General features: G+C 35.3%; 1 protein-coding gene and 2 long non-coding RNA genes across 8 annotated transcripts; 1 reads left to right on the plus strand and 2 right to left on the minus strand.

The window, feature by feature from the left end:
- Nucleotides 1–747: 747 nt before the first annotated feature.
- On the minus strand, nt 748–17938 carry LOC123535368 (uncharacterized). The gene is made up of 4 exons (XR_006683201.2): nt 17287–17938; nt 14780–15083; nt 13581–13794; nt 748–5863 (listed from the first exon to the last, which is right to left on the minus strand). It is a non-coding gene; the product is annotated as an uncharacterized LOC123535368 (long non-coding RNA).
- Nucleotides 17939–20979: 3041 nt separating this feature from the next.
- LOC123534899 (uncharacterized) lies at nt 20980–25467 on the minus strand. The gene is made up of 5 exons (XR_006683095.2): nt 25260–25467; nt 24703–24798; nt 24093–24191; nt 23601–23685; nt 20980–22996 (listed from the first exon to the last, which is right to left on the minus strand). It is a non-coding gene; the product is annotated as an uncharacterized LOC123534899 (long non-coding RNA).
- A 10992-nt stretch (nt 25468–36459) lies between these two features.
- LOC123533469 (eukaryotic translation initiation factor 3 subunit C-like) lies at nt 36460–114916 on the plus strand. 6 transcript variants are annotated; one of them, XR_008366551.1, is made up of 22 exons: nt 36460–36604; nt 54797–54901; nt 56588–56653; nt 56971–57047; nt 59724–59836; nt 60051–60216; nt 62042–62124; nt 64466–64581; nt 66204–66342; nt 67947–68209; nt 71270–71366; nt 74342–74454; nt 80584–80707; nt 83435–83635; nt 87916–88041; nt 88641–88794; nt 90546–90739; nt 91023–91226; nt 105821–105986; nt 108439–108473; nt 109982–110035; nt 113799–114916. XR_008366551.1 is itself a non-coding variant. In XM_053520304.1 (22 exons), the coding sequence occupies exons 2-22, from the start codon at nt 54810–54812 to the stop codon at nt 113840–113842; spliced, it is 2658 nt and encodes an 885-aa protein (XP_053376279.1). In that variant the 5' UTR covers nt 36460–36604; nt 54797–54809; the 3' UTR covers nt 113843–114916. The 6 variants fall into 6 exon arrangements, 5 of the variants coding, with proteins under 5 accessions (XP_053376279.1, XP_053376281.1, XP_053376282.1 ...); XM_053520304.1 differs by lacking the exon at nt 108439–108473 and adding an exon at nt 110972–111007 and having other exon boundaries at nt 109982–110065; XM_053520305.1 differs by lacking the exons at nt 36460–36604; nt 108439–108473 and adding exons at nt 36651–36769; nt 110972–111007 and having other exon boundaries at nt 109982–110065.
- The last annotated feature ends 29263 nt before the right edge of the window (nt 114917–144179 follow it).

Raw genomic sequence — 144179 nt, forward strand, 5'->3', positions numbered from 1 at the left:
TTTTAAGTATTAATATTTTTTGACTTGAGATCGGCTTAAGATAATGTATGAAAGAGAACTGGCCAATGTTGACACTAATACTTTGAAAACTGTAAAAGGGGATTAAATTTCGGTCAATTTTATGACTTTTAGGAGAAACTTATAAAAACGAGTATTTTGTGTTATAAAACTTTTATAGTCCTTTAGGATACTGTCTTAAGTACAGATAGGTTCTAGAAAGCCTATTTCGACCATTCTAGGAAATCGTCAAGATTTTCAATGAACAGAAATACAGTTTGAATTTCATGCATAGACTTGTACGATTATATTGAAGTGTATACTCTGTTAATTCAAAATTCTGGAAAAATGTTCCAAATTATATATATATGAAATATTGTGTGATGTGTTGGAGTATCTACACCGTAGTGGAACTGGCATGTTCAATTTGGGAGACTATGATGTTGTTGTAATAACTATAGATGACAAAGGTAAAGTTACAAAGGAAGATATTATTGTGATACCTGTTAATGAAGTTACAGACACAATCTGTGTACTAGGGTAATAGGCCCGAATGATTTTGATAATTTTGAATATTTTGATGATGTTACATATATTGTTTAATGGCGCGTACGTGTGTGCGTGTATGTGTGTGTGTGTGCGTGTGTGTGCGTGAACGTGTGTATGTGTGTGTTTGTGTGTACGTGTGCGTGTGTGTGTGTGTGTGCGTGCGCGTGTGCGCGTGCGTGTGTGTGTGTGTACTTGTGTGTCGAATCGTCTTGTAAAGACCTTTCCAATGGTACCTTACTTGACCAGGTTCGAGTCTAGGGACGCGCAGAAAATGTGAATTTTACGTGTGATTGATTTCACTTCCTGTTTGAGTGTACCAACTTATAGTACTAGTCGAGACCTTCGGTTAGATACCCAACATGCCTAGGTTATCTTTAATAATAAAGGCATGAAGCCGGGTGTTTCCGGATGAATGATTCTGGTTTAAACCTCAATATCTGGAAAACGGATAGAGATAGACCCGTAATTGTACATATTTTCTGAACCTACTCAAAAAAATTTTTCTAACGGTACCGGTCCCGAGTCTGTACGATGACTTTGAAATTTTAATGACTTCATTTCCGGTTGGCACCTAGTTTATGGTAAAGTACACACTTTGGGCTTTTCAAAAATATCAGAAACCCAAAATGTAAAAATGGACCGTAAAACGTCTTATTTTGATGATTTTACAACCTTCTTAAAAAAGCCCTTTACTGGTTCTAAAACTCTGGATGGTCATTAAAAATGTTGGCAATTGTTTAAGAAAAATGTTCTTTAACATCATATCATTGATGGTATGAAAGAGGCACTTCGGTCCATATGCGACCCAGACCTGATGTCACCTCCCTTCCCATACTCAATACACGGATTAACTTGGACAGATCAATAGGCCTTTGTTAATGCATCCGTCCATAAATCAACATAAGCCAGACATTGTGACGACTTTAAAGGGATTAAATTTGACAGTTGAATAGGCTATTGTTAACGTATCCGCTCTTAAATAAATACACGCCAGACGTTGTGGCGACTTTAAAGGGATTAACTTTGACATGTTTACTTTTTATTGTCCGTCTATCCGGCCTTAAATCAACACACGCTAGACATTCTGACCATGTTCACGTTTGATACACTCATGACCTTATCTAAATATAGCTTATGAAGTCATTGTAAAAATAGATCCGAGCATGCGCATTTAGGAATAATACGCTTATGATTGGAGTCATTTGGTCAGTAGATGCCAAGGAGGAAACATCGTAAGCAAGAAAGTAATACTTTATTTTCAGTTAACGTTACTTCTAACGTAGCTATCTTAAATAAAGCTTAATGGTTTTAATTAAAAATATAATAAACATTTTGCTTATCATTAATAAGTTCTCTGATTACCATACTATGTATATTACGTTACAGATAAATCTATATGATTATTAATTAAACATTATTAATATATAGTTTTTTGTTTTCATGTTATCTCCCCGTCTAGGGCTGAGCACCTGACCCTCAATGTGCGCGACAAGCCCTAGATAGGTATATAAGTCAGCTCTATATACTTCTGGGAGATATAAATAGCAGAGTGAGGTCATTCTTAAAATAGAAAGATGATGTCATTCTTAAAATAAAATTCAAAATGGCCGCTGCGCAAGACGTCATTCTCACGCATGCGCAGTCGTGGCCCCAAACCGACGCCTATACTACTAATAAGAATGCCATTTGTAAAGAAAAAATGTAAACAATTGTCAAAAACAATGTTTTACCTAGTTATGTAAAGTTAAAACACTCGTACGATGTTGCAAATGCATCAAAACGAAGACGTGAAACAGCTTTTTAAAAAAGGGTGCGTTTCTAAAGGCGCTGAACTGTCCAGAAGTGTGGCCCCTTCATGCAGTCCCTTTTCGGAATTCAATACATATATCAGTAAGTTGTCAATGGTTTTGCAGAATAATATAAATGTTTTATACGCTGTTAAATTTTCAAGTAAAACAATGCTTTCTTTCTATGATTTGATGACGTTCGAACTTTTTTCTCTTAAACATGGACCTATACCTTAAATATTAAATTATAACTAGTGCTTCTGCTTTCAGCACCAGCAATGAAAAACTTCTCCACATGACTCTCTCTCTCTCTCTCTCTATGTATATATATAAGGAGAGATACAGGGATGAATAAATTCAGATATGCAGTGTTATTACATTTTTATGGAGAACCACGTCCAGGGACTGATCTCTACACCATTCAATGCACAGTCTTCAGTTCTATGTACTTAGCTGATATTACTGGGTGTGGTAAAACTTTTCTGTTTTTGTGTTGTACTATATTTTCAAGTACTGAAAATGACATTAAACAGACTTCTCAGTGAATGTAAACCTAAATAAATGAAATAAATGTGTACTGTTTTGACAAAAACCCTGCATTTACTTTGTGTAAAACCTACAGCTGATTTTCCCCTATTTTTACTTTAACAATCTTCTGCCTGTGATATCCAAACATCTGGCAAGACAACTTATCTAAGTAAAAATTCTCAACAAGAGGACCATGATGGTCCTGAATCGCTCACCTGTCCCAACATGACCCAGTTTTGAACTGAGTATGACATCGTTGTTTCTATTATTTGACATAGTGACCTAGTTTTCAGCTCATGTGACCCAGTTTTGAACTTGACCTAGATATCACCAAGATATAAATTCTGACCAATTTTCATGAAGATCCATTGAAAAATATGGCCTCTAGAGAGGTCACAAGGTTTTTTTATTATTTGACCTACTGACCTAGTTTTTGAAGGCACGTGACCCAGTTTCGAACTTTACCTAGATATCATCAAGGTGAACATTCAGATCAATTTTCATGAAGATCCATTCAAAAGTATGGCCTCTAGAGAGGTCACAAGGTTTTTCTATTTTTAGACCTACTGACCTAGTTTTGATAGCAGTTGACCCAGTTTCGAACATCAAGATGAACATTCAGACCAACCTTCATACAGATCCCATGAAAAATATGGCCTCTAGAGAGGTCACAAGGTATTTTTATTATTTGACCTACTGACCTAGTTTTTGATGGCACGTGACCAAGTTTCAAATTTGACCTAGATATCATCAAGATAAACATTCTGATTGACTTTCAAGAAGATCCATTGAAAAGTATGGCCTCTAGAGAGGTCACAAAGTTTTTCTATTTTTAGACCTACTGACCTAGTTCTGGACCGCACGTGACCCAGTTTCAAACTTGACCTAGATATCATCAAGATGAACATTCTGACCAACTTTCATAAAGATCCCATGAAAAATGTTACCTCTAGAGTGGTCACAAGCAAAAGCTTACGGATGTACGCACGCACGGACGATGGACGCTGTGCCATCGCAAAAGCTCACCTTGTCACTTTGTGACATATGAGCTAAAAATACTAATACCAGTTTCCTGTCGAAAGAAAGTACCTGTTGTTGCATTAGTGATAGTAGTAAGTTTTATATTTTCAATAAAATATAGATTTTACTTTAGTTATAGTCAGCCTACTTTATTGAAAAAGATATTTGACAGAAGCCACTACTATATACCTAAAGTTTAAGTTAAAACAAATTTGATAAAAATTCAAAACAAGAGGGCCATGACGGCCCTATATCGCTCACCTGAGTTAAGTTGCTTGCTTGAGCAAATTTCTTTGCTAAAGCTTCAAAAACAAGAAAGTAAGTCAGTAGGTCATATTCATGGTCACTGAAAATTAGTTTTAAGATTAGTGTGCAAAACTGTACACGTCATCCAAATTTCAAGGCTATATCTTAAAAGACAAGAAAGTAGGTCAGTAGGTCATATTCATGGTCACTGAAAGTCAAAAACAAAGATCGGTGTGCAAAACTGTACAATCATGTCATCCAAATTTCAAGGCTGTATCTTAAAAAACAAGAAAGTAGGTCAGTAGGTCAAGGTCACAGTCAAGTGACATCATGACATCAGGTAATTATAATTAAACAGTCTTGGAAATAGGATCAGATGATTTTTTAAGTATTTTTCCTATATAACTCACATAATAACTAAGTGACCCCAGGGCGAGGCCTCTTAACCCCAGGGGCATAATTTGAACAATTTTGGAAGAGGACTACTAGACAATGCATCATACTGTGCTATTTAATTGACCTGTCAAAACATGTTCCCGGCTTTCATGTTAATCTTATATAGGCTCGAACAGAATATAATAAAAGCCGGGTCTATTTTTTGACAGGTCAAATGAATTGGACAATACCAAATATCAAAAGCCTAGGTTGTATGGTTTCAGACAGGAAGATTTTTAAAGCTTTTTCCTATATAAGTCTATATAAAACTTGGGACCCCCAGGGCAGGGCCTCTTTTCACCCAAGGGGTACAATTTGAACAATTTTTGTTGAGGACCATAAGACAATGCTACAAACCAAATATCAAAGGTCTATGTGTTGTAGTTTCAAACAAGAAGATTTTTAAACTTTTTTTCCTATATAAGTCTATGTAAAACTTGGGACCCCCGGGGCAGGGCCATATTTGATCCTAGGGGGATAATTTGAACAATCTTGGTAGAGGACCACTTGATGATGCTACATACCAAATATCAAAGCCCTAGGCCATGGTTTTGTACAAGAAGATTTTTAAAGTTTTTTATTTCGGTTGCCATGGCAACCAGAGTTCTGCATGAAATTCAATTCTTTGAACAATTTATTTTGAAAGGGGGCCACCCAAGGATCATTCCTGTGAAGTTTGGTGTAATTCTGCCCAGTGGTTTTCAAGAAGAAATTGTTGTCGGACGACGGACATCAAGCGGTCACAATAGCTCACCTTGTCACTTCCAGACAGGTGAGCTAAAAATAGAAATATCTATTACAACTAAGTATCTATATTTACAAAACATTTAGAAAATATCCTTATGAAACTTACTTCTGGCTCTGCACCCACTTACACAAAGTAAAACATGTTCAATGGACATTCTATACAAATACCTATTACGAGAAAAATTCAGCTTAATTCTTTAAAAATTGAAAAAAATCAAATAATTGCTTTAAAACTGTCAATTGTTCATTCATTTCTTTCAATCTTTGTGTCAGTAATCTGTCAGAAGTAATTCTTTATGACTGTCAGTTTCTCTTAGCTACACTAGGTACCTTATTTGCCAGGATATCCAATACAATGCCTCTGTGTTGCTTGATACCCAGTATTGGTGTGTTCCCATCAAGTTCCAATGTAACTCGCAAACTTTTTTTAAGCAGGCTGCTTGCACATTAATGCTGTGTTGATTCTGCATCTAGAAAATTCAAATTCAACTGGACAACTTGTTTGGTGTTGCATGTATACGAAACTTTGGCTATGTTGTACCATCAGTACTGTCCTGAAACAAAATGATAGTTTGGCTAAAATAAGAATGTTATCAATAAATTTAACTTTTCATTTTCCATCATAAAACATACAAGAAAATACTGTTATATTTGTTACTGTTGAAATGTAAATCACACCAATGTAATAATGCAGGTCAAATCTCAGATGTACATATTCCTGAGTACAGAACAACTGGAAAAATGCAAAATTTCCACAGAAAACGGGTATTTTTCATGGAACAGTATGGATCTAATCAAGTTCAGTCAATCATAAACTGTTCTTGCATGTCAGACAGGACTTTCCCTTTTTGCCAGTGCTGGAAAATCTCCTCTTACCTCAAGATGACTCACATGGTGTAATTTATAGATGAATTTATAAATGAATGCATGAATTAATCAAGTACTACAATGAAATACAGCTTTAAAGAATAAACTTTTTATTTTATTTCTTTATTTTTTAATTAAGAAATATTATATTCATGATTCTTATAATCTTACCAGAAATAATTAAACAAGTTATGTAGAATTACTAGCTGTTATTTAAAGTTGATGTGGTGGATGAATAATTGATTAAGTGGAATAACATATAAATTTGTAAATATACTAATTTAACATATTCAAATATCTTTGTCATATCTTACTGATTTAAGGATCATACAAATACTACAGTATATAACAAACAATTGAATTTTTAGTTGGATAATTTGATCAGTATTTTAGTGTGAGTCTTTGTTCACATGGTGTATGTATTCACATTTAAAATAAATTGTCTCATTAAACACGTTTAAGTACAGATGTGAAAATAATTCTAGCATTATGTTTTAACTGCGAAATCATCAGATCACATTAATTCAAATCATATTTGGATGGCTTCCTAGCTGGGCTCTAGCCCCTGGGGGTGAGCGGGAAGGGATTTCCATTCAGCAATATTTACCCTCAATTATAGATTAATATGAAACAAGTGAATGAAGTATTGCCATGCAATACAAAGTCCCCTACTGGAAGGCACCTAATTTTCTCTACTGCAGTATAACATAATGAACTGGTATCTGTCAATGATGTATAAACAATATTGTACTATATATACAATATGTTATAACAAAACACTTGGATTAAAATTTATATATATAAAAACCTACAGTTGTTTTCATACTGAATTTTTTTGGCTGATTATAAAAATGTTATGTAAATTATTTATAGTAACAACAAAGGGAAATTAATCTTTTAAAAAAAAAAAAAAAAAAAAGAAAAAAAAAAAAAAAAATCTATATAATCACTCCGGGAGAACTACGTTCCAACGTAAGTCATGTCTCAACGATATCATGTGACATATCTCAACGACTTCTGGTTACCGTATCGCTCAATATGACACGGCTTATATTATTTTCATATATAGCAATTACTTTTATGATATTTACTTATGTCTTGACTTGAGCATGTATTCAGATTCTAAAAGTAATCGCATAAATTTATCAAAACATTTAAATTTTAAAAACAGTTGTCTGTTATTTAGAAAATAGAAGCATTTTGCTATTTTCCAGAATAAAACAAATATACTACATTTTTCAACAGCAGTACTTACTGACAGTCAATGATCGATTAAAGGCAATGCCAGTTATAATCTTAGAAATATATTACTGCAACTGCTTATCATAAACAGGCAATATTTATTTAATATGATGTTCCTCATTCTAACCGATGATGTTACTAACTCTAAACGCGACATAGGTAAGCGTTACTGACACTCATCGAAGTCTTGCGGCTAAACATTACTTATATTCGAGTGAAATGTACCAGCAAGTCTGTGACTGAAAATCAGATTTTGTTCAAAGTATGTACATATGTACTAGTATTTTTTTATCCGTTTCTTTTATTATCATTTGACGGTTTCCCCAAGATATCTACTAGAAATATGTACGGGGTAGCGTGGAGTTGACTTATACTATTGCATGCACACACCTTAATTATTATTAAGTCTGTAAAAAGATTCTTTTGAAGCACAGGACGCAACTAAGAAACCTGAAGTAAGCATGTAATCGTAGGTTATTAGATTTGTATCTAGGTATAGCACGCGTTCTTCAGCGGAAATAGAGAAATATTGCCCGACTTTATGAAGAATGAATGCTTATTTATCGATGCAAATCTAAAAATCTTTTTATAATTACTACGTGTGTATTATTCATTATATCAATGATAAAATAATTGTTCTTTAACCCAAGTGGAACTGAAAATGTCCTAGTTAAAGAATTTAAAAACATGACGATGTCCATGAAACTGACGTCACAACTGACGAAACGCACCCGAAATAAAACTAAAACGTCAATATTTATAGGTTATTGACTTTGTATGTGGATATAATGCACTTGTTCTGCAGCAGTAATATTGCGCGACTTTAGGAAAGAACGAGTGCATATATCCACATACAAAGTTGATAACGTTTTTATTACTACCTACTATCAAGTAATTACTTTATGTCTAAATTTTCTTTCTGGTACGAAAAAACAGGAGAAATACGAGAAGAATTTCTCCGAAAATCTAATAAACAAATCAAGCTGACGCGCATTCATATTTTCCGCAAGTTGAAACGTCAAATAGATGTCGAAACGTGCGCGTGGACGTCATGGACATCACGCGATTCTTTCCATTTAAACGTTTAGAAAACATTACTCTCCGAAATGAAAGCGTTGTCCGCAATATGTACAGTTTAATATATGGGAGAGTGGTGCCTTTGAGTAATAATGGCCCTGCCAAGGTGATAATAGCCCGAGGGCTATTATTTTCTTTTATGGCCATTATCACTAAAAGACACCGTTCTACCATCTATTTACCTGTTTATCACACGTGTACCTATAATCGTGTAAGAAAAGTTTAAAGTGCATTTTTCATTTGTTCAAGCATTTACTGTTTTTTTTTCAATTTCTATACCATTTGGATAAGAGGCTACATGTTGTATAAAATCAAATGCCTTGATAGTTGTACTTTCTTACATAAAGCATAATTTAGGGTTGAAAAGAAAATCACTTCATGAAGAATTGCTACGAAGTTTATATACGACTGGGTTGTGCTTTCTTGCCATAATGGCACGTCTAGTGTTATAATCGCCCAAGGGCTTTATTCCGAGGACCATTATGAAACTATGTGTGCCATTGCGGCTAGAAGGCACAACCAGCCGTTTATTGACTTTTTATCATATACGTTTACTTCATATTTATTTTGGTATTTTCATTTTATATATTTTCCAAACACCTCAAAGAATTATTTGTTTTGCTTTTTTAATCAACAATGCCATCAATATTTGACAATCGATCTGATTCAGCGACCTTTCAATCGCCATAAATAATGTTGCTTCATGACGTCAACATCAAAACGCGCTGACGTTCTGGTTACCCGGGGCCGTTATGGTTATGGCGCCAGAGGCGCACTGCGCCATTATGGATACATAAACAGAAGCCGTAATGACCGTTTTAAACGGCTTTTTGTTACTATTTATAGTAACGTATATAATAAGGAAAAATATTGCACGATCGCAGTCAATTGAAACTCAATTGAAATAATTTTAGATACGTAATAAGGAAAAATACACCGGACTGGCCTTTCCGTCGACTTTACCAATGCCTGCAAAACCCATCTGGCACCCCATGCGATGGCTCTCGTGCTGGTTATGACAACTTGTGCTGCTTTGATATTATAAGGTATTGTATATGTGAACTTAACAATATCATGTACCTTTAGACCTTCTCTATTTACATGTAGTATTTTTGTCGGTCTGAAATACGTTATTTTACGGATAGAACATACCGTTACGCTTTAAACGATAAAACTAAAGTGGAACTTTTTTTTATTGTGCTTCACTTGAATGTAATGACGTCACTTCGGCTTACGGACGTTCATTTCCCGCGCTGTGGGTGCATGCTCTGCCATAAAAATGAGTACTGCAAATGAAGTGTTTCTAATTGCTTTTAAATTTCTGTTGTTATTTGTAAAATACGGCATGCAACAAAAATGATCTGTCAGAATGAAACGCTAATTTTTATACGATATGCAAAAAAAAAAAAAAATCAGTTATGTGTTTACGAACTCGACAGAAATATCAGTCCTGAGGGCACTTGCGCCTTGTATGGTTACGAGTTATGACGTCTCAGGTTCCTAATACATTTGCACGGCGTAATAATAATTATTATATGCGGACAAAATGAGCAATACGTCTGCACATGGTGTCGAAAACATTTGTTACGAAATAGCTAATTTATGTGGAAAGTTCTTGAAGTAATGCTTTACGATCCTGATTATCTATACAGTATTGATTACCGGCGTACGCATGTACTTACTATCTAATAAGTGTAATTTTCTACAAGTTCAAATGGTAATTATGATGCTGAGACTTTGCAACACTGTATGTGAGACGTTGTCACATAATGTATGTTATCGTTGCGGCCTTGCAACATTTATGTAGCTTACATAAGTGTATTTGTAACTAGTTCGTTGTATCTTGCAAAATGCTGCAAATAGCTAATATATCTTCTACAAATCAAACTTATCTTTTCAGTTATGAAAACGTAAAATATATGCTTAATTACACATAATAAGTGAATCAACAAGGTCATTCGAAGCGATACCGTAGCTTCATCGTTGAGGTATGTCACATGATATCGATGAGACTTGACTTACGTTGGAACGTAGTTCTCCTGGAGTGATAATACAAGTCCACAAGAAACTCTTTACCAGGTAGAGATAGGTCAAAATACACCTAAAAATTGGATGTAACATGCATGCTGTACCACAGAAAAGTGGTCTCGATTTTTCTCTACCGCCAGTAATAAAAAAGTTACAATAAAATCTATTTATAGTAACAACAAAGGGACGTAATTCTAAAAACAAGGGTGCCTCATGGTGGTGAACATTTGGTCCAAGTTACATCAAAATCCCTCCATGCATGAAGAAGAAATGTCCCGTACAAAGTCATTCTTGAATTTGACCTTTGACCTCTAAATATGACCTTGACCTTAGACCTAAGGACCTGGTTCTTGCGCATGACATGTTGTCTCATCCAGGGGAATATTTGTGCCAACTGATATCTAAATCCTGCTTTGCATGACAAAGTTATAGACCGGACAGGAAAAAATCCTTTTGACCTTTGATCTCAAAGTGTGACCTTGACATTTAAGCTAGGGTATTGGGTGTTGCGCATGACACGTCGTCTCATCATGGGAAACATTTATGCCAAGTAATATTGTAATCCCTTGATGGATGACAGTTCTGGATCGGACAGGGCAAAAACCTTATTGACCTTTGACCTCCAATTGCAGCGTTTTTTTCCACCAAAATATTTGGCGAAATTCGGCCCCATTCCCCCCTCAAAATAGTATATTTTTTTCCCCTTTCCGATGCCTAAAATTCCCCTCTGAAAATAAAAAAAAATTCCAATCAATTAAATCATAATTCACTAGTTTATTTTATTTATTTTCATATAGCCTCCGTGTACCATCTCTCGACCCAGTTTTACTCTATTCTGTGGTAATTATATAGGTTGAAAAATAATCAAATATAAGATACCGATATTGACTGGTAGACTGACCTTTTTCAAAGCTGTGTATTTTATTTGTGGATGTTCGCTTCAACTACATGACGAAATACAGGTATGTAGATGTAGGTAGGTTTGATCGATAATCACATTCTACAGAGAACCAATTCTCCACCTTTCACCAGTACTGTCTTTACGGTGTCATGACACCAAATCAGACAAATTTTTCAGCAATAAAATTTAATGCATTTATTTGAATAGTCTTTAAGTTTATATATAGTCTCATCAAAGTGAGAACATTTGAACACATGTTTGTGTTAGATCTGACAGATGGGAAACATATCAAAACATAAACAATTAGATTTTCTTGTAAATTTTATGAGGTCGATGTACTTTGTCAGTTAGAAAAGGATATGAATAAAATATTCTATAAAACACTTACCAATTCTTTGCTCAAAACTGACAAAAGACCAATGAAAATGCCAGTAGATTGTAAAAGTACCTTTGCAGAAAGCGGTAATCCAGTGATATATTGAAATCGATCGGGAGATGGTAGCGTTCGATAGTTGGTACAAGGAGGCTAGAAAACAGTTCACCGCGGTATCTCGCGTTTTGTTTACATCGACACCGGTTGGAGTAACTTCCCTTGATAAATCAGAATCATCGAAGCGCTTTATTATTCTGCACAACAACGCTGTTGAATGTTAGTCTGTAAATGATTTGCATTCTATTTGTTTGGCCGGGTAATGTTGAGTTTTCCATCTTCTAGTCAGTCAGGGTTTGATTTTATGCTTTGGGAAGGGACTAGTCCAATGCATACATTGTTTTTTACAGTTTGTTTTTATTGTGACAGGTCAAATGTAACAGTGACTGCAAATGTCAGACTTTGACAGAAATAAAAAACGATTTGTTTAAGAAGGGACCTAATGTCTGTTGTAAATTTTGGTAGTCTAATGGATGTTTTATCCTCCACATTTGAAAAATTTATTTGGTTATCTGGTATTGATATGCTACATTGTGTTATATGTCATGTCAGATGCTCTTACGGGCCCTGAATTTATCAGTCAACTTGAAACTGTAGTTTATTTCAACACAAATGAAAATTCCCCTTTTCTTAGTTTTACGTCGAATTTTTCCCCCTCCAAAGGGCACCGACCCCCTTCCCCCAAAACTGAAAAAAATCACTGAATTGTGACCTTGACCTTTGAGCTAAGGGTCTGGGCTTTGCGCATGACATGTTGTCTCATCATGGGGAACATTTGTGCCAAGTAATATTAAAATCCCTTCATGGATGGCAGAGTTATGGACGGGACAGGAAAAAAAACTCTGTTGACCTTTGACCCCCAATTGTGACCTTGACCTTTGAGCTAGGGGTCTGGGATTTGCGCATGACACGTCGTCTCATCATGGGGAACACTTGTGCTAAGTGATATTAAAATTCCTTAATGAATGTCAGAGTTATGGACCGGACACGAAACAGACCCTGTTCATGCTATGTTAACATTTGACTGCTAAGTGTGACCTTGACCTTTGAGCTAGGGGTCTGAAAGTTGTGCATGACACATCGTCTTATTATGAGGTACATTTGTGCCAAGTAATATTAAAATCTCTTCATGGATGGGAGAGTTATGGACCGACAGGAAAAAAGCCCTGTTGACCTTTGACCTCCAATTGTGACCTTGACCTTTGAGCTAGGGGTCCGGGATTTGCGCATGACACATCATCTCATCATGGGGAACATTTGTGCCAAGTATTACTAAAATCCCTTCAAGGATGGGAGAGTTGTGGACCGGACAGGAAAAAGCCCTGTTGACCTTTGACCTCCAATTGTGACCTTGACCTTTGAGCTAGAGGTCCGGGTTTTGCGCACGACACGTCGTCTCATCATGGGGAACATTTGTGCCAAGTAATATTAAAATCCCTTCATGGATGGCAGAGTTATGGACCGGACACGAAATTGCAGACGGACGGACGGACGGACGGAATGACGGAAAAGTGCATTCCTATAGTCCCCGAAACTGGTTTTCAACCAGTAGGGGACTAACAAGCACTTGAGCTGTGAGAAAATCAATGGCAGCAAAGAAACACTTTTTAATTTCTATTTTATAAAACTACATTTGTAAATTAAAAGGTTGTAACATTTCTATTAAAGAATTTTTAATTAAGAGTACTTTTTGTTGGTTTCTTCTATCTATACAAAGTTAACTTACATGATAATGGCCAAGTGTGCATTATATTTTGGAAGACTGACTCTTATTATGTTGTACAGCATCTTTAAAACCAGTCATCTTTCTATGATCTTAACTGTATGTCTGACAAGACCTGGTGTTTCCATTTTCCTCCTGTCTGGACCATGTATAGGTACCATACTGCTCTCCACTAAACTTTAATTTTGCGGCTGTTATTCCTAAGCAGGTATCTTTTCTGAAATTGAACTATAGAAATTGATCATCACCTAAATGTTTGTTTACTACTATCGGTATGAGGCCCCTACCAGGTAAAACCATCTTATTTTTAATATTACATATGAAACTTGTTTTCTGAACAAAATTTTAAATATTCTTTTCTTATTATCTTTGGACAAAACAGAACTGTCATCTTTGTCGCAATTGTCTGAAATTTCTTTGTTTACCAAGAAAAAAGGTCAATCAGACTTTTAGATAAGTTAGATGAAAGCATATATGTTTAAGTTTTAAAATATTATTTCATTAAGTACAAATTATTATAACAACTTTTCTTTATTAATTTGACTGAAAATGCACCAACCAGTAACTAGTACACCAGTTCTACCTCATACTGTCATACGAGAACAAGAACTGTCCATAAGACAGTCAATGCTCAATTATTTGAACCGTAGTCCCAGAAGCAGGAATATTACCCTATATGTTAAAATATCTATACAGTTTCTATCCAGCATCTACATTAGTTTTGGAGATAGTAACTTGTACCCAAAACTTAATCAGGATTTTCTAAGACCAAAATAATTCAAAAGTGCCTGGGCAGATTTGGTTAGTTATCGAACTTGGCCGAGGTCTTATGGTCAAACACATTTTGTTCAAGTTTGGTGAAAATCGGCTGAGAAATGTTTGACATAAGAGTGCGGACAAGCTTTGTGACAGACAGACAGACAGATACACTGACACAGTGGTGGGAGACACAATTACAAAGATAAAGAGAAAGTAGATCAAAACTTTAACCAAAGTGCCAATACGGAAGGAGACCGGGTTGAGTAGGATAGCTCTCGATACACCGTATGGTCAAGCTAAAAATAAGTTTCAAAGCTATATGTCTTTAAATGATAGCAATATGTACTTGCATGCAAAACTTTAATCAAGGTGTTACACTGACACCGACACCAGGGCGAGTAGAATAACTTGATAGCCATTAACAGAACGGAAAATGCGCATACCTGAAGAAACCATGGCCCGAACTTAGAAGTAGATCAGGATGAAATCCAACCCATGCTAATGGTTCCACGGCAGCGTGAACAAATTGATGACTCATGATGCGTAATCCATCCAATCTGATAGTAGCCCAAGCCTGGTAGTTGGTACCATGGATCATCACGAAAGGACATACCACCTCCATTGAAAGATGCATGGAATGGTCCTGCACCGCCCGTACTCAAACCTCGGGTTATTCCCTTTTGATCTCGGTTGACAATTCCTCTTCCAATTTTATCATGGAATGGCCTTGCGCTGCCTGTAGTCGAGCTAAAAATACAGAACAGTTTAAGTGTCCCCATTTAACAGATGTCTTTACTTGAATGCAACAGACCAAGTTTAAGATCCATCAAGTACTTCATGAGAAGAAACTGTTTTAAGGTGCTCTAGTGACAAAATGAAAAGAGAACCTTATACTGAGGCTACAGACCAAGTTTGATGAATATCTATCTAGCACTGAAGAAGCTGTTTAAAGGTATAAATTTCTATTTCTAGCTAAAGGATGAAAAGATTTTAAGAGGACCTTACAATAATGCTACAAATACAAGGCAGTCTGAAAGACAGCTAAATCCCCCGCCACTGCTATGGATAGTGAAAGGGTAAACCTTTGACCTTTAGCTGTGACCTTGACCTTGAGTTGACATGGCTGACTCATGAGTTCTTGATGAGGTGATCATTTGACCCAAGTTTGATGAAAATCCTTCAAGGGCTTTAGGAGATACAGAGTGGACACAAAATGGAAGGCTCAAACCTTTGCCCCTTAGTTGTGACCTTGACCTTGAGCCGGCATGGCTTACTCATAATTTCTGCACACTGTTTTGATGTGATCATTTGACCCAAGTTTTATAAAATTCCTTCAAGGGGTTTAGGAGATATAGAGCGGACACGAAATGGAAGGCTCAAACCTTTGACCTTGACTTGTGACCTTGACCTTCAGCCGACATGGCTGACTCATAAGTTCTGCAAATCGCCTTGATGAGGTGATCATTTGACCTAAGTTTTATAAAATTCCTTTAAGGGGTTTAGGAGATATAGAGCAGACACAAAATGGAAGGCTCAAACCTTTGACCTTGAGTTGTGACCTTGACCTTGAGCCAACAAGGCTGACTCATAGGTTCTGCACATTGTCTTGATGAGGTGATCATTTGACCCAAGTTTTATAAAATTCCTTTAAGGGGTTTAGGAGATATAGAGCGGACACAAAATGGAAGGCTCAAACCTTTGACCTTGAGTTGTGACCTTGACCTTGAGCCGACAAGGCTGACTCATAGGTTCTGCACATTGTCTTGATGAGGTGATCATTTGACCCAAGTTTCATGAAAATCCTTCGAGGGGTTTAGGAGATATGGAGCGGACATGAAAGTGTTACTGACAGACGGACGGAAGGACGGATGGAGACCATTCCTGTAACCCCCCACCACTTGTGGCGGACACAAGATGGAAGGCTCAAACCTTTGACCTTCAGTTGTGACCTTGACCTTGAGCCGACATGGCTGACCCATAAGTTCTGCAAATTGCCTTGATGAGGTGATCATCTGACCAAAGTTTAATGAAAATCCTTCAAGGGGTTTAGGAGACATAGAGCGGACACAAAATGGAAGGCTCAAACCTTTGACCCTTAGTTGTGACCTTGACCTTGAGCTGGCATGGCTGACTCATGATTTCTGCACATCCTCTTGATGAGGTGATCATGTGACCAAAGTTTTATAAAACTCCTTCAAGGGGTTTAGGAGATATAGAGTGGACACAAAATGGAAGGCTCAAACCTTTGACCTTGTTTGTTTGTTTGTTTTTTTGGGTTTAACGCCGTTTTTCAACAGTATTTCAGTCATGTAACGGCGGGCAGTTAACTTAACCAGTGTTCCTGGATTCTGTACCAGTACAAACCTGTTCTCCACAAGTAACTGCCAACTTCACCACATGAATCAGAGGTGGAGGACTAATGATTGCAGACACAATGTCGTTTATCAAATAGTCACGGAGAACATACGCCCCGCCAGAGGATCGAACTCACGACCCCGTGATCCGTAGACCAACGCTCTTACCTACTGAGCTAAGCGGGCGGGCTTTCCTTTGACCTTGAGTTGTGACCTTGACCTTGAGCCGACAAGGCTGACTCATGGGTTCTGCACATCGTCTTGATGAGGTGATCATTTGACCAAAGTTTCATGAAAATCCTTTAAGGGGTTTAGGAGATATGGAGCAGACACGAAAGTGTTATGGACAGACGGACAGAAGGATGGACGAACGGATGGAGACCATTCCTATAGCCCCCCACCAATTGTGTCGGGGGATTTAAAAAATTTAAATAAGATCCATGAAGTGGTTTTATTAGAAGAATTTGTTTGAAGATTTTTCTGTTTTCAGCTTTTAACGACCCGTAAAAAGTGGTGTATTGCCCTTACTAAAAAGTAAAGTCAGTGTGAACTTCTTAAGGTACAAGGTAGATATAATTTCCAGCATTCTACCTTACCTTAAAGCCTTATTGTTTTCTCTGCCTCTGTTATAACATTCTGCTATTCCTTTAACATGACATTCTGCTGTTTCTTTAACATGACATTCTGCCCAGTCTGACATTCTATCGTTCCTCCAACAGGACATTCTATTATGTGTTTCTAAGATGACACTCTGCCATTCCTTTAATTTTGACAGGTCTAAAGTCTCGTGTCATCTCTAGATATGGTATGTGTACTGAAAAAGAAGATTTTATTTCTTTTTTAAAGATGAAGTAATTTTGTTCAATTATAACACCAGGAAGAGTCACTGAGAATTTTCAGTATTGAGTAACTTCATTGTACTTTAACACCATAATACAAACTATTAAATGTTGTCTACAGTACCTGTATATTTGTGATATTACAAAAAGTATCCAGCCCTTTTCAGAATAAGTATTTTCAATCATTATGTCAAGAAATATTTTTATAAACTATGTAAAACTGTTTCATCTGTTGTTGAAAAATTATAATGTTCAAAGTTCACAATATTTCTTCCAAACATCTTCATCATAAAGCTAGATCTATTTTTTGCTTCGGTGTATAAAAGTCCCATAACCCAGTTTCAAACTCTCCGGTTTGAAACTTATAGTATGACCACCAGGGTAGGTCATCATGCAACAAATGACCCAATGGCGGTTGATGATCAAAATGTCCCCAAGCCCAAATGTGCCAAAAAAGTAGAAATCTACTCCATTTCAACACATAAATGACATCTTGTTGAATCAAAACGAATGCATCTGATTAATGATAGTTAAATTCAGTACAGTGGTATGATATTCCACAATACTATAGTGCATTTTATTTGACCTGTCGGGGCGTGGTTTCGCGACGGTCCATTACATTATTGTGTAGGGTATGTAGTACACGTAACCAATGTAGCGTTGAATGTTAGTCATTGGCTACCAATGATAATGGAATTAAACAGTTACATTGCTCAACCTATTTTGCTCGTTTTTTGAGATTTCCATTATTTGCACAAGTCCGAGATTAACTCAAATAAAACAGACTATACAATAACTTATTAGATTTTATATTTGACAGCCTTCAAAGAAATTCCATTGTTCTATCATTACTGGGAGATAATAACAAAAGATTTACACATTTAATCACAAGGAGACTGAAATTCTATCATTAGCTACCAGAAATAGTCTAATAATTCTATAAAAATGGTCCTATAAATAAACTCTCAGGTCATATGGCAACTTTCTAGTTTTGATGGTGGAGAAAGACCACAGGTGCTCTCGTGCATTATTTCACACGAGTGGGCACCTGGGTAGAACCACCAACCTTCCATAAGCCAGCTGGATGGCTTCCTCACATGAAGAATTCAATGCCCCAGGTGAAGCTTGGACCCATATCGATGAGGAGCAAGTGATTTGAAGTCAGCAACCTTAACCTGACTCTGACATGGAGGCCCCTTTCTCAGTGTGACATGAACTCTTTGTACCTTTTTCGCATAATGAATAAGAAAATGTTAAATATGACACTTTTGCTTCATTCACTTCTTGTGGTATAACTAGTAAATGTAGACATGCAAGCGAATTTATCAGAAAAATTCAAGCGTTTGGCTTTCATTTGCGAGTGAAAATCCATTCCACAGTGCCAAGAAACTGAGAGATGTTATGTACTAATTAAAACAAGTTTCAATTCAATATCTTGAGCACTGGCACCAGACCAGAAATAAAATGCCTCTGTACATGTTATAACCTACCCCTAGGTATTCTATAAGAACCATTGTCATGAACAGGAAAATATATTAACCCATTTCATTTGCCCATTTTATACCTAAAACACGCAGTTCGGTAAATGTGTACTATGGATATTGAACATGTGGTAATTTATCTTCCATTGTGTACCAGTCACATTTCTTCACTATTTCTTATCTGAGAGAAACAACGCATAGTTTATAGTTGTTTCAACGTTACACAAAAAACTTCCCTACTTGTTGAACTTCCCTAGTGAAAAAACCATTCTGATTGGCTGATGTGAAAATGCATGTCAGTCGTTGTTCAACTACAGGTGTACGATATCAATTAAATAAACAGTTCAGTTGTATACCAATGTTTGACTTCAAATCCCAGTGGTTTTTTTAACCATTTTGGGAAAAGGTCCAGTACCGGTTGAATTGGGAAAAATGATGGCGTTTTTAACCCAAATTGGGAATTTTAGTGGGGTTTTTACTCAAATTGGAAATTTTTTGTAATAAGTTAATAACATCATTTAGAACACTTCTTCCTTTTTCAGAAAAAGGGTCATAATTTTGAAAAAAAATGCAAAGTAGAGTTATGGGACCTGCACAGTGCATGTCAGATGACCCACTTTCAAACTTGACCTAGATATCATCAAGGTGAACATTCAGACCAACTTTCATGAAGATCCATTGAAAAATATGGCCTCTAGAGAGGTCACAAGGTTTTTCTATTTTTAGAACTACTGACCTAGTTTTTGACCACACGTGACCCAGTTTCGAATTTGACCTAGATATCAAGATGAACATTCTGACCAACTTTCATAAAGATCCCACGAAAAATGTGACCTCTAGAGTGGTCACAAGCAAAAGTTTACGGACGCACACACGGACGACGGACGCCACACGATCACAAAAGCTCACCTTGTCACTTTGTGACTGGTGAGCTAAAAATGTGGAGTATCTCTGCAATATGAAATATTGAGACAACATGATTGGTGCATGATTAAAGGTCCATTACTAAAACCCAAACGAGTATTACATGAAAACCAGAGTTTGTAGCTGAGACTTCCTATTTACTGAAAATATGGCCCACTGCATCGGTTCTGACCAAATAGTCATGAATATGTTCAAGAATAACTAAAAAAAAATGTTGCCTTTGTCAAACCGAAAGTATGCTTTCCGACTGCTTACGAACCCGTCGAGCATCTTCGGACTTTTTCAGAAGAATCCTCCGAAACGAGGCTATAATTTATATATAGATGCAAAATATATCATATGCCCAAACGATAACGTGATTTTTACAAACTTAGCACATGGAATTCAACAATTTTGTAACTCACAAAAACTTCATGAAAATCATTCTTATAATACAGGTAATATACAGCTATAATACAAGTTTTCATAAGGACAATTCAGGCCCTTCCCGAATAAAAGTGTTTTTACAACTTCGTCTGTAAACTTTTTCAGTTAATCTCTTTTCAGTATAATTTTAGGAATATAAATGAGTAACTGTCTTACACTGCAGAAACAAAGTATGATTGAAATTTACCTAAATACACTTATTTATGTACACATGGCTACATTAATTTAATAAGATTTTAAACATTAAACACATTGTCTTGGCCTAATATATGTCACTGTCAATTTTAAATTTAAATTTTGTACATCTCATAGGCATTGTACCTAATTTAAAGAATATTTAAAAAATGAAATAAAAAAGTAAATATTGTTATATATGATGCCATTGCATGATACAACAACTTTTGTTTTCAATGTTCTGTCATCAGTCATGGAATAATGTTCAAAAGATGATCAACAACAAATAGTCCTACCTGTGTAAAGGGAAGGTAACTGTGTAACTAAATATTGGTTACTTAAGGCAGTACTAGTTATCTCCCTTATCAATTTGCATATAAAGTGTCAGAATTGACCCTAAATTGACCTATGGTCTGTTTCATGTAGCAATCAAAGAAAACACTGATGTTCTTAAATATTTATTTAATTCTGTTTATATGAAATATAATGATTTATATAATGTTTTATGAAAATAGTACAAGTATGTTAATGAAAGTGATAAGTATGTGGTATTGCACTTTGTTGACAGTAAAAAATATGAATTATATAAAAATGGACATTTTCATAAGAAAAAGAACATATAGCTACAATTCATTAAAAACATAAGATCATAAAAAATAAGCCAACCAATTTCTAGGAAAAGGCAACTTCATAGTAACAGAGAAAATCCAAAAAGTACTGGAAAAGAGGTCAAATGTTGCCTTATAGTACTACTTCTTAATGTTTGAATAATGCCAGTTCAAATCAAAATACAACATTTTCGGAAACTTTTATGAGTTTTTTTTATAAGTTTTATGAAGGCTGCTAAAGACCAGTAGCCTGTAATGTGATATAAAATCTGAAATACAAAACGTTTGACTAGTACAGTGGTGACATCACTTTTAAAGTAACCATGCCACTATCAAAGTTGACAGGGAACTTAAGGAAATTAACCTGCAAAGTTTCGTGAAGACTAATCAATAATATATTGTCCAGACAAACAAATCAGGACAGGCACAGGCACACCATTTGGACAACTAAGTCTTCATTTCCGTAAACTCGCACAACAAAAAGTAATGACAATATAAAATACTGAAAACATACTCATGACAAGTACAAAAGGGCCAACATTTCTGAATCATAGAACTTTCTGATCTTATGATGCTTAATGAGGTAACATGTCACACAAAATATTGCTATGGTAATAAAAGGCCAATAATTATGAAAAAAGCCAAATGCAGTTCTGTAACTAGTGCATTTAATGTCAAATTATTACAGTTTGCAATTGTAAGAAGTATAATACATTTTTCATTAACAAAGTGGAACGTGTTTTAGGTATTTTCATGACAAAACATGTCTCCCACCTATGTATACCTTTATGCTATGGCGGCTATTTTATGCAGCAAAATGGAAAGTGTTGGTGATATGCAAAAATATACTTGGTACTGATCACTCCTGTGAAGTTTCATCAAAATCTGTTAAGTAGTTTTGACCTGTGAAAGCCGACAAGATTTTTCTACTTTTAGCTCTGGCTGCAATTTAGTGCATCGAAACGAAACGTGCAATCGATATGCACAACACTATGCTTGGTACTGATCATTCCTGTGAAGTTTTATCAAAGTCTGGCCAGCAACTTGTCCTCTTAAAGCCAGACAGGCTTAATGCGGATAGACGAGAAGGCATAAACAATACCTCTCCCCACCTTTAGATGAGACATAATTCCGAGATAAAACCTTACATACAACACTTTACAAAATCAGGATGCTAAAAATGTATGTGCAATACCTCTACCTATCCTTCAGTGAAACGAAAAAGGACAAAACACAAGTAATATGGAGGAGTTATGGGCCATGACATGTACGATAAACAAATATTTTAAGACTGAAGAAAATGCATTGAATAGTTCAAAAATTTACATTAGCGTTTCAGTTCAATATAAACTTTGTCACACTAAAATGATATTGCAATTATAATGACCAATCACTTTTTAGATTTATGAAGGAGAAAAACAATTTATGCCAACTTTAAACTTACAACTTTAAAAACGAAAATTATTAAACGTTTTACTTTGGTATTGCATGAAATTAAATTTTGTGACCATGCAAATAATTAATGATTTTAATAATACTGATAACTATGATCTTAAGTTTGATTTGTGAACATACTGTGCTATAAACTGAGACAAAACAGTACTGATACACTACAAGACACAGTATTTTGAAAATTATAACAGTGTAATGTTTACATATTCTCAAAGTTTCTGAATCACATTTACATGCACAGTTGGACAGGACTTGTTGCTCTCTACATGTGCGTCCTACAATTACAGCAAATATGTAACAAAATTGATTCAGGAGGCTCCTCTATACTAAACTGTGCATGCTGCAGACACTGATCTTGAACAATAGCTGAACGGTGACACTGAAGATTTCACAGGTATATATCTGAAGAAAGAAATGCATAATGTAGTAACTCTGTAATCGAGGTGTCTGCAGCTCTTTAATATTCAAAATATGTATATTTCTGAATAACAGGTAGAATAAAAGTGTTACTGGATTAATAAAACTTCAACATATCTTATGCATAAGACCCATTTTAGTAGAATATATCAAGAGGCCAATAGTGACCCTAAGTCACTCACTTGACCTTACTATTTGACCTAAAATATATGTATGACACACTATGTATTTTGGAATATTATGATGGCAGGCTATATTTTATTCTATATCTTAAATACTTTGAAAGTAACACACCTTATACTTGACATTTCATAAGTTATATCTTACATCCACCTTTTTAAGCTTATAACAACAGAATTGTGTTTACCTTTTTAATTAATTTCAGGAGGAAAATATAAGATATTTGGAAAGTTACATTCATAAGTCTGTAATTATTTGGTACTGTATAATTTCTTTTTGTAAGTGTAAAGTTTATATATCATACTTGACCCTTGGTCTCATGTGAAACAAACTTTACACAAGCCTCTTGAAGTGATATATGCCAATAATTGAATTACATTGTAACTCTTTGAATATTGTAAACAATTACCTGAAGGTATCAATATCTGTGTTTATTTAAGTCATACAGATCAACATTGGCATTCTCATCATATGAATCCACAGAACATTTTACACTGAAATAAAGAAACAACTTTCTACAAATTTTGTACTTCCATTACTGAAATTTACAGACTTTACATTGAATTAGGACTCTAATCCATTGAAAAAATCAAGTGACAGATATCAAGAAAACGTTGCATTAAAGATATTTAAACAAAATGGTTATTGCTATAGTGTGTTTAAAAGCTTTGAAACATGGTAAGTGGCCGACAATAGTAGTTCTTTTATCTCTGTATCCTATGAAAGGCTAAGAGTTAAGAAGTCTGAATAGATATCTTTACCTAAGTCAAAATTTCTTGATTCAAAATGGTTGGCTGTACCATCCTTCATGAAACTTCATAAAATCATTTTAATTACATTTACAATGTGTATCTGTTAAATGTTTATGGGAATGTAATTTCAATAACTGGCATTATATTACCTTTGACATATTAAACTTGTTAAAGAGTATCATTTGTACATCATTGTACCATCAGACCATCTTTCACTTCTGTCAACCTGACTAGACATGTTGGACACCCTGAAATATATAAATGATAAAATCTGTGAAAAGACTCATCATGCAAAAACCATAACACCATCTTTATAAAATCACCTTAACACCTTAAACTAAAAAAATATCATTATTTCAAATTATTATTGTCCATAAAAGTATAATGTATCCCATCCATAATCATTACATGACTCCTTATGTAATTTACCAGTTGATAGTTTGGAATGGCTTCCAGTCTAAATCCAGAAGTTGGAAGAAAAACAAATTATGAAAGTTTATTTATGGTGTCATTTAAAAGAATGACCTGCATGTTAATTGTCAACTGTTTGCTCTTTTTAATATTGATAGGCAATTGCATTTTATCAAATGCTGTCTAATATATATATCAACTGTCAATAGTTTACAAGTGTTAATTAGATGTCACTGACTTGTTTACTTGTTTCAACATCATAAAGAGAGATAAAACTACATGTAAATTGTAAAACATTGTATGAGATACCCTTCCATCCTGTATAAATTGCCTTTAAAAAGAAATTACATAGAAGTATTATCCCACAGTTTTGACTGTCCCTGCTCTAAATTTTCAAGCTTCTGCAGCCACTTTAATGTGTTATCTGTTCGCTTGTACTTCTGTCTGAAATGAGGTAATTATAATATTTCAATAACTTATAATTATAAATATACTATGTTATTCTTTTCCTACAATTTGCAACAATTTGTTTTGATAATTCATTTTATCTCAATTACATTCTGTTCTGACTACAGCTAAAATACATAGAACAGACTATAAGCTATTATAAGGTCAAAGGTCACCCTAAAAGGAAAAATCGGTAAACTTAGGCCCAGTTAATCACAGATGCTTTATATAAGCTGTCATTTCACACAATACTTTGCTATAGCGTTATGTTTCTACAAACAAAAAACAAGAAAAAACAAATTAATAGAAAGAACATTTTTGGGCAATTCAAAAAGCGACAATGAAAGTGAAAGTAGAAAGTCAATATTTTCTTATCGACTTTTCTTTCATAATTTCCATTTAAAGCGTAACAGTTTACTTTCATACTGTATTGAATAATCCATAAACATTATACTTACCGTTTAAATGCATGAAAAATCCTCATGGTACCCGTAAACTTATAATTTGTTGATAACCTCTCAGTTTTCAGCCGATTTCACGTGAAAATACGAAACCGGTGTTGACATAAATGTTCTACTTCCTGCGGTATTCGATTGCGTAAATCGGCTCTAGTACTATGTCTACATCTCATATTTTTCGTGCAAGTCGTGCATAATTACCATCATGCAAATACAGTTATTTTGTTGCGTGTCTTAAATGGATATTCGTTTGAAACAATTCTAAAATCACGTGATCCCGAAGAATTTCCGACCGATTACGGAAAAGCGATAAACACGAAAGTAGGACAAAATAACCCCCCATGTCAGTCTAAGAAAATACAGAAACAATCTTTTGTTTCTCTGTACATGTGTTGATTTCAAGGGAATATTGCACGGCTATCCTAATGTTTAGTACTATATTTCAAAATGTGTAGTCTTTTTTTAAGATTTATGTCTATTCATTTGTCTTTATTTTGCACCTTTAAAGATAAATTACCGCTTGTTCATGCAATATGCTGGGTACCCATTCACCGAACTGCGCATTTTAGGTGAGAAATGTACGACTGAAATGACCGGTTAGTGCACTGACTGAAATACTGTTGAAAAATGTTGTTAAACCCAACACAAAGTGAAACAAACAAATTATATGTCATTATGAAAATAAGTTTGTTTAATATATGTCAAAGTTGTGGCATGGACATGCTCTAAAATGACCTTTGACCCCTAATGGTGACCTTCACCTCCAAGGTACAATGTAGGGGTCTTGGAGTTCCCAATGTCACTGTCTCATTGAGGCAAACATTTATGCAGCATTACAACAAGAGCACCGCCTTGCGGGTGCTGACGCTCAGCTGTATGACAGAAATTTACTCCTACCCATGATTTTCTAAGTCCAAAAGGGGCCATAATTCTTGCAAAAAGCAATGTAGAGTATTTTACTTGATGTGCAGAGTCGGCTTTTAATGGCGAATAACTGTTAGAAGTTTTTAAAGCAATAGCTTCGACTGTTAACAAGAAAACTTGACCTAACCAAGAAGCTTCCAAAAGTGACCATAATTCTTGCAAAAAGCAAGATGGAGATATGTTTCTTGCTGTACAGAGTCAGCTTTTGATGGTGAACAAGTGTTGAAGTTTTAAAGCCATAGCTTTGGTAGGTTAGGAGAAAAGTTGACCTAAACATAAATCTGATATATCAGCTATTGATGGTGAACAATTGTTGCAAGTTAAAGGAGAGACTTTCAAATAAGCTTAGCTTTCTACTAAATCCTTCATGCCATAAACAAGTGCCTGTGTTAACTAGAGCTATCACTAAAGGTGATGAATGTACCCCCCCCCCCCCCCCATGCACTGACACAGTACATTGCAATTTGACGCACACAAGTTGCATAATTATGTAGACTGTATGTATATTGACTGTATGTATACAGTATAGTAACAAAAAACAAAGTCCCGTAACTATGCAGAATATTTATCTAAAAGAATGTAACATGCACCATGCACAACTAGGGTTGGTACTGATCACTTGTGTAAAGTTTCATTAAATTGTATGCAAGGGTTTGGTAGATTAGGCATGCACAAGATTGCATATGCAGACTATGTACATAGTATGTTAACAAGAAACAAAGTCCTATAACTCTGCAATTTTTGTCGCTGAAAGAACCTAACATGCCCCATGCACAACTACTGTTGTTACTGATCACTTGTGTGAAGTTTCATTAAATTGTGTCAAGGGGATGAGGAGAGATTGTGCGCACAAGATTGTGTCTATGTATATAGTATAGTAACAAAAAAAACAAAGTCCCATAACTCTGCAAAAAATTTTTCTGAAAGAACCTAACATGCCCCATGCACAACTACTGTCGTTACTGATCACTTGTGTGAAGTTTCATTAAATTGTGTCAAGGGGATGAGGAGAGATGGTGCGCACAAGATTGTGTCTATGTATATAGTATAGTAACAAAAAAACAAAGTCCCATAACTCTGCAATTTTTTTTTCTAAAAGAACCTAACATGCCCCATGCACAACTATTGTTGGTACTGATCACTTGTGTGAAGTTTCATTAAATTGTGTCAAGGGGATGAGGAGAGATGGTGCGCACAAGATTGTGTCTATGTATATAGTATAGTAACAAAAAAAAACAAAGTCCCATAACTCTGCAAATTTTTTTTTCTAAAAGAACCTAACATGCCCCATGCACAACTACTGTTAGTACTGATCACTTGTGTGAAGTTTCATTAAATTCTGTCAAGGGGATAAGGAGAGATGGTGCGCACAAGATTGTGTCTACGGACAGACAGACAGACAGACAACCTGAAACCAGTATACCCCTCTTTGTTGTCGGGGGGTACAATTATGGCATGAAGGATTGAGTACTAACACTTCACATACAATGCAGGGGTGTACAGGGGTGTAATATTGCATTGTATGCATTTTATTGACCGAAACAAGTGCCTGTGATAATTATGTAGCGTTTCATGTTGTAAATGTATATATAGAATCTATATGAAAAAAAAATTTTTAAACCAAGTGTTGCAAGTTTTAAAGCAATAGCTTTGACAATTTAGGAGAAAAGCTGACCTAAACATAAAACTCAGCCAGGCAACTCCAATGCCAATGCCAACATCATACTGGATCTGGGCACCAGTCAAGCTATATACTACAGTATACTTATTGCACAGAAAAAAAAAACAATGTATGCTTGACAGTTTCCAAGGGGATTCATGCACAGGGTGTGCACCTCCCACCAGGCTCAGATCCAGGCCCTGGAGGTCAGTGACCCCAAACTGGTTGAAGAGTGACCTTCACTCAGTTTCAACATTTTTACCACAATATTGCACCCAACTTTTTTGTCAAGGGAATAGAATCTAATATTTGATCAAAAATGCACCAAAGGCTACCATTTCACTTTTATTTCAAAAATTTATGGGTGGGGGCGGGGCAGGGGAGTGACTAGGAAACCCCTTGACCCTCCAACACAGAGGGCCCACTCTCGTACCTGCCCCAACTTGACACTATTCTAAACATGTGCCCCCCCCCCCTCAGAGCCCCCGGCCACAGGTACACGAAATCAGGTCTAGGAAAGTGGAATATTTACAGATTATCTGTAAATTTACAGATTTTTCAATCTGTAACACGTACAGATAATCTATAAATTTACAGATTTTTCAATCTGTAAATTTACAGATCAAGTGACACAAAATCGCAGCTTCAAATTAATTGATTTACTTATGGTATGTATAAATAAAGGTCAATTGTAACTTTCAGTCATTTTTGTTGACTTTGATTTTTCTTAAAATGCCAAAATCTCAAAGTCAACAAAAATGGCTGAAACCCACAAATGACCTTAATTTATGCATGCTGTAAATAAACCAATTAATTCCAAGCTGCGGTTTTGAGGATAAATGTAATTTCATCAGTTTTCATACACACAATCTGTAAATTTACAGATTGAAAAATCTGTAAATTCCACTTTCCTAGACCTGGAAATTGCTAAATGTGAAAAATTACCTATTGCGCCAGTCTTCATGCACCAATATTAATGATTGCACAAGAAAATGCTTGAAACATTGCATATAATGATTTTAGCCGAGGCGAGTCAAAAGAGGTTGCAAACTGATCCATTTGAACACTCCAGATCTAGTAATGTGCTTTTTTTAAATTATCTCCCTTGCAACACACGGCGCGTAAAATTGCCATTGCTTGTTTCTTTCGTAGAGCGCTCTAGATCTACCATTATTTGTTGAATAACTGAAAAACAAACAGTTCTAAAGTGTCTGGAGAGCAATATCCAAAATGGCAATCTACTTACCTATCGTTTCGAATCAATTCTTTCATCTTATTATGCTTCCGTCGTAATGGCGCCAATACCTCGAACACGTCGTTGTGGTGCACGTAATACACGAAGAGCGGGGGTGGCAGTATAAATAGCAGATATTATGTCACGTGATCACGCACGGACTTTTATGCATGAACAATTTCATGTGTATTCACAAATTACTAAAATAGCCGGAATGTGCTGGAAAAGTAGGACCTACCGTATCATTAGCATTCATCGGTCTGAATTAAATGAATAATACATGTCCACATATTGGGATAATTATGATATCGGACCTGAGACGTTGAAAAATGATTAAATTTATAAAGCATATTCGGTTCATATATTTTTGATTTGGATGGAAGCGGGTGTTCATAAATCCAGGCCTCCTGTTGGCTGAGAAGTGTTCTCTACGCAAAGGAATTATATTTTCTCAAGATTAAGACCCGCATACGCACCAGGGGCCACGAATTCATACTTATATTGCAAAATTTTCCAGGGGTGAGTCCCCTTCATTATACAAGATACAAGAAACTTTATTTTGAGTCGGTCTTATAAACATATAACATTAGCATTATGCTTTTTTCCGACTATAAAACAGAAGACAATAAAGCAATTAAAAAACAAACAACCTGTAACTAAAAGATATTAAGTAAAAATGAGGGGAATACTACCTGCTATTTTGGCAAACGAGCAGAAGATACCAACCTGAAGCTACCCTCTCACAACGCTATGCGCCTCGCCGGTGGCGCCTTCATTCTAAACTTGTGTCACCAATCAAATATTTCTGGATCCGGCCTGAAATCTAATAAATTTTAATAATTCCAGGCCCGATACCCATGCCTGTCTTTTCCACTAGCACAACAGGTTATATATACACACATGTCTTCGTCCACATTGGCATAAGTGTTCGTACCATAGCATAAGCATCTATATTTTTAATTAATTAGCCTTAATTTAGGAGGAAAACTGGTGTTTTATCAATTGATCACATAACGACAGTATTTTCAAATAACATATATAGGGCCATATTCATAGTCGTCACTCAAACTCACACTTGACTCAAACTTCAGTAAGCACCACTCAAGTGGGCCTAGAGTAGACCTTACGGGAGTGTGAGTGGAGTTCTAATGTCATATTCATAAATCCCACTCAATCTTAACTTTCGGAGGGGCAACTTAAGTAATGGTTTCCTTGTACACAATGGATCTAGCGGATTATAACGTTATATGTGACAAAAATATTAAAGGCAAAATGTGTACATGTATTTGGAAATTCGGAAGTCGTCATCTTATTGCCTGTCTGTATGTTTTTCCGACCGTCCGTCCATTTGTTTTATAATACGTCCGTCCGTTCGTCTACTCATCTGTATTAGTACAATGAAATTTCTGCTTGAAAATACATAAGTTTATTTCTTGATGAAATTGATTATTTATTAAAGCTGAATAACACTCGTGCACTTGTTCGTGTAAATTTCAATTATTACAAAATTTAATATATTATTTATAAATTAACTTATTTTCGATGTCATTTAAAAAAGAGATTTGATAAATATAGGTTTTCATAATGAAAAATTAAATTGGAGGTAATGTTTATATTTTTTCAGTATTAAATTTCCGATATCTTGGCTTGTCAAAAGAAAATATTTGTTACTCAACTCAACTCAAATACTAAAACATGTGTTTCTGGGCATGACTGATGTAACGCGTTAAGCTATGTTTCGTAGATCTATATTTAATTTGCCTATATCTATTTATTAATAGTTTGCATCAATTTACTGTCTTTTATTTCATTTTTTTCCTTTTGTCCTCACCTGGCACATACACGACACTGCTAAATTATACCTTCAAACTTTCGATCCGTAATGTCGTAATTTCGCATTATGCTAGAGGGCGTGGACGGTAGCATGCATTTCCACTACCGTCCATGAACAGGCTCAATCAAACCGAGCCTGCAACATTTTCGTTTTTGTCGTGTTGAGCGACCTGTGAGTTTCCACTTTTTCTATTTTATACGTCGAAAGCAATTTTTGCGTCTCCGCATCGTGTTTTCTTATCGAATTAAGACACTATCGCCCTCAACATATATCTACAGGGAGAAGGGGCGAAACAAAAATGGTCCTACTAGATCATTGTATAACGGAACACCGTAATTATATGACCTTTTTTACTCAGCACAAAAAAAAAAATACAAAGAATATTAAACTTTCTGTTAAAGGACAACTTTTCATGCCTGAGACACACATCAACTTAAGAACTGGGCGCAGTAATTAGTCTGTGGATAAAACAGAAAGATACGAGGTGATAAATTGTAACTATGTCTCTGTAATGACATTTATTGTTCCTTCTCATACCATATAATGTTCATATCAAAATTAGCTAGCAAAAAGAAAGCCATTTTTTCCACATAAATTAAGTTTGGGCTTAGCCCCGTTTTAAATGGTATTTCAGATATTAAACTGGGGCTGTTAATTGAACCAGTGTTCCTGGATTCTGCACCAGCTCGAAACTCTTCTCCACAAGTTATTACAAATTACTTTAAATCTTAAGGCGGAAGACGAATAATTTCAGACACAATGCCTTCTAACAAATCGTCAAGGAGAAAGGAATCCGAGAGCGAACTATTGTAACTGTATATGAATAAAAAAGAAGGTAAACTAGTTCCGCACTCAGCCAGAACTATAGACTAGCCGTAATAGACAGATAAAAAAAGAATTTGTCACAAAATTTCAGATTTTTCTTTTATTTTATGTAATAGTGACAAATGCCAGTCTATTCTAGAAATTTTTCAGAAAAGTGATTGTTATATTATGATATTGGATGTAGGATATGGACTAGCTATATATTATGATATTGGATGTAGGATATGGACTAGCCATATATTATGATATTGGATGTAGGATATGGACTATCTATATATTATGATATTGGATGTAGGATATGGACTAGCTATAATCACAATTTAAAGAATAAAAAGAATGGTATATCTTAGTCTAGGAGCTAGTATACCGAAACTATTATAATTGAATGTAAACAAAGAAAGATCAAAATATGACAGTTTCGCACTCAGTCCTCTGTTTATCTTGTTTACATCCTAAAACCAGTTCCACATACAGTGCAATATATTTTTCTAACCAAAGAAAGATCAAAATATGACAGTTTCGCACTCAGTCCTCTGTTTATCTTGTTTACATCCTAAAACCAGTTCCACATACTGTGCAATATATTTTATCGAAATTGGCAGTTATTATGTCTGGCATTTCAAAATTTAATGTTGTGTGATGGAACATGTGTTTTCTAAACAAAAAGTAGGATACAGACCTATTTCATTGAGAAACTGTTAGCGTCACAGTTTATAGCATTATCTGAAAATTTCATCAATTTCACAAAGCACAATTTATGATTATTTTGTTACTGTATATGATGTTGTTGTCAGAATCCCTTAAAGGGCACTGACTTCAATTTCAATAAAATTTGAAAAAAAAAGTTGATATTGAACAATTTCCTTTTCGGTTTAAGTTTGATGGTATCTAGTCATATTTCAATTTCAGTGTTGTAGCATCAGTTATTTTTCACAAGTACGAAAACTGTATAGATATTTTGGCTTGTACGCGCGTTACAGATCAATGTTTTTGGAAAAGTTACTTCTTTTCATGTTGGGACAACTAGTACAAACGGGTGAGTCCTCCAGGTGAGTATAAATTGTTTAAGGGTTTGGAGTATATTGCAGTGCACAATACAGAAAATACACTAATTCTAGAATTTCAACTTCAACTTTTATGTGTTTCTTGCCAACATCCACAACGTAGACATCTATAGCAAGGTGACTGTACATCCGGAAACTATTTACAGTTCGCAGCATTGGTGTTACAACTAGTTGTCCATATATCATGATGTTCATCCATACACCTTTAAAATAGTCCAACTGACTAACATTTATATACACTGTACATCCAATGTCCACTTTTCAGAAATGTACAGATGGTACAAGCTTCACTGCTGATTTGAAGGCGCCCAAGCTTGCAGAAGTTACACGGGCTTCTGATTGAGAGTTCCAGGCAATCACAGTTCTTGGGAAGAAAGAATATCTGTACACATTTATTCTAGTTGGATATACAGTTGTTCGTTATCTTCCTTTTTCTTTAGCATAAAAGGTGTCATTCACGCCGCACGGGACATCGATTTAAAGTCACGTCCGAAAAATTATTACTTTACTTAGTACCTAGATCTAATCATAAAACTCCGAATTCGACTACCCTATTGGGCCTCAGTCAGACGGCAGCATGTCAATACATGCGATCAGCTGTTTAGACGGAATAGGCGGAATTCCATCTGGGCGTACCATGTAAGGCTGTAAGCAATGGTATTCGCAATAGGGGTAAATCGTGGGGAAGAGTGCTGTCATGACTTTTTGTTTAAAGGCCCCAGATAGCAGACATGCGTTGGCCCAACGTTGGGCCAACGGCAGACTCTTCGTTGGCCCAACGAAGATTTCCGATATCGGCCCAACGCCATTTTGCTAATTGGCGCAACGTTGGCCCAACGGTTGGTACACCGTTGGCCCAACGACTGGTATCCTACACTCATCGTTGGCCCTCCATTGGGCCAACAACTGATATCCTACACTCATCGTTGGCCCTCCATTGGGCCAACAACTGATATCCTACACTCATCGTTGGCCCTCCATTGGGCCAACAGCATTTTTTCGTCTATCACGGTTGGTCCAACGTTGGGCCAACTCTGTTTCTTTGTTGGCCAAAGATGGATGCCAACGCTATCCCAACGATTACGAAATTGAAAAAAAGACTAAAACTAGCATTGTTTAATACATGTTTTATTTTCAAATAGTTGTGATTTTGTTAAAATTTAACAAAAAGAAATCTAACATTTATTTAAAGTTTGTTTGCAATTTTCCTGAAGAAATATAACAGAATATTTCAACACTACAACATGTAAAATATTGTTTCCAGTATTTTATAAATCTAAATATTTTTCTTATTGCAGTCACTAATTAAATCCTACTAAAGTGAATTACTGTCTGTATATTAACTCATTATATATCCAAGTTCTGTTTGTTTTTTTCTTTTCTCACTGAAGTTGCAGCTTTTTATATTTTTATTTTTTCCTGTGCACCACAGTGCTAGGCACTCCATTATTACTCCCTTGAACAGCACCCTGTAAAAAACAAAAATCATAATGTTGATTAAACCATCTACGTCAAATTGATAACAATAACTAATGTATGAAATTAATTTTTGTCTGTATTTAACCGAGAAAAATATGTTAGAATTAACAAGAAAATGAGTTATTATATTTACAGAATTTAATACTTAACACAAGTACCATCCGCCAGCTTTAGATATTAGTATTTAGCGTATGTTCAAGTCATATGGATATAACATGCAAACAGGACATAAAAAGAAACTCTGTATAAGATTCCATAACTTTAACAAAAAATATTTTTTAAAAAACTTCTACTTACAGTTTATAGCTGGAAGACCGGGTTTTTGTTAAACCTAGACCTATCACATGTATAATAGTTTCCTTTACTTCACATGTCTAAAAAGCTAGAAATCTGACCTAGAGAGTAAAATTAACCACATTTTCTGGGATTTCTTACATAACTTGGGTTAACGAGAGTTCATGCTTTGGAATATTCAACAGATTTATTGTAAACATTTTATCATTGTATAAAATTAGATGTTTGTTATATAATTATTTAGTAAGGGTTTTTTCAATACTTTTTTTCACAATTTTCTCAAGGTAGTAGATTTGAAATAGTTCAAAATATCATTACGGCTGCAGATAAGTTTTTAGTTTAATTAGCCCAAATTTAACTGATTACGAATTGGTGCAGAAAAGTGTTTAATAATTAATTAAATATTGCATGTTACAGCTACACAACCTGTGTATACCTGTGGGGGCTTGTGATAAAACAGTGACCTGTGAAATATACAATTATTATATTATTACTTCTAATGGACCAACGTTGGCCCAACGTTGGGCCAACGATGTTTTCTCTGTATAAGTCTTTCCCTGAAAATCAATATCGGGCCAATGCAGAGATATCTGTGACTGAAATTTAAAGTTGGTTCAACGTCGGCCCAACAGCTGTATTTACAATACTTATTAATCATTGTTGGGCCAACAGTGGCCCAACAACGATTATCCTTTGACGGTTTTCCGTCGTTGGCCCAATGACTTCATGTTTACAGGGGCGTACGCTAGAATTCCCTGTATATGAGATTGACGAAAGCTTTCCCAATAATAGAATTTCTTCAAACTTTTGATATTGAAGGACAATCATCTAAGAAACAAAAATATGCAATAAAAATGATAGGTTACCGGTTTTGAAAAAAGAGTTATCTGCCCTTGAAAACGTCATTTATTTGGTGGCCTATGATTTTTATTGTATATTTTTGTTTCTTAGATGATTGTCCTTTAATATCCAAAGTTTGAAGATATTCAAAATTGAAGTTGAAGTATTCTGTTATTGGTTCTAGCATACGTCCTTAAATAAGGCTGTTATTATTGTTGTAATTATTATTATTGTCGTTATCATTACTGTCATTATTATTATTATTATTATTATTATTATTATGTATAGCTAGAACGCCATTGAATATGACATTGTATAGAAATAGGCGTTTAATCAAATTATTCAAAGCTATAACCACTTAGCCTACTTGGGGTCTATAGTTTTCAGATAGTCAAAATAATTCGACGTTCAGATTGTTTTATATTTGTGACTGCAATCTAAACGTCAAAACTTTGAAGTACCAAAATAATGGAGGATGAATCACAGTACACAATCATGTAAAGTTATTGATTTTATCGCTTGTGCATATTGACGTGTATACACGGTAAACGTTAATCGTGTACAGTACATATATAGGTTTAAATCACCAGAAAATTCGTAATCTTGGATATTATTTGATAATTTTTACATAAATCAATGAGGAATTGAATCCCCTTTTGATACATGTAAGTTTTATTTGAATTTATGACCAATTCGTAAAATAATCGGCATTTAAACCTATAGCATGTAAAGCGTCGGCAGCAACGAAAATTTCATCGGAAATTGCTTCAACTATTTTGGTCTTTCGAGTGTTTAACGCGAGTGGGGATATTGCCCATATGAAAAAATCATCTCAATATTTCCTAGGATTGCGTCAAATTTAGTTGGACTAGTTTAAATTACTGTACTGTACAGACGGATAATCAAGTCTCTATCTTCCGTTTGTAAAGTCATTGCTATAGAGGCTTCTTTTTTCGTGTCAATTACTTTTACTTTAGTCTATAAATCAGAGTTAAATATGCTATATGATTATTATATTAGTATATATTCATGGTAAGGCGGGCCGTACGTCACACAGTCCATTTCGTGAAATGTATTCCATTTCGTACTTCATCACTGCAAGATTTGATGACGTAGTAAGCAACACATGTGCCGGTCTCCGCCATTGCGTGGTTCTTTCACCATATTTTCCAGATTTTTTTTCTAAAAAAGGTGCTTATTTATGAAGTAATATCTTAAAATATTGAAGAAACTTAGTAGTAGTATAAATTTAGAGCATGTTTTGTCAGGTTAAGTTAGAAATAGCTGCACACTTCAGGAAGATGGAACAAAGATTTTGTTGGAAATAAATCTGCGCTTTTTTATCTGTTGTTGAAGGTATTTTCAGATGTTTTCACAAGACACAAGAGTAGATCTGACATTCCATATTCAGGAAGATGTCAGCCGTTTAGTTATTAAGCTTTAGACTGTACGCTGATTTGCAAACATTTTAGGCCGAGGCTAGTCAAAATAATTTGACGCTTATTTATTTAATATCCCCACGACTTACGTTTTCGACGGACATACGTTTTCGACGATGTCGGTATTTCCGGTTTATTTGCATATCCCGCGCATGTCAAGTGGTGATCACGTGGTATTTTGGTAGAATAAACAAAGTTCTACACGTGTCCACATTTTATAACTTAAATCAAATAAAAATGGAAAGTAAAATGATAAATTAATATCAACATATCGTTTTATACATCTTTTATTTAATCCCAAAACTGGTACTTCAGTGACACTCTCATTTAATCACTTACAAGCATGACAATAGTTTAGATGTTCGTCTGCAGACACGGCCATCTTTGTTGTTATTGGTCGTGTCATGCTTTTAAAAAAACCTGTACCATACAGTAAAAATATCACGATCTGATTTAGATGACTCCCTTGCAGAATAAACTAAGAACGTTACAGCCATTCTTTAAGTTGTACTTACATTGCAAATGCTAATTGTTAACAACTCGGGAGAAATTGATAAAAAAAATCCATCTACATTGTTAAATGGGTGTTACTTAATAAATGTTACGGTTGGGTGCAAAGATCTACATGAGTAACACGGAGCACAGCCTATTTATGCAAGGTGCCCAAAGTTTAACAATCAATACTATTTAATAAATGCAAATTTGAATAGGACTTGCCAATAACTCACTGAAAATATATTAAATATGGTTAAAACGTTGATAAAATGCATAAAAATAATCGTGATAGGTGATGATTTGTACTAAATTCAATGTACGGTATAGATTTTTAGCGTGATTGGGGGGAACCGTCAAATACATAAATTGTAAAGTACGCGCAGGTGCTTTCAACCAACTTCCTTTTTATCCGAACTGAACTTGCAAAAATCAGTAGTGTTTCCTGCAGACTCTTAAAGCGGCATGGTGCTTCCCTTGAAAAGGGGCACTTTTAATGCGCAGTTTGGCATTGAAAGGGCATTTGTCCAAGAATGCTTGTCGGTGTCATTTTACATACTATTTTCTCATTGAATTTGAGAATCTTTCATATCTCAGATATGGGATAGATATTTTGTATTATTCTTTATAATGCCTACCATGGCATGTTGTGAAAGTGCTTTCCTTTCTTTTGTTTAAAGATGACACTGATGATTCATACTTTCAAACATTCTTATTCTGTTACTCTCATGAAGTGTTAGCTTGCATTTTCAGAGACAGATTTCAGGTGATAATTAATAAGCAACAAGTTTTATTGAACAACTATCAGTGCGCAACTTTATTTTGTCAATCATATCATTTCACCACTGATTTACCTTAAGAGAATAGGCAGTTCGTCAAATCTACATGTAATCAATGACTGTGTACCTATATTGCTGATTAAACCCATTGTTCTTCCTTGCCAGTAAGATTTAGACGACAGGTCAAGTCGGAAAGTTATATTTTGCTAGTGTTTTGGGCATGCGAAAACGAAAGTAGAATGCGACGTAAAAAGTATATGCTGTGAAATTTGCTAGATTAGATCGTCTGCCACTATTTTTATCACTCCCCTGTTGCTCGGATGTTTTTGCGATACATACAGTGACTGACTATCATCACAGGGCTAGACACTAACTTTTTTCCAGTGGTGGTCCGAAGGACCAGCAGCTTTTGCAAACTGATGGTCCGACAGAAATTCAGATGGTCCTACCTAGATGGATGTTTTTTTTTAAGTTAACGCAACCAGTAACATATGAGACCCCCTCTTCTTTCATGGAGTACTTTTTACAAACACTGCAAAACATGTGATTTTTATATTATTATTTTGATAAACATCTGCCATTTAATTATTAAAAATAGTTTTGAAAATCAAATTTAAAATAAAGATGTCAATAAAGATAATTTTTTCAGCAATTCATATTTTAAGTGGGTGGGGTTTCGTGCCTCTTCTCGAAAAATGCTTAAAAATAAGAGCGTTTTTTGCAACAGTTGTCATTTTTTCTTAAATACAGACTTTTTATTGACTTTTCATTAAGATTGCACTAGAAAATCTCGTTAAAAATGTCCGAAAATCACGGCCGTGAAAACGGGAGACAAATATAGAACACGAAAGTAACATTAAATTATTGATAAAATACGTGTTATAATTTTTTTTTTTTTTCATTATACCTATTGAATACTTATAATTTCTGCTTATTAAAAGCATTTTTATTTATTTTTGCCCAAACAAAGCCTCGGTAATGATAATAAATTAAATAAAATGCTATAGATCGTAACGGCCGATGGGCTTATATAAACGTGTCAAGCACATAAAATAAATGAATTTCGTTATCCAATTTGTTGTTCAGTAATAATTGGCAAGACAACAATACAGCAGAAGCTGTATACCGCTAATTAACAAGTTGTACAAACACGATAACAGGCTGCTTTTCGTATTGTTTATCAATTAACTTTTAACTTTTTGATCAATAAACACTTTTGATAATGACGGGCACTAAATACAAACCGTGAGATGACAACGTGTCAGCCGGCGCATGGCGTAATTGACATATGTCAGTAGCTAATTAATGTACGACGCTCCGCCTTCTGCCATACTACCGCTTATGGCGGCAAACAATATTTAAATTCACTGGGATTTTGATTGGCACAGAGGCAGAACTTTCGAACTCGAGACGAATCAAAGAAAATTTCCGCGGGCCACGCCGACGCATGGGGCATTTTCTGTGCGAGTCAGATACGAGTTTTTCTCTATTTTCGCGGGTCAAAATCCGGAACCTCGGGTCTACCGAACGCTGGATACTGTACTGATACCTCAATAGTTTGTAAAGGAATACTTGAAGCAGATAGATAAGTTACCGTGTTCCATTCCCGGGTTTTAGTACCAGCGTTACATCCGGGGATTCCAAATTTCAAGAAAATATACACGGGGAAAACCAAATTCTATTTTTAAATTGCAGTACCGTGAACAATTCAATGTTTATTAATTTATTTAAAAATGACTTGCTTGTAATTTTCGGTGGTCCGTCGGACCACACAGGTTCGAGAAGTTAGTGGTCCTCCCTGAAAAACACTGGTCTCGGACCAGCGGACCAGCGTTAGTGTCGAGCCCTGCATCAGTATGAATCTTTCTTTTTTTTCCGTCTAAACACACATTATTCAGTAATATAAACAAAAATGTGAATACCAATGGTTCATTGCGAGTAATAACTCAAAATTTCGGCTTGCTTGACGCATGCGGCTGTGCACTTTCATCTTAAATTTCGGCCTTATAAAATCATTTTGACAAATTATTTACGAAAACAAAACTAGGCAGTGCTCCAGCTAGCTATGTACAGCAGGGCGCATCGCCCGTTCCGAAATTCGTTCCGCCCTGTTGCCCCGCCAGGCACTCTGCCCGTTTTTACAACCATTCATTTCTTTTTTAAGCCAAACTTCCCTTTTTTGCCTCAGTGATTATAATACACTGCTTTATTGCCCCCTTTTTATCGAGTGATACACGCCGGGGGGGGGGGGGCATTGACATAATTAACAAACAATTACTTGCTGTAATCGTGCCCGAGGCAGACCATGATATTTTAGACTGCTCCACTAGCAATTAGTCTACCATTAAAATCACTGAACCTTAATGTTAAAACAGTTTGCAAACCAGTCTGAAATCATTGTCATTTCGCGCCACCTGTCAAAGTGTGCTTTGGTTTTCGGTAATATAGTCGTAAATACCCCTTTATACATATCTGAAACTTAAGTCCAGACAACAGACATTTAAATCTAATTAATAAGAATTGATCACAATCAAATTTAAATAGGAAAATATTTTGATTTTATCTTTTTTTGAAATCGAAAGTAGGTTGTCGTCTGTTTTGTGAAATTGCCGAATTTTCATGAATATTTCTTTGAAATTAGTTTACTAAGATGTAATGACAGGGTACACTTTAATGTCAGATACTGTAAAATGCTGTTAAACAGTCTCTGCATCTTAATAATTTTTCAAAAATATTGTTTAAACTGGACATTCGACGACTTTTAGAAAAAAGTGTAACCATATCCGGATATAAAATTTTGGATACCGGGAATATGTCTATTACAAGTGCTAAACTTGCTTTAAGACTGTTGTAAGTTAAAAACTTTGCCTGATTTCATTTATTTAAGTGGAAGTTTAAACTTTATTTTCTGTATATAATATGTTGCAGTATAAATTTATAAATATCAAGTAGCCTACATGGAGAAGATGTGTACTGAAATTGTAACAAAATAGGCCTAAACACATAGATATTGTTATTCAGTATGCAATTACAAAGAAATGTTACAAGTTGAAAATCAATGCCAAGTAAAATACAAACAGCAGAATTTTTAGTTAATAAATAGGTACATTAGAGATGACAGACATAGCCTATTAAAAGACCATACCTAAAGTGTGCCAAAAAACATGTCTAAATTATGCCAAATTCCATGCCTAAAGTATGTTAAAATGAACTGTATGCATGGACCAGTTATATTTTTCCCGGGGGAGCACAGTCCCAGACCGACCACCACCCCAGAAGTGCCCTTTTCAGTGCCAGCACCCTGCCCTTTTTTAATCCTAGCTGGAGCACTGCTAGGGCCTTGCATTTTTAGTTTATTCATTTAAATCTCGATCAGTTTTTATAACTTAATCGCTAAGTTATCGGTTATTTTCATACCGATGTACGTTTTCAAATTTTCAAGATGGCGACGGCTTCTGCATCGGCGCGTCACGAATGTGCTTCATAATATTACAAATCAAGACATCGGTCGATTTTAATGAATTTGGTATCATTCTAAAGCTTAAACGTTTATCTTATTAGTCCCCTACTGGTTGAAAACCAGTTTTGGGGACTATAGGAATGCTCTTTTCCGTCATTCCGTCTGTCCGCAATTTCGTGTCCGGTCCATTACTCTGTCATCCATGAAGGGATTTTAATATTACTTGGCACAAATGTTCCCCATGATGAGACGGCGTGTCATGCGCAAAACCCGGACCCCTAGCTCAAAGGTCAAGGTCACAATAGGAGGTCAAAGGTCAACAGGGCTTTTTTCCTGTCCGGTCCACAACTCTCCCATCCTTGAAGGGATTTTAGTATTACTTGGCATAAATGTTCTCTATGATGAGATGATGTGTCATGCGCAAATCCCGGACCCCTAGCTCAAAGGTCAAGGTCACAATTGGAGGTCAAAGGTCAACAGGGCTTTTTTCCTGTCCGGTCCATAACTCTCCCATCCATGAAGAGATTTTAATATTACTTGGCACAAATGTTCCCCATGAAGAGACGACGTGTCATGCGCAAAACCTGGACCCCTAGCTTAAAGGTCAAGGTCACAATTGGAGGTCAAAGGTCAACAAGGCTTTTTTCCTGTCCGGTCCATAACTCTCCCATCTATGAAGGGATTTTAATATTACTTGGCACAAATGTACCTCATAATAAGACGATGTGTCATGCACAACTTTCAGACCCCTAGCTCAAAGGTCAAGGTCACACTTAGCAGTCAAATGTTAACATAGCATGAACAGGGTCCGGTCCATAACTCTGACATTCATTAAGGGATTTTAATATCACTTAGCACAAGTGTTCCCCATGATGAGACGACGTGTCATGCGCAAATCCCGGACCCCTAGCTCAAAGGTCAAGGTCACAATTGGGGGTCAAAGGTCAACAGAGTTTTTTTCCTGTCCCGTCCATAACTCTGCCATCCATGAAGGGATTTTAATATTACTTGGCACAAATGTTTCCCATGATGAGACGACGTGTCATGCACAAACCCAGTACGTAGCTTAAAGGTCAAGGTCACACTGAGATCAAAGGTCAAGAGGATATTTTTCCTGTCTGGTCTATAACTTTGTCATGCAAAGCAGGATTTAGATATCAGTTGGCACAAATATTCCCCTGGATGAGACAACATGTCATGCGCAAGAACCAGGTCCCTAGCTCTAAAGTCAAGGTCATATTTAGAGGTCAAAGGTCAAATTCAAGAATGACTTTGTACGGAACATTTCTTCTTCATGCATGGAGGGATTTTGATGTAATTTGGAACAAATGTTCACCACCATGAGGCACCCTTGTTTTTAGAATTACGTCCCTTTGTTGATACTATAAATAGATTTTATTGTAACTTTTTTATTACTGGCGGTAGAGAAAAATCGAGACCACTTTTCTGTGGTACAGCATGCATGTTACATCCAATTTTTAGGTGAATTTTGACCTATCCGTACCTGGTAAAGAGTTTCTTGTGGACTTATATTATTATTATTATTTTTTTTTTTTTTTTTTTTTTTTTTTAAAGATTAATTTCCCTTTGTTGTTACTATAAATAACTTACATGATAACATTTTTATAATCAGCCCAAAAAATTAAATATGAAAACAACTGTGGGTTTTTATATATGCTCATTTTAATCCAAGTGTGTTGTTATAATGTTATAACATATTGTATATGTAGTACAATATTGTTTATACATCATTGACAGATATCAGTTCATTATGTTATACTGCAGTAGAAAAAATTAGGTGCCTTCCAGTAGGGGACTTTGTATTGCATGGCAATACTTCATTCACTTGTTATTTTTATAAATGATATCCGTAAAGGAATAAAATAAATCTTGTAGATAAAATCGATATAAAATATTTTGAGTCTGGTCAATTTTCATGGGTTGGTCGGCGATCGGCAAACCTTCTCTACCAAGTTTGTTCAAATTATCGCCCTAGGGTCAAAAATGGCCCCGCCCCAGGAGTCACATGGTTCATATAGACTTATATAGGGAAAAGCTTTTAAAATGTTCTTGTCAATAACTACAACATTCAAATTTGGACCACATGTATATTTTTGAGTGGCAAGATGAACCTTGACATGACTTGACCTTGATTTTGACCTAGTGACCTACTTTCACATTTCTCAAGCTACAGCCTTCAAATTTGGACCACATGCATAATTTTGTGCACTGGAAAAAACTTTGACCTTGATTTTGACCTAGTGACCTACTTTCACATTTTTGAAGGTACAGGCTTCAAATTTGGACCATATGCATAGTTCCTTGTTTCAAAATGAAATTTGACATTGATTTTGACCTAGTGACCTACTTTAACATTTCTCAAGCTACAGCCTTCAAATTTGGACCACATGCATAGTTTTGTGTACCGAAAAAAACCTTGACCTTCACATTGACCTAGTGACCTACTTTCACATTTTTAAGGTACAGGCTTCAAATTTGGACCACATGCATAGTTTTGTATTCCGAAATAAAATTTGACATTGATTTTGACCTAGTGACCTACTTTTACATTTCTCAAGCTACAGCCTTCAAATTTGGACCACTTGCATAGTTTTGTGTACCGAAATGAACTTTGACCTTTACATTGACCTAGTGACCTACTTTCACATTTTTAAGGTACAGGCTTCAAATTTGGACCATATGCATAGTTTTGTATTCCGAAATAAAATTTGACCTTGATTTTGACCTAGTGACCTACTTTTACATTTCTCAAGCTATAGCCTTCAAATTTGGACCACATGCATAGTTTTGTATACCGAAATGAACTTTGACCTTTACATTGACCTAGTGACCTACTTTCACATTTTTAAGGTACAGACTTCAAATTTGGACCACATGCATAGTTTTGTATTCCAAAATAGAATTTGACCTTGATTTTGACCTAGTGACCTACTTTTACATTTCTCAAGCTACAGCCTTCAAATTTGGACCACTTGCATAGTTTTGTGTACCGAAATGAACTTTGACCTTAAGATTGACCTAGTGACCTACTTTCACATTTCTGTAGCCATAGGCTTCAAATTTAGACCACATGCATAGGATTGTGTACCGAAACAAACTTTGACCTTGACATTGACCTAGTGACCTACTTTCACATTTCTCAAGCTACAGCTTTCAAATTTGGACCACATGCACAGTGTTGTGTACAGAAATGAAATTTGACCTTGAGGTAGTCAGTAAGTCTTGAAATTTGGAACACTCAAAAATGGCACATTGGTGGGCGCCAAGATCACTCTGTGATCTCTTGTTTTTAAAGGCCTAATCAGCGCATCGAAAATGTGCGATAATCAATCTACATTTTAAATGATTACAACCTTTTAAAATAATTATCGTTTTATTGACCGTTTCAATCATATCTTCCTTAAAAAGGCTACATGTTGCTTCACCGTCGACGTGCTAAAAACAAACAAATTTTCATCTACTGTTCCCAATTAAACTATCATAAAACAGTAATTGATTGCATAATCCTGTCAGTTCTTTATCAGGGTCATTCACGGTTGATGCACCCACGTGTCGACCTATTGATCACAGCCGCTAATTGACGGTACGATACACGGAACATGGCCCGCGGACATTGGCTTTCCAGACTGGTTTTGAAAGGGCACTTGTCAAGATAAATATACAAGCTTCATAGAATAAAAGGGCACGTGGCGCAAACGGGCAGTTTGAAGGGCAGCTTGGCGGCACTTCCAACGGGGCATGGCGCTGCGCCATGTTAAAAAGGCCTGCAGGAAACACTAATCAGATTTTCGGATAATAACCACACACAAAGTGAAGGTCTTGTATTGTTTTGTCGCTTGACAAGTAGGCAATTTAATTATTCTCCTTTCCTATTTTTGGCAATCGTATGATTCCTTGCGTCGTCGAAAACCGATGTCACGGGGATACTCCTTTCTCATGGTACCAGGGCTTCCATGATACCGGTGTAAACATTTTCCCCGCAAAACTTTGTGTTAGCCCCGCCTACTGGATGTTGACATAATTAGAAGAGTAAACGGGAAGCCGCTCTTCCGTATCACACAATTTTTTTGCGAAAATATCGGGATTAGATGTTGAACCAAAATTTGTAGTCCTGTTTGGCGCCATATAACCTATACTGTGTTGGTGCGCCGTAAAACCCAAATAAATAAATACTGGTGATTTATTTACCTTTTTATACAAAACCATTAAAAACATGATTTTCTGCCTTTCGTCCCCACCCCATGTATCAAAAAAACTATATATTTTCTGTAAACAGTGTTTATCATCTGGAATTTGTAGCGAAAATATCATCTTGACAGATTGCTGATGACGTCACCAAACCGGAAGCCATGTTGTTCTATATTTAGGACATTTCTTAGAAATGAAAGTGTGGCAAGCCGTTAAGGCAAAATTAATGGAATTACAGCAATATGCAAAATGTAATGATACCCAATTAAGCTCCAGTACAACCTGTGCATTTGATATATGGGTCTGTCATTTAAAAAAGATTTTAATGTATATTCTCACAAGATAAATTTTCTACTCTTTAATATGGTAGCTGGACTTAGGGTTGGATATCGTTAAGGACGAAGCGGTCCGATACCGATACCAACGAAACGATCGGGTATTTTTAGCGATACCGATACCAGGCTCATTAGCAATTATTTGGTAAGTATTTTATACCACTATTTATGTGTGTTTATATGGGAAAACTTGCTGTAATATAGCTAGTAATATACAAATATTAAGTCTGTTATTTGAATTGTGTATTAAAACTATGAAAGAGGGAACAAAAAACACATTTTACAAACAGATTTTTACCAAAAAAAACTAAAGAAGATCAGTTGTTCATTAGTCATTATGTGGTCATTTATACCATATAAATATAGGACTAGACTCAAAACTATTCGATCTACTCCTTACCACCGAAACAAAATGGCGGCCAAAACTGAAAAATGTGAGTTTTTCTTACTTTTTATCTTTTTCAAAGTTTTCTAGACCATGACACATGGCTATCAACCTGCTTCACTGTTTTTTCTATCTATCGGTACCTTTAACTTTGGAAACAGTGCTGTAATTTGTCTGGAATGCTGGTCATGGGATTTGAATCGATAGAAAATCCTCCTGAAAACACGGGATAAGGAATAGTGCGATTAGCAAAAATGGTCTTTTTTCCCTAATTATTCAAATAGTTGTGAGCTATTTTTTCTGATAAGATGTAAAATTTCATATATTTCCATCATGGCTAGTCTGGAGCCGATTAAAAGTAGTAATTTTAAATTACACAGTTTTTTGTCTGATGGTAAGGAACAGTGTACGAAAATAAGAGGATAAGGTGCAGTTCACTTCTTCAAGCGACTTTTTTCTTCGCTCTTTTCAGAGTCAATCAAGTAAAATTCTCTTACAATAATATTTTGGTGCTCATTTATAACTATCTCTTGCTCAATGTAGGAAGATTTAAAAGGTATCCGCCTGTCTATCAGACACGTGATGTACTGAAAGCCTAAAGTTTAGCAAGTACTTAATATAGTATCCCTCGCCAACATTTAAGTATCTATAAATTTCAATTTGATATACCGCCCAAAGTCGTTAATAACAAGCAATTGCCTTATAAAAATGTTGAAATATTTTTGTCTTAAAAAGTTAAACCTACTTAAAATACAATGTGTTCTACTGAAGATAGTGAAAAATCAGCAACACCACTTAACTTGTTTAGGCGTTATGCATTGTTGAAATATACCGCTCTTCTTTGTAATTTTGCTTTAAGATACATACGTTATGCGACATTTAGGCGCACTAATTCACGTTTTCATGGATACATACAGACAAGAAATTATTCGTGGTTGAAGCTTTAACTATGTATACGACTTTTCATAATTATGGTTAACTCTTACATTATAAGTTAACGTTGGCTTAGAGTTATTAAGGGAAATATACCTCGGAAGTTTCACTAGTAGATTATTGAACGAACATTTAACAGTTACAATACATATTTAAAAACATTGACAAAAGGCAAATCGCAAACATAATTAGCTCATAAAATCATATATATACTCTTATGATGCCATTAACGTATACATTTGGAAGAGCAATTTGAATATTTTTTGTGCCCTGCTTGTATCTGAAGCTGCACTACCAAAGTGCACTGAATTACATGGGTATGAGAAAAAATACATTCAAGTAAGGCTTAATATGTGGCAAATATGATTGTTATTTACCAACATTATGCATCTTATACCACGAATTTAAGTTCATTTAATTATCAAGCTATTCTTGTAAACATTTATGTCAATCAATTATAACATGTATTAAACTTGTCAAAACATAAAACATGCAACTTTACAATAATACTTTTAAACAACAAATATTGTGGTTATTCCTTTGTAGTAAAACCGTTGACATATAATCAGCATAATCTTATGCACAATATGACTTTACAATCTTGGTAACCATCTGATCAGAAATATGCTTATGGTAACGTATGTATCCCAAATTAAGAATAACGAATCAATTCATTTTCGAGCACCAAAATTCGTGTTCAAGATTGCCATCAAACTGAAACCGACCATTGTAAATCAAAAGCACAAATACTTAATTATTCAAATTAATTATTTCTTACGATTGTCAAATTAATTATTCGTAGGCGGCGCTGATAATCTCGTTCTATTGTATATTTGTAAGGTGTCAGCCCTTATAACAAGTGCTTTTGCCATTGAATCCATGAATCACACAACATTTAACTGTATATAAGAACTTATATTTAAATATTAAAAATTAAATGTAATCAAAAGTCACCATGTCAGGACTTTTCCAAAGAATGAAGAAAAGATCATTTTATTTGAGTACAACCACATTCATGAACCAAGCATCAACACAAACCGACAATTCTACATATAAAATCATTCAGAATTAACAGTTCTATTAAGTCTGCCTTTACTGTAAAGACTTTTTCAAATATATTTACAATCTTGTAAAAAATATTTCAAGCCATATCACGATTGAAACAAAATTTCATGCCCTTTTACTGTAGGAATTTTACCTTAACAGTAACCCCAAGTCAACAATGAGTTATTATTACCGATACACGCACATACGCCAATAACCTATGTAACCTATGTATTGATACATACGTTTCCGATCACTGTGCTATAGGTACCACGGGTATGCTGTTTTCATTCATTTTGTATTAAAAAAAAATGTCAAACATCTATCTTTATGATAAAAATGCCATGACATACGACCAATTCTGTAAACAAAACCTTTTTAACAATAAATTAATATTAAAGCATATACATGTATTATCAGGTTTTAAAAATAGAATTCGCGTGACGTTTTGAACAAAAATAGTGATAAAAACAGCGTTTTATCTTGGAACCTTGACTTAAAAACATAAAAGAAGCCTCATGTTGTATAAAATGGTTTGTCAGTAAGATATCAAGTATATAAGGATACATAAGTTACCATACGTAACGTATGTATCAATAGTTTGTACTGTATTTATGGCGTACTCAATATGTATAACAAAATAAATTTAACTGAAACAAAAAAAAATATAATCACAAATAGTTTTTACTTTAAGGAATATTAAATTAGCTTCCTATATAAACCGAACATTACCAGCGGAGCCCGTTGAACATTTTCAGAAAAAGAAAACACGTTTTCAAGGTCAAATGTGCGACTTTACATGTGTGAAATCTGCATCTTATGACGTAGACTATACAAACTGATGACACTGTCAATTAAAACTGAGTGACACTTTCTTGTTTATGTTATTTTAAATAAGACTGGTAACGCTTGTATCGATCATGTATCATTTTGTCATTTCTTATGCCATTTAAATTAAGATGGACCTCTGTTTCAAAATAGATTTACTGAAAATGCATGCACTGTTTCGGCGTGAAAAAAACTACTCTACTTGCGAGGTATATTTCCCTTAATAACTCTAAGCCAACGTTAACTTATAATGTAAGAGTTAACCATAATTATGAAAAGTCGTATACATAGTGAAAGCTTAATTCAACCACGAATAATTTCTTGTCTGTATGTATCCATAAAATCGTAAATTAGTGCGCCTAAATGTCGCATAACGTATGTATCTTAAAGCAAAATTACAAAGAAGAGCGGTATATTTCAACAATGCATAACGCCTAAACAAGTTAAGTGGTGTTGCTGATTTTTCACTATCTTTAGTAGAACACATTGTATTTAAAGTAGGTATAACCTTTTAAGACAAAAATATTTCAACATTTTTGTAAGGCAATTGCTTGTTATTAACGACTTTGGGCGCTATACCAAATTGAAATTTATGGATACTTAAATTTTGGCGAGGGATACTATATTAAGTACTTGCTAAACTTTAGGCTTTCAGTACATCACGTGTCTGATAGACAGGGGGATACCTTTTAAATCTTCCTTCATTGAGCAAGAGATAGTTATAAATGATCACCAAAATATTATTGTTACAGAATTTTACCTGATTGACTCTGAAAAGAGCGAAGAAAAAAGTCGCTTGAAGAAGTGAACTGCACCTTATCCTCTTATTTTCGTACACTGTTCCTTACCATCAGACAAAAAACTGTGTAATTTAAAATTACGACTTTTAATCGGCTCCAGACAAATCATGATAGAAATATATATTGAAAATTTACTTCTTATCAGACAAATACCTCACAACTATTTGAATATTAGGAAAAAAAGACCATTTTTGCTAATCGCACTATTCCTTATCCCGTGTTTTCAGGAGGATTTTCTATCGATTCAAATCCCATGACCAGCATTCCAGACAAATTACAGCACTGTTTCTAAAGTTAAAGGTACCGATAGATAGAAAAAACAGTGAAGCAGGTTGATAGCCATGTGTCATGGTCTAGAAATCTTTGAAAAAGATAAAAAGTAAGAAAAACTCACATTTTCAGTTTTGGCCGCCATTTTGTTTCGGTGGTAAGGAGTAGATCGAATACCCCCCTTGAGACTAGACTTAAGACAGTTAAGTAACTACGATAATGTTTTATGACTAGAATTGTTAAATTAAACAGTGAACACTTGCTATAAGCTTTTTAAACAACCAGTTAGACTGAATATACTCATTGATGGTAAATCTTCTACCATGTTCAACACATTAAAACTTTAAATTGAACATTAACCAACACTAGAAAAACTAGAAACGAGTTCAAACAACAATAACATCTGTCAGTTCAACACTTTGACCAGAAGTCACATTTTGATCAGTATTAGGCCAGTATTGTTTTATTACATGTTTACGCAGCATTCTTATGTAAAAAGATCAGCATGTCTGCTTTTTCAGGGTCAATGCGGAGGCGTTCTTGACTGATAGTGTTTCCTGCAAGTGAAAATACTCTTTCCGAAGGAACACTGCTTCCAGACACACAGAAATACCGACAAGCTAAGGCTGCAACCATAGGAAACCTATCGCAGTGAGTTTTATAAAAGTCCAAAGGATTCTCAAGGATTTTCATTTTTGGCATACTCCGGTACTGTTCTATCTGCAAATGGGCCTGCACTTTGGGAGAAGGAGGAGCTTCAATCTTGGTTACTGTAATTTCATCATCATCATCTGCGAATAATTCTTCAATAGCTGACCTTTTTCTTTTCAGGGTTGGCTGTACAATTTCTATATCCTCACCAGACACTTTTGGTTCAGGTGACAATGGATGATTATGTCTCTTTGTTCGGAGGAATGTATTCTAGATTCAAGCTACTGAGAACTCTACGAAAGGGTTCACTTGCGATTGTGTTAAATGGCTGCATCTCTTTTACAATGTATCTAGTTATAGCTCTACCAATTTCAGATTTTTGATGTTCTGTTATTTTACTCTTTTTAGGTTTCACATATTCTGGCAGAGTAGCTTGAGAAACACGCTTTCTTCCCTCTAGATGTTGAGGAGGTGATAGTGGCAAAGAAGGCTCCAATATGGGCTCTGGTTGAAGCTGTGGAAGTGGTGGACCTTCAGAGACGGTCTTCATACAAGCATCAGAGGTTGAAACAGAGACAGGCTCTTCATCAGCGCTGGAAGCTGAAGCATCGCTACTGATCTCGGCTGAAATGAAATAAAATAAATAAGATTTGGTCTTTGGAAAATAAATCTTATGTTGTACTTGTTGTAAATAGACCCCCACTATACTTTTTACAGTACATTTATCTTTATTTATGTGATTAAGAAAAACAAAGTTGGGAGGAGTGTAGTGTCAGCAGTAGAAGATATATGATCTGTTACAAATTATGGTCATTGCCCATGTCTATTGTTTTAATCCAGATCAGTTAATCTGTTGACACATAAAATCATATGCAAAACTAAAGTGACCATTGAAAAAAATCCCTTGCAAATTATTTCAGGCTAAAATCAATTTTACATTACCTGTATGTGTTTTTACTTTTAGAGTTGAACATAGTGCTGAATTATGTTGTGTTTCAGCCTCAGATGTTTTTCAAGGTTGCTGGTGTTTCCACCCTTGCCCTTGACTATTTTCTTGCAAATATCAGTTTTTTTCTCAAAGTACTCCCATACATGTGACGTTTTCACTCGATTACCAACGCCGACCATTTTGGTTTGTAATGGTCGCGAAAAACAGACGATTTGTATACGTTAGTTTCAGCATAGTTTCGTTTTTATAAGTTTTGATCGAATATGAAGTGAAGAAAGTTACCTATATATTTACAATTATTTATTTATTTAGTTATTTAAGTAATTATAAATGACAAGAAAACATGTTTTTCAAATAATATTTAGCATACGAAACTAAGACCAAGCTAGGTTAGCTCTCCATGTTAATTCACGGGAGGTAACACAGAACGGTATCACGGTAAACACTGTCAGTCACGCTACCTATTTTGATACGATATTTGCGTATTTTCTGTCGTACTTTGCTGGGATTTGGTTACAATTTTGTTTTTATTTTTTATGGAAATACTGTTAAAGGAACCGGTTTTTTAAGGATCGGTATGTACCGGTTCTTTTCGAAGTGATTATCCGGTATTGTATCGATACTTGGTACCGGTATCCAACCCTATAGCTGGTGAAATTCTTGCCAAACTTTCAGACCTAGATAGACCTATGTCTAAAAGAGTAGATCTAGATATCACTTGAAAAAAGTATATCTTTGGTAATATGCAGTCTAAATGTAAGATTGTTCAGTTTTCTTTTTGTGTTGAAAAAAAAAGTATGAAATTGTCTGAAATCATAGACTGTAATCTTACCTGAAGTATTGGGAAATATTAATATAATTGTGTATCAGGCTTTCCATAGTTGACACTCTTTTCATGATTACACCAGTATCATGGGAAACAACTTTGACTTGTCAGATTTCAACATGGCATCATACTCAGTGGGAATTAAAAAACAATAACCAGATAAAGTTTTCAATTCATTATAATAATGAGGAAGGATGTAGGAAGCAGCAAAGAAATAAAAAATTGAGGTGAACTGTTTTCTTTAGTTTCGTTCATTTTGCACATGTTAAGTACCCCGGTGTCATGAAAACCAGACTATTTATTTGTAAAGTTATTGGTTTTATCGCTTGCGCATAATATTGGCGTGTAGACACGGTAAATGTTTATCGTGTACAGCACATACAAAGGTTAAATCACCAGAAAATTCATAATTTTGGATATTATTTGATAATTTTTACATAAATCAATGAGGAATTGAATCCCCTTTCGATACATGTAAGTTTTATTTGAATTTATGGCCAAGTAGTGACATAATCTGCATTTATTTAAACATATAGCATGTAAAGCGCTGGTAGTGATGAAAACTTGATCGGGAATTGCTTCCACTATTTTGGTCATTTGAGTGTTTGATGTGAGTGGGGATATTGCCCATATGGAAAAAAAATATCACAATATTTCCTCTAGGATCGTGTCAGATTTGTTGGACTAGGCTGAGGCTGATCTTGCCGGAAATTTACCTTATTTGCAGGAGCATCATGCCAGTTATTTTCATATTGGCACAACAGTCTTGCTGATTATATTTGTTATTGGCACGACGGTCATGCCAGGAAAGTCTTGTCGATTATTTTCGTAATTCATACAACTTAAAATATCCCTGTGACATCAGTTTTCGATGACGTAAGGAATCAAATGGTTCATCATTGCCATAAATAGGAAAGGAGAATAATTAAATTGCCTACTTGTCAAGCGACAAACCAACATAAGACCCTACTCTTTGTGTGGTTGTTATCTGGAAATTTGAGTTTTGCAAGTTCATTTCAGATAAAAATGGAAGTTAGTTGAAAGCACCTGCTCGCACTTTGCGACTTACGTATTCGACGGTTCCCGCTATTCATGCTTAAAATCTACATTGAATTTAGTACAAATCCGCACCTATCATGTGATGTGAAACAAATATTGTTTTGCATTTTATCAACATTTTAACTGTATTCAACGCTATTTAATATATTTTAAGTGAGTTATTGTTAAGTCCTATTCAAATTTGCGTTTATTGAATATTATTGTTAAACTTTAGGCACCTGACATAAATTCATGAGCCCTGCTCGGTGACACTTGTGTTGACATTCCAATCATAATATTTATCAAGTTATTCAAGAAACACCCATTTAACAATGTAGGTGGGAGTTTTTATCAATATCTGCCTGAATTCTTAATAATTAGCATGTGCAATGTAAGTACATATCAAAAAATGTCTTTGAAGTTCTTAATTTATTCTGCAAGGGGGTCATATAAATCAGATCACAGTATTTTTACTGTATGGTAAAGGTTTTTAAAAAGCCTGACATGACCAATAACAGCAAAAATGGCCGTGTCAGCAGAAAAACTTTTAAACTATTTCCATGATTCTAAGTGATTAAATAAGGTGTCACTTAAGTACCAGTTTTGGGATTAAATAAAAGATGTATACTATAAAACGGTATGTTGATATTAATTTATTGATTTACTTTCAATTTTTAAAAAAGTAAGTCATGAAATGAGTACATGTGTAGAACTTCGTTTATACTACCATAATACTATGTGACCACTGCTCGACATGCGCGGGATATGCAAATTGATCAGAAATACCATTGAAAACGTAATTCATATATATATGTAAAATTAGGTTAAGATTTTTCTGAAGTTTTCCCTGCTGATCAGATCTCCATAGTACCGATCATTTGACAATTTTAGCATACATGTACATTTTGGGTAGTAAATTGTCATTACAAATGTTTTCTATTACAGATAAGCAGACAACATGTCACGTTTCTTTAAAGGATCAGACTCAGAGTCTGACAGCTCAGATGATTCAGAGGAATTTACGATTCAGCGACCAGCTGTGACTACAAAGTAAGTTATAAAAAGTTCATTTTGAATTTGAAAGACATCTGTGGGTGTTTTAAATATTCAGACAAACTTTAAATGGAAAAAGAAACATGGATATACTTAATATTATTTTACCTGAATTAAATCCTTTCAATGTATGTACCATTTCAGTCTGGTGGAAAAGGAAAAATAATTTTTTCAAACTTTGTTCTTGAAAAATAAACTTTTTATATATTTAACCCAATTAATTTTGAAATGTCTGAAATGTGCAGCAAAGTCCACTAATTTCGGCGATTTTATTGGTTTCATTAAAATCAGTTAATTATTGAGAACTACACTTTTTCACCTCTCTTAAGTCAAATAGAGCTTCGTTTGTGTCATCGTTTTCTGATTGGTCAGCGGTTAACCGTTTTATTTCATTGTAAATCTATTGGTCTTTATGTCATGGTTGACGATAGGTTTATTTCTGTATATTACATTTTAATCTAGTCATTTTTCTTCATTCTGTATTTTATCTTGGTTAGATCATGTGGAAAAAATTTTCAAAGTTTTTAATACAGAAGTGTTTCATTATACTTAGATTCTGATTATAGTTTTCATAACCCACAGTCATGTAAAACACAAGGAATTTCGAAATCTATTTGGACATTTCAGATCATTATAACACTTTATTGTATTAAAAATTTATGTAATGTCAGGATCGGAAAATAGAGTGTGCATCTAATTACTGTCACATTTGTCATTAGAAAAGACTTTACAATGCAGCATGACTGGTGTTCTTGAATGAGTCATTTGACATAGACAGTCACTGCAACATTATTTGCTGCTTAGGTAAAGGTTGTAAATCATCGAGGAAAGAATAGCTTAACAATTCTATATTACTTCTGCAGTCTTCACCTTAATTTTTTTTTCAACACTTGCCCTTCTGGGCAAGTAACTTGAGAAAACCACTTGCCCGACAACATTTTTACTTGCCTGAAATTAGTGAGTTTATATTAGGGCATTTTTAAAGAAAAGAACAATAAAAGCTACTTTACCCTTTTCTAGCTACAGAAAATTCCTATATTGTTTAGCCAGGGCCTTTAGCATTGTTTTTCAAACTGCACTTAGTCTAATGGATCAGACTTGACAAATAAATCTAGCTAGGTTTTGTTATATTCCACAACACCAATGCCTACTAAGTTTAATGAACTAAAATTTACAATCAGTTTTTATATTGATATGAATTTGATAAAAGTACAATTCACTTTTTGTTAGGTTGAGCACCCTGAAAGTATTTAGATTCATCATTTTGCAAAGACGCTGAATACACTAAAACGCTTGCAAGCAGTAGTATTTAATAAGCGTCTAGGCTAATAAAAATGCGGAGAATGCAAAATACTGTGACATCATCAATTCATGTGTGAATTACAAGAGCCAGTATTTAGGACGTTAATTTCAGATTTTTGAAATTCTTTTTGTTATTATTGTGAAAATTGAGGGATTTAAATTTCGAAAAAATGCACTTTTCCGTTCAGGTAACCACCTGGAAACGTTGGCTTGCCCAAAACAGGATTTACCTGTCCCCGGCTTCTGGCAACCCAGTTACGACCAAGACTGCTTTTGTTTTGAAGTTATCTATTTAACCAGTAAAGAGAACAGCCTTTTAGCTAGTAGCTTTTATGTAACTTTGAAAGTCTTTTGCTTTAAATACTATTCATTTTACTATAGGGTATTCCAGCTCAGTGACGATGAGGAGGAAACGAGACGTGTAGTCCGTAGTGAAAAAGATAAAAGGTAAATAAATATAGTTTTATGTATTATACATATGTCACTTTGTTTTATAAGTTTATGTGCTTAAGGTTTTTCATGATTTAACCAAAAAGTCCTTCAGAATTTATACCCAATTAATGATAACAATGATATCATGGTATATTATATACCGAATGGGTTTAACTTAAAATCTGGGAAGTAAATGATTCTATAAGTTTCAATGTTTTAGGTGTTGCAAGGTTCTTATTACTGTGATTGTCTGTTCCCATTTCTTTGTTTAACAAAAGTCATAACAGTTATTAGTATTTTATGCATGTACTAATCTTATTGTTCCAATACAGGTATGAAGAATTACTGAACATCATCAAAAGTTTGAAAAACAAGAAGAAGATCAAGGATATGAGCAATGTTCTCTCAGGTAAAATGGAAAGAGAAATCAGTTTGTTTAATCTTTCCCTTGTCAGAGACACCTCTACCGCTAAGTGGTTAAGATAGCTGTGAGTTTAAAGTAGAATTTTTTTGAGGAAGCCATCCAGCTGACTTAGGGAAAGTCTGTGGTTCTACCCAGGTTCCCACTGATGACAAATAATGCTTATAGGGCATCTGGGGTCTTCCTCCATGGCTTAAAGCTAGAAAGTTGTCATATGACCAATAACTTTGTCAGTGTGACATTGAATTTAAGGTATTAGGCCCATAATAGAGCACCTCCTTCTTGAAGAGTATTCAATTCCTACCATAAACCTACTTTGACAGCAATTTTCAGGGGGCGTAGGTTCAAGCCCTACTGGGACCGAATTTTTTTTCCCTTGTTTTCCTTTTTAGCTCATCTGATTTTTTGAAAAAAAATGATGAGTTATTGTCATCACTTGAGCGGTTGTCGGCGTCGGCGTCGGCGTCGGTGTCGGCGTCGGCGTCTGCGTCGGCGTTGCCTGGTTAAGTTTTATGTTTAGGTCAGCTTTTCTCCTAAACTATCAAAGCTATTGCTTTGAAACTTGGAAGACTTGTTCACCATCATAAGCTGACCCTGCATAGCAAGAAACACAACTCCATCTTACTTTTTGCAAGATTTATGGCCCCTTTTGTACTTAGAAAATATCAGATTTCTTGGTTAAGTTTTATGTTTAGGTCAACTTTTCTCCTAAACTATCAAAGCTATTGCTTTGAAACTTGGAATACTTGTTCACCATCATAAGCAGACCCTGTACAGAAAGAAACATAACTCCATCTTGCTTTTTGCAAGAATTATTGCCCCTTTTGGACTTAGAAAATCAGTTTTCTTGGTTAAGTTTTATGTTTAGGTCAGCTTTTATCCTAAACTATCAAAGCTATTGCTTTAAAACTTGCAACACTTGTCCACCATCATAAGCTGACCCTGTACAGCAAGAAACATAACTCCATCTTGCTTTTTGCAAGATTTATGGCCCCTTTTGGACTTAGAAAATATCAGATTTCTTGGTTAAGTTTTATGTTTAGGTCAACTTTTTCTCTTAAACTATCAAAGCTATTGCTTTGAAACTTGCAACACTTGTTCACCATCATAAGCTGACCCTGTACAGCAAGCAACATAACTCCATCCTGCTTTTTGCAATAATTATTGCCCCTTTTGGACTTAGAAAATCATTTTCTTGGTTGAGTATTATGTTTAAGGCAACTTTTCTCATAAACTATCAAAGCTATTGCTTTAAAACTTGCAACAGTTTTTCACAATCATAAGAGGACACTGTACATCAAGAAACATAACTCTATCCTGCTTTTTGCAAGAATGATGGCCCTTTTTAGACTTAGAAAATCATGGGTAGGACAATATTTCTATTATACAAAAAAAATCAGATGAGCGTCAGCACCCGCAAGGCGGTGCTCTTGTTTCTTGTAAGTTTTTACTTCTTTCAAAACTTGTTATTGATTTATTGTACAAAAATGGGAAAAAAATCATTTGATATGCGATTTCTTGCTGTTAAAAGTGAATTTACCTCTAAAACAGAAGGGGTAGAGTTAGACATCTTTAAAAATACTGAGTTACATGTGGTAAAAGTTCTCTATTTTTCCTTCATTCTTTAGATTACATATTGTGGAAGAAATGTAGGTAGGTTTTACTTCTGCCCCAAGGTTATTTTTGAATGAAGTGAGCAAAATTCAAAACAGACCCGCAGGATTCGACCATAATTTTTCAATATTAGAGTTGGAATTCTGTCTGATTAAATTCGTTTACTCGAGGCACCCTAGAAAAAATGATATTGACAGTTTTTATTTTAAGTTTTATGATTGTTTACCAATAGTTTGATGTTTCTTTCATAAAAAAATAATGGAATAATAAATTCTCTGAAAACGTTTTGGATAAAGGCCACCACTTTGAAATTTGTCTCTACTTGAGCTTTAGGAAATACCATAAATTAGACAAAATTTATAAAAAAACGGCACGGTAAATGTTTTTAAAAATTTGCATATAAGTGCGAAGCATGGTCAACTGTAAGAATATACCAAGCAAATGCCATTTATTAAACATTACTATTAGGGGCCTAATACCTTAACAAAAACAAATTTCCTCCAGAAACTAACAAAAGTGAGGCAAGTGTGCCTTCTAACAGAAATAACTTTTCAGTCTTTCCTCCATTGTTAATAGTTTTTACTGTCAACTGCATTTTATATATCATAGTGCCATTTTAATTCATAAAGTGCTTTGTTTCCAAATGACTTCTAACTATGAAGTGGAGGGGCCTCCAAGGCTGAGTGGTCAAGGTTTTTGAAGTCCAGATATTTTGCTCCTTGCTGCAGGATTAAGTCTTGTTTGTGAGAGCATGTGATGACAGAAGGCATCAAGCTGGCTTTCAGATAGTGGGTGGTTCTACCCAGATTCTGTCTATGCCTGAAGTAATGCTTGATAGGGCACCTTGGATCTTCATAGATCTACCAGTAAAAGCTGGAAAGTTACCATGTGATCTGAACTATGTCAGGGTGACCCAGCAATACTATTTAAGAAGAGGCTAACAGATTTGGACCAATTTGTACTGTTACACAGTTGTATAGTTACCCTAAAAAATTCCCAAAAATTGATTCCAGTATTGCTTACTTAAGGTTTATGATACTTATGTTTTAGATTTTGAATCTCTCTGCAAGGCATTTGACAAGGCAAAGAAAGTTGTGGAAAAGGAGGGTATACCAAGATTTTATATCAGGACATTGTCTGAGCTTGAGGAATTTGTTAGTGAGGTATGGCTTTGTTATTTTTATTTCTTCTTTTACAATTGTAAATTGCCAGTAACATTCACTGATCCGGTTTTTGCAGCTGAGGTGTCTTTGAATTTTGATTTTGGGTAGAAGTATAGAAAATGTCCTCTGCACAATATAACCAGGGATGAATAAGAATATTGAAAATACTTACTTTCTTCAAGAATGAAAACCTTAAACCTGTTTGTAATTTCAGTGCTGGGAGGATCGAGAAGGCAGGAAGAAAATGAACAAGACAAATGCTAAAAGTTTGACCACCTTGAGACAGAAACTAAAGAAATACTCAAAAGACTTTGAGAAAGAGCTGGAGGAGTACAAAGAAAATCCTGACGATACAGAGGATGAACTTGATGCAGCAGATGGTATGTGCAGACATGTTGTGCAATTTCCGTTTTCTTCTCATTTATTTAATTTCTCTCAGAAACAGTGTTTCTGTCCTAAGTTTTGTCAGTTATTGATGTAAAAACAATCAACATTCTATAAATTTACACTCTGCAATAGGTTGGCCAGCTGTGCCCTTAACCTAATCCAAACCTTAATTTTATTAGATTGTGAATGGTACATTATAAATATAATCAGTAAAAATTATTTTGCGATTTTAGGTCATTTTGATAATATTTTATATCGTTGAACTAAATTACTATCCCTATTTTGCTAAATAAATACTTTGGAGAAAGACTTACTAGTTTGGTTACCAGTATATGACTGTAATTAGTTGGCATAATTACCATAAATTATGCCTGAAATGGAGGCTGTTTTACTCATACTTGGGACCTTCATTTCCAGTATTTCACATGCAAGCAAAACTAAATAAAGATAGCTCAAAATGAAAATAGTTTATATCCTGTGTTGCAACATTTTCATAAATATTTTTGTTTATCTTAGTGATTAGACTTTAGTACTTCGCATTTTATCAAAGTAAATCCACAACTAACTTTAGAAATAATACAAATTGGATTGTCCACATAGGTTTAGCCATTAGAGGATGGATTTAAATTATGTATCTAGTAGTACATTGGTTGTAGTATAGTTTCTACATTTTGATATGTTCCCATGGTCAGGGAAGGTCTGTGAAGGGGGATTTTTTTCAAGGTCAGGCAATAGTCAGATAGTTTTTTGTCAATTTTGGAAATCTTGAAAATAAGCAAAAGTCAAGGAAATGTGGAAGCAGAGGTCAAGGAAACATTTGTAAAAAAAAAAAAAAAAAAAAAAAAAAAACCAGAAAGAATGAAAATTCGAGGCTAAACAGTTTCTTCAGATTTAGTTCAGGTTATAATATATTTGGTATTTCACATCCAAAACTTCTATTATTAAGTCTGTTTAACAAAAATATTGTAGATATTTAGTGAAAAATTGATATTCAGTCTAATGTAATTAACCATTTCATTGTATTCTGGTTACATTTCTTGATTTCATAGACCTTGATCTAGTATACATATAGGATTTGTTTTGGTCAACAAAACGTTTCCAGTGCAATAGATCAAAATTGTTAATGAAAGCTGTCTTGAAAAGCTTTTAGTGGTAGATTTTGTTTAATGTTTTTTTAATAGCATGCAATGTCATCATCATAGTTTTAACCTGTAATACTTTAAAATTCAGTTAACAGAGGAGAACTGAAATATGAATAGAGGTAGAGAATATGCAAACAAACTGAATAATCAGAGTGGATATTAGAACATATTTGCACCATAGCATCACATCTGACAAACTAAAAATAGAAAATTATACAGAAAAATCAGTCAAAACACAGTATGTTGTACATACTGTTGTCATTATAACAAGAATGGGTGTAAGGATTTGCTATGGGAAGGATGGAGACCAGCATTTATTGATCAAGCTAAAGAAGGAAATAATTCCAGCACAAGTCACAAAACAGTAAAAACAGTTGTAGATACCAAATAAACTGAAGTACAAAATTACTATGTTGAAACTGCTTTTTAGAATTGATAATACTGCCCAATTTTGCCCCCCCCCTCCCCACCCACCTTCAAAGAAAAACCTTTTTCCCAAAAATGCAGTTAATGCATATGAATAATCCATTCCTCTCCCCTATTGCCCAGTAGAAGCCCAGCTTTCCTACACTTTATAAGTTGTATAATCATCTTATAATCTCAGTTGTGATAGAGCAACTAAAACCTTTAGAACCAAAAACAACGTACATTGATTAAGTTTGTTTCCTGGTTTCAGGTGAAGCAAGTGAAGAATCAGATGAAGAAGAACAAGCTGCAGCTAACAGTTTCTTCCAGAAAGAGAAACCAGCTAAACCTGTGGTAAGATTTATGCTTTCTTTATTTGATACAGGTTTCAGCGGTTTTTAGGCTCATTTTTGGGTAACAAATTTAGCTTGTTCCTCTTCTCTGAAAAGTGGCTTTCGCCATTTTTGATAATTTTACCCTATTTTAATAATGACAGCACAATTTTCACCTTATAATTGGTACCTCCACCATTCCCTCAAAACTGAAAGAGAACTGGTTTCAGCCTAAGTTTTAGTGTACAGTTGATCTCTCTCATGTTTTTAGCTCGACTATTCGAAGAATAAGTAGAGCTATCCTACCCACCACGGCTTCGGCTTCGGCGTCGGCATCACACCTTGGTTAAGTTTTTCGTACCAGTCCACATTTTGACAAAGTCTTTTGAGATAAAGCTTTTTAACTTTCAACACTTGTTTACCATCACCATGACCAGTTATAGGCAAGAGCACATAACTCCATCAAGGATTTTGGCTGAATTATGACCCCTTTTGACTTAGAAATCATGGTTAAGTTTTTCGTACCAGTTCATATTTTGACAAAGTCTTTTGAGATAAAGCTTTGAAACTTTCAACACTTGTTTACCATCACCATGTCCAGTTATAGGCAAGAGTACATAACTCCATCAAGGATTTTGGCTGAATTATGGCCACTTTCGACTTAAAAATCTCGGTTAAGTTTTTCGTACCAGTTCATATTTTGACAAAGTATTTTTAGATAAAGCTTTGAAACTTTCAACGCTTGTTTACCATCACCATGCCCAGTTATGAAACTGAAACTGAAACTGAAACTGGTTTATTTGCTTAAACGCCTATTTCTACATTTAAAACATATTCAATGGCGTTTTACAATACAAGTTGAAATAAAATATTAAATATAAAATATTTTAAATAAGATTAATTAAAACGAATCAAAATAGCAATTATTAATTTAAAGTCAATGATAATACTATATTTTAAAATATTACTAACATACAATTATTACAGACAACATTAAATTTCTATCACTGTCACCAGCATCATTGTTTAAAAAGTTATAGGCAAGAGGACATAACTCCATCAAGGATTTTGGCTGAATTATGGCCCTTTTTGACTTAAAAATCTTGGTTAAGTTTTTCGTACCAGTTCATATTTTGACAGTCTTTTGAGATAAAGCTTTGAAACTTTCAACACCTGTTTACCATCACCATGTCCAGTTATAGGCAAGAGTACATAACTCCATCAAGGATTTTGGCTGAATTATGGCCCCTTTTGACTAAGAAATCATGGTTAAGTTTTTCGTACCAGTTAATATTTTGTGTAAAGTGTTTGACATATGGCTTTGAAACTTTTATCACTTGTTCAGTATAATAGTCTCTATCTGTAGGAAAGAGTACATAACTCTATCATCTATTTTGGCTGAATTATGGCCCTTTTTGGACTTGGAAATTTGTTCTGTTTTCATACAAGTCCATGTTTTGTCAAAACTATTTGACATATTGCTTTTAAACTTTGAACACTTGTTTATCATCATGATATCAATCTGTAGGCAAGAGTACATAACTCTGACAACTATTTTGGCTGAATTATGGCCCTTTTTGGACTTTGAAATTGGTTCACACATTGCCATTTAGTGCAAGACTTATCGAAATCCACAAATACAGGAACATTGTTTGTCTAATCTTGTTTTTTCTTTTGTCTGAATATCTGTGGTAATATTTTGACCCCATTCTTCAATCAGTTCTTCGAATAGTCGAGCGCGCTGTCATCCGACAGCTCTTGTTTGATTATCTGGTAGTGACAACTCTGCCTACATGAGTCAAGGTGTAATGCAAACAACCAGTCATGTTTGTTTTCAGTAAAACTGTAAAAAGAAATTTGACTAGTCTTGGGATCAAAATTATAACCTCAGAATAGTCTGGTGTGAGTATAAACAGTGAAGCATACATCTTGCAAATATTTGTGTGAAACATTAATGTGTTGAATCTAGCAGATGCAATTTTTCTGATGCTTCACAAACATATGTTAGAGAATATATCCTTTAACTCCCTACTGCAAAGTTGAGAACGATAGGTTGTCATTAAAGAAGTGTCTTTATATGTACTCAGGACTACTCAGAGTAGCATATTCAAAGTTAATTAATGGTAGGTCATTTAACACATGCATGTAAAACTAAAAGCATTACCAGATGTAATCCTGGAAGAAGAATTTACTTAAAATGATAAGTTGCAAATGTGCAGAATACATCTTAATACACACACTGTCATAAAGTCACAGTTTTCAGAACCTACTCAGTTTATATTTGGGAGAAAAGATTATTGGACATCTGCTGCAAACAACCCCAAATGTGACATTTCTTCACAGTAATGTGATATGTATTCCAGAAAACCTATGATGATGATGACAGTGAAGGTTGGACAAATTCCGAATCAGACAGCGAATCTGACGAAGACGCACCAGATGATTATACGAATATGGCAGCGTATTTCTTGAAAGACAAGTATGTTCTTTGTTGTTGTTAAACTTCTTAAGGTTTGGATTGATCTATGTTCTGTATGTATATATCACTTTAAATCATTTAGAACTTTCCTACATGAGACAGAGTGATTTAGAACTTTCCTACATGAGACAGAGTGATTTAGAACTTTCCTACATGAGATAGAATGATTTAGAACTTCCCTACATGAGACAGAGTGACTTAGAACTTCCCTACATGAGACAGAATGATTTAGAACTTCCCTACATGAGACAGAGTGATTTAGAACTTCCCTACATGAGACAGAGTGATTTAGAACTTTCCTACATGAGACAGAATGATTTAGAACTTCCCTACATGAGACAGAGTGACTTAGAACTTTCCTACATGAGACAGAGTGATTTAGAACTTCCCTACATGAGACAGAGTGACTTAGAACTTTCCTACATGAGACAGAGTGATTTAGAACTTCCCTACATGAGACAGAGTGATTTAGAACTTTCCTACATGAGACAGAGTGATTTAGAACTTTCCTACATGAGATAGAATGATTTAGAACTTCCCTACATGAGACAGAGTGACTTAGAACTTTCCTACATGAGACAGAGTGATTTAGAACTTTCCTACATGAGACAGAGTGATTTAGAACTTTCCTACATGAGACAGAGTGATTTAGAACTTTCCTACATGAGACAGAGTGATTTAGAACTTTCCTACATGAGACAGAGTGATTTAGAACTTTCCTACATGAGACAGAGTGATTTAGAACTTTCCTACATGAGACAGAGTGACTTAGAACTTTCCTACATGAGACAGAGTGATTTAGAACTTTCCTACATGAGACAGAGTGATTTAGAACTTTCCTACATGAGACAGAATGATTTAGAACTTCCCTACATGAGACGAGTAGGTAGACAGACTAGCTGTTGTGACACAAGCAGAAAATCAAATTATCAAACTTGTTGCCATTTGTTTGCTATAGTAAAAGGTAGCCCTCTATAGCAGTTGAACTGATACTACATGCGATGTCTGATCTATAATGGCATTTACTTTCCTTTCTTAGACAAAAAGTTTGTCCATACTCTGTAGGGGTCTCTCTGGCACCTTTTACCTGCCTCGCTTGGTTTTCAAAATCAAATTAAGCACAGTGCTTAAATGTTGCCACCTGGCCTTGTATTGACTACTTACATGTATATTATCATTACATCATGCTAAGCGTAAATGTGTTTTAAGATCCACAATAGATCGTGTTGTTTTAAACTGGCCAAATATACTTCAGAAACTCAGAAGTCATCCTGCTAAAGATATACAGAAAATTCCCCATTTTCATTCAAACCTGCCACAATGTCTTCCTTTGTTAGTGCCCTTGCCCCCAGTGCTTGGGAAAAAAATCCTGGGGAAAAGCTTGAATGTAAATGTTATTATTTAATTTTTTTAAGCAAATTAAAAGTTTGTAAAAACACAATTTTTATTTATTTATTTTGCATTTAAGGCCACCGGCCCATACACAATAGTATAATACAAGCATAAAAAATAAAATATGTGTATGTTGTCATGACAAAATATTCAGGTAAAGGTATATGGTAATACAAAACTAAACAATTAAACAAAACGTAAGTGATGACAATAAATGATTGAATGTGTAGGACAACTGATGACAAGAAAGAAAAGAAGCAGAAGAAGTTGCGTTCCGTAAAGCAGCAAGTGGTCAAGGATGTTGATGAAGGTGATGATGAAGGTGGTTGGGAGGAGGTCACGGGTAAAGGCGGAGCGCCAATGGTTGTAGTAAGTGTATTAACTAGGTTGTATTAAAAATCACTATTGAGCTTAGTTTTTAGCTCACCTGAGCACGAAGTGCTCAAAGGTGAGCTTTAGTGATCACCCTGTGTCCGGCGTCCGTCGTCGTCCGTCGTCCGTCCGTCCGTCCGTCCGTCCGTCGTCAACAATTTGACTGTTAACACTCTAGAGGTCACATTTTTGGCCCAATCTTAATGAAACTTGGTCAGAATGTTACCCTCCATAAAATCTTGGACGAGTTCGATATTGGGTCATCTGGGTTCAAAAACTAGGTCACAGGTCAAATCAAAGGAAAAGCTTGTTAACACTCTAGAGGTCACAATTTTGACCCAATCTTAATGAAACTTGGCCAGAATGTTACCTCCATAAAGTCTTGGACGAGTTCGATATTCGGTCATCTGGGTCAAAAACTAGGTCACCAGGTCAAATCAAAGGAAAAGCTTGTTAACACTCTAGAGGTCACATTTTTGCCCATTCTTAATGAAACTTGGTCAGAATGTTTACCCTCCATAAAATCTTGGATGAGTTCGATATTGGGTCATCTGGGGTCAAAAACTAGGTCACCAGGTCAAATCAAAGGAAAAGCTGTTAAACTGTAGAGGCCGCATTTATGACTATATCTTCATGAAACTTGGTCAGAATGTTAATATTGATGATCTTAAGGTCCAGTTTGAATCTGGGTCATGTAGGATTAAAAACTAGTCACCTGGTCAAATCAAAGGAAAAGCTAGTTAACACGTTAGAAGCCACATTATGACCATATCTTAAAGAAACTTGGTCAGAATGTTTATCTTGATGCTCTTTAGGTCAAATTTAAACCTGGGTCAGCTTCGGTCAAAACTAGGTTCACTAGGTTTAAATCAAAGGAAAAGCTTGTTAACACTGTAGAGGCCACATTTTGACTATATCTTCATGAAACTTAGTCAGAATATTAAACTTGATGATCTTTAGGTCAGGTTTGAATCTGGGTCATGTTGGGTCAAGAATTAGGTCATGGGGGCAAATCAAAGGAAAAGCTTGTTAAACACTAGAGGCCACATTTATGACTGTAACTTCATGAAACTTAGAATGTTAAACTTGTATGATCTTTAGGTCAAGTTCAAATCTGGGTCATGTTGGTCCAAAAACTAGGTCACGGGGTCAAATCAAAGAAAAGCTAGTTAACACTGTAGAGGCCACATTTATGAACATATCTTGATGAAACTTGGTCAGAATGTTAATCTTGATGATCTTTAGGTCAATAGGTCAGGTGAGCGATACAGGGCCTTCATGGCCCTCTTGTTAAAAATCAGAGTCAGGGTAATATTTTTGAAAGATCATGAAGGGTTTCTATATGTAAAAATACCAGTGTCAAGGTTATAATACAAACTGATCATAAAAGGTTAATGCAAGTGAATGCCTATGTCAAATTGATATTACAAACTGATTACAAACTGATCACTGAAAAGGTTAGAATACCAATATTCAGACTGCATTTCAAACTTGATAATGAGAAGTTATTGCAAGTTAAATATCTGTAGCAACAACAAAGAAAAACTTCAGACATGTTGTGGTGGGTTCAAAATATTGATGAGGAAGTTGATTCATTATAGGAAAAGCCGAAAATGTTTGCTAAAGACACAGAAGTGAATCACGAGGCTGTTGTCAAGAAGCTTCTAGAGATTATAGCAGCTCGAGGAAAGAAAGGCACAGACAGACAGGAACAGATTGAGCTGCTGAAGGAACTGTATTCTATAGCGGAGGCCAATAATCTGGGTTATGCTATGTCTGTAAAGATTGGATTTAATATTATAGCAGCCATATACGACTACAATCCTAACATCGCCACATGCATGAGGTCGGAAATGTGGGAATTGTAAGTTATATTCATTTTTATGCCCGAGAAGGTGGGCATATTAAAATCGCACTGTCTGTGCGTCTGAGTATTCTTGTCCGGGCTGTAACTCTGCCATCCATGAAGGGATTTTGAAATAACTTAGCATAAATGTTAACCATAATGAGACAATATGTCATGCGCAAGATCCAGACCCCTAGCTCCAAGGTCAAGGTCACACTTAGAAGTCAAAGATAACTGTCATTTATCAAGGGATTTTAAAATTACCTGGCACAAATGTTCCCCATAATGAGTTAATTTATCATGTGCATACAACTGTAGCATTCTTGGGCACACTTCGGGGGCATTTGTTACTTATAGTGACAGCTCTTGTTACGCTTTAAATATGTTGTCTTTCCTTTTAATACTAACATAAATTAGACTGTTGATCTTTATAGAATTTCTTAGCATTAGCTTTTGATGTAAACCTGAACGTGGAACTTTTTTTGAAAAGGGTTGTAGAAAACTTTGGTAAGTGATTAAAGAAATTGTTAAACTTCGGTGTGAAAAAATGACAGCTCTTCTTCTTTTTGAAAAGAAGAGCAGTAAAAGTTGAATATACAAATGGCAGTAGAAATTAGAATGGTAAAAGATGTATCTAAATACAGTCTAACCTGTACTAATGGTCACCTCCATTCAGCGGTCATTTTATGACGCCCCCCACGGATTTTCCTCTATTTTATCACTTTATTCAGCAGCCACCTACCGTCCGCGGCCAGCGGCCACCGAAATTGCCTCCCGACCACTGTATTTGACTCCTTTCAGCAGCCATTTTTCTTCCAAAACCAATTATCGCTGAAGATACCCGATTTTTGAGAAGCACGTGATTGCCAAGTTTCGCATGACTTCACCACAAGGACGACAAAATGACATGAGCTTCTCAATTAAAACTGATAACTAAAGGTGTAATCTCCTTTTTGTTATCATCAAATGGCCTGTAATTATCGGCAATTAGCGTGTCACCTCGTATCAATTTTGTTGTTCACAGTTTGATCTCGGTTAAAGAAAATACTCGATAACTAATTGGTAGCATAATATTTGTGATTTTTAGCTCGACTATTCGAAGAATAGTCTAGCTATTCTACTCACCCTGGCGTCGGCGTCGGCGTCGGAGTCAAACCTGGTTAAGTTTTTGCATGCAAGTACATACAGCAATCATTTAAAGCATATAGCTTTGAAACTTATTGATTCTTTTTCTAGGTCAATTAACCAACCTCACTGGGTCAAGTTCCATAACTCTAACATGTATTTTGAGCAAATTAATGCCCCCTTTTGGACTTAGAAAATTCTGGTTAAAAGTTTTACATGCAAGTTACTAATCTCCAAACTAATGCAGATAATTGAATTGAAACTTCACATGTGTCTTCGGGTTATAAAACTAGTTGATAGCACCAAGTCCCATAACTCTGACCTTCATTTTGGCCAAATTATGCCCCCTTTTGTACTTTAGAAATTTTGGTTAAAGTTTGTGCGTGCAAGTACATACAGCTATTACTAAAAGGCATATAGATTTGAACTTATTTTTTCTTTTTCTAGATCAATTAACATACCTCACTGGGTTCAAGTCCCATTAAACTCTGACATGTATTTGGCCAAATTATGCCCCCTTTTGGACTTAGAAAATTCTGGTTAAAGTTTTGCGTGCAAGTACATACAGCTATTACTAAAAGGCATATTGATTTGAAACTTATTTTTTCTTTTTCTAGATCAATTACCTACCTCACTGGGCCAAGTCCCATAACTCTGACATGTATTTTGAGCAAATTATGCCCCCTTTTGGACTTAGAAAATCCTGGTTAAAGTTTTACATGCAAGTTACTATCTCCAAAACTAATGCAGATATTAAATTGAAACTTCACATGTGTCTTCGGGGTTATAAAACTAGTTGATAGAATCAAGTCCCATAACTCTGACATGTATTTTGGGCAAATTATGCCCCCTTTTGGACTTAGAAAATCCTGGTTAAAGTTTTGCGTGAAAGTACATACAGCTATTACCAAAAGGCATATAGCTTTGAAACTTATTTATTCTTTTTCTAGGTCAGTTACCAACCTCACTGGGTCAAGTTCCATAACTCTTAACATGTATTTTGAGCAAATTATGCTCCCTTTTGGACTTAGAAAATTCTGGTTAAAGTTTTACATGCAAGTTACTATCTCCAAAACTAATGCAGATATGGAATTGAAACTTAACATGTTTCTTCGGGGTTATTAAACTAGTTGATAGCATCAAGTCCCATAACTCTGATGTGCATTTTGGTCAAATTATATCCCGTTTCGAACTTAAAACTCTTTTGATATTTAACATTTTGGGTAATAATTTCCTGCTTCTGTGACAATATTTCGAATAGTCGAGCTTGGCTGTCTTACAGACAGCTCTTGTTTTTATACTTCTGTCATCAAAATACTATTAAATTTATACGAAATTAATTATGTTTGAAAAAAATATAAACCACTCTAGATATCTTTTACGGATCGTAACGGCAATCTTAGATTTTAGCGTAGACAATAAGCGCGGAGAGTAGCTTCCCTTACCAAAATGGCAAAAATTGTAAACAAAATTGTTTTGAAGTTGGAAAATTGTAACAATTTTAGTTGTATAAAAAACACGCCGGATTTTTAGACTGCTAAGAAGACCATTCGTATTGCGAAGGCAAATGCACGTCATTGTATCCTGGTAAAATAATAATAGAAAACCAAAAAAAAACAAGGCCTAAAGGCTAAACTGGTCAGAAGTCTGAAAAATACATATACTGGATGCACCTCCAATCAGCGGTCACCTGGCTTAAGCGGCCAAATTGTCTGCTTCCCTTGGCTGGCTGCTTAAGACAGGTTAGACTGTACTGCTTTGGAACTGTTATAGATTGCTTGCTCAATTAAACTATGTTATTTCACCTCTATAAAGATTATGTTATTATTATGTTATTTCAGGTGTTTTAAGAATGTGGCATGTATTGAGTACATGTTGTTAAAACTATGTTATTTCTGATGTTGAAAGAATGTTGCAAGTATTAAGTATGCTAATTAAGCTGTCTTATTTCAGGTGTTTAAAGAATGTTGAAATGTTGCTGAGCCAGTTAAAGGAGCACCAAGATATCACTGTTGGTGCAAACATTCTTGAAGACTCTGAAAATCTGGAGGTTAGCTTTCCACTTTATATAATATCATCCACTTAATTAGTTCTACTTTGGATTGGATTCCTTTCTTGAAGTTCCTACTCATCACGAAAATAACATTTTATAAAAGTCTGGGAAGAAAATGTCAGGAAGCTGTCTAGTAATTTCATGTTATCTGGAGGTCAATGTTTCATTTTTAGCTCACCTGTCACATAGTGATAAGGTGAGCTTTTGTGATCACCCTTCTTCCGTTGTCTGTGTGTGCGTGCGTCAACAATTTCTTGTCTGCAAGATAGAGGTTTCATTTATGATTTTATTTTAACCGAACTTGCACACAACTTGTATCACCATAAGATCTTTGTTCCTTTCTTGAACTGGCCAGATCCCATTATGGGTTCCAGAGTTATGGCCCCTGAAAGGGCCAAAATTAGCTATTTTGACCTTGTCTGCACAATAGCAGCTTTATTTATAATTTGATTTTTACCAAACTTGCACACAACTTGTATCACCATAAGATCTCGTTTCCTTTCTTGAACTGGCCAGATTCCATTATGGGTTCCAGAGTTATGACCCCTGAAAGGGCCAGAATGAGCTATTTTGACCTTGTCTGCACAATAGCAGCTTCATTTTTGATTTGATCTTAACCAAACTTGCACACAACTTGTATCACCATAAGATCTTGGTTCCTTTTTTGAACTGACCAGATTCCATTATGGGTTCCAGAGTGATGGCCCCTGAAAGGAGCTATTTTGACCTTGTCTGCACAATAGCAGCTTCATTTATGATTTGAATTTAATCAAACTTGCACAAAACTTGTGTCACCATACGATCTCAATTCCTTTCTTGAACTGGCCAGATCCCTTTATGGGTTCCAGAGTTATGGCCCCTGAAAGGGCCAAAATTAGCTATTTTGACCTTGTCTGCACAATAGTAGCTTCATTTATGATTTGATTTTAACCAAACTTGCACACAACTTGTATCACCACAAGATCTTGGTTTCTTTCTTGAACTGGCCAGATTCCATCATGGGTTCCAGAGTTATGGCCCCTTAAAGGTCCAAAATTTGCTATATTGGCTTTTGCAGCCATATAGAGACTTCATTTATGGTTTGATTTGATACAAACTTCCAAAATATCTTCAACAACAATAAATCTCGGATTCCATGACGAATCTGTCAGATCCAGTCGTAGGTTCCAGAGTTATTTTATATCTGATTACCTCCTCTGATTGTAATCAAAATGGATTTATATCAGTAAGTACTTATAGGACTTATTTGAAATTTCATTATTGTCATTAGTTGGACTGAGACAATCAGGGTAGGTAACTATGGACTGATTTTATTTCAAATTACCTCCTTTTATTTCAAATTAAAATGGGTATATCTCCGTAACTAATGAAGATACTGATCTGAAATTTCATTATGTCAACAGATAGACTTGGACAATCAGTGAAGATACATATTGACTGAATTTATGACAAATTACCTCCCTTTATTTTTGATCTAAATGAATACACCTTAGCAGCTTCTAATGAGATTGGTTTGAAACGTTATTTATGTCTTCCATGGTAAGAAATAGTCATATTAGATAACTCTTGATTGAACATTTATCAATATGAATACTTTACTAATATATTGTTGTATAGGCTTGTACTCTGTATCTTCTACATGCATATACCAGTGCATGATTACCTCCCCTGATTTTAATAAAAATGGATTTATCTCAGTAAATATTTATAGAACTCATTTGAAATTTCATTATTGTCTTTAGTTGGACTGAGGCAATCAGGGTAGATAGCTTTGGACTGATTTTAATTATGTCTAATTACCTCCCTTTGTTTCAAATTAAAATGGGTGTATCGCAGTAACCAATGAAGATACTGATTTGAAATGTCATTTGTGCCATCAGATGGACTCGGACAATCAGGGTAGATAACTTTTGAATGAATTTATGACAAATTACCTCCTTTTATTTTATGTAAACGGATATATATCAGCAGCATCAAATGAGATTGGTTTTAAATGTTATATAAGTCTTCCAGGGTAAGGAATAGTCATGTTAGTACAAAAATGCAGCATTTGAGCCTAGGACCCTCAAACTTGGTATGGAAATTGGCCCTGACTAGGTAAAAAGGGACTGTTACAAGAAAATGTTTATCCTGATGATATTTAATGTGTATACCTATGTGCTCTATGTCAAAACTTGATCATATCATTTTGAGCAATGGTACTCAGGTGAGCGGTACAGGGCCATCATGGCGCTCTTGTTTTATAGGTTGGCTGTAGGATGGGTTGAGACCAACATTTTGATGTCCGTTCATGAAAATAAGAAATTTGTTTACATTTTAAAACTGTGTAACTGTATCAGCAAAGTCAATCCACATTTCCTTTAATAAAATGTCTAAAAGAAATTATTTCTTTGCTTTTAATTTTGTACTGTGCAAGAAAAGACGTATTTATGTAAAATAAGTGATAAAATTGTTAGGTAAAACTTTGTGTCATAGAGAAAAGTCAAAGAATTTTGTGTCTGTTGATATGTGGGAAACCTGAGGTACTTTAAACCCAAATATTATTGTTGGAGCAATGTTAGCTGATATGTTGGGGTATCTTAGGTGTGAGAGAACTAGGCTATAAATATAGAGAACAATGTTGAATCCTCAAGCCAGGTGATATGGCATCTGTGGTGGACAGGAATTCATTTGTCCTCGTCTGTTTCATGTTGGAAAGTTGTTACTTGCACCATTTGGTACTGGTATGGAATTCAGGAAAGCTGGATGGGTTAATTGACTCCTAATTAACACCCTCACCCTTAATAAATGCGCCCCTATGCAAAAAATAATAAAGAAATATTCAGTAAATCATTTAACTTTACCATCTGTTGTATGTATTATTTTTAAACAGCTATTTTCATCATGTAATTGAAAGCATTTTTGTGGCAAGCAGTGTTTTTCTAAGTTGTCATTTGAATACTTCTATTTCTATTTCTTATTTTGTATTTTAGACAGCACCTTTCCGTGTGCGAGGCTGTATTCTGACGGTAGTAGAGAGATTATGTGAAGAGTATACAAAGATGTTGCAGGCCTGTGATGCTCATAGTACAGAATATGTTGAACGGTTAGTTTAATATAATATAGGTACTATAGTGAAACATGATGTAAAATACTGCATAGCGAGCCAGGAATTCTTCTTGAGGGACCAGTCTCATAATAAATATGACTGTGTTATTGGTCAGTTCCAGTTTGTACACAGAAACAACCAGTCACATGCAGGAATTTTGAGACTAAATCATTTGAGTTTTACAGCCTTTGGTCAAGGTCACTGAAAACATTTTTTTTTGCTGTCAATAAACAGGGGAGGAAAAAGGATGATAATATATACTTATCATGTTCAAACAAAATCATTCATCAAAATGTTCTGAGATAGTCATGCTTCAGACATTATCATTTTAGCCATATGCTTAATTCACAGTTGATTCCATAATTACATATACCATGTATAATTCTTGTCACAGCTTGAAAAGAAAAATAAGTGAAGATTTTTTTGGAAAATAACAATACACGTTCATTTATTTGTGTAAGTTAACCTTTGACCTCCTGAAAAACTTTCTGCCATTTGTTGAAATTGATTGCTTTGACTGCTTGCTTGAAGTTTTTTTAGCTCACCTGTCACATTGTGACAAGGTGAGCTTTTGTGATCACCCTTCATCCGTTGTCAGTGTGTGCGTGCGTCAACAATTTTGTGTCTGCACGATAGAGGTTTCATTTATGATTTTATTTAACCAAACTTGCACACAACTTGTATCACCATAAGATCTCTGTTCCTTGAACTGGCCAGATCCCATTATGGGTTCCAGAGTTATGGCCCCTAAAAGGGCCAGAATTAGCTATTTTGACCTTGTCTGCACAATAGCAGCTTCATTTATGATTTTATTTTAACCAAACTTGCACACAACGTGTATCACCATAAGATCTCGTTTCCTTTCTTGAACTGGCTAGATCCCATTATGGGTTCCAGAGTTATGGCCCTTGAAAGGTCCAAAATTAGCTATTTTTAAACCATGTCTGCACAATAGCAGCTTCATTTATGATCTGATTTTAACCAAACTTGCACACAACTTGTATCACCACAAAATCTTGGCTCCTTTTTTGAACTGGCCAGATTCCTTCATGGGTTCCAGAGTGATGGCCCCTGAAATGGCCAGAATGAGCTATTTTGACCTTGTCTGCACAATAGCAGCTTCATTTTTGATTTGAATTTAATCAAACTTGCACACAACTTGTGTCACCATAAGATCTCGGTTCCTTTTTTGAACCGGCCGGTTAATGGGTTCCAGAGTTAGGCCCCTGAAAGGGCCAAAATTAGCTATTTTGACCTTGTCTGCACAATAGTAGCTTCATTTATGATTTGATTTGAACCAAACTTGCACACAACTTGTATCACCACAAGACCTTGGTTCTTTTCGTGAACTGGTCAGATTCCTTTATGGGTTCAAGAGTGATGGCCCCTGATAGGGCCAGAATTAGCTATTTTGACCTTGTCTGCACAATAGTAGCTTCATTTATGATTTGATTTTAACCAAACTTGCACACAACTTGTATCACCATAAGATCTCGATTCCTTTTAATACGCCCGAAGGGACGTATTATGTTATCGCCTCGGTGTCCGTCTGTCTGTCTGTTGGTTAGTAATTTCCCTTCCGCTCTGTAACTCTTGAACCCCTTGAAGGATTTCAAAGAAACCTGACACAAATGTTCACCTCATCCAAACGACGTGCATAGCGCATATTCTGGATGGCTCACTTCAAGGTCAAGGTCACACTTAGGGGTCAAAGGTCATATGACTTTGTTTTGTGTGTATATAAATATGCTCTGCATTTGCATGGCATTGTAGTGCTCTTGTTTTTATTTGGCAGATCCTTCTTTTGTTCACTTACAATAAAAAAAAAAGGACATTGGACATTGTGCTAGGGATTTTGCCCTAAGTTCAATGCTATTTCTTGACTTCAGTAGCTGATAGTTTTATATAACAGCTTCAAATACTGATAAATAAGTTATATTCCTATCAAACTGTCACAAAAAATAGTTTTATTTTACATTCGTTTTCTTTAAATTCGAACAGTTTTTAACTAAGGGTCATATTTTTGAAAAATTTAAAATGTGTTTTTTTTAGTTAAAATAAGCATTGGTATTTAAGGTGTGTCAACTGTGAAATATTTTAACACAATACATAAACTGATACCATGCAGCTTATCAGTTTTATTGACATTTTTGAAAATAAACAAAATGGAAAAAATAAAAGTGGAACAAAATATTTGGTCCCTAACTGTACTTCAGTTAGTTCCACCCGAGTGCCCATGATAACACCGATGCATTGATCATATCCTATTGTTTGTTTTCAATACATCTATTGCTATACTGTATTTATACACATGTACAATACTGACCGGGCATTATGTGGAGGATTATTATTGAGTACATGCAGTGATGTAGCTGGCCATACATTGGTGTAGTTGGCCTTTTTCAGTTGAAACGGAGGGGTGCAGGAGACTGCCTATTCCACTGCGGGTTCAGGGATGCCTTACTTTTAGCATTTTATATCAGTGGAACAGAACTTCACTAGCTAGTATCAACATTTATATAGATATTCTTGGGGTGTCAGTGTTAGTTCTTTGAGGTCCTTACTAGTATGTCGGTTGGCTTCGAAATAAGTTTCAGACGTGTCATCGAATTGATGTTAATTCTGGGGGTGTCAGTGTTAGTTATGGGCGAGTCAGTATTAGTTCTATGGGTGTCAGTGCAAGTTCTGGAAGCAACTAGGTTAGTTAATGAGATAGTGTCTGGTGTAGTTCTGTTATGGTATAGGATGCTGGATCGAATAAAAGCAAATGTTGCTCTTAAAATGCATTCTAGGTTTGCTTCAACTGTATCCTACAAAAGGTAAAAAAATTGCACCTAAGTGGCACTATTCCATAGAAGTTCGTCTGTATTTCTTTGTCATGTTTACGTTGAAGACACATACGTAATATGTCGAAGCCACTTGCTTGGTTCTTGACTTACAACAGATGCAGTTGTCTCAATCCTGATGACACTCAATCGAAGGACTTAGACTGTCAAGAGGTAACAGATCTGATAGAAAAATTCATAAGATATACTTATAAGGATCTGTCTGCTTTCTAGCTTCACTTTCTATGTCCTCTATTTATTTAGTTTAGTGTTTTCTGTGCTTGAAATATTTATAAAAATGAATAAATCTGTATATATGTAAGGTTTAGGAAACACATGCAATAAGTGTCAAATATTTATGTAAAAATTTATTTGCTGACACCCTGTACGTAATTTTTTTTTCAATTTTAAACACTTTCCCACCTGTGACCAAGTGTCATTTTTGCAGCATACGTATTTAATAATTACTTACAAAGGCATGTGAACTATTTTGTTGCGTCACTGGTGGGAAAGATGTTTAAAACGTAAAAATGATTTATTTTCATATTTTAATAGAAAAGAGAATGAGAAATGTCTACAAAGTCTTCTTTTTTGTTCATAAACTTGTAAAATGAAGTCATATTATCAAGAAATGGTCTTCAACTATCATAACTATGCAATTTCAGAAGTCTATCCCTATGTCACTTTTTCCTTAATCGGATGGGCAATCTGAATAGGAAAATGTCAGAGGTCCTTTAATTACTTCCCTTTTATGTTACTATAAATAGCTTTTTTTTAGCTCACCTGTCACAAAGTGACAAGGTGAGCTTTTGTGATCGCGCGGTGTCCGTCGTCCGTCGTCCGTCCGTGCGTCCGTCCGTCCGTCCGTAAACTTTTGCTTGTGACCACTCTAGAGGTCACATTTTTCATGGGATCTTTATGAAAGTTGGTCAGAATGTTCATCTTGATAATATCTAGGTCAAGTTCGAAACTGGGTCACGTGCCTTCAAAAACTAGGTCAGTAGGTCTAAAAATAGAAAAACATTGTGACCTCTCTAGAGGCCATAATTTTCAATGGATCTTCATGAAAATTGGTCAGAATGTTCATCTTAATGATATCTAGGTCAAGTTCGAAACTGGGTCACGTGCGGTCAAAAACTAGGTCAGTAGGTCTAAAAATAGAAAAACCTTGTGACCTCTCTAGAGGCCATATATTTCACAAGATCTTCATGAAAGTTAGTCAGAACGTTCACCTTGATGATATCTAGGTCAAGTTCGAAACTTGGTCACGTGCCTTCAAAAACTAGGTCAGTAGGTCAAATAATAGAAAAACCTTGTGACCTCTTTAAAGGCCATATTTTTCATGGGATCTGTATGAAAGTTGGTCTGAATGTTCATCTTGATGATTTCTAGGTCAAGTTCGAAACTGGGTCACGTGCCACCAAAAACTAGGTCAGTAGGTCTAAAAATAGAAAATCCTTGTGACCTTTCTAGAGGCCATATATTTCACAAGATCTTCATGAAAATTGGTCAGAACGTTCACCTTGATGATATCTAGGTCAAGTTCGAAACTGGGTCACGTGCCATCAAAAACTAGGTCAGTAGGTCAAATAATAGAAAAACCTTGTGACCTCTCTAAAGGCCATATTTTTCATGGGATCTGTGTGAAAGTTGGTCTGAATGGTCATCTTGATGATATCTAGGTCAAGTTCGAAACTGGGTCACGTGCGGTTAAAAACTAGGTCAGTAGGTCTAAAAATAGAAAAACCTTGTGACCTCTCTAGAGGCCATATATTTCATGAAATCTTCATGAAAATTTGTCAGAATGTTCACCTTAATGATATCTAAGTCAAGTTCGAAAGTGGGTCACGTGCCATCAAAAACTAGGTCAGTAGGTCAAATAATAGAGAAACCTTGTGACCTAACTAGAGGCCATATTTTCCATGGGACCTGTATGAAAGTTGGTCTGAATGTTCATCTTGATGATATCTAGGTCAAATTTGAAAGTGGGTCACGTGCCGTCAAAAACAAGGTCAGTAGGTCAAATAATAGAAAAACCTTGTGACCTTTCTAAAGGCCATATTTTTCAATGGATCTTCATGAAAGTTGGTCTGAATGTTCATCTTGATGATATCTAGGTCAGATTCGAAACAGGGTCATGTGCGGTCAAAAACTAGGTCAGTAGGTCTAAAAATAGAAAAACCTTGTGACCTCTCTAGAGGCCATACTTGTGAATGGATATTCATAAAAATTGGTCAGAATGTTCACCTTGATGATATCTAAGTCAAGTTCGAAAGTGGGTCACGTGCCTTCAAAAAGTAGGTCAGTAGGTCAAATAATGAAAAAACGTTGTGACCTCTCTAAAGGCCATATTTTTCATGGGATCTGTATGAAAGTTGGTCTGAATGTTTATCTTGATGATATCTAGGTCAAGTTTGAAACTGGGTCAACTGCGATCAAAAACTAGGTCAGTAGGTCTTGAAATAGAAAAACCTTGTGACCTCTCTAGAGGCCATACCCTTGAATGGATCTTCATGAAAATTGGTCAGAATGTTCACCTTGATGATATCTAGGTCAAGTTTGAAACCGGGTCACGTGCCTTAAAAAACTAGGTCAATAGGTCAAATAATAGAAAAACCTTGTGACCTCTCTAGAGACCATATTTTTCAATGGATCTTCATGAAAATTGGTCAGAATTTTTATCTTTATAATATCTAGGTCAAGTTCAAAACTGGGTCACATGAGCTCAAAAACTAGGTCACTATGTCAAATAATAGAAAAAACGACGTCATACTCAAAACTGGATCATGTGGGAAGAGGTGAGCGATTCAGGACCATCATGGTCCTCTTGTTTAGTAACTTTTTTATTATTGGTAGTAGGGAAAAACGGAGACCACTTTTCTGTGGTACAACATGGATGGTACCTCCAATTTTTAGGTGTATTTTGACATATCTGTGCCTTGTTAGGATTTTTTTTCTTTTTGGTTAAATTTCTTCCCTTTGTTGTTCCTGTCCCTTGGACTTAGATATTTTTTCTGAGGACCTTCTTGGTCCTCAAGTGCAATGATAACAGGTGAGCGATATAGGGCCATTATGGCCCTCTTGTTTTTCTTTTCCTGTTTCTGTTATGCAGGACTAACCTTATGAAATAGGTGGTAAAAGCAGTTGAAATTGGTGCAATTTTTTTGTTGTCCAAATTAAGATGTGTAGCTTTGTAACAACTGGCCAGATTAAAAAGTGTGAAACTTGTAAGTTGAGAGAGGCCTTGTCAACTTTGAAAGATTGTTTGCATATATGTATAAATATGATTCATATATTTCAGATTACGAGATGATGTGAAGGTGTGTAGCATCGTTGATGCTTTGTTAGCCTATCTGGATGGCAGAGCAACATCAGAAGAAATCTGCCGAGTCTATCTGAGAAAGGTGGAAAGTGTTTACTACAAGGTTAGTTTATGCCACAAAAATGGTTACAGTCCAGGTCACCTTTGTTTAAAGTGGAAGAATGATTTAATAAAAGGCCAGCTACAAAAGAGATGAAAACCAAACTTGGTACTATGATAGCTTTAATAGAGACAAGTTGTTTGTTTGCAGGGCCTCCTCTGCCATTCGCCAATGTAGCCAAATGTTACAAATTCAAAGAACTGGCTACAGATTTACAAAAGTGGCTACAAGGATTTTATTAAAATATGGCCAGATTTCAGCAATTCAGCTTCAGTTTGGCAATTTCTCTCAAAAAGTGGCTACAACTTTCTGAGACCCAGTGGAGGCCCTGAATAGTTGTTTGGGTCAAGGTGGTTACTACAGATGGAGAAAATGTTTTATGCCCCCACACATTTATGTGGGGGGCATATAGGGTTGCTGCTGTACGTACATACGTACGTCAGTTTGTGCGTCCTGAAATCTTGTGTGTCCAACTTCTCCCACACTATTAGCCGTATTTGCTTAAAAATTTCACAGATGAACAAGCTTGATGTGCAGATGACCTTAAAGGAAGGAATTTTTTCTGTGAATAGTTTTACTGCAGTTATGGCCCTTTGATAGTTTTTGCTATATAGAGGATGGCACAGTATGTGGGGGCATCCATGTCCTATGGACACAATTCTAGTTGTGCAATAAGTTAAGTTAGAAATGAGGTAATTTTGCTAAAAATAGATGAACTGTAGTCGCGAAAATCAGTAAAAAATATACCACATTGTTGAGGGAAGTAGCCACTGCAGTCATGTGACGTAAACACAGCGAAAAAAATAGTATTGAACTGAGACCGATTGACACGTCGTATACCTATGCTATTTAAACCGCGGAGTTTCCATTTACGTTTGGATGCAGTGATCCAATCAAAATGTTCGATAGAAAAATCTCTTTACGTCACAGGTCGGGTTAGCCGGATTTTCTGCGTTCTGTAGTTGCTGAGAAATTATAAAAATAAGAAATGTATTGACGATTTCAACCAGTAAAAATGTGAATTTTATTTTCGGCCGGGTATTGTTGGAAAGATATATATATATATCAGTATTAGCCACGATTAGTTTTTGTTTGATTTGCATTTGAAATGAATAGCGCAAAGTATGGTGAAAAAACCACTGTCGGGACGACTTCGGGATGACAAGAAATGACTGACGTCGCCACAATTTTTATGTTTGACATTTTATTTATCGTAACAGTAGCAACAGAATGAATTAAATTTCGAATGTAAATAAATCAGATTTGCATTGATTTACATTTTCATTTCTATATTTCTTTATAAAAAAATTATGGAAATTGAAATGTAACAATTTTATTATTGAAAGTGAAAGTGAAACTAGAGAAATTTTTAGAAAGAATACGCGTTTTGGACACATCAGACATTTCATTAAATTTGCTTGTTATTTTTAGCTCGACTATACGAAGTATGAAGAGCTGTCCTACTCGCCCCGGTGTCGGCGTCCTTCCGCGTCCGCACTTTGGTTAAAGTTTTGATGCACTTTCTCTTTATCTCTGTAATTACTTGATGGATTTGTTTCAAACTTAAAATTGTTATTCCTCATCATCACCCAAATCAAATGGCACAAGGGTCATAACTCTTGCTCAAATATTTCATGAATTATTCCCCCTTTTGACTTAGAATTTTAAGGTTAAAGTTTTGGTGCACTTTCACTCTATCTCAGTTATTACTAAATGGATTTGATTCAAATTTAAAATAGTTGTTTCACATCATCACCCACATCATATGACACAAGGTCCATAACTCTGGAACCAATTTTCCATGAATTATGCCCCCTTTTTACTTAGAATTTCAGGTTAAAGTTTTTTGTGCACTTTCACTCTATCTCTGTTATTACTAAATGGATTTTATTCAGACTTAAAATACTTGTTCCACATCATCCCTCACATCAAATGACACAAGGGCCATAACTCTTGCACCAATATTTCATGAATTATCCCCCTTTTTACTTAGAATTTCAGGTTAAAGTTTTGGTGCAGTTTCACTCTATCTCAGTTATTACTAAATGGATTTGATTCAAACTTAAAATACTTGTTCCACCTTATCACCCACATCATATGACACAAGGTGCATAACTCTGGTACCAATTTTTCATGAATAATGCCTCCTTTTACTTAGAATTTAAGGTTAATTTTGATGCATTTTCACTATATCTCTGTTATTACAGAGAGGATTTGATTCAAACTTAAAATTATTGTTCGGCATCATCATTCACATCATATAACACAAGGACCATAACTCTAGCACCAGTATTTCATGAATTATCTCCCCTTTTTACTTAGAATTTCAGGTTAAAGTTTTGGTGCACTTTCACTCTATCTCGGTTATTACTAAATGGATTTGATTCAAACTTAAAGTAGTTGTTACACATCATCACCTACATCATATGACACAAGGTGCATCACTCTTGCACGAATATTTCATGAATTATGCCCCCTGTTTGCTTAGAATTATACTTATTCAATGTTTTGATAACTTTATCTTTATCTCTCTTATTACTTAATTCTTTTGACACAAACATAAGCTATTGTCCAATACCTTCATCCACATTGGAGTCATTAAACCATCCAGTGACAGCTCCAGCTTCCACAGATGTGCCCAGTTTATCGAAATAGTCGAGCACGCTGTCTCCTATGACAGCTCTTGTGTTTGCTGTATCCATCATTCATGTTTTTCATTTTCATTAACAGATGTCTGGATGCTCTGAAGCAGAAATGGACAAGTTGTGTCAATATATCTATACGAAGGACAGTACAGATAGATTACGAACACGTGCAATACTGTGTCATATCTATCACCATGCCCTACATGACAGGTGGTTCCAGGCACGTGATCTCATGCTTATGTCACATCTCCAGGATACAATTCAGCATTCAGATGTTCCAACACAGGTAATCATACCCCTACCAAACGACTTCGTTGGATGTGTGGGAATCACTGTCTTTTCGGTCTGTCCGTCAATAGATTTAAGTACGAGTCTCAGATATTTGAGGTATATATTTCATATACCCAAAGATACAAAGTATATATTCATGCATGTCCATCTGTGCATCAATCCCTCAATTCAAATCTTCGCGGGAATGTCTGCGAAGTGCAGGGAATATTTTCATAAAACTTGCATCAGTTTTAACCTTACCAAGATGATGTGCAGAGAGCAACGTTAACTTTTTGCATGAAGGCACTTTGCTCGCGAACCACTGCACCCAGGACCTTCAAACTTCACATGCTGATAGTACTTATTAAGTACACCACCCCTACTGACTTTGGGGTCACCAGGTCAAAGGTCAAGGGGCCAACGTTAACTTTTTGCATGAAGGCACTTTACTCGCGAACCAATGCACCCAGGATCTTCAAACTTCACATGCTGATAGTACTTATTAAGTACACCACCCCTACTGACTTTGGGGTCACCAGGTCAAAGGTCAAGGGGCCAACGTTAACTTTTTGCATGAAGGCACTTTACTCGCGAACCAATGCACCCAGGATCTTCAAACTTCACATGCTGATAGTACTTATTGAGTACACCGCCCCTTCTGACTTTGGGGTCACCAGGTCGAAGGTCAAGGTCACAGGGGCCAACGTTAACTTTTTGCATGAAGGCACTTTACTCGCGAACCACTGCACCCAGGACCTTCAAACTTCACATGCTGATAGTACTTATTGAGTACACCACTCCTACTGACTTTGGGGTCACCAGGTCAAAGGTCAAGGTCACAGGGGCCAACGTTATCTTTTTGCATGAAGGCACTTTACTAGCGAACCACTGCACCCAGGACCTTCAAACTTCACATGCTGATAGTACTTATTGAGTACACCACCCCTACTGACTTTGGGGTCAAAGGTCAAGGTCACAGGGGCCAACGTTAACTTTTTGCATGAAGGCACTTTACTCGCGAACCACTGCACCCAGGACCTTCAAACTTCACATGCTGATAGTACTTATTGAGTACACCACCCCTACTGACTTTGGGGTCACCAGCAAAGGGGTCCGACACGTGTGGGTCACCTTAATATGGCATAATAAATAGTCCTAAGGCACTGGGGGCAAAAACATTAGTCAATAGATATATAACTGTGACCAGGGAAATTGCTCTCTATGGGCCCTTCAACTACCTCACTCAACAAAACCCCCCAAATTTTTAACACGCTTCGTTGCATCCATTGTTTCTCTCTGTGAATTTCAGGGCTATGCATTGCCACTCATGAAAACACACAACTTAAATCCATGCCTTAAAAGATGTTCATTTTGTCAAGCTTTGTATGTCACAATAACGAATAAATTTCGATCCATTTACACGCGTTCGTACACACGGAATGCATCAGTAAAATGAATCTTAAATTCAAATTATCGGCGAGTAATTGCTACAGATCGATAAACAAACATATTTTACTAACACTCACCACTGTTGAAATGTTTCTGTTTCACTTAACATAGACAAAAATCAGTTCCAAGTAAATTTTAAAACATTTTCGCCAACATACTCCATTTTCCATGTCGCGTGCAACTGACAGAACCGGTGATGTAACAAATGATTTGATTGGCTAAACACTTTAAAATCACTTGTTACATCACCCGTTCTGTCAAATAGCACGCGCCAGTAAAGATGGATGATGGTGGGGAAATATTTTTAAAATTTACTTGGAACTGATTTTCGTCTGTGTTAAGTGAAATATAAATATAACATTAGTGGTGAGTGTTAGTAAATATGTTTGTTTATCGGACTGTAGCAATTACTCGCCGATAATTTGAATTTAAGATTCATTTTACTGATGCATTCCGTGTGTACGAACGCGTGTAAATGGATCGAAATTTATTCGTTATTGTGACATACAAAGCTTGACAAAATGAACATCTTTTAAGGCATGGATTTAAGTTGTGTGTTTTCATGAGTGGCAATGCATAGCCCTGAAATTCACAGAGAGAAACAATGGATGCAACGAAGCGTGTTAAAAATTTGGGGGGTTTTGTTGAGTGAGGTAGTTGAAGGGCCCATAGAGAGCAATTTCCCTGGTCACAGTTATATATCTATTGACCAATGTTTTTGCCCCCAGTGCCTTAGGACTATTTATTATGCCATATTAAGGTGACCCACACGTGTCGGACCCCTTTGGTCACCAGGTCAAAGGTCAAGGTCACAGGGGCCAATGTTAACTTTTTGCATGAAGGCACTTTACTCGCGAACCACTGCACCCAGGACCTTCAAACTTCACCTGCTGATAGTACTTATTGAGTACACCACTCCTACTGACTTTGGGGTCAAAGGTCAAGGTCACAGGGGCCAACGTTAACTTTTTGCATGAAGGCACTTTACTCGCGAACCACTGCACCCAGGACCTTCAAACTTCACCTGCTGATAGTACTTATTGAGTACACCACTCCTACTGACTTTGGGGTCACCAGGTCAAAGGTCAAGGTCACAGGGGCCAACGTTAATTTTTTGCATGAAGGCACTTTTCCTGCGAACCACTTCACCCAGGACCTTCAAACTTTACCTGCTGATAGTACTTTATGAGTACACCAACCCTACTGACTTTGGGATCACCAGGTCGAAGGTCAAGGTCACAGGGGCCAACGTTAACTTTTTGCATGAAGGCACTTTACATGCAAACCACTTCATTCAGGACCTTCAGACTTCACATGCTGATAGTACTTATTGAGTACACCACCCCTACTGACTTTGGGGTCACCAGGTCAAAGGTCAAGGTGCTGCGGGGGCATTTGTCACCGTTAGTGACAGCTCTTGTTGAAATGTTGTTTACAATGCCCTGGAATAATTCGTATGTAATGAAACAGAAGCAGAAGTGCTTATTAACTTTGAAAACCTGAGTTATTAGATTGGGGTATGTCGTTGGTCGGTCGGGCGGGCGGATGGCAGCGTCAAACTGGTGTTTCAGGTCAATAACTTTTGTTTCAGTAAAGATATTTGAATAAAACTTGGTATGTATGTAGCTTATATCAAGACAAAGGCTGGGATTGATTTTGGGGTTTCTGGGGTCAAGGTCAAGGTCACTGTTACTTAAAATAGAAAAAGGGTTTCCGGTCAATAACTTAACTTAGGAATGAGCTATCATGATGAAACTTGGTGTATAGAAAGCTTATATAAAGTTGTAGCTTGGGATTGATTTTGGGGTTTCTGGGATCAAGGTCAAGGACATTGTTACTAAAAATAGGGTTAGGGTTAGGTTAGGGTTAGGGTAGTGCTTTAAAGTGGTGCACTGTGATTCAGAATACTTTTTTATTCTTATGAAAAGTGTTGAAAACCTGGTTTCGTGGCATTGCCGCGTTTCTTGTGTTACAATCGTAGGGGGTAAAATGTATCAGCCAATCATATTTTATCGAAGATTCATATATAAGGCTGTTTGCTATATCTTTATATAGCAGTTAAAGCGAGTCGTGTTAGAATTTCTAATAATCATGTCTGACGGATAACATAGTAAGTAGGAAATACTTTTTTAACAGACCAGTCAAAATCCAAGTATGAGAACAAGTAAGAATGACACATCTGTGTGGGAACTTTTCTTGTTAAATTGCTGATAATTGATTCATCTGCTCTCGTTAGTTTTTAGCAAAGATAAGAATTTGTGTGAGGCATGCTACAGTGTTAAATTTTTGCAAAATGCAGGTGAAAATTTCAAATTTCCAACTGAGATTTTATGAACTTAAATTTTTTGATGAGTGAAAATTTTAGGCTGAAAGATCCGTATTTTTAAACATCATTCTTTATCACAGTTCTTTCTTCGACAAAAAGCTGTTTTTCCAGTCATTTTTGGAAAAATGGAGTCATTATGGATGTTTTATTCGATACATACCTTGTGTTCAATGATTGACAGATACCTGCAGCAAAATATATGTTTACCACATCTACTGTTTTTTTGGTAATCTGTAATTAGAAACTATATATCATTTTTTGGTTTCCTAGATTCAGCAAGTTATACATAGCAGATCGAAGATGCAATTTTTTTGTTTGTTTGTTTAGTGAGTAGTTTGCGAGAATATGCAGGTAGAAAATACGGCTGAATTTGAACCCTGTCCCTTGTTCTCTAACCTGGGTGTATACAGTTACATCCTGGTTTTGATTATTAAAAGGCGTATATTAGTATGGTTTGTATTTTGTACTTAATTATGTGTTTCTCCTTTAATTTAAAAGTTTAAGTTAATTATTTGTTTCAGATTCTGTACAATCGCACAATGGTCCAGCTTGGTTTATGCTCATTCAGACAAGGGATGACGAAGGATGCACATAATGCGTTAGTAGATATCCAGAGTGGAGGACGTGCTAAGGAGTTACTGGCACAGGTAAAGTCATTTCACTAAATTCCTGTATGACTATTCGTTTTGCATGTTAGTATGTTATAGAATTGTTTTCAGTCTGTGTTGTGCCCTTTCCTAGTACATTGAACTCAGTAATTCATTGGCATTATTGGGTCAAACTTCCAAAAATTATTATAATGTCATTTGTTAATTTAGGAGCCAAAACTAAGGAGGTTTGACACTTTGTGTTTTATAGAAATCTACGAGGCCTTTGTGGCAAAGTGGTAAGGTTTCTGACTTTGAACCACTTGCTTCTCTCTGATGTGGTTCAAAACATTGCAGTGTATATACCGAACTGTTCGTGTGAGGAAGCATTCCAGCTTGCTTATCGAAAGTTTTCCTCCTCCACAAAAGCTTGGAAGATGCCATCTGACCTAAATTGTGTTTCTTAAACTGTATGTCCAACTTGAATAGACCATATTTTAAGGGGAAATCTGTATACATTTTGGACTTTTCTAGCCTAAATGAAGAGGTAAGGTTAGGTGCAACAAAGAATGCATTTTTATTGACCATAATTATGTTCAAAATAACAATGGGATAATAGATAAGAACCTTAAGAAGATAATATTTCTGTTGGTATATAGGGACTGTTGCTGCAGCGGCAACATGAACGTACACCAGAGCAGGAGAAGATAGAGAAGAGACGTCTGCTGCCGTATCACATGCACATCAATCTGGAGTTGTTAGAATGTGTGTATCTTGTGTCAGCCATGTTGATGGAAATCCCCTATATGGCAGGTCAGTGTAGCATAGTTAATGTCGTTTGATAGTGTTGCATGTATAAATGATGTAGTTCCATGTTTTGGATAATTATCTTTTCAATTTGTACATTCAAATGTTTAAAAAACGACTTGTACACAAAATTTTCTCCCTCACTTCATGAACCTTCATTGGTCGTTTTCTGGAACTAAGAACATTCTCATGAGAATAAAATATGACACTTGAATTTACATATGGATATGTTAACATACTTGCTGAATCAACAATGATTCTAAAGGAACTTTGATTTTCAGTGATTCTTACGCAGTGTAGTATGCAAAGAAGTATATATACATATATATTTATGCCCCCCTTCGAAGAAGGAGGGGTATATTGTTTTGCAGATGTCAGTCGTTCGGTCGGTATGTAGAACAATCCGTTTCCGGATGGTAACTCAAGAACGCTTGGGCCTAGGATCATGAAAGTTGAAAGGGAGGTTGATCATAACCAGCAGATGACCCCTATAAATTTTGAGGTCAGTAGGTCAAAGGTCAAGGTCACAGTGACCAGGAACATTTAAACTGTTTCCGGATGATAACTCAAGAACGCTTGGGCCTAGGATCATGAAAGTTCATAGGGATGTTAATCATGACAGCAGATGACCCCTATTGGTTTTGAGGTCAAAAGGTCAAGGTCACAGTGACTGAATAGTTAAACCGTTGCCGGACGATAACTTGAGAACACTTGGGCCTAGGATCACGAAACTTTATAGGGAGGTTGATCATGATTAGCAAATGACCCCTATTGATTTTGAGATCACTAGGTCAAAGTTGAAGGTCACAATAACCCGGAACAGTTAAACAGTTTCCAGATGATAACTCAAGAATGCTTGGGCCTAGGATCACGAAACTTAATAGGGAGGTTGCTCATGACCAGCTGTTGACCCCTATTGATTTTTTGTTCAATAGGTCAAAGGTCACATTGACTCAGAACAGTAGAACTTTTGTGTACAGTGACCAAATAATTTCTGTTCCTTGTGCAATTACTTAATGCATGAAGGGTGGCATTTCGTGTTCTACGAGCTCTTGTTGTAAAGGAGATAAGCCCCATGTGGTTCTGGGACAATCTTTGTATGAAAAGAATTGGAACCACTGCCTTACCCTTGCATGATCGTAAGAGGCGACTAATAGGGTCTTAACACTTGGTTTTGCAGTAACTCTGTGATTCCAGCAGGTATGCAAATTTTGATTCCATACCTCATGTTTTATTTCGATGTAAATGAGGTGTGGTACCAAAGTTTGTAGTCCTGTTTGGCGCCATATAACCTATACTGTGTTGGTGCGCCGTAAAACCCAAATAAATAAATAAAGGAGATAAACTGAATTATTATGTCTCCCACACCACTGTGTGGTAGGAGACATACTGATTTACTCCTGTGTGTCCGTCTGTCACAAATCTTGTCCGCACTCTAAGTCAAACATTTCTCATCTGATCTTCACCAAACTTGAACAAAATGTGTTTGCCAATAAGTCCTCGGCCAAGTTCGATAACTAGCCAAATCGGCCCAGGCACTTCAGAATTATTGCCCTTGAATTACCGAAAATCGCTCAGGTCTTTGGGACTTAAAGGACCTATATACTACTAATGTGAATAATAGTATATGGGTCCTTTATGTCCCCAAGATTTAATCATGTCAGATGATTAGGCAGTTGTGGGAGACATGCACTTTTCTCAAAAGCAGCTCTAGTTTAAAGCACAAATCAAAATATTTTCTGTATAATTGTTTTCAGCACATGAGATGGACGCTAGGCGTAGAATGATAAGTAAGAATTTTCATCATGTGTTACGTATGAGTGAACGTCAGACACTGACTGGTCCCCCAGAAAGTATGAGGGAACATATTGTAGCAGCATCTAAGGCTATGAAAACAGGAGACTGGAAAGCTTGTAAAAACTTCATCATCAATGAAAAAATGAACTCAAAGGTAACAATTACAGTTTAGTTTAAAGACATGTGAAACTTGAAAATCTTGTGGAATTTTGTGGTAATATACACCTTTATGTGGTTAGTGGTGAAAATTATTGCCTGAGGAGCAGACTGGTGTCTGTGGCCCAGAAACTGTAGACCTAGAAAGAGGTCAAGTCAAAATTTTATCAATTGAATTAAAGGATTTGTAGTGATATGTAATAATTTAATCTGTTGTTCTTTCTCTGTATGTAATTTGCTATATACCTGAGACTAACTAATGAACTTCATGTTGTGTTTAGGTTTGGGATTTGTTCCAAAATAAAGATGCAGTACGGGATATGATTGTGTGTAAGATACAGGAAGAGAGTTTACGGACGTACCTGTTTACATACAGCAGTGTGTATGATACCCTTAGTCTGGTCACGCTAGCAGAGATGTTTGAACTTGACGTATATAAAGTACATTCAGTCATCAGTAAGATGATTATAAATGAAGAGTTAATGGTGAGTACTTGGTGATTTAGTTACATCATTTATTAAAGTCACAGTGCTCCAGCTAGGATTAAAAAAGGGCAGGGTGCTGGCACTGAAAAGGGCACTTCTGGGGTGGTGGTCGGTCCGGGACCGTGCTCCCCCGGGAAAAAAATATTACTGGTCCATGCATACAGTGCATTTTAACATACTTTAGGCATGGAATTTGGTATAATTTAGGCATGTTTTTTGGCACACTTTAGGTATGGTCTTTTAATAGGCTATGTCTGTCATCTCTAATGCACCTATTTATTAACTAAAAATTCTGCTGTTTGTATTTTACTTGGCATTGATTTTCAACTTGTAACATTTCTTTGTAATTGCATACTGAATAACAATATCTATCTGTTTAGGCCTATTTTACTTGTTACAATTTCAGTACACATCTTCTCCATGTAGGCTACTTGATATTTATAAATTTATACCTGTAACATATTATATACAGAAAATAAAGTTTAAACTTCCACATAAATAAATGAAATCGGGCAAAGTTTTTAACTTACAACAGTCTAAAAGCAAGTTTAGCACTTGTAATAGACATATTCCGGGTATCCAAAATTTTATATCCGGATATGGTTACACTTTTTTCTAAAAGTCGTTGAATGTCCAGTTTAAACAATATTTTTGAAAAAATATTATGATGCAAAGACAGTTTAACAGCATTTCACAGTATCTGACATTAAAGTGTACCCTGTCATTACATCTTAGTAAACTAATTTCAAAGAAATTTTCATGAAAAATCGGCAATTTCACATAGCAGACGACAACTTACTTTCGATTTCAAAAACTTGTAAAACGATAAAATCAAAATATTTTCCTATTTAAATTTGATTGTGATCGATTTTTATTAATTACATATAAATGTCTGTTGTCTGGACTTAAGTTTCAGTTGTGTATAAAGGGGTGTTTACGTCTATATTACCGAAAACGAAAGTACACTTTGACAGGTGGCGCGAAATGATAATGATTTCAGACTGGTTTGCAAACTGTTTTAACACTAAGGTTCAATGATTTTAATGCTAGTGGAGCAGTCTAAAATATCATGGTCTGCCTCGGGCACGATTACAGCAGGTAATTGTTTAATTGTTTGCTAATTATGTCAATGCCCCCCGGCGTGTATCACTCGATAAAAAGGGGCAATAAAGCAGTGTATTATAATCACTGAGGCAAAAAAGGGAAGTGTGGCTAAAAAAAAAGAAATGAATGGTTGTAAAACGGGCAGGGTGCCTGGCGGGGCAACGGCGGAACGAATTTCGGAACGGGCGATACGCCCTGCTGTAAATAGCTAGCTGGAGCACTGAGTCAGTTCAGTTAACATTTGTAGTGGTCATTCTAAAGTCTGCTTCCTGTATAGGACCAGAACTGCTGTCTTACAGGATGGTTCAGTCTGTACCTAAGCAGGGTTCAGACCAGTGACTTTTCAGTTGATCACCCCTTTTCCATTGGAGCATTGCTTGCCTACTTTAAAGATGAAAAAGCTGTGTCTGTGCAAAAACGGGAGTGGCACTGAAATTACTGTCATTTGAAACTCTCATAAGTATTAGCACTGGAAAACGAGGATAGTAACTACTTCTGGAAATGAGTACAGTGCAAGGAGTTAAAATCATTTTGTAGCTTTCTGAAAGTCCAGACATACCTTAGTAAACTGATTACCAGAGCTAAATTCAGATATATTATGTACTGTGAAATCATTTAATTTCGTCGGCACGAAATTTCGTTGTTTTGGCCAAAACGGCTGTTTCGTGGGGACGTAAATTCGTGGATTTTCAATTTTTGAATTTATTTTTTTCATAATTTCCACAGGAATAGATCTAGTATATCCTTTTGTTCTTATATGTGAAACCTACACGTGTCAAACAGCACTACCATGGTTACCGAATTTGCAATCTACACCGTGGGAGATTAGCGAGTGATCATGTGCCAATTAACGACCGCGTTATCTACAATTATACGACCCCTAATTTGCAAAACTAATCTGTGAAATATTCAGTAAGAAAAGTCGGCGCCAATTAAAGTGTCAAAACTAAATTTTCATCCGAATTTTTTTTTGCAAAATGAATGCGCGATTACAAGCTGTTGAACTTACGCATATGTTACTTCCTGCCGAAAAACGTGTAATGTGAATTGGGTAATAATGCATCGGACAAAAATCTAGCAATTAATTTATAATATTTAATAGTCCCAAAGTAGTAGTAGTTTACTAGTGTCAGTAAAAATAAAGGCTAGTGTAAAACATTGCAGAGCGGGCCCGAAAAAAATCAAATAACGGCCTCAGAATAGTGCGGTTGGCACGTGACGCTACGTCAAACTTCTATTTTTAGTATCTACTTTTATTCTGACTAGCATGTTGTAAACAAACCACGGATAAATGTATGAAAGGAAATCGGTTTTGTTCCGACGCATACCTATGTTTATCGTTGATAGAGCCTCCATAAACTACATGAAAGCTGCAGGTCAGTACTGCCGCATGCACACAACTACGGATTAGATCGGATGGCTATGGTGTCTTTTTTGGCGACATTGCGCATTGTTGTGTACACTTTACATTATCGTGGGCACAATTAGTTCATTGGGACTTAACTTTGTGGTTGAGCTGAACCACGAAATCCATGGAAATTAATCCCCCACGAATAATAATGATTTCACAGTATATTGTTGGCAATGTAAGCCAGCTTCTAAATTTACTAGGCTCAAAAGTATATCATCCTGTAGACTTGATCAGACCTGGGTTCAATTATTTTCAAAAGTAATTAATTGTACCCCCCGACAACAAAGTTGTAAGGGGGGGTATACTGGTTTCAGGTTGTCTGTCTGTCTGTCTGTCCGTCTGTCCGTAGACACAATCTTGTGCGCTCCATCTCTCATTATCCCCTTGACAGAATTTAATGAAACTTCACACAAGTGATCAGTACCAACAGTAGTTGTGTATGGGGCATGTAAGGTTCTTTTAGAAAAAAAATTTGCAGAGTTATGGGACATTGTTTTTTTGTTACTATACTATATACATAGACACAATCTTGTGCGCACCATCTCTCCTCATCCCCTTGACACAATTTAATGAAACTTCACACAAGTGATAAGTACCAACAGTAGTTGTGCATGGGGCATGTTAGGTTCTTTTAGAAAAAAAATTTGCAGAGTTATGGGACTGTGTTTTTTTGTTACTATACTATATACATAGACACAATCTTGTGCGCACCATCTCTCCTCATCCCCTTGACACAATTTAATGAAACTTCACACAAGTGATCAGTAACAACAGTAGTTATGCATGGGGCATGTTAGGTTCTTTCAGAAAAAAAATTTGCAGAGTTATGGGACTTTGTTTTTTTGTTACTGTACTATATACATAGACACAATCTTGTGCACACCATCTCTCCTCATCCCCTTGACACAATTTAATGAAACTTCACACAAGTGATCAGTATCAACAATAGTTGTGCATGGGGCATGTTAGGTTCTTTCAGTGACAAAAATTGCAGAGTTATGGGACTTTGTTTCTTGTTAACATACTATGTACATACAGTCTGCATATGCAATCTTGTGCATGCCTAATCTACCAAACCCTTACACGCAATTTAATGAAACTTCACACAAGTGATCAGTACCAACCCTAGTTGTGCATGGTGCATGTTACATTCTTTTAGATAAATATTCTGCATAGTTATGGGACTTTGTTTTTTGTTACTTTACTGTATACATACAGTCTATATACATACAGTCCACGTAATTATGCAATCTTGTGTGCGTCAAATTGCAATGTACTGTGTCAGTGCATGCGGGGGGTACATTCATCACCTTTAGTGATAGCTCTAGTTAATTATGTCTCCCACCACACAGTGGTGTGGGAGACATATTGATTTACTCCAGTCTGTCTGTCTGTCACAAAGCTTGTTGTTGGCAATGTAAGCCAGCTTCTAAATTTACTAGGCTCAAAAGTATATCATCCTGTAGACTTAATCAGACCTGGGTTCAATTATTTTCAAAAGTAATTAATTAATTATGTCTCCCACCACACAGTGGTGTGGGAGACATATTGATTACTCCAGTCTGTCTGTCTGTCTGTCTGTCTGTCTGTCTGTCACAAAGCTTGTCCGCACTCTTAAGTGGAACATTTCTCATCCGATCTTCACCAAACTTCAACAAAATGTGTCTGCCAATAAGTGCTCGGCCAAGTTCGATAACAAGCCAAATCGGCCTAGGCACTTCGGAATTATGGCCCTTGAATTACCAAAACCACTCAGATTTCTTGCGTAGTTTTACCTCCAAACCGACCCCTGTACTACTAGTAGTATAGGGGTCCTTTTGGTGTCAAGAAAGCGCATGCACATATGGATTCAGTAAACAGTATATAAAGACTGACTTATTATTTAGATGATTAGGCAGTTGTGAGAGACATGCGCTTTTCTCAAAAGCATCTCTAGTTACAATTAAAATAGAAATGCTTCAGTTAAATTACAATTATAATAGGAGAGATCGCCCTGACGTCACGCATCAACACCTGTTTATCTGGCGGTGGGCAAAACAAAATGTTTTTACATTGTTTGTGTATGGGATCAGAATTTTCAATTTTAAATAACTTTTTCGTTCATATATGGATTTTAAAAATTCAAAAAGTTTTGAAATGTTTACGATTTTCATATTTTCTTATTAAAATATTTTATGAAAATGAATAACCGTTTTAAATGAGATTTGATTTTAACAGCGGCGTAGCGATGCTCCAAACTTTTAGAAAAAACACTGTAAGTTAAGCGTTGTTAATTAATCTATTTTATATCAAAATAATATTTAAAAGTTATCCATAAATTGCTTGTTTTATATTCTTTCCATTGATCAAAAAATTATTGATATCATTTGTGTTTTAAGAAAGTTTAAGCCGTTAGAAAAACATCACTGTTAACAGAAAAACATGGACGCTCGGCGTCTACCCACCCGATATTTGTCTTATCAGTTCTAAAAATAGAATATACAACGGATTTGTATACAAACACGATCTCTCCTATTACTTGCTTTTTACAGAAGTAATTAATTATTACAATTATTTTAAGGGAAAAAAAATTATTTTTTTAATTATTTGGCAATATATTCACAAATAGAATCATGATGTTACTATCAAAGACATATTAATGATGCAGATTTATAAGTCCTTATTGCATTTTAAAAACATTAATGCTTCAAAGTTACTGTCCAGATTACATTGATACCTCTTTAGATGTTTGTTTTGTTTTGTTTTATTCATTCTTATTTGTTTACGCTGCGCTGCGTAGTTATGACTGTTTCCAGTCTAACTAATCAATCGTAGGCCCAGCGAGATTTGAATTTTGAGACCCGTTGCCAGATACAGGTCGGCGCCTGGATCGATTACAAAGAATTAGATTCATATGATATAGTTAAAAAGGACCTTAAATTCAAGGCCCGGGTGTTATTTTTTGAACATGTCTGGGTCTTGGCTGGAGTATTTATTGTTATTTATATTGTTTTTAAATGTTATACCCCCCTTAAACTGTGTCATAATTTCCGAAATAATAAATAGGTTATAAAAGTATTTAAATTTATTAAATTTTGTCATCCAGGGTAAGAGCCGCGACTACCTTACTAACACTCCTGAAGCGCCTGAGAAAACTGCCACTGACCATGAACTACATCTATACTCTTAAGCTTTATTTTATTAATATCAAAACTTTAAAAACATTAAAACTTTAAAAATACGTTTAAAACATAGCCTCTATATACGTCCGATTGTTGACAGTACACAGGTTATTTATAGATTACACGCCACGCCTACTGCATAAATGTGTCATATCGATAAATATGCTTATTTTATATTCTCGTAAACATTCAATGTGCTTCACCGATACCGTTTTACTATATTTTTAAAATGCTGTCATTTTGTCATTTTTTAATGTTTTTTCAGTTCTGTTTTTTGCACTTTATAGTCCAAAGTCTAAATTTAATGATTATATCGGTATTAGTTACTTTACATATTATATGTAAAAGATATTTACGATCGCGCTGTATGAAATTTTGCGGTTGTTTTTATCAAAATTCGACCGTTTCTACGTGATTTTGGTCATTTTAATGAACTTATCTTCCTAAAAATGGTCTAGCAATATAGCTATATGTGTTCTTTAGCGATTCTGCAAATTTAAAGATAAAATATATATTAATAAATGTTTTACACGCGAATCCTGTGTACCCGTCGCCTAAATTACGCGTAAGAATTTTTACTTAAAATTTACCTGTTTACCTGTTGTTTGTTTACCGTTGTGTGTCGACGTCTGTATGTTTCCGGATCATCATCACTACTGGATTTTCCTATGGTGACGTCTTTCTCGGACTGGGTCATGCTTATGCATGCCACCATAGGTCCCTATCACATATATACAGTGCTGACCAATACTTTATATTATTTTATAGCTTTATTTGATATTGGTTGCTTATGGTTTTATGATTTTATTACTGTTATTATAGAATTTGTATAAAAAAGTTAAAATTGAATAAAAGTTGGTTAAAAAGCTAGCTAAAATTTGATAAAATTTGATAAAATCAGAGTCGACCTTTGCCGAAAAACGAAAACACAAAGACTCTTATTTCTGATTTTTATTTTGCCTAAAGTTTTTAATAAAATTAAGTTATAAAAATATATTTAAAACTAATTTAGTAAAAACAGGTGACCATCCTTGCCGAAATGTAAAGTGTTTGCAAGGATGTGTCTCCTAGTTTTAAAATCATTGTCTAAAATTAGCCTAGTCATGGCTTAAAATTACGTATATGTTTAAAATTATAACAATTTAAAAGATATTGGTTGCTAAAAGAGTATTTGGCCTTTTGATTATTATATAAAACAATAAAAATAACATATGTATATGTACATTTTAACAACTAAAAGTAAAATACTATAATATAAATTATAATATTAAAACCTCTTTCGGGCTTATTTTGGTATGCTTCATATACAGTCGGCTCCTGTTACTATGTTATTCTTGGATTTATTTCTAGCTGTTCATAGTTGAGGCCCGACCCTAGCAACTTTAATAGATAGCGCCTTTCACCCTGAGGACATATCGCCTGTATTGACCGCACCAGTGCCGTTAAGCCTTACATGGTACCCCCAGACGGGGTGCATATACAAGCTCAGCCCCCCTGGTTATTGACGCCATTCTTTTTTGAACGAAGTTTAGGATTTTAACATGTTTATACACGTTTCCCCTGAGATTATATTATCTCTATTGACCGCACCAGTGCCGTTAAGCCTTACATGGTACCCCAGACGGGGTGCATATAGAGATTCAAACCCCTGGTACTTTGTGATATTAAATTAAGGCCAAAGTTATAAAATTCATTGTTAGGTCGGGCCCCTCCTATGTAATGTTTATGTTTTGTTTATATTCTGTTCAAGTAGCCTATTTTGGTGATGAAATGTATTAGGAGGCTGTAGACCTGCTGCTCGACTTCCTTCGGAGGGAAGAGGAGTGTCTTTCTGTCTATACAGACCAACCCGAGTTTCAGGAGTCCACATTCAAGTTCCAATCTGTGTTCTGCATTTCGTGTACACTCTTTGTGTATGTCAAAGAATACGTGGTTGAATGTTTCGTATTCTGTACAGTGTGGGCATAGATGTTTATCTGAGTAGTTCTCCCAGCCCAGACCGTTCCGCCCCAGCCTTAATCTGGTAATGATCTTATCATGGCCGGTGTTTGTGCTATAAATTTGCATTTTACTGGGGATATGTTCTGAGAGGGCGCAGCGCATTGTGTCTTGTTGTAGCCATCTCTGTCTAAAAAACTCCTTTGATTTGGCCTTTATTATGCTATTAAACCTCAGATACTGCTAATTTGACCTGTTTTGGGGCTCCATTTTCGGACCCTTGCTTTGCTAGTTGATCGACCCTTTCGTTTCCCATAATGCCAACATGACTCGGGACCCATATTAGGGAAACATGTATACCTATTTTACTGAGATGGCTGATTTTATGAATAATGTCAACTATTATATCAGATCTTGATTGTGACCTGCCTGTATTTATTGATTGTAATACAGACAAACTATCTGTAAATATGCTACGTTTCTGGGCATGTTTTCGGGTATCCATTTCAGTGCATGTTGGATGGCTGTTGCCTCACACGTGAATATGGAGACCCTAGGGTCTAATTTGAAAGCCGACGAGCAAATTTTCTTTGCTATAGGGATCAAAGACAACAAAGGCCGCGCCGCTTTATTTTCGCTGGGATTTTTGCTACCGTCTGTATATATATGGTAATGTGACCTATAATGCTTCATTATATGCATTTCTGTTATATGTTTGGCCTGGGTGGTATCTTCTGTTTTATTAATGAAGCATTTAAGGCTTAAGTCGGGGGTTGTGACCATGATCCCAGCATTATATGAAAACACCGGCTCTTGTATATTTACTTCACTTAATTGGTATTTATCTAGTAACCTATTAACCTCTCGAGTGTACGGCTGGGTTCTAAGCTCTTTCCTACCAGTGTGACCGTTTCTAACCCTTTCGATGGTACTGGGGCATTCTTTCAGTGCTTTGATTGTATTATTTATGGGCAGATTTTCACCTAGGCGGCTGGATCTGGCCCAATATTTGAGCATATTGACCTCTCTTGTTATATCTAATGGTAGCTGGGCCGTTTCTACTAATACTGCCATTTTATTAGTTGTTTTATATGCTCCAGTGACTACTCTTAGGGCCTTACTTTGTATTACATCTAGCCTTTTTAACTGTGATTTGCAGCTGACGCATATGCTGTGCTACCATAATTAATTTTGCTCATAATTAAGGAGTTATATAACATGAGTTTAGTTTTCTTATTAGCTCCCCAGTTTGTTCCAGATATTAGTCTCAAGAGGTTAATATCTTTTTCACACCTATTAACTAGATTATTTATATGATGGTGCCACGTTAAATATTGATCAAAATACATTCCTAAGAATTTGGCGTCGGTGCTATTTCAAGGGCTTTACCACATAATTTAAGTTTCCGGCGTTACTTTATTCGATTTTGCTAGGACTTTAAGATATGGTTGCCGGCACACCATTAGCACTTGTGTTTTATTAGGGTTAATGGTGAATCCCCATTCATTACTCCATTTTTCTATTACCTCAAGGACCTTTTGGCCTTTTAGTAATGCACTATGTGGGTTTGGTGATGTTACCCATGTGGCTCCATCATCTACAAATTGGGCAAGTTCGGTCCGGTCACCGGGAGGGGACTGTTTGTTGTGTGCATCTATAGCCGTGTTTAGAGTGTTCATAATGAGATTAAAGATCAGTGGACTAATCACACTTCCCTGGGGTGTGCCATTGTCAGGTTCTACTGTATCTGACAAATGGCCATTGACCTTTACCTTAATTTTTCTGCCTTCCAGGAAATTAGCGATCCATGTAAGCATTCTCCCCTTAATGCCTAGAGATATTAAATTCAAGAGAGACCCTTTATTCCAATGCCTATCAAATGCATTACTTAGATCTAAAAATATGCCTAATAGGTAATAACCTTTCCGATGGGCCTCTTTACAGTCTGATTCGAAGCGAAGGAGGTGATCTTCGCATGAATGGGCTTTCCTACATCCTGACTGATATGGGGAGAACAGATTATTATTTTCAATATAAGTTTCAAGTCTTGGTTTTATCATTCTTTGCATGACCTTGGTGAGGGTTGACGTTAGGGAGATGGGGCGGTATGAAGCAGGGTTTGTTTTTTCCTTATTGGGCTTAAGTATTGGTACTATAATGGCCTCGCCCCAGCTTTCTGGGTAGAGCCTTCTTTCCAAGACTGATTATATAGCTTTAAGAGTTTTTCTTTGGCATGTATTGGTAAATTTTTGATCATATCATAATGGATCGCATCTTCGCCTGGGGCAGAACTATTACATTGATCAAGGGCCATGTTTAATTCAAGGAGGGAGAATGGTTTATTATACTCAATATCGTCATGTGGGGCTGTGTTATTTTCATTGTAGAGATCGTATTCTTGCTCTTTATATTGTTTATTTGCCAAAAATTCAGCACTGTAATTGTCATTACTGCTGATTTTCTTATAGTGTTGCACCAGAAAATTTGCCTTATCTTTTTCCATAACCACCGGATCGTTGTCGTTCAGAAGTGTACCAATAGAGCTAGATGATTTGCCTCTAAATTTATTGACAACGTCCCATACTTCTTTTGATGTTGTTTTATGGTTTATTTGTGTTATGTACTTTTCAAGGCTGGTGCGTTTTGCTTTTTTAATGTCTCTACAGCCTTATTACGGATGTGACCTGTTTTTTGCAGATTTTCATCATTCTTATTTCTGCTATAATTTTTCCTAGCATTCTCCCTTTGTTTAACTGCATTTGCGCAATCCTCAGTCCACCAGGGTATAACCTTTTTCCTATTGTTCTTGCCTTTGACCATTGGTATACTCTTTTTACTAATACTATAGATATCATTTATAAATTGTGTGTGATTTTCATCCACTGTCTTGCCCTCAGTGTTATAATGGAAATGCTGATTGCGAAGTCATGATATTGGTCCCAGTCTGCTTTACCTATCTTATATTTGCGGGTGGTATGAATCGCCTCTGTTTTTATTGAAAATTCTAATCCCAGCAATATTGGAAAATGGTCACTGCCAAAAGTATTATTGATAACTCCAAAGAATGCATATTGTGCCAATGTATGAGAACTATTGCCAAATCTATTGCTGAGTCTTTTTGATTTGGTAATCACTTAGCCTTGTTATATTTCCATCATTTAATACAACTAGATTTTTCTGTGATAATAGATTTAACATAGTCTCAGAGGCCGAGTCACACCTTGGATCGCCCGGGGGATTCCAGAGTGGGTTTTAATGTTGAAATCTCCCAGAATTACTGAGTGGTTTCGTATGTTAGAGAACATTTTTTGATAGTGTTCTTCGGTGTTATGTTTTTCATATGCTACATAACAATTATAAATTGTTATGTTTTTGCTGTGACCATATATAGTTATGCCGTTAATTTCATATTCATTGTGAATTATTGACCTTTCAACTGTGAATTTGATGCCCTGTTTGACATATATTATTGTACCGCCTCCTTCTTGATCTGTGCGTTTTTGATATGTTGCAATTTCATAGTCATAAAGCTTTGGTGGTGTTATTTTTTTTCCATATCTAAACGCTTCCTGAATACACACGGCATGTATTGTATCTGTGGATGACTTAAGGAAGCTGTTTAATTCGGTGACCTTAGTATTTTTGTCCCCTGCAAACCCCCGGGCGTTCCAAGACATTATATTAAAGTTACGATTACATGCCGTCTTGGAATCTACACCGGACATTATTAATTAATTAATTGTATGGGGTTATTGTTAATTAATTTACAGGGAGTTAGATCCGATGTCACCTAATAGGGACCATATCCGGCATACCACTGGGGTGGTGGTGGGGGGTGGTGAGGTACCCACCGAGGGCGTCTGTGGCCCATTGTACCATGTGGCCTTGCATGTCTATTGAACCTATTGTGTTGGCGGGGTCCAGATAACCTTCTGTTATGGTATCTGGGTGCATTGCCTGTATGTGATGAAGTGGGTGGGGTGGGGGTTTTCCTTGCCCCCGCGGTTTTGTGTTCTTTCTTGCTGTTCTGGTGCGCTATTGCCCTGTGATATGGCTTCATCTATCATTTGTTCAAGTGCCTGGTCATTTATTTGTTGACCTTGTATCTTAGGTGCTATGTTTTTGATTATTTCCATAACCTTGGTCTTATGTATATATTCTTTATTGTTGTGTAGTGTTTGTGTTGGTGTGTTTGCACGTGTTGTTTGACCAGATGTAAGGCCAGCATTTCTCATTCTGGCCTCATATTCTGTTTTGATTGCGTCATTTTTCTTGTGAATGTTTTGTAAATAGTTTGTGTATGCCAAACACCCTTTGAATGCTGCACGTTGTAAACCGTTGCAATTTGCGCATTTTTTTGATGTTTCGGTATTGGCATTCATAATGCGAGTGTGGCCCTGCACAATGTGGGCAAATTGTTTTACCTGTGCACTTGTTTGCTGAGTGTCCGTGCTTTTGGCATTTGTTACACCTTAGGGGAGATAACAAGGATGGATATACTGGTACTTGGGTGCCATCATTTAGTTTCACCTTCAATGGTGCTTTTTCAGAACTAAACGTGAGTTTTATTGTTGATGAAGGCACCTTTCTTCCATTGACTATTTCGTAGCCCGGTGGTAGACTTTTATGTTGTTCTCTTGTGCGAATGTGTTAACGTTATCATTATAGTTGATGTCCTTTATGTAAATGACCCCTTTAGACTCTATTTTCTTATTCGGACTAGAGCGTTTGTCTGTGTTTAGTGGCTCTAGAACGAAGTCATATTTTTGATAAGTAAATTGCTTGGCCAGGTCCAATTTGTCTTTGCGAATCATGAAAGTGGGACATCCCCCCTCGGTGGATGGGTCCTTGACAAATGATCCGCCTACATAGGCTATGAAAGCCGAGGATATCTCTTGAATCCTCTGCTTCGGGAACACACATGACACTGTACGCAGTGTCATTGCCACAAAGCACAGAGTGGTTGTGTTGGCCGCTGGCGATGCCCCCTTTGATCTCTTAGAGCTCTTAGTCTCCCATGTGCCTTCAGTGTCAGCCTGCACCGACATGTTTGTCGACTGCTCACTATTGGCGCCGGTGGTACAGGGTGGTACACCGGTATATGGTGGTACCTGTTCACCTGGTGTTGATCGGCATTGTTCATTAGCCGTGGCAATGATGGGGTGGCTGGTGTAACTGGGATGCCAAGCTCTGGATAGTTGACATCATCTAGTGCGGTGCACCAGGGTGGGCTTTGCCTGTTGTACAGGGTGGTGCTTCTGTCTCATTAAATGAGACAGGGTCTTGGTCCTGCCTTGGGTTTAACCTTGGTAGGCTAGGATCGGGGTGTTTCGATGTTACCATCACACTTGGGTGACGGTACACCGGTGTGGCATTCACTAGGTGGTGTTGGCGGATCACTATCAATAGTGAGCCTCCCAGGACTTAAACTTGAGTCCGTGTCATTAGGGTTGGCTACCGGACTAGGGACAGGATATGTCACGTTACTCAAAGGGTGTAACCTAGTGGCAGACAGATCCAGGGATCCGTCAGCCGAGTCCGATATTGCCTGGGCCTTGTTTACAGGACTTCCTGAAGAAGAGTTGAGAGAAGTTTCTCTCATTCTTTTCTTCCCCTTTACCTTCCCCAGGGATTGCATATTACTAACTGGTGTCGAGCCGCCCGCCGGGGCGAAGTCGGCACACAGAAGCTTTCTAGCTGTCCCCTTGGCCTTTACTATGGGGGTTGTACCGGGTGATCCCCCATGTGACTTGGACTTTTTCCCTGATGATTTACCCATTGTTGTTTATATCTGCTTGATTAATTTAATTTATTCCTATTAAGTAACTAATTTTAGATTTACGAATATATTCTTATACAGAATTTATGAATTTATCCGTTAAGTTTTATCTGCCAAAATCGTCTACTTTAATTAATTTGTTTTTATTGACTGTTTTAACTATCCGTAATAACCTATAATATATATATATTATCGCTCTATGCAGTTATTTACTATATGCACTAATTGCCTTATTAATTAGCTTGTTTGTAATTGTACAATATATATCAAACCGTCAATTTTCTATATTGTACACTATGTCCTAGATACTGACTCTCTATAAGTCAGTATAAACCTTGTAATTTATCTACACTAACAGTAAAGTGCAGTGGTGTTAGTTAATCCTATTGTACCTATACGATCAGTTAATCTTATAACGCCTGCGGCCTAACAATGTAAAGCGACGCGCACGATTTTTATGTGAAAGTTATGAATTTAACCTATTTTAAGTGTTAGTTAAAGTGCTTTACGATCAAGTATTTTGATCAAGATCAAAATACCTTCACGTAGATAAATAGACCCTAAATACCTTAAAAGTGGCGGTTGTCCGGTGTCCAACGTAGATTTCCAACGACGGCCAATTAATCGAGTGGTTCTATGAGCATACCGTTGTGAGGAATAAGTCACAGGACGAGCCTATTTGCCCTACTCGAGCACCTACCGAAGCTAAGTATGACACTTGTCGATACTTTGCTATACCATACGTACGGTCAACGCACCGATAAAAATAACGTCTTATCGCTACGTAGCCAATATGGTTTATATGGCCTCTTTAGATGACCAGCAGGGGTGAAATTTATACCCCCAGGTGATAACAGCTAAGTACTGCACAATAACCTGTATTTTTGCCAATATTTAATTGCCATATTATGTTGTGACAGTTTGCTACATGTAATTGAAGAGTAATTGAATTTAACTGACAATTATTTTGCATTTGTTTGGATTTTAATTGATTAATTACAATTAAAATAATTGATTTTTGTCTCAGTTATTCATTATTTTCAATTAATTGAAAAACTGTAATTAATTATAATTAATTAAATTATAATTGTAATTGGACCTCGAGGTACATTACATACTGTTTTGTGATAATACCACCCATGGTCAACATGGAATGTTAAAGAAGTTTATTAAGCATTGAGGCTTAAACAATATATTTCAGGCATCTCTTGATGAGCCGACACAGACAGTTATCATGCACCGTACAGAACCGACACGCCTACAGGCCCTAGCTCTGCAACTATCAGAGAAGGTCGGAACTCTGGTGGAAAACAATGAAAGAATACTGGAAATTAAACAAGGAAATTTCTTCTTTACTAAAAATCCTAGTAAGTTAAAGTTTGTAAGACAAAACCGATTGTGGGCAATAATTAATAGCTTGGTTTAAACTTACTGGATAATATAGTGTCATAATTTTAGATGATTTTAGCTTTTCTTGCAACAGCTGTTTCAGAGAACAAGTACCCTATTGTATATTGTAGTATGCATTAGGGAGAGAATACAGGTTCTGAATTCATTGTTCAAATGGTCCATGTTTTTAAGCAATGATTTCTAAATTTTGCAAAAATCAAATACCAGTACTTTAAAATTGGCTAGTGATGATACTGTTAATACATCTAGTAACCATTTAATAGGTTTAAAGAGTCATGCCATCAGATATATGTCACTTATTTCAAAATAAGACAAGTACTTTTGTAAATAGAAAGTAAAATGTAGGTTTATCATTTAGTTGTGGGCAAATATATTGATATAAACAGTTGGTATCAATTAAATATGTAGTTATCTACTGCACCAGTCTTGAAGTAAAAATTTGGTGTAAAAAGAAATTTATAAGCAGACTATTGTGAAATTATTAATTTTCATCAGGGACTAAATTGGGTTTTTTTTGTGTTTTTTTTTTAAATTGTTTAGTGGTATCAATCCACAAAATTTTAACACATTGAAAAAAGATCATTTTATCTTCAAAAAGCTGAAATCCACAAATTCATTTCCTTGTGAAATAGCCATTTTGTCAAAACCCAAAAAATTTCTTCACCCTAAAATTTAATATTTTTGCAAGGCTCTTTTGTGCACAAGGCAAGTAAAATTTGGATCCACGACACTTCGCCGAAAGACACCTCGTCGAATACGACACTTTGCCGAACTTGACACTTTGTCGAATCCGACACTTTGCCGAATACGACACATAGTCGAAGTTACATACTCGTCGAATTTGGTCGAAAGTTGGTCTAAAAAAATCGGAAAAGGAGTACTTACAACTTTGAAAAAAAAAATCGGAAAAGGAGTACTTACAAACTGAACAAGAAAAGAAAGCGGAAACACTTTTATTAAACTGTGCTTGATTTATAACAAAATCGATCAGGTAGATTAATCAAGTTACAGTCTCTTTACAGTCTCTTTATTCAGTATCTTATGTTATATGCTATTCCTCTCAGAAATTCTACAGACGATCGTTTCCCAAAGTCCTGTACCACTCTTCTCCGGTCCAATTCATAAGAACTTTGTTCACCAAATAACACGTTTCTAATCAATTATGGTTATTTACCCATTGAGTAAACGGTAAACGTAAGCCGATAATACAATCAATTTTCATCATAAAGGCCTTTGTCAAAGGTAACAATTTCGACCAAATGTCGTACTTTATATGAAAATTAGACCAAGTGTCGTATTCGGCTAAGTGTCGGATTCGGCCATGTTTCATCTTCGACGAAGTGTCATATTCGACCAAGTGTCGTGCACCGGTAAAATTTGGATATATACATACTAGATATTTCATGTAAACATATGCATTGTTTAATTTGGGAAAGGTTCTTTGACAAAATCAGATCAACATGTATTAGTTGAGTTTTAAAGTATAGTAGGTTCAGCTTTAGTAATGCTCCCTGACCTTCTGCAAATGTTACAGATACTAATATTGATAAGCAATTCAAAAACATTTTAAATTTGGTATTTATCAAATAAAGCCTTTGCATTGTTTTTCAGCTGATTTACTATCTTTCTGTGTTCAAACTGCTGGAATTGAACCACAAGGGTGTTAGCTAGAGTGATTCAATATCCAATCATCTGAATTATAAACCATGGTAAATCAGACAATAAACCACAAGAAGGCCTTGTTTATTTTTATTCTAACATTCCCATTGAAACAAGAAGATAAAAGAAACTAAGTTGAACTTGATTAATCTTTGTGGTAGTTAATCGGGTGCCATGTGGCTGTTTGACTTCATAATGTTCTTTAACTGGTTATCACAGAATATACAATGTCTGATTCCTTCTGGGTTTTTCCGACAGAATATTGAGCCATGGTAAAATTTGCCTCTATCTGGAGGCATCCTTCTGTAATAGTAAGACTGAATCAGCTGTAGCAGGAGTAGTTTTCTAGCACATATTTTCTTCTTAACCTCATTTTACTGTAGCTTTCATAGCACATAATTTATTAACATACTAATATCCGGCTAAGTGGCCATGACATGATAATGGTTACTTGTAAATATGGAATCTTAAACACGTAGAACTCAAGGAAATGTTACTTTTATCGTAATGTTTGGTGTTTGTTTTACTTATTCCACAACATTGCTACTGCTAACTTAGAATCACAGATCACGTTCAGTTCTAATGAAATTATTAAGAAATTTATGGAATACTGCATCAATCACTTATTAATTGTAAAGCATTCATAATGCATTTTGCTCTATAGCAGCAACATCTTCAGCTTGACTAACACTTGATGGTGAGATTTTAAACTAATTCTTGCTCATATTATTATCCATTGTTTATTACCAGTGAAGGGTTTTATCAAACTTTGGTGACTGAACAAGGTGATTGTTGTTTAATAACAGAATGTGTCTATAAGACAGTTTCTATCTCCAAATTTGTACATAATACAGATTTACCATTTTAGTAAATTTATATATCTATTTTCTGTTCTTGTTTGTTCAAGACATATTTTTTGTAAGGCAAATTTGAGAAGGTAGAATTGTAAATTTTGAAAAAATCGCTGTTTCTTGTCATGTGAAATCTATAAGGCATGAACAATAGCTATCATTCTGAATTGTTCTTGTAATGGCTTTAAAGAGCTGACAGGAGACCAGTCTCATAAAGTTTGGTTTTTGATTGATTGTCTCTGAAGACCGTCTTCATACTCACCAATGACAAGGTCACTGTCTGAGACGGGTTTTCAACATTAATTTCTTTACAGAAAGAGACTTGGACATGTAAAAATATTGTATTGTTTTGAAAGTCATACTTACCTTGTAAGGAAAATGTTATAGTTGAAGCACTCTTGTCTGCTACTGTGTACATCTCTATTGCTGTTTTATAGAAACATTCTGTTTCCTGTTATTTTTGTTCCATTTTCAGGAGTTTGTAAAATGTGTTTCTGAAGAAATTTGAAAGTTCTTGTTTACAAATGAATGCTTATTTACTTAATGTTACAGCTTGACAGTTCATGAGTTCTTGTTACCCTCAAGTTGTCCCTGGTTCTTGGTATGTCCACTCATCTATGAATGGAATTGTTGAATGTTTTAAATGGTGTCCTGGGAAATGTTTCTACCTTTAGCTATGCTTGCTGAATTTCATCGCAATCTCTCTATATATAACAAAAGAATGTGAAAACAGTTCATGTAGGAAGAATACTCCCATGAATCAGATGTGTTTATGAATTGAAAAGAAAAGTTTTGTTAGATTTTTACTGACTGAAATGCCATTCCACTTTTGAACTGAATGAAACTATATAAAACTTTTAGACTTGATAGGCTAGTGATGTTTAACACTATTGAATACATGAACCTTGAAATCAGTTTTGTACACATTTTCAACTTAACAATGAATCTAGAAAATATAATGTTTTCTGTAACAGATACCTTCAGCCATTACCAAGTCTTAATATGGATGTGACTTTAGACATAATGTCAGTCATTATTATATACTTATTGAATGGCTTACTGGTCGATAATCAACTATTTCTTAGGGTCAGTAGTTTTGTCTTTTGACTGGCAAGCCATTCAATAAGTATTTTATTACATGACCTCAGAAATTAATCTTAACAGTTAAGTTTTTAAATTTATGGCTTAATAGCCCAGTAAATATGTGTTGTATGTAGACTGGTAATATAGCACAAACTATACAAGGAGCTGTGTAATAATTTTCCATGAGAATGTTTGTTAAGCCTTGAAATTTAACTGTTGCTCTGTGAATCTTGGGGCTAAAATTAGTTTATTTAATCAGCTAGAAAGATGAGGATATCCAATGAGGTCATTCTTGAATATGCTTTATTGAAAAGCTACTGTGTGTTAGGTGGGCATCATATTTCATATGCTTTTTTCAGATCAACAAAATCGAGATCAGTCTGGCGGATACCAGCAAAACCAACAAAACTGGAGTAAGTATAAGCAACAAAACCAGACTGGCAGTAAGTGAATTTTATTTACTCTTACCTTATTTTTTCACATCTTGGTGCTACAAGTTGGTAGGTATTACCTTAAATCTTGTTGGCATTGCAACTTAAGGTACTTTAACAGGCTGCATGAACCAGAATAGGCTGCTATGACTGACTTTGAATCCCTTGCCTTGCTGGGGGGATCATCATGTGACAAAGACATTGAGCTTTATTTCCGAAGGTCTCTGGTTCTACCAAGGTGCAGCAAATACCAGTACTGCTTGTAGGGGCACCTGCAGTCTTCCTACACCAGTTCAAGTTGTCATATGACCTGAATTGTATTTATGTGACTTAAATGGGAAAACAGACAATGAGCCAAAAGAACATTTGCTGTAACAACCTGGCATCAGAATGCTAACATCTCTTGCTTCTGCAATAAGCTGTAAAATACTGGAACAATGAAAGTTATTGGTACACAATGTGTTTCTAATGGGAAATAATTATTTTATATAGAGGAACTTACTGCAAAATACTCATTTAAAGATCATAATTGTCAGATGCAAGGTGATGCAACAAAATATAACTTTCCCTTTTGCACTTCTGAAAACATTTCCCTATACTGTGAAATCAATTTTGTGAACATGGAATTTTACGGTTTTGGTCAAAACGGCATTTTTCTGGGGAAATAAAGTGGTGAATTTCAAGTTTAAAACAAAATAAATGGATTTTTTTTGTTCAGTGATATTGAATTTTGTGGATTGACTTGACAAAGATCAATATTGCTTATTTCACAGTAATTTAAATTTCAAAAAGTTATGTGAAGAAGTTTTTTTTGTATTTAGCGTATGAATGTACTTGGACTATTAATAAATTTACTCAGTTCAAAATAAATTTTGCTATTTAACTGATAAGAGACATTTTCATTACTTCCATTTCTAGAAAATAGAGATTACAACTACCAGCAACAAGGATGGAGTATGTTAGATATAAATGTTTTATCGTAACAACCTGCCCATATTATAAGTCGTAACTTGTTGTGATGATGATCCTTTTGTTGTTTTGTAAACAGTCTGCCTTCGTCAGCTTTAGTACAAATATATACAGGGGTCTGCATGGTTAAGGTTACTTACTGATATACAGGACGTCTGTGGCCACGAGGTTAAGGTTACTTACTGATATACAGGACGTCGGTGGCCACGAGGTTAAGGTTGTGTGCTGATATACAGGACGTCCGTGGCCACGAGGTTAAGGTTGCTTACTGATATGCAGGGGCCTCCATGGCCAAGAGGTTAAGGTTGCTTACTGATATACAGGGCCTCCATGGCTACTAGGTTAAGGTTGTGTGCTGATATACAGGGCCTTCATGGCCACTAGGTTAAGATTGCTTACTGATATACATGGCCTCCTTGGCCACAAGGTTAAGTTTGCTTACTGATATACAGGGGCCTCAGTGGCCACAAGGTTAAGGTTGCTTACTGATATACAGGGCCTCCGTGGACACGAGGTGAAGGTTGCTTACTGATATACAGGGCCTCCAAACCACTGCCTTACCCTTGCATGATCGTAAGAGGCGACTAATAGGGTCTTAACACTTGGTTTTGCAGTAACTCTGTGATTCCAGCAGGTATGCAAATTTTGATATCATACCTCATGTTTTTATTTCGATGTAAATGAGGTGTGGAAGCAAAATTTGTAGTCCTGTTTGGCGCCATATAACCTATACTCTGTTGGTGCGTCGTAAAACCCAAATAAATAAATCAACTGTCATGCGAAGGGCTATCCAGCTGTGATAAGGAAGGTTGATGGTTCTGCCCAGGTACCTGCTAGTGCACGGCGCACCCTGGGTCTTCCTTTACCATTAAAAGCTGGAAGTTTCCATAAGTTAAGACCTATAATTATCATGAAACCCAACAGAAACAAATTAATTCTATGTGTAATGATGTAGTAAGGTAATGATACACAAAGTTTTGCAGATGAAAGATTTATTTAGCAAACCTGTTCAGTATCTTGCTGTATAAATACATAGCTATAAATGTGTTTCACAAGGAAGACCTGTTTCTAATGCTGTAAGCACTTATCAGTCGACCCTATTTCCATACATGTATGTACCTAATGCTTTTTAACTGTAACAAGTATATTATGCCTATGGCAATGTCCAGCTAGCTCTCAGTTTTGCATGTTCAGAACATTTTTAGCTCAACTTTTCGAAGAAAAAGTAGAGCTATTGTACTCGCCCCGGCGTCGCCGTTGCCGTTGGTTTGATAAAGTCAAATATCTCTGTTACTATCAAAGCTATTGACTTGAAACTTAAAAGAATTATTTACTATCAAAGTCTACACCAGGAGAAACATTCCCCATTACTCTGATTTGAATTTTGACAGAATAATGCCCCTTTTTAACTTGGAATTTTTGGTTTAAATTTTTTTTTAAGTCAAATATTTCTGTTATTATCAAAGCTATTGACTTGAAACTTAAAATACTTACTTACCATCAAAGTCTACACCAGAAGAAACAATTCTCATAACTCTGATTTGAATTTTGACAGAATTATGCCCCTTTTTAACTAATAATTTTTTGTTAAAATTTTTGATAAAGTCAAATATCTCTGTTACTTTTAAAGCTTTTGACTCGAAACTCAAAATAGTTATTTACTATCAAAATCTTCACCAGGAGACACAATTCCCATAACTCTGGTTTGAATTTTGACAGAATTATGTCCCTTTTTAACTTAAATTTTTTTTATGTTTAAAAATCAATATTCAGTATACAAGCTACTGAATAAAAGTACGATGCCTGTCTTACACCGGAGAAAAGCCCATACTGTTTGTTTTCTTTTACTTAAAAGTTAAAAAAATTGATAAAGTCAGATATCTGTGTTACTATTAAAGCTTTTGACTTGAAACTCAAAATAGTTATTTACTATCAAAATCTTCACCAGGAGACACAATTCCCATAACTCTGATTTGAATTCTGACAGAGTTATGTCCCTTTTTAACTTGGATTTTTTTTACTGGCAAAACTCTAATTCAGAGTCAAGCACTGAGAAAAGTCGAATGCGCTGTCTTATGGACAGCTCTTGTTTTTTTTTTACTTAAAAGTTAAAAAAATGATAAAAGAGCAGATCTTTTAAAAAGAACCTACAGTTGGCTCTTTTCTACTTCAAAATTCCTTTATGTTCGGTAAAATACTCTTATAATTTTGATAGAGTTTGCTAGATTTCTTCATCTATGTTTTGGGGGGAGGGGGGTTTTTATCACTGATGCTTGATTTCGTGTGTAGAATTGCCTAAATAGCTACACATAATCTGTGACAGTGTTGGTTCAGTGTCTTTTACTCTTACAAAAACATCTTACCTGAATGCTTTGTTGCATGCTTTTGTATTACATATATTATCATTGTCTTATACTTAGACTGGCTCAGCACTCATAGTTCATTAGGTTGTGACAGTTTGATACTTTACAGTTTTAGTCCTGTATGTTTCACATGCTGGCCATGTATTATGAAAATTTTACAATGCATATCAATTCAAATTTCTAACATAATGAACTATAGCCTTGCAAAAAAAACACTAGATTTTACAGTACTGAGAAAGAGTGATTTAAGTGTTTTTACTTTGTCAGTCTGTTAAAAGCGTTTCATTATCGTGTATGTATTGTATTTGTCCAGGTATACGGCATTTGTTTGACCATAACCTAGCAAACTGCATCAGACATTGAGCATTACAAGTGGTATAATTGTATTAATCTTGTGTATTTGTTATTTTCAGACAGAAGACCCAATAGAAATCAACAACAACAAAGAGCATATTAAACTACCAGACATATTCATCCTTAAATACAGTACTACTGTTCTACAGTATTGCTGTAATATTGAAAACGTTTGTGATACAATATCAGAGTTTCAGTCCTGCATTTATAACATTTCAGCTTTGGAAGACGGAAATATACATTTTAAGTGGTGTTTAATTCTGAAGGAGTTTAAAGTTATCTTCTGAGAGGCAGTTTTACTGCTATAGAAAAACAAGTGAAATATTAGCGATTTTGGATCTTTATTGACATATTTTTGTTACCAACTGAATGTTTATTATAGAGTGTAAAATGACTTTGTGTAAAGCTAAAAATTCTTTCAGTCTTTTGGACACAGAAGATTCGAGTATTTATTTAGTTACAGAAAATTTTGTACATTTCATCCTAAGTGGTGGCGAGCTCAATAGTGAAATGGTCTGTGTTAGCCAGGCTTGCAGTTTTTGTTTAGAAGTGATAAAATGTTCATGTTTTTTCTTTCATAAGAATATCATCGTAAATAATCATGTTATTGATTGTGTGACTGAAAGTTTGTCACAATTTTTAGATCATTTCCAATGGAGATTTTTGTTAGGCTCCTGACAGTAGGGGCAGACTGTTTTCATCTCACAGACCTATAAAGCTAGACTAAACTGGCTATGCTGAAAAAGTTTTTGTTTGCTATAGTAAAGTTTTAGTATGCATCAGTATGAAAAACACTTGACTGTTTGATTCTCAAGTGAGTCAAAATTATTCTAAAATTTATTGGCATTCTGTCAAAAGTTCTGTTTTCACCATTGTTACTGAATTGGAAGCGTACAATGTGTTTGTATTAATGGAAATGAAAGATTACACTGGAGTTAAATTGTTATCAATAATTGTTACACAAATCTCAGAGAAAGTTTGTTAAGAAACTGAACTTGACAATAATACCTAATGTGAAAATGGATAAAATAAGTTTTGTTGGTACATGTGAGATGTAAACAGTCTGCCCAGGTTATTTTGGTTTAGTGCTATTTTAATTACAGCTTATTTATCACCTTATTTGGGTATTCAAAATTACAAAATAGAATTTTAAAAAATAAATAACATCAACATAGAAGGTTATTTGTTTCTTTTATTTTTTGGAAAGAGAAAGCTGCATGACTAGTTAAATGTGTACCCCAGTTACTTTTAGAATAAAGTATGTTTTAGAAACAGCTCAGGCCTACTAATGCACATAGAATTGATCCATCAAGTTGTCTGACATTACCAAATTTCTCCTTGACAATTTGATAAAAGACATTGCATCTGAAACCATTCGTCCTCTACTGTTATTCATGTGGGGAAGTAGGCAGTTACTTGCGGAGAATAGGTCTGTACTGGTCAAGTGCCGCAGTGCCTGCTGTTACATAACTGAAATATTGTTGAAGAACGGCACTAAACCCAAAACACTTGCCATAAACATTTACCGAATGCTTCCCCTACATATACTGTTAGTGTGTCTTTGGAGGTTACTTATAGTTTGTCTGCAGAAAGTGGCTTCTGTGCTAACTTTGAATTACATTATATTTTTCCATGAGAAACTTTAATAATGATACATTGATAGAAGGCAATGTGATGTACATCCAGTTATTTTGTTGCTAGTTGCTATAGCTACAAATGGTTGAAAATATAAAAAAAAATGTATTCAAAAGTAAGTTTTACTTATTGTGCCCACCAAAATTTTTGGGGAGGCACTTGGAGTTGCCCTTGTCTGTACCTCCGTCCCTACTTAAGTTGTTCATATCTCAAAAAGTATTTGACCATGAGTCGTCAAACCATACATGATAAATCCATTAGTTGATACTAACATGTGCAATGTTCTTGTTTTTCGACACATATGCCTACATACAAATAACACTATTAAAGAAGATAAGAGCAGTATGTTAAATATGTATTTTCCTCAGATAGTGTATTCTACAGTTATTGAAGTCATCTACACTAACTGTAACTTACTTCGACGGTGGACAGTGGACTTACAGTAGTTTTTTCCCAAAAATATTTAAAGGTTTGCAAGGCAGAAAACATACTTTTGGTGTATATGTGACTTTAATGTACATGAATTAACAGTGAATAATCACGAGAACAGGTCCTGAAACTCAAGTATTAGATGGTTTCTACAAAGTCTATAATGCCAACAATATCCTGTGATGGAAATTATATAGAATTGTTGCTGCGGTAAACAGCTGTTCTATTCTGGTTATAGTCCTCCTGTATTGCTTTCTGAAACAATGTTCATGGATGGACCTCCTTTATTACAGAAAATTAATAGTTGTTTACTTCAAACAATGTTTAGAACATTTCATACCTTGAATCTTCATCAAACTTTGTCTGTAGCATCATTATTATAAGGTCCTCTCCCAAGTTTGTTTAAATAGGGGCACTTGGCTCCTTTGAGGGGCCGCTAGAGCAAGAAATAGAAATACCTTTAAACAACTCAGGAACCGCGTCTTCATCAAACTTAGTCTGTAGCATCATTATAAGGTCCTCACTTAAATTTGTTCAAATGGAGGCAATTAGCCCCTTTTAGGGGCGGCTAGAGCTAAAACTAGAAAAAAAAAACTTTAAGCAACTTCTTATGAATCGCTTGATGGATCTTCATCAGACTTTGTCGGTAGCATCATTATAAGGTCCTCTCCCATATTTGTTCAAATGGGATTACTTGGGCGCCTTTTAGGGGACACTAGAGTTAAAAATAGAAATACCTTTAAACGACTTCTTCTCATGAACGGCTTGATGGATCTTGATCTGTTGCATCATTATAAGGTCCTCTTCTAAATTTATTTAAATGGAGCCACTTGGCTCCTTTTAGGAGCTGCTAGAGCTAAAAATAGAAATACGTTTAAATGACTTCTTATCATGAACCGCTCGATTGATCTTCATCAGTCTTGGTCTGTAGCATCATTATATAGTCCACTTATAAAATTTGTTCAAATGGGGGCACTTGGCCCCTTGTAGGGGCTGCTAGAGCTAAAAACAGAAAAACCTTTGAACGACTTCTCATGAACCGCTTAATAAATCTTCATCAAACTTGGTCTGTAGCATCATTATAAGGTCCTCCCCAAATTTGTTCAAATGGGGGCACTTGGCCCCTTTTAGGGGTAAAAATAGAAATACCTTTAAACGACTTCTGCTCATGAACCGCTTGATGGATCTTCATCAGACTTGGCCTGCAGCATCATTATATGGTCTTCTCCCAGATTTATTCAAATGGGGGCACTTGGCCGATTTTAGGGGTCGCTGGAGCTAAAAATAGAAATACATTTAAACCACTTCTCATGAACTGCTAGATGAGTCTTCATCAAACTTGGTCTGAAGCATCATTATATGGTCATCTCCCAATTTTGTTTAAATGGGGGCACTCGCGCGTTTTAGGGGCTGCTAGAGCTGAAAATAGAAATACCTTTAAACGACTTCTTACCATGCACTGCTTGATGGATCTTCATTAAAGTTTGTCTGTGGCATCATTATATGGTCCTCTCCCATGTTTGTTCAAATTGGGGCACTTGGCCCCCTAAAGGGGCCGCTAGAGCGAAAAATAGAAAATACCTTTTAAACAACTTATGAACTGCTTGATGGATCTTCATCAAACTTGGTATGTAGCATCATTATATGGTCGTCTCCCAAGTTTGTTCAAATGGGGGCACTTGGCTCTTTTTAGGGGCCGTTAGAGCTGAAACTAGAAATACATTTAAAAGTCTTAATTTAATTTTTTTTTAATTCAATTTAATACTTTGTCACAAGCAAGATCTAATTAGGTCAAGGTCGGTCTCAGGTGAGCGACTTGGAGCCCATTTGAGCCTCTTGTCTATATTTTGGGGCCGAGTGGTTAAGGTCGCTGACTTCAAATCACTTGCCCCTCATTATAGGTTCGAGCCTCACATGGAGCGTTGAATTCTTCATGTGAGGAAGCCATCCAGCTGGCTTACGGAAAGTCGGTGGTTCTACCCAGGTGCCCGCTCGTGATGAAATAATGCACGGAGGGGCACTCGGGGTCTTCCTTTACCATCAAAGCTTAAAAGTCGCCATATAACCTATAATTGTGTCGGTGCGACGTTAAACCCAACAAAATAAAATAATTTTCTTTATTTTATCTGCATTACTAGTATAACTTTAAAATGCCTCATACTCGACAGTCTTGTTGCCAAGGGCAATGGCGGACCCAAAGGTATTTTTAAGTCGTATTTCAGTCACAAAGACTGTTCTTCTATTCAATACAGACCACTTGATCTACGGCCTTCAAACCTGACAGGTATATTACCAGTGGGCAATAAATGACCCCTTAATATTCTGAGGTCAGTTGTCCAAAGGTCAAGGTCAGAGTGCTTACTGATACAAAAACCGAACCCTCAGTTCCTTCTGCAAGCATTTTGCTCATGGACAGTTGATGGCCTCTATTGATTTGAGGTCAAAGGCAACTGTTTGAAAACCCGTTTCATCTGGAGACTTTGAGGACGACTTGACCCTCAGACTTTGCAGGCACATTGCCAGTGGACAGTAAATGATCTTTTATTATTTTGAGGCCAGTGGGTCTTCAAAGGTAAAGGTCACAGTGACCATTAGTACAAAAATAACTCTCAATGAAACCTCAGTATCATTGTCACTTTCCTCGGACTTATTATGAGATGTTCTTGGTCCACGCTTCGCAATATTTATAACTTAACGTGTTTCGTTCCACATAGCGTGCTGTAGTTAAAATTGTCCGGTATTCCTCGCTGAATTTTATTTTAAAATCCATATTTTATAAATTTGAATTAGAAGGGCAATGTAGGATCTATTTAAAATAAAGAACTGGCAGTAATCTTAGAATGACAGCGAAACACTTTTGTTTTGTCGCGTATTGTCTCCGGTATTGTCTCCGTTTTAAACTGTAGAGAAAGTAACGGAATATCGCAATACTAATAACCGCGCTTTTAATTCTGTTTCTGCCAACCTTAGCTTTTACTTGTATATTTCAGCCAATTAAAATCTCAACAACTCAAGGCAAAATCTGAAAGTTTTCTTTGCGATAAAGATCAGCTGGCACCACTAATTCAAAGTCATATTTGATCCCGTGCATCGTGTATAAATCCACAACTAAGATCTGTCCTCCGACGCGACCTTAATTTTATGTTTGGACTTTGTTGAAAATTACTACACTTACAAATTTGACCAAGACGGACATATATCACCTTGTTTTTCAAGTATATCCCAATTCTCAGTTCCATTTTAACCGTAAAATTGTTATTTTTCAATTGATTTCTATATTCTTTTTTTTTACCAGAATGAAAGTGGTGACTTCGTCCGCTTTTGTCGAATGACATTACATTCTTCTATAAAACTAGATCTACCTCGTGTAAGCTTATTATTTGTGAAGACAAAAAGATCGGACAAGGCACGAGAAACTACGTTTCTGAGTCTGCTCTGAATAGGAAATGAATCCGGCGTGTATGCATTTCACATTTTAATAAAACCGCTTTAGAAATTCTGTTACAAAGTGGCTATTTACATTTAGCATCTCAACAACATGTACAATGCAGCATGGCTAATGACCCTCAGTATAAAACAACATTATTCTGTTACCAGTATAGTAAATCATACTATTGTCGACAGACTGACACATATGTAATGGATTTGGCACCTTGTTCGACCTGCTGCACACAGGTCACAGGTATCCTTCACGAGGTTTTCACCCCCTTCAGCAATTTTATGTTCTGCATGATTACTGACTTGACATAACTAACGCCATAAATTGGACGTTATGTGACATAATAATGGCGAAACTTGTTTATCTAATTATCGTTGTATAGTAATGTATTTTATTTCCAGTAAGATGAGAAATAGTCTTGTTGTTTGTAATGCTAACAAATTACAACATTTGCAATGTCATTAGGAATGTCCGGTTTAATACACACAATTTTTCTTCTCTAATGATAGTCTGACTACATTTAGCATGACGAATGTCTCCGTCTGGGATCGTGAACTAAATTATCTCCTTGACGCAAGTATGTAACTTAAAGTAATGGGCACGGTAAAATGCGCTACGAGCGAGGTATCTTTACGAATTTACTCCGTGTAACTAAAGCAGTTACCCAATTTTTTTCCACTAATATCACGAAATGGTGTAAAAGTCTACTGTTGCTAAATATTCAGATATTCAAATTGTTATTTTCAGTAAATAAAACTAGCCTTTAAAAATTTAAAAGTAAGTACTTTAAGTCAATACTAGTATATTATTACCAATGTACATCACGTGATATTATGATATTTCAAACATTAAAACATAAACACCCGGCCCAGTGCACCTGGAAAGTCAACGATGAAATAAAACGTATATACGTATAAAATTAATGGCCTACAATAACGTGTATCCTTATTACATAAAATATTGATTAGCGGGTTCTTACGTAACTGGACTCAAAGAGTTCAATCAAATCTCTTTTAAGTGAGTATACACAACACTGCCAACGCGATATACAATATGTACGAGCATTATCTACACCCTGCCTACAGTCCTGGCATTTTGCAGAAAACATTTGTTATCCATACGCAGAAACGTTATAGTCTACAACTGGAGAAAAAGAGAAATCTATACAAAACGGTCAAATATTTCTTATTTATATAAATGTCTTCCATCTTCTATTAAGACCTAGGCCCGACTACCAGTATGTAACGTTGATACGGTACTGTAGTCTACCTTCCTATAAACTCTTCTGATGACAGCAAAATACTCCAAAATGATCTCGTTTAATTATGGGAAAATGAGTGGGACATGGTTTTTAGTCGCTCAAAATGTCAGGTAGTGCAAACCACAGACAGAAAAAATGTACTAAAACCCTATGTCTACTTCATGACCAAATCTTAAAATCAGTCTCCGCTGCAACAGATCTAGAGTGGAACACGCATATCACTAGAATATCCTCAGTGCAAGTAAAACTCTTCGCTTCCGATAAAGGAATATCCGAACAAGTAACAAACAAACGAAAGCTCTTACATATAAAACTCTGTTAAAAGTAGACAGTACGATGCTGAAAGTTCAAAACAGCATCGAAGTGAACTTTCACCATTGTAGCCTCAGCGTTCCATCATCGCAGTTTCGAGTTTTCATCGAACATCGTAGTATCGCACTTTCGTTGTTTCGAGCGGCGCTTACGCCTGTTGAAAGGATCGCATTCAACGGATACATGCTAACATTTTTGGGATTCAGTGTAAGTTCAGAATTTACGTAACATTTGTAATTGCACTAACTGAATGCAGTAACAGTGAGTAACCCCTGAATTGCACAAGTGTCACAAAATATTAGGCTTTATGAAAATGAAACGACCTCTTAGATATTTGATCACTGCTTAGAAAACAACTTTATCTGTAATTAAACTATTGAACCCAGAACAAGCATTGGTATTTTATTTTTGACTCCTGCAATTTTGTTTTTACAAATTTTCGACCTTGCAAATGCCGCACAAATACCGAACACCATGTCATTTGGTCATGCACAATTACGCACACAAAGATAAACAAAAACAAGACTTCAGACAACATGTTTTGTCAACCTGACCCTCGTTAGAGACTTGTCAATATATTTGTCAATACGCAGATGTTTCGTCTATAAATATGTTTCACATATTTATCAATATATACTTGCAGTTTTTATTATTAAATTATAACATTGATTGATAACTTTAGCTTGACTTTGGTGCAGTTCAAAGCCGTTTCTATACAGCCTAAATTTAATAGTTAAAACATAAGCTTAATGAATGACTATGTCTTCTCATACAATGAGAACTTCCCCAGGGGTTTCATCCATAGCAAACGTTGTAAAAGCTACTCGCCCACAGTTTGGCTGAACTTTTTCAACCAAGTTTGGCATAGAATGTATATATGACACTGAAAAATAATATTTAGTAAGTGAAAATTAAAGTTAGATACATGTATTGGTAAAAATGCAAGAATAATGTAAAGTTTCTGCATTATTTCAAAAGCGTTGCAACGGTTTATTACCTTCTGCACAATATTCTAGTCATTTATAAGAATATCTTGTCAATAAGTTTGTACCACTAGTCACTTTCAGAGTACTCACTTTTTAGCTCACCTGAGCAATGCTCAGGTGAGTTTTTCTGATCGCTCAATGTCCGGCGTCCGTCGTCCGTCGTCTGTCGACTGTCAACATTTAGCTTGTGTATGCAATAGAGGCTGTATTTTTCAATTAATCTTTATGAATGTTGGTCAGAATGATAATCTTGATGAAATCTAGGCCGAGTTCGAAAATGGGTCATCTCGGGTCAAAAACTAGGTCACTAGGTCAAATCAAAGAAAAACCTTGTGTATGCGATAGAGGCTGCATTTTTCAATTAATCTTCATGAATATTGGTCAGAATGATAACCTTGATAAAATCTAGGCCGGGTTCGAAAATGGGTCATCTCGGGTCAAAAACTAGGTCACTAGGTTAAATCAAAGAAAAACCTTATGTATGCGATAGAGGCTGTATTTTTCAATTGATCTTCATGATTATTGGTCAGAATGATTGCCTTGATGAAATCTAGGCCGAGTTCAAAAATGGGTCATCTGGGGTCAAAAACTAGGTCATTAGGTCAAATCAAAGAAAAACCTTGTGTATGCGATAGAGGCTGTATTTTTCAATTATTCTTCATGAATATTGGTCAGAATAATAACCTTGATGAAATCTAGGCCGAGTTCGAAAATGGGTCATATGGGGTCAAAAACTAGGTCACTAGGTCAAATCAAAGAAAAACCTTGTGTATGCGATAGAGGCGGTATTTTTCAATTGATCTTCATGAATTTTGGTCAGAATGATAACCTTGATGAAATCTAGGCCGAGTTTGAAAATGGGTCATCTCGGTTCAAAAACTAGGTCACTAGGTCAAATCAAGGAAAAACCTTGTGTATGCGATAGAGGCTGTATTTTTCAATTGATCTTCATGAATTTTGGTCAGAATGATTACCTTGATGAAATTTAGACCAAGTTTGAAAATGGGTCATATGGGGTCAAAAACTAGGTCACTAGGTCAAATCAAAGAAAAACCTTGTGTATGCAATAGAGGCTGTATTTTTCAACTGAACTTCATGAAATTTAGCAAGAATGATAACCTTGATGAAATCTAGGCCGATTTCGAAAATGGGTCATATGGGGTCAAAAACTAGGTCACTAGGTCAAATCGAAGAAAAACATTGTGTATGCAATAGAGGATGTATTTTTCAATTGATCTTCATGAAATTTGGTCAGAGTGATTGCCTTGATGAAATCTAGGTCGAGTTTGAATATGGGTTATCTGAGGTCAAAAACTAGGTCACTAGTTCAAATTTAAGAAAAATCTTGTGTATGCGATAGAGACTGTTTTTTTTAAATTGATTTTTATGAAATTTGGTCAGGATGATTGCCTTAATGAAATCTAGGTCGAATTTGAATATGGGTCATCTGAGGTCAAAAACTAGGTCACTTGGTCAAATCAAAGAAAAAACTTGTGTATGTGATAGAGGCTGTATTTTTCAATTGATCTTCATGAATTTTGGTCAGAATGATTGCCTTGATAAAATCTAGGTCGAGTTTGAACATGGGTCATCTAGGGTCAAAAACTAGGTCATATCTAAGAAAATGCTTGTTTTATCGCAAGAGGCCAATTTTTTGGCCCAATCTTAATGAAAATTGGTCAGAATATTTGTTTCCATGAAATCACTAGGTCAAACATGTTTTACACTGTTATGGTGTGTTTCTTAGGTGAGCGACCTAGGGCCATCTTGGCCCTCTTGTTATGGAATTTTGAGAGAAAATATGTCTTGCCTAAAATGTGTGGGTTAGTCCATCCAAACGTATTCTAATTAATTTCATATACGTGATTTCAGTGAAGCGAAGATGATTCCTATAGCAAAGGTGGCTAGTACGTACTCCGAGATATTACTCGCTTTCAGATTCTGTAAATCTCGGCAGTCTGAAGCAATTTCTCACTGGCCAGTTTTACTAGATGCATTTCGTGATTGTGCAATATCCTAAATCATATAGTACAGTTGAAAAAGTCACCAGATACTTTAAACGACTGTATATTGATAGAGCAAGCTTAATTCACAATTATCCAAAATCTAAGAAAAAAAGTTGTGCAGCGGCATTGATATACTGGTATGTAAATTCTCATATATCAGTGTGTCCGGCTATTTTGCAGTAACTGTGCAGTATCATTATTCAATGCACAATTTGTCGTTCTGTCAGGACAGTTATCACATTTTTGTGAATGATTTTTTAAAAATTAGATAAGGCCCATCTGTCAATATTGATGCGACAGAGCATTAGTGCCAAATGCGTGTTACTAACTTACTAACTCCAAATTTCGAGGTACATAACTCGGACTGTCGACTTACGTAACGCGAAATTTTGAGTTATGCATGTCTATAATTCTATTTACGCATCTCGAAATTACGTACACATTTAGGTCCTGGCTAAGGTCAAGTCACTGCAATGGGAAGCCCTTGGGTAGCCCTAGAGGGTCATTTGGCCAGTAAGTGTTCGCTCTTAAAAATATCACTATTTTAACTAGTCTGACGTCGACCCTGTTTTAGCCACTATAGCAAGGATATACATTTCATACACGAGCATGTTGTTACAGATCCTTGATCACGAGTAGCTGCTCGAGGTTTTTGAGGACATTATCTCCTAATTACGAGAAAATAGATTCAATAAATATTTTTATGTGAAATTAGAGTTAGATATCTTCAACTTCAGAGTTTGTAAGTCGAACTTTCGAGATAGTAAACTATCGAGTAACGTAGGATCTCGAAAAAACGAGTTGATTTACAACATGCACCTGGCACTTATACTTGCGTTGAAGACATACACTTATTAACTTCAAAGCGGTTACTCGAATTTATACATGTCACATTTACGTTCGTGTTGAATTACTCATCTGAATTCGGTCACGTCTCACGATTATACGAGATGTGTAAGCAAGTCACTAGTTTTTATTGTAAAATATGTGTTTTTCTTGTACATAAATGTTGTTATCGATATTGTTCGTTTAGTTGTTTTTTTTTTTTTGGTTTTTTTTTTTGTGTTTTTTTTTTTGCCATAAATAACAATAAGTAAATCAGGGAGGCGCCACCACCCCTCTGTATCGCCACGTCAGAAATTGTTATTTGCGCTGCTCAAATATATTTTTACTGTACTATTACCTTCGAACTAATGGCTATTTCCAAATATTCTGACAATGAGGTCGGTAGCTATGAAGACAGCAGCAATCACAAGAGGTATTGATCACGGGAAAGTGTTAATTTAAGCTGTAGAGCCCGAGGACAGACAGATTTAGCAGTTCACAGATATTTCGCTATTCAGTGACTTTCCCAGGAACATTTCTACCACTTTAGTGGAATTGTGTCTTGAAGAAATCTTATGTAAGTACTTGCTTTGTAAACTTTCCTTAAAGATGTTGTCTGATCTGTTAAAAATTTCTTTTATGGAAGGTCAGTTTCAATTATTATTATTATTATTATTATTATTATTATTATTATACCATATTTATATAGCACTCTTTTCATACAAAATATTTGCGTTCAAAGTTCAGAAGTGTTTTACAAAGAGATTGAAGAACACATACATACACACATATATATATATATATATATATATATATATATATATATATATATATATATATATATATATATCTATACATGTAAATACATTGGTAAAAGATTAAAAAGGAATAGTAATTAAAACAAGATCATTCTTAAATTTTAATACATATACATATATTCTAAAACAATGCCGTTTACAACACAATGTTTGCTTTCGGAACACAAATTATGAGAGCAGCCGAAATGCATTAATCCTAAAACATTCAAAGATCATTTGAAATCTATGTAATATTAACGACAACTCATTTGAACTTAAACAATAATTGAAAATTGCATATTAGAAATAGTTTGTTGGTTGTTTATTTGGGCTTCAGTCATATAACATAGTTTAGGTGATATGGCGACATCTTAATGATGGATGATTTTATCAAAACCTGGTCTTGTCTGATTGTGTGTACTGAAGTCTTATCGGGGGCCTCCGTGGATGAATGGTTATGGTCACTGACTTCAAATCACTTGCCCCATCATCTATGTGCGTTCGAGCCTCGCTTGAATTCTTCATGCGAGGAAACCATCCATCTGGCGGAAGTTCGGTGATTCTGCACACTCATGATGAATAATGCACAGAGCGGGGACCACCATCAAATGCTGGAAAGTAGCCATATGACTTATTATAGTGCCGGTGTGATGTAAAACCCAACCCGCAAATATCTTGTCCGTTCTAGTACAAGTTGCACAGCATTGGCCGTGCGAATGAATCACCTTTAGTGGACTCTCCAGTTTATTTATAATTCAAGTTGAAATTAAATAATGTTGAAAATATGGTATGCACGTGGAATGTTTTGTTACACAATTATTTGTGATTCGTGGTGACTGTTTTTTGTTTTCCTTCTTTCTGCTCTTTGTAGGTACACTTTGTTATATTATTAAGAAGGGATTAATTAAAGCTTAATTGCCTGAGATTCCATACTTTATCAATATATATTTCTATTTTTGAACACAATTTCAAAGGCATACTTTTTATTCTCTGTAGTTCTTTATTCACCGCTATTTGAATTGTTCTTAGGCCGTACTAAATTGAATCTATGTTTAGCGTTCTCAGGCTGGTAGCTTTTTGGCTGTGTGATCAAGAAAAAGAAACATTTAGGCCTATGTTAAGAGCGCAAGTGATGAAGACTAAAGCATATACCAGTGACCATTTCAATTCATTTACATTACTTCATTACATTTACTACATTAGTTTTAACTATTTCGATTGTTTAAATACATATATTGCTGAAACTTGAGTAATTTTTCATGTATGTAAAACCAACAGGAAGTAACGATAACGTTTCATCACCAATTAGGTTCAAGTTTTTTTTCTGACTAGTAGGTAGGTTTAGGGGGCTTAATTTTGATCCAATTTGGTACAGCTTAAGATTTAAATATTGACGGGATAAGCTTTCAAATGTATTTCAGATAGGATTTTAATACGGAACGCCTATGTCATAAAGTACACCTAACATTATTTGAAACCCTCCTAAAACAAAAACAAAAAGTGAAATTAAAAACTAGAAAAAAACATTGAGCTGGTAATTACGGTTATTTATCACTTATGCAGATGGGTTTCAAGTATTGTGCCAATATCGCAGAAGTTTTTGCCATCATTCATGTAGTTCCAGAACAATATCCCACAATCGATTGAAAGTAATTAACTGGGATTTATATGATGAAACCAAATTTATTTGGCACGTTCTCTTAGTTGAAGTAAACAAAATGCAATGTTGTTTTCAGTCACAAAGCAGAACAGTTCTTTCAGTGAATTAATAGTATCTAAATGTATCAGTGAAATATTTCAGGCAATTTTATACTGATGCGGAACTATTTATTTATTTTATTTCTATAGTCTCATCAATGTTCAATATACCTGAATTAAAAACATGTTCTCGAGTTAAAACATGTTATAATTAAAATGTACATATAACTAAAGTACATTGTCATTCATAAGATGAATTACAAGTGACGTTCAGTCACATTTTACAGCAACCATTATATTTCCTATATCCGATCTTGTTTTGACATAATACCAAAATTTGGATTTATAAAACAGGTTTTGTTAAACCAGTCAACTCTAACGTCATAATACATGTGGCAACTCAAAAGTGCATGACTTTCTTCTTCTATACTATCACAAAAAATGACATTTTCCGTTTTCAATATCTTTACCTTCACAACGTCCAGGAGCCACACCACAGTGGAAATTACCAAAGACTGAACGATGACTATATAGAGGTATAATTTTACAATGTTTTTCTACATCAAACTCAGATTTAAACAGTGAATAAGTGCGTAACTTATTTCTACCTCTTCCTCTGGCACTATTTACCTGATTCAATTTGGACTTAGTTAACATACATACGCATATACCTTGCTTTAACTGTTGATAGACATATTCATTCTAGTATCAGGATATGTAGAAATACGTGCCCAGAAACTGCAAACAGATTTCCATTGTCGGACAATGGCGGATCCCGTCCCATTTCACCATTTACAGCTACATTTGGGGTGTATCTTTCGACTCAAAAGGAAGAAACGCGTTGCTTTATTCCGAACAGTATTCTCACAAGAGTATTTTATACCCTAGATGGAAGAACCATAATCAATGACTGGCCACACGAAAGAATCGAACAATTTTTTAAACATCATATGTAATACCTCCAGCTGTTTTAAACTTAGCAATTAAAAGACCTAAGGCACGATTCGCACTTTGGACTATAGCTTTAACAGTTATGTTATAGCCCAAACAAGACCAAGATTTTACACTGCAAAACTCATTCAATTCTGGCGAGTGACTTTGGACGACAATGCATCACTTTACTTTTATCTGTATTAATAATCATATCATTTGAACCACCAGCACCAGTCATTAAGACGGTCTAATAAAAACAGTAAATCATGTTCGGTTTCAGCTTATAACACAATTTCATCAGCACAAACTAAAATACACACTTTGTCTTCACTAAGAGATATAGGGCCTACCAATATCAAATAACTTCAAATAAGTCGTTGATATAGAAATTAAACAAAAGAGATGAAAGTTCACAGCCTTGTCTCAGTCCACGTGAGCCATAGGACAAATCAATAAAACCATTAAGTCTTACACAAGACAAGAGAAGGATCTTATAATTTTCCAGATAAACCTTTAATACTACTTAATTTCTTACTAAGTTTACATCTGTTAATTAAATCATGTGCTTTTCGACAAACGTACAGAACGTAGACAATTTAATTTGTTACGTACTTCAATAATATTTGTAAAACATGAAATTTGGTTAACTGTAGAAGATACGTTTCTTTAGAAAACCATTTTGTTCGTCAACTAAAAACTTCCTGTTCTTCTGCCCATATTGTTAATCTATTATTCAGTACATTACAGTATAATTTATACATAAGGTTTGCCAATGAAATTTCTCGATAAGATAGTGGAACCATAAAATTATCAAAATTTGTAATTGACTGAATGAAATATTTTTAGTTGAATATATTTAACAATTCTTTCTTTTTTTGCAAGATCCTATTGCGCATTACAAAATCAAGATGAGTGATAATGTATTCAATACTTACTTATTTTGTGTTTCAATATGCAAAGTAGATGGTGATTAAGTTATGAATGTATTGACAACAAACAGATTTTTTACAGGATTTATAGGCCTGTAGTTCGGTTTACTCCATTCGTCTAATCTATCAACGTCATCTTGAAGGCGTTCTTGAACAGCGGAAACATTTTTACTTGAAGCGTTCATAGTTGTATCGTCGGCATTCATGCTTCATGTTCAATGGAATGTCATTAATGTAGGGATAATACACTTTTTTTGTGTATTAACGTCTGCAGAAGCCCGCGGGATTGTCATATCCCAAGGGCTTCTGCAGACGTTAATACATAAAACAAACGTGTATTGTCATTATTCTTGCATAAAAAAAAAACATTACACGACGACTTAATGCATTGTTTTCATGTGATGACTTTACGATTCCGGTACATTTTTAGTTACCATTCGGTTGTTCTTGGAAACGGTAAACATGTTTTAAATATCCTTAATCAGGGCACACATATCAACAAAACTACCAAAAGCGTGATTTGAAGGTTTTTGAGCATTTTATTTTTATTTCTAGTTATTACAAACGTTATATTTCCCATACTTTTGCATATAACTTAAAAATTGATTAACATGAAAACAATTTTAAGAATAATAAATTTACATTCGAATTATTTTGAGTACGAACACATTTAGAGTACGGATGAGTACGGGTGTAATGACACTGACTAGCTTTCAAGGTTTATTATATGAATTCTGCGAAAAATCAGGTAAAATCATACAGACTGATACTAACAAAATCATAAATATAATACCTAAAAACGAACAATAGCACACGTTACACGCGATACTTATTTATTCACAGTTATTAACAATAACTGAACAGACGCTTTGTAAAGGGAGTGAACTCTAAGAGAAGCCAGTGCGTACATTGATGGGGACAGTACGTTTGGGGTTGGAAACTGATACAGCTAAACATACTATGGATTACATTGTATCTATAATGCTACAAAAAGAGGTTTTCATAGAAGAAACAAGACGCAGATGCCAAATATCAGTGTACGCAAAAATACATAATATGTCCCTGGCAAAGCATTTCAAAAATAAAAATCATGTATTAACAGCACGTGAATTGCCTTGTTTGCACACGATTTTTCTCCCGTTTATACATGGGCGGATCCAGTGAAAAAAAACGTAGTTTTTATGCAAGAATATATTTTAAAAATAACACAGGACCCTCGTACCTCACTACTCAAATCTAAGACGAAGTTTGTGATATGATACAAATCTCTGTGCTGTTGGTAGTTCTTCTTTGGAATGCTATTAAGACAGTCCTGTATAAATTACTCTGTCTTTCAAAGACTTTGTGTTTATTTCTATTGATCTGTTATCCGCAAACGATAATAATGTCAATGCCTTGACAGATTTTACGGTCATAGATAACGGGATGTTTTAACTTGGAACGGCTTAGTATCGATGTACATGTCTTTAATAGAGTAAAACTGTTTGATTTTTTTCTCAACATTTTTTTTCAATTAATTTATGAAATGCGGATATTAAAATTCCTTCCTATTTTTAGCTCACCTGTCACGTAGTGACAAAATGAACTTTTGTGATCGCCCTTCGTCCGTCGTCCGTCCACAATTTCCTTGTGAACACGATAGAGACCACATTTTGTGTTTGATTTTAATCAAACTTGCACACAACTTGTATTGGGATAATATCTCGGTTCCTTTCGAAAATTCAGGTCAGATCCCATCATAGGTTCCAGAGTTATGGTCCCTTAAAGGGCAAAAATTTGCTATTTTTGGCTTGTGAACACGACAGAGACAATATTTTGCAATCAATTTTAATCAAACCTGTACACAACTTGTGTTGGCATAAAATCTCGGTTTCTTTCGAAAACTGGTCAAATCCCCAAATGGGTTCCAGAGTTATGGCCCCTTAAAGGGCCAAAATTTGCCATTTTTGGCTTGTGAACATGATAGAGACCACATTTTGCAATCAACTTTAATTAAACTTGCACACAACTTGTATTGGCATAATATCTTGGTTCCTTTCGAAACCTGGCCAGATTCCATCATGGGTTTCAGAGTTATGGCCCCTTAAAAGGCCAAAATTTGCTATTTTTTGCTTGTGAACCTTTCTTGCTTGCTTCCTTTCGAAAACTGGCCAAATCCTCAAATGGGTTCCAGAGTTATGGCCCCTTAAAAGGGCCAAAATTTGCCATTTTTGGCTTGTGAACACGATAGAGACCACATTTTGCAATCAACTTTAATCAAACTTGAACACAACTTGTATTGGCATAATATCTCGTTTCCTTTCGAAAACTGGCCAGATCCCGTCATGGGTTCCAGAGTTATGGCCCCTTGAATGTCTAAAACTTGCTATTTTGGCTTTTGTAGCCATATAGAGACTTCATTTATGGTTTGATTTGATACAAATTTGCAAAATATCTTCAACAACAATAAATCTTTGATTCTGTGATGCATCTGTCAGATCCAATTATAGGTTCTGGAGTTATTTTATATTTGATTACCTCCCCTGATTTTAATCAAAATGGATTTATATCAGTAAGTACTTATAGGACTCATTTAAAATTTCATTATTGTTATTAATTGGACTCAGACAATCAGGGTAGATAACTATGGACTTATTTTATATCAAATTACCTCCCTTTATTTCAAATTAAAATGGGTATATCTCCGTAACTAATGAAGATACTGATCTGAAATTTCATTTATGCCATCAGATGGACTTTGACAATCAGTGAAGATACATATTGACTGAATTTATGACAAATTACCTCCCTTTATTTTTTATGTAGATGAATATACCTAGCAGCTTCTAATGAGATTTGTTTGAAACGTTATTTATGTCTTCCATGGTAAGAAATTTCTACTTTTACTTACTTTTCTTATATATTGTTGTAAAGGCTTGTACTCTGTATCTTCTACATGAATGCATGATTACCTCCCCTGATTTTAATAAAAATGGATTTATCTCAGTAAGTATTTATGGGACTCATTTGAAATTTCATTATTGTCATAAGTTGGACTGAGACAATCAGGGTAGATAACTAGCTATGGGATGATTTTATGTCAAATTACCTCCTTTTGTTTCAAATTAAAATGGGTGTATCTCAGTAATCAATGAAGATACTGATTTGAAATGTCATTTATGCCATCAGATGGACTCGAACAATCAGGGTAGATAACTTTTGACTGAAGTTATGACAAATTACCTCCCTTTATTTTATGTAAATGAATATACCTCAGCAGCATCTAAGGAGATTGGTTTCAAATGTTATTTAAGTCTTCCAGGGTAAGAAATAGTCATGCTAGTACAAAATGCATTTGAGCCTAGGACCCTCTAACTTGTTATGGAGATTGTTACAAGAAAATATTTATCCTGATGATATTTAATGTGTATGCCTATGTGATCTATGTCAAAACTTGATCTTATAATTAAGAGCAATGGTGCTCGGGTGAGCGATATAGGGCCATCATGGCCTTCTTATTGCATAACAAAACAAATATTGTTTTCCGTGAGACAGTTATAATGTCAACGTTCGTGCGGAGAATTACACTAGCCTTGGCCCTTCTTCGGCTGACAGTATTATCCTTATGTTGAAAATATTTACTGTCTCACGAATAGCAATCTGTTATTTTTATATTGTATACCACAAGTATTTTTAATAACTCATTCTTATCTCAAGTTCACGGTATTGTACAAAGGTTTGATATCGACTTATAACATGTTTCATGTGGAACTATGGGATGTTGGTTGGGACATGCTAGTTGCCAATTGGTAGCTGATATTGCCATTTGAAGTTACTATTTGCTAATTGTGACACGCTAGATGCCAAATGGTGATATTGCCATTTGAAATTGCTATTTGCTAATTGGGACATGCTAGTTGCCAATTGATAACTGATATTGCCATTTGAAGTTGTTATTTGCTAATTGGGGCATGCTAGTTGTCAATTGGTAGCTGATATTGCCATTTGAAGTTACTATTTGCTAATTGGGACACGCTAGTTGCCAATTGGTAATATTGCCGTTTGAAGTTGCTGTTTGCTAATTGGGACATGCTAGTTGCCAACTGGTAGCTGATATTGCCGTTTAAAGTTACTATTTGCTAATTGCCAATTGTCAGCTGTTATTTACCAGTAAAATATTTTTCCAACGTGGTTGCAGTTTTAGGTGGGGCCGTTCACCGTTGAACCATATTGCTGAAAAAGACTAGTTTAGCTTAACTTCATATGCTTTTTACCCATAGAACTTGCTGTACTTCTTATATTCTTTGCAAAAAATTTCGGTTTGCATCTTAGACGTCCGAATGAAAGAAAACTCTCAATTATGATATTACAAATTAGCTGTTAAACTAAAACCCCTTCAAGGTATGTACATGGCCCTTTTTGATAACTGATTAAACCTGCCGTGGGTCGTTTCATGAAACTGCATGCGGCGTTTTGACTTATAACAAAGCATAACAAAAAAGAAAGTAACAAATGAGAAAGATTTGATGTATAAAAAAGATGGATGTATAAAGTCAGCTGATTTTTTCTGTATTCCATACATATGAGTACTCCATAAATGATGTTTGACCTTTCAAGTGATGTATTTCTTCTATTATTCTTATTTCTGCGTTGAAGTAACTTCCCGCATAGCAATACTGTAACATTCCTAAGTTTTATGCATGTAGCATAATAATTGTACATATCACAAGTCCAATAAAAACGATCATATATGACAGAAACACTGTCAAATATGAACATAATGTGTGTGTATGACAAAACACCGGCGACCGCCATAGTGTCATCTATCATGAAATATTAGGACAATTTGTCACCAGTCAACATTATAAAAGAGTGATAGATCTTCAATCTTAGAGAACATTGAATGCTTACATAAGATATTAATGGCATAGCAACCGTAGCTTAAAGTGGCCAAAACAAATATGAAAACGAGGTAACTGAACATATGATTTGTTTCAATAGCATATAATTGTCTGAAAGTCGGTCGGTACATGGAGTGTGTCAGTGCAAGTTGCTTAAACAAGTAAAATGGTTTATCGCGGCCAGAAATTAATACAAACCGGAAATTGCGAAATTGTCATTTGTGCAGAAAAGAAGCGTTTACCATAATGTCCAGTACTGGACAGGTATAGTGACCATGCAAGGACACAGCCAGTTTTCTCAGAGGGGGTCCGATCCCCTGCCCCCCCCCCCCCCCCCTGGAAATTTTGAAATTTAGCACTTCATTTTTTGCATTCTGGGACAGTTTTATGGACTAACCTGTTAAATTTGGGAAAATGATAAAATTAAGCTTTCTTGAAGGTAAAATTCTTAGTTTCTTTTAGATAAATAATATGAATTATGTCGAGGTCGTATGTAGCAGCAGCCGCATATACTTTACATGCAGTCCTAATGTTGCCTTTTTCGAAAAACATTTTCTTTCCTTCTTGTCTTCTTTCCTTTTTTAAAGATTTTCCAGAGGGGGTCCGGACCCCCGGTCCCCCCCCCCCCTCTGGATCCGCGCATGGTGACATATCATGCTTTCTGTTTATGCAGGTAAACTTGTGTTTGGTTAAATTTCATCAGAGCACAATTGTCTGAACAGTGTACAAACTCATTACTGTTTTTTCAGGCAAGGGTGGAAAAAAAGTGGTAGACAATGAAAGCAGTAACATTTTTATTAAAAAAAAATAAACAATAAGACAAACATTTCCAACATCTTTAGACGGTTCAAAAATCCCATGTTAAACATACGATAAAGCCCGAAACGCGTGAAAATGTTCCGAATGTAAATCGGGTGAAGTAAGCGCTCTAGATTGATTAAACTGGGCGAGTCTACTTACTTATTACTTGAGGATGAAAAAAAAACGTGTTTTTTAAATGTTGCTCTTAAACAAGGGTGGCGGTTGAATTACTAAAAGTACAAAAACAGTTAATTCACAACAAATCGTACGGTATGTTTTATAATCAGTAGAAGCTAGTCGTATTTACGCTTATGAGACCTGTTTTACCCACAAGTAAAGAATTGACAGGTCCATCATGAAATATTTTCCCCAGCGCTTATATACTTGACCTATTCAATATGATCCCCGGCCGCGATCAATAAAGACAGTTACAGACACATGAATGAATGAAATTGATACCAAGAAGTAACACCAACATGAGCAATGTTCTCGTTTTTCGAGCCATATGCCTACATACAAATAACACTAAGAAGATAACAGCAGTATGTTAAATATGTATTTTCTTCATATAGTGTTTCTACAGTTATTGAAGTCATCTACACTAACTGTAACTTACTTCGACAGCGGACTTACAGTAGTTTTTCCCCCAAAACATTTAAAGGTTCGCAAGGCAGAAAACATACTTTTGGTGTATATGTGACTTTCATGTACATGCATAATAATTTTTGCTTTCACTGTTTCAGTGTATTGTGAAATTACCTGTTACAGTACAGTATTCTACTAAAACATATATGAACTCTTTGTGCGTCCTATCGTACCGTCAGGTGACGCGTCGCAGAATGACATCATAATATATTTTGTGATAGTTATATTTTTAATGCTGAATGGAACACTGATTTACGCACATCTAGTATCAACAAGCTGGCTTTGAAATACATGTATGATTCACGTTAGTGGTCAGAGATTCAGTAGTTTTAAATTTCTGAGTCGGATTACTAGTATTTATTATGAAATATGGGCTTCCATCTTCAGTGATGATGGAGTTGTTTTTCTCAAATAAAAGTCCAGTCTAAGCCATTTCCGCATATTTAGAAGCTATTGTTTCGCTGTTGATGTTATATACCAGTATTGTTCCTAGACTATCAGTATTTCAATCGTACATAAAAGCATGCACATTGCTTCATAGGACCATAAAATTGTTTTTTAATCTTATAAGTGATCTGTCATTACAAAAGAGATTTATGTTCAGATAGATTAATATTCGTCAGTAATTATAATATGGATAGATATATAGGTTTCTAATCAATCACTGTGAAAATCATAAACAAAATACAATAGAAACATAATTAACTGTAAGTCAATAAGGAAATGAAATTATTTATTTTTTTGGCATTCATGCGAAAAGAACGACAGAATAATATCGGCTAGGCCTAATTTATCCTGTCACTTGCAGTATTTTCGACCCGATATCAGGGTGCCGTATATCTTTCTTGATATACCGTCAGTTGATCATGTGACCAGTGATATACGGTCAGTTGATCATGTGACCTTATGATAGATATTGTTGTCATAAGAAATTTTGCAACGAAACCATCATCATTGTGTTGGAAATGTCCGAACTAAGAAAATGAATGGTCAAATAATGAGTTTTTATTCAAAAACGAAGAAGTTATTGCGATTTTGCCGGTAATCACGTCATTATATAAGTGACGTCATTACGAATATGACGTCATTAAAGCGGTTGTCGCACACTTATTTTTGTAAAATAAATTGCCAAATATCGGAAAATGAAGTAATGACAAGATGAATAGAATAATATGTTAGTGCCTAAGATAAAGTTTATCTGGCTCGGCTCCGGACGTTATCAGGTTCGCCTTCGGCTCACCCGATAACCTCCTCCATCTCGCCAGATAAACTTTCTGATCTACGGCACTAACCTATTATTCTCTATGTATTGCACCAGCGATTCATGGTTAATTTGCTGATCATATTTTGTTGTTCGTTTCGCATGAACTCCGAAAAAAAAATTTCATTTCTTATATTTACATCAAATTTCGTTTCAATTTGTTAAAATGTTTAGAAGTTGCATATATGTTGCTGTATCTTTAATATTAGAATATGTTCCCCGTATTTTTCATCAGACAGAACACATCATTATTCGGCGTTGTCTGTGACGTCAAAACGGCGGCACGCCACTTAGCGGCGTTATTATAACTTTAGCGTCTGTAAACATAGTAAAATGTATACCAAACGTATGACTGTACAACACTGTTGAATTTTTACACCAAGGCTAAAACAGAAGCACGTAATGATATGCCGAGCTAGTAAGGCACAGGGTTCATTAATGCGCATAAATTTTAACCTAACAGACGCAGTGCCTCAAAGTCAGAACTATGCTTCGAGTACACATAGTTCGATTTCATTTTATCCAATTTGAAAGTCAAAAGCAAGACTTAATACTTAAATTATTTTTCTTTTGTTTACATTAGCATTTCATAAACCACACCCGTCAATGATCAAAGATAGTACAAGGAAATGATGCCGTGTTTTGACATTAATATTTGGTGCATTTGCGCGGTCACTGACATATCTTCTTTGTATAATTCTTGCAAATTCATTTCATGACTTGCGTACTTTCTGTGAAGTGTGCTTAAAATAGACGCAAAAAAAGATTTGATTTAACCCTTTTCCAGCTGGCGGCAAGTGATTCTGCCTTTGCGACCAGTGCAGACCAAGGTCAGCCTGCACACCTGCAGTACCATTTTGGTAAGCACCCCTTTTAACAGTTAATAGAACTGTCCAAATTGAAACATGGACAAGTTCATTATAGAACTCAGCAGGGTAAGGGTTAAACATCAAATAGCGCCATTTTTTAAAGAAAACTAAAAACAGTAGACAAAGCATAAAGATAAAAATTAACTTTTTACATAATCATGCAATCGTGACACATGAAAAACACTACTTTAAAATCAATGCATATTTTCACGAAAGACTGATGTTAATTCTCTGCAGTCAATTCTATTCCGTGTCACATCATATTGCACAGCTGCACAACTGAAATATAATAGTACTGGTAAGGCATATTTAAAGGTATATCAGATCCGATTTCATTTAAATAGTTAATGACTGTTACTTATGGCATTTATTTGTGAATTTAGCCTTACACACACAGTTTATATATTCAGTCAAACAGTCATACATATAAAAAAATAGTGAAAGATGCATTCTATAGTTTTAAACATCGAATTAAACCAACTCCTTTTACAACATTAAAGCAATTTAATTGTAGGATGAATTGTCACGCTTTATCAATAAAGTATTGGTCCTACTTCTGTTGCCCTCTTGCGGGAACAATGTTGCCTTTAAAGGTCGCTGTTAACTATTGGCTGGGTGAATATTGAACAAACGTTTTATGACATGATTTTACTGTCGATTTTATACTATGTTAAAATCAGCATGTTTTGCGACTTTATTTGGTATTACTCTGTGACCTTTTTGATTAGCATTTGTCATGGTAACTTTGATACTATCATCCTTTGTTGACAAGTTAATGTTCTGCTATTGCGGGGATGCTGCCGGAATTCAAATGTCAGATAGGTGATAGGATTCATTTGTTATTCATTAGAATATGATGACCTAATAAATTGTTTGATTGGCAAATTAAGTACTCTTTATGTGTAAAATGTATGTCATTTGATTCAAAAACACATTGAGACATGTAAATGTATTCCAATTTGTTCGTTTACTGCATGTACTGTGTCATATTTTATTGCTTTTATTGGTTTTTATATACGGCTAATAAAATATAGAAAAGGTTACTACAGTAGAGTGCAAGGTAAATCTACCGGGATGTTGTCAGAGCACGCTCCGTCTAGAAGTATATACAGTACAGCAAGAAAAATATGTTCTTCACCTAAGATAAGTGTCATTCCATTGTATGAACATCTAATGGCAACCATATATAACACTGTGCAATGCATACACGTGTGACAGTGTTGTGACTCGTGATGCTGCTCGGGCAAGTGATAATACAAAGCTATATATATGTATTATGAGCCTAATAAGCCTAGCCGCCGAAATTATTTTCATATAACATCAACAAAACAAATTAACATCAACAAAACAAATTCTCTTTTCATTTAGTATTCAATAACTTAAAGGTGGAACTATTCTAACATAAAGATTCAATTCAATTCGTTTATTCTCTCAATTCATTATAATATGACACAATGGGGTAAATTATAATTATACTATACAGTACTTAACCGTTGAGTATAACGAGGCTTATGCATTGTATATATTGTATTATTTATAACAGCAGGTATAATAGTAGCATTAAGTTCTTAAATATGTATCGAACTCATGATAATTTTGATGTTCATGTTCATGCGGGAAAGTTACAATTTTGCAACAGTACACAATACAAATTTAATTTAATTTAATTTAATTTAATTTAATAATAAGTCCGCAAATTCTAACCAAATTTGTAGCATTAAACAATGAAAATGTGACTATTCGATAAGACAGAAAGATGTAACAGTTTTCAAACATTTCGTATAATTACTACCAGTATAATCTACTTAAACCTCTAGATGATATAACAATGATATATTTTTTTATATTCTACAGTTTTGCAATTCATATCCATGACATATTCGTAGTGTAAAATATTTAGAAAGCTATGAAATTTTGATTATATATACTTCAGTCTTTCATCTACTAGTGTTAGACATTCTAATCGATAGTGGAATTTGTCACCTATATTTGAGTTATACAATGAACAAGTTCTATGATTAGTAGTATCCCATTCCAATTACCAGTTTCAACAGGTAATTCATCGTTTTTTGTTCAGAATTTATTCATATATTTTTTAAAAAGTTATGTTGAGTTTTTAACTAAGTATTGTTCAAAACAAAAAATACGCTTAAAAGTATACAGTTTCTGCAGTAGCTGGAGTTTTCTAACAATGCATACCATTCAATAATAAACAAAGCTGACAATTTCTATTTAACACTCGTGGTAAGCCATTTTGTATTGGGAAATTATTATTATTATTATTATTATTATTATAATTATACCTAACTGATATAGCACTCTTTTCATACAAAATATGTACGTTCAAAAGTGCTTTACAAAAACTTAAAGAACACATACATACACATACATATATGAAAATATATTGGTAAAAGATTAAAATTCATGCATTTCCCATATATAGATTAGTCCGCAGGACAGAAGAATATTTTTAACATTTACAATCCACAGAAAATTATTTGAGAAGTGTGATAGAAGAATTTTGATTGAAATCTTTCTATAACATCTATATTTCCATAACCGCAGTCATACAATAAGATAGATTTGACTGTTTTAGAAAAAAGTTCTTTTTTGCATATTAATAGATAAACACAATGCTTTTGCGTTTTTCAACAGATAATGCAAAGCTTTAGTTCCTTGCTTAATAACATGTTTTAGCTTTAAACAAAATACCACTTTTACTTAAAAGAAATCCTAGATATTTGTACTCAAAAACTTCCAAAATATCATTTTTAAAATGAAAATTATGTTGACTGCGCCGGTCTCTTGAAAAGAATAAAATTTAGTTTTTGAGGGATTCAATGTGCGTTTCAACAATTAACAATACTGTTCATATTAACTCAATGTGCGTTTCCACAATTCACAATACTGTTCATATTAACTCAATGTGCGTTTCCACAATTCACAGTACTGTCCATATTAACCCAATGTGCGTTTGCACAATTCACAATACTGTCCATATTAAATCAATGTGCGTTTCCACAATTCACAATACTGTTCATATTAACTCATTGCTTAATCTAAATCGTTTACAGTTTCAGAATCAATAACAGAATAACAGTGTCGTCAGCGTATAACAAAATGGGAAGTTTTAAATATTATATCGAAGTATCTCTAAATCGTGTTTAATATAGCATACACCTTCTACTAGTACACTATCAATAATATATTCATGTAAATAGTTTAAATCTATCAAAAATAGTAAAGGCGAAAGGTTTTCACATTGTCGCATGCCGATATTACAATTAAAATAATTTGATTTCTGCCATGTTTTTCTTTAAACATGACTTTGTTTGATTATGTATACGTTTGGGTAACATTGAAAAAGAAATCTATTTACATTCAAAGCAATATGCTTTGACCATAATCCCGATCTCCAGACAGTGCTGAAAGCCTGTCTTAGATTGATGATCGCACAGTTGTTAGCAAGTTTATCAACATATTCAGAACAAACATGTTATCTATTGTGGATAATCCTTTGCGAAATCCTGACTGATATACATTTATCAAGTCATGTTTTGTAATTTTGCAAACGAATGTTTAAAACAGAGGTAAATAATTTTCCTAGACAACTCAGTAATAGGTTTATAATTTGAATGTTCAGTAGCGTCACCTTTACTATTATATACAGGATTGATAATACATACCGTTCAATTTTCCGGAAAACATTATATTGAAAAGTTTAACAAATATAACTTATGTTTCATAACAGGTGAAGCATTCTAATATGTTCGTTCAATATATCATCAACGCCACATGCTTTACCAGTTTTCAACATTTTAGCAGCATTTTCAATTTCTTATCGTAATAACAGATTTTTACTCAATATTATCAAATAAAATCCGTATTAAAAATTAAAAACTTTCTGATGCGGTATTATTCCCTGCAGAATTAACATTCTTAAAAAACTCGTACAAGTCTGACAATTCGGCAGATACGGTATTCTTTTAATTTACACACAATATTTCCCAATAAGCTTTTGGGTTAGATTTCTTTTTAAACATTTGATTTTCAAGGCTATTTATTCTGATTTCAGTAAAACTCTTCCTTATCACTTTTTTTATAAAGCTTGCTATTACTCTTCACATTTCTATTATTTGTATCACTTTTCCTAAGTTTATAAAGATGTTTGGTTCTATGGAAATTATGTCTGGCAGTTAAACCAAGATAAAGTAGGCGAATTACACTGAAGATGGAACTATTTTAAGCTCAAGATTAAGTTGCCGTTATATCCTTGTTTATAATATCCGAGTCAGGATGGAATGTTCTTGCTGAGGATTTTTAATGAATAGCTTCTACTTTTATGTCTTCGTCAGAAATAACAACATACAATACAAACGGTGTCACGTCCGTTTGGACGTCAACGTCAATGTAGGGATAATACACTTTTTTGTGTATTAACGTCTGCATAAGCCCGCGGGATTCACAAACATATCCCAAGGGCTTCAACATGACAATTTTTTTCATGGAAACTTAGATTCTGCAGCGGCCATTGGAAAGAGGTCAATTTTATACAGAATAAAGAACAACAACTATTTAGTGCTGTTATAACCTGTAGGATGACATTGGTAAAAATTGAAATCTGGCCAGATGATAGTGGAAATGGGCTACTTTGATTAGAATTTGATAGAAAATGTCAAATTTATTGCAATTTTGTTTAAAATGAGGATAAAATCCAAAAATATCACATTTTCACTGTTTTGAGTGCATTTTGTTTTCAAAAACTGCATATTTATAGCCTGCTGATGGTCATCAGAGGTAAAAGTGACCTTAGAAACTGTTCATATCAAGCTAAAACCTTGTATTTTTTCATGCATTTAGGTTTCTTGTATATCTTAAATGAAACTGGCACAGTGTCAGAGAAAAAAAGTTTTTCTTATAAAATGACTTTGGTAAAAATTGAAATCTGGCCAGATGATGTTGGAAATATGGCTACTTTGATTAGAATTTGATAGAAAATGACAAATTTATTGCAATTTTGTTGAAAATGAGGATAAAATCCAAAAATATCACTTTTCACTGTTTTGAGTGAATTTTCTTTCAAAAACTGCATATTTATAGCCAGCTGATTGCTAATTTATGGCCATCAGAGGGAAAAGTGAACATATTTAACAGTTTAAATGTGTAATTTGTATGCAGATCAGAGTAGAAAATTCAAAACAGGGCAAAACAAGGCTGCATTTAGGGTAACTGCTTCAAAATTATGTCGCGACAGCTATTTTTGACAAAATCTGACACTTTGTCTTCTGGTACTGAAAATGCCATAAAACCCTAGAAACTGTAGATATCAAGCTAAAACCTTGTATTTTTTCATGCATTTAGGTTTCTTGTATATTTCAAATGAAACTGGCTCAGTGTCAGAGAAAAAAGTTTTTCTTATAAGATGACTTTGGTAAAAATTGAAATCTAGCCAGATGATGTTGGAAATATGGCTACTTTGATTAGAATTTGATAGAAAATGACAAATTTATTGCAATTTTGTTGAAAATGAGGATAAAACCCAAAAATATCACATTTTCCCTGTTTTGAGTGAATTTTCTTTCAAAAACTGCATATTTATAGCCTGCTTGCTTATTTATGGCCATCAGAGGTAAAACATATTTAACAGTTTAAATGTGTAATTTGTATGCAGATAAGAGTAGAAAATGTCAAACAGGCAAAACAAGGCTGCATTTAGGGTACTGTTTCAAATTATGTCGCGAAGCTATTTTTGACAAAATTTTATGCTTTGTCTTTGTACTGAAAATACCATAAAAACCTTAGAAAACTGTTGATATCAAGCTAAACTGTTTATTTTTTCATGCATTTAGGTTTCTTGTATATTTCAAATGAAACTGGCACAGTGTCAGAGAAAAAAGTTTTCTAGTCCTCAGGTTTTTTGCTCTGTAGAGCTATTTTTCTTATTTTCTTTGCAATTTGTTTTTGCTTAAGTCACATGACAGATCTATGCTTGACATGTAGGTAGCATTTTATAAAGAAATAACAACATGACAATTTTTTTCATGGAAACTTAGATCATACACCACCAGTATAATTTGGGGTCTCATTTTTAACTGATTTTGCAGTTTGTGTGTTTGACTGAAATTATTTTTCATTGATTTTTATTTAGCACTGACAATATTCTTCAAGAAAATGTAGGTTACATACATTTAAAATGGGTCCTGATGTGTGCTGTGGCCATTGGAAATAGGTCAATTTTATATAGAATAAAGAACAACAACAATCTAGTGTGTTATAACCTATAACGCTCGTACATCCTAAAGGTAGAACTGTAAAGTCAGTCGGCATTTTTCATGCGATTACATTGATATGCATATTTCCGATTGTCATTTTAAGAGGATTTGGAACATTTCATTAAGAGACCTAGACTTAGGAACTGTCTATTTAGAGAAAAGAAACATTATTAACCAATTATTACCCGTATTAAAGCAAACCATAACTTTTGTTGTTTGTCTTTGATATAATGACTAAGTTTCTCATTGCTATTTTCATCATATCATATATTACATATTTACAGTAGGTACAAAAATAATAGGGTGATTACATATAACAGCAGCTTGGTCTAAGTTGTCGTACATATATCCAGACCTGAACAACCCTAAGCGCTTAAGTTATCTCAGCTTTCGTGATATATATTTCCGTTAGTACATCATTTTAAAATATTCATTGGGTGATATGATTTGATAATATAGCAC

Source organism: Mercenaria mercenaria, chromosome 12 (genome assembly GCF_021730395.1).
Source record: "Mercenaria mercenaria strain notata chromosome 12, MADL_Memer_1, whole genome shotgun sequence".
Taxonomy (NCBI): domain Eukaryota; kingdom Metazoa; phylum Mollusca; class Bivalvia; order Venerida; family Veneridae; genus Mercenaria; species Mercenaria mercenaria.

Coding starts and splice junctions, on each gene's coding strand:
- LOC123533469 (XM_053520304.1), top strand. CDS start 54,810: ATGTCACGTTTCTTTAAAGGATCAGACTCAGAGTCTGACAGCTCAGAT. Junction 54,902..56,587: donor CGACCAGCTGTGACTACAAA/GTAAGTTATAAA, acceptor ATTTTACTATAG/GGTATTCCAGCTCAGTGACG. Junction 64,582..66,203: donor GCGTATTTCTTGAAAGACAA/GTATGTTCTTTG, acceptor TTGAATGTGTAG/GACAACTGATGACAAGAAAG.